This window comes from Cydia pomonella, chromosome 2, assembly GCF_033807575.1.
Source record: "Cydia pomonella isolate Wapato2018A chromosome 2, ilCydPomo1, whole genome shotgun sequence".
Classification (NCBI taxonomy): domain Eukaryota; kingdom Metazoa; phylum Arthropoda; class Insecta; order Lepidoptera; family Tortricidae; genus Cydia; species Cydia pomonella.
Window position 1 is genome coordinate 7,818,474 of NC_084704.1, and position 143,880 is coordinate 7,962,353.

Here is a 143,880-nt window from a genome sequence, read left to right on the forward strand (position 1 = left end):
TTTAGCGAAACTACGTCCTTAGTATTCTAGTTTCATGATTCTATTCGATTCCATTCTATGTGTACCTACATTGAGGCTTTTTTCTATTTGGTATTAAATTCATGTAACGTTACTCGGCTCACCATATGCCACGTACATATACCGTACGTTATGAGCTTGCAAAAACTAACTACGTTAAAGATCATGTATATGCATGTATTTCTCATTAATTTAAATCTGTTTCTGGGGAGTTATGTAATTAGGCGTGTCACAAATGTAGCGGTATTAATTAGCGACATGTCGGCGTATAAATTAGTACCCGAGCGAGTACATTACTGCGACGTGACTTGATTGCGAGGTGTATTCGGCTGGGATGTTAATTGATGATGCTTAGTTAATGACATTGTTGTGAGTTACATGGTAGGCACCACAGATTTAGGATTAACTAGGTATCGCCAGTACAAGACTTGCGCGAGTTTTTAAGTAGTACAGTTCACTACTTCTCGCTCAGTGGTGCTCATGACATCCCAAGTGTCAGACATTTATTGCCACGCAACAAAATGCCTCATTGTAGCATAAATAACTGTGCGAATACGACGAGAGTGGCTAGTCGTGTGAAAGGTGACATTTCTTTTCATAAGTGAGTAATTTTGGTATTATATATCGCCTTATTTAATTTAAAATCATTTATTTTCAATTTGTAATGATGTCGTGACGTTTCTACTAAGCGGAGTCTTAATAATAGGGTCCCGTTTTGGTACGGAACCCTAAAAAAGGAATTAGCATCTGACAAAAAATAAGGCTAAGCATGATGTCAAGGGAATATAAATAAATGTTTGGGGTAAAGTCTCATATAATTATCCTATATTTATGTCTGCACCTGTCTGTCTTAGGAATTTCTGTTCCGTAAAAATACTTATGAAAAAAAACAATTATGGAAAATAGCAGAAACAATAATGTAAGTTGATTTACTTTAACACATATTATTACTTACTTACTTATTATTGTGTTTCTATGAATGAATGCTTGGCCATGTAGCCGTTAGTTAATGTTGTAAAAAAAAATACCTGGTAGTTTGTAGCTAGGAGCAAACGTTCCGAGAAAGGGCTAGAATTCCTAGCATCAGTTTAAAGTCTAAATCATTGTTTCTCCTAAACTAAAAGTATTACACTTTACGAAAGTTTAACATTTTTCCTAAGCGGCTTTAATTACTTCTAGTATTTTTTTTTTTTGGTATTCTTTCTGAAACCAGAAAATATATTCCAGCAGTTTAGCTATAGAAAACAGCATCGAAATAAACAAATAAGGTTGCTTGAACAGGTTATTAGCTTAAAAAACTACACAAGTATTTACCTAAAATTCAAACAATAACTACTTAACTAATTCTCCGAGATCTTAATAGGTTTTTCTTGTCAAAGAAACCACGAGGTAAAGACAACGAAACGTGAACAATAAAAACAAGCTATAATATAAACTGGGTTCTGGAATGGGTAATAAGCTTATTTTACATGAAAACTTCGCCGACGAACAAATCGATGTCTTGTTCAAAGTTTGAGGAGTGTGCATTTAAGATCTCTTCCTAGCTCTTTTTGTTGAACAAATAGCAAATAGGTACCTACAGCGCGCTACGGATGCATTTCATGTTTTTAGAAATATATAAAGTTGCGTATTAGGTACCTAATAGATGATCTGTGCTAATAGGCAACTTACGAGTATATTTGGATTTTATGCGTAGTCTGAATTTTTTATGACTAAATACCTAGGTACCTACCCTAGGTATTTAGTCATAAAAAAATTCAGTTAATCTACGTTTTATTAGGTAAAAATAAGGAACCAGATCCTGATTAGTGTTTGATTCTGAAACTGTTATGGATTTGATCGGTCAGCTGTCAAAAGAGACGCTTCTTGATCAGAAATATAGTGATATTTCTGATCAAGCAGCGTCTAGCCACTGCTCACAGCTCACAGCTGACAGATTAAATCCATAACAGTTTCAGTACATGAAATTAAAATCGGAATCAGACTCAACGTTACAGTGTCAACATTTCTAAAAAGTTAACAATAAATAATACAAAATTTTGGCTACTGTCGGATATATGTTGGGTATTTAGAGACTTGAAATTAGATACCAATTGTGGTGGCTGTTGTGTTGGATTTCTACACTGAGACGTCGCACTGATTTCATTCATATTTTACGTGTCTGAATAATACGGACGTACCGTAATGGACTCGTCATTACCGCTCGCCACGCCGTGCACGTCGCACTGCTACAAGCGGGTCGGCTAATGCTTGTTGGGATCATCCCACATTGCCCACTGAATCGCAATGACCCTTATTATGCCATAAACAAACATTATGCTTCTACTATGAATAATATTTATGTGTTCAATGCTTGTATAGGGAAAATACAGAACTCGGCTGGCTCTGTCTAATAGACACCCAGATTTGGCATTGCCGCTCGCCACGCGAATCACGTACGACGGTTACACGGATAGCGGCCAGCTCTTTTTGGAACCATTGTGTCAACCGAATCGCAGTCACCCAAAAAGCTCCATTATAGTTGGATAAATTAATTTTTTGATTCTCTTGATTGGTACAAGATATTATTGAATAAATAAATAAATATTTGGGGACAATCTTACACAGAATGACCTAGCCCCAAACTAAACAAAGCTTGTGCTATGAGTACTAGGTGGCGATATACATACGTATATAGAAAAATATATACGAGTATGTACATAGAAAACACCCATTACTTAGGAAAAAATACCTGTGTTCATCAACAAATAAATGCTCTTTCTGGGATTCGAACCCGGGACCATCGGCTTCATAGGCAGGGTCACCCAGTAGGCCAGACCGGTCGTCAGAATAAAAAAAAACTAATAGTTTCTCATCTAGATAGAGAAGTCAGGAGGAGAAAATACATCTCATATTGTTATGATGATTATTAATTCAGATAAAAATATTATTTTACTTAGTCGAATTTAAACTGTTAGAATGCTAACATAAGATTAATTTTACCATTTCAGGCTACATTTCCACCAGAGATGTGCGAGGATGAGTAGCGAGGGATGTGTTTGTTAAGAAACAAAAGAAACTCTTCATCTGTTTTCCTCGCTCAGCGTATAGTGAATCATCCTCGCACTTTCTGGTGGGAACGCAGCTGGAAACGGTAAAATTAGTCTTAACGATATGTTTCAAAAAGCCTGAGGTATCCCTTTCAAGCACTAACATTGCCAAGGACGGGTTGACGCCGGATAGACAGCAGCAGAGTCAGCGCAGAGTAGGTATGAACCTACTCGAGTCAAGTATTTCAGTAGGTAGCAGACGTTTAGTGGGTAATATTTGCATTTACTCCTAACCAGACCTCAGAAATTTCTGAGAGGAGGTATATCAGCCAACACTAGGTCTAGGTTAGGCCTGCTTAACATGATTCTGTTAAGCAGGTTGATAGTAAAGAAAAAATTGGAAGAATTTGCTTAGCGTTTGATCTCCACTGCAAGTCGAGGATGTGTAAGTATGAAAATCAAAATAAATAAATAATATAAACAGATTAGTACTTTTTTTGCTAGTTAAATATATAAACACGATTGGTATATATCAAACATAACACAATATATATTAATTAAATTATGTGCAATAGTTCGAATATTCCAGTCTGCTCAGAACTATTTACATAGGTATAGAATAACCTGTCTGGAAAACTTGTTCTAATATTCTAGTAGGTTTGAAATGCTTGTTGTTCCTCTACATACATCATATAGCAAAACTGCATTAAACTTTGGTTGGATGGCGGCCAGGCCGCCGGTCGATATGCGCATCTCTATCATTTATTGTGCATCGAGTACATAGCAGTTCACTGCTTGTATTTGGGAACCATCACACATAATTTATTCTCCAAATTTAGAATAAAAAATAAGCATATCAACCATTGAACCGTGATGGACCTCTCTATTAAGTACATTTTCCAATCTGCACACGAGCTCAGTGGATGTTCAAGAAGGGTTTACCGCAAAAGTCGAAATTTGACATTTTGTTAAGTATCTATTTAACCCCTTTAATAAGTACTGAATAATCCCTCATAATAGTATAAATAAAATTTTAATCACATGAGTAGAGCCGGAGCAACTAACAACTTTTGGATTAGCCCTCGTATGCAAGAGTGGCAAGAAGGCCGACAAAGAAATTTAGATTTTTGCTGAAGGCCCGGGAGATTGTGTATTGCGCACCGCCCCTGCAATTCCTCGGAACTCGTGTGTATACTGTGGATAGGTTCCCATATTATCATAAAATATGTAAACCGGTAGTAAATAACTAGATCAACGATCCTACAACCAGCAATTTATAAAACGTGAAAGAGTTTGTCACTCCGTTTACCCGTAACCTAAGACAGTATATATTTATGTATGTGACATTCATGTTATTATCTCGCACCTTCAGGCCTAATATACGATTCTTCTTACTTTCGTACTTCCGCACGTGTAAACATGAGATATGTCATATTAGAATGTCGAGGTACATCTTTGCACGTGTTTTACCGTATTCGATATGTGGTATTCGTTCCTGCGAACGTGTATTTATAGGTCGTTAAATGAGAGGCTGACAGACATGTTGTCATTTTGTACATAATGAATTATTCATTTTTCGAGAGTGAAAATATATGTTGTGAAAATCGAGTGGGAGTTTTATCTTATCAGATCACTATGAATCAATTCTTAGAAATAATAATAAAAAACAAACCAATGGCAAATAAAGGAAACAACATTGCTCTAGAAATTAAAATTGGAGCAGAAACAGTCGAGATCTAATTGCCTGAATAGCTTAACATTTCACAAATCGTCTCGCAGTAGAGACCACTGGGTGTTGGCGCTCAGAGGCGCGGTCTGAGGCAGCTCGGGAGTCGGTTGCGAGAGATGGGACTTGATCTCCGCTCCGGATCAAATGTTCCTGCCTGCGTTGCCAACATGCCAATCGTTAACGCTCCGTAGCGTAACGTAGTCATCTCTCTCTATTACTCTTCCGTATTAGTGCGACAGTGAAAGTTGCGTTTCGTTCGCTATGAAGCGTTAACGATTGGCACGTTGGATACGCGGGCTGGTGCAAAGGTTTATCCATCGCGGTTCAACGCGGAAACGTTGCAAGCGTATTGGGTCTTTTTGCGCCGGGAATGATTCGTGGTAGGTTAATTATTTCACTAGAAGGTATTGGTTTGTTTGTGTAATAATTTGTTATTAAATTAGTATAAAACTTGTATATACTTTTTACATATATTGTTATATTTTAGTTTTATGTTAATTCATGATTTTTGAACGTATTTTATGACATATAAATTATGAATGTATATAAGGTTCTTCTCAAAGTCATAATATAAATTTTAGTACAGAAAGAACCTCGCATCTAAGCCCACGAAGAAAACCGTATACAATATAACAGGAAAAATGTTATGGTTGTAATTGGATCAACGCTCGAGCTATAATTTCCAAATTACCAGTAACCTTAAAATACAAATGACAACTGAATGAAATGTATACCTCAAAGAATTCTAAAGAGGAATATTTCCATATATTAAGTAATTCATATTAAGAATGTTCAGTATTATGCCTAGGCCTAGCCCCAGGTAAACTGCGTTGCAAGTCTCGGCAGGCCGACGAGGACGCAGCTATGCGGTGTAATGAGATAGCAAAATCGATTGCTCCCTCTAACACATAACTGCGTCTCTGAGGCTTGCCATGCATGTAAATCAGGCTTTATATATATTAGACACGCTACCTACGTACCTTACGTTACGACCATCTAAATTACATCGCGCAGACTTGAAAGTCTCCTTATATAAAGTCGTGTCTACATCGGAAAATAAAAACATTAGGGCTTTATAACCAACTTCGACAGTATTTCGAAAACTTTGAGTGCTTCGCCGGGCGCTTAAAAGAAAGTTGATCGCATTGCATATTTAAGAGGAAAGGGGCGACCACTTCTTTATACAGACGTAGTCCCCATTTTTCTCATTGGATTATCTATACCTTCGTTTGACTTTTTCGATATAAAGCAAAAATAGTTACTCTTTAATATGTGCGATGGTACCTGTAAAATAGGAAAACTACATGGTCAATATAAATTTATATCTGAAAAATTAAGTGACGTAATGTATGGAAATATCATTTGTTTATTGTCCAGAAAATGTATGGCGTCTAACATTTTATTAAAAAAAACAGATGTAGCAAGAAACTATGTGGTAGAGAATACTTTATGACGATTATGTACTATAGAGTTTTATTCACAATAAATATACTTAATTTATTTTATTTTATTTATGTACGGTTCACCAACAATTGTTGACATCGATACATTAAAAACGTACAAGCTAATACATGTAAGGAGTGGTGTCATAATTACTTACAGGTAAACACGGCATGCGAAATAAATATAAGTAAACAACTATAGAACAACCAAAATTTCAAAATAAATTCTAATTACTTATGTTTAAAAAAATATTTTCGGACAGATTTTCTAAATTTATTTAGTGGGTCATATTGCATATCCGCCTTGTCACAGCAACCATTAGCAATTTTAAATAACCTGCATATTGGAGAGTTAGTGCCTGAAACGGATCTTCTAAGCGGGGCGTAAAGAGGGGTGATAGCATTACGGGGGAAACGGGATGGAGCACGAAAGTTCAACAATGTCAGCAGTTGTGGACAATCTATTTTGTGGTTCACTAATTTGTACAAAAAAGTTGCATCTAGGAGCATCCCTCGGTCTTCTAGGGAATCCATCTTGAAATATTGCAGTTTCCTTTGATAGGATATTGATCTTTTAGCCATAACACGTGCCTGAAAAGCTAAGTGACGAGTGAACCTTTTTTGAATACGCTCTAACCGTAATGAGTAAGTAGCATAATGCGGCCTCCAGACAACGCTGCAATATTCCAAAATATTCCTCGCCAGACTATTATATAGCAATACATAAGATACGAGTATACGAGTGTTACTTTTTATTACAAGCTTTTATTTAGTTTCACTTGTCCCGTTGTCTGTAATCAAATCTTGCAAGTTAAATTTGATCCACTTCCCAGTTTCCGATGATGCTGAAAATTTGCATACACATGTATTTAAGCCGGGTGACAATGCAATATTATGGTACCATGGAGCTGATCTGATGATGGAGACTGGAGGTGGCCATGGGAACTCTATGATAAAACAACGCAACCTCATTGTGCTTGGGGTTTTTAGAATTGGCTCGATGAGTATTAGTTGCATGTGGACAAAAGTACAGTCAGCGATAAAAGCTTGTACCAAAAATGAAATTTTTGCCATAAACTTATTCTTGGGTATTCTCAGACAATATAAATAGTGCTCGTAATGTTACTGAGATCAACGAACACGTATTATCTCGTTACAAAGGCGCGTATATTTTCACCCAAGCTCAAACTACAAAGAATGTTTCGCATTATTTTGGCTTTTCTCTTTTTTAGACGAGATTGATACCCAAAGGGTGGTATATTACGCGTAATACTCGTATATATCCATGTAGGTTCATATAACTCTGTGTAAGTAGATATACTGAATATGGTACGGTTTTTATTATGATTATTATAAATAAATAAATAATATTATAGGACATTATTACACAAATCGACCCGTCACGCTCACGGCTCACGTTCTAAACCTACAATTTCTATTTCCTCCTGTGGCACACAGTATGCAAAAAAATATTTAGGCGTACTTGTAATATGTATAATGAATCTCTTAACGATATAGATATTTTTGTTCATAATTTGAAAGTGTTCAAGAAAAGTTCGGCAAATTTTTGTTAACTAGAAATTGATAAATTGGTTCCACTCATATTTTTCATAGTTTTGTTACTTTACTTGCATGTACAACTAAACCGGTAATTTATAATTGCGTAATTTACATTTCTGTGTAATAGTTTTCTTAGTAACGTTGGAAGCTTTATGCCTATTTTTAGTATATTTATTTAAGACATATTTGTAAAAGGCTGTTTGTTTTCTAAATAAATTAAAAAAAAATACTTAGTCCCACAGTGAGTTCAAGGCTTGTGTTGTGGATACTCAACAATATATATAATAAATAAAAACGTAAAAAATAGAAAACACCCATGACTCAAGAACAAATATCCGTGCTCATCACACAAATAAATGCCCTTACCGAGATTCGCCATTGTGTAGAGGAGCCATTATAGGCAGGGTTACAACCCACTAAGCCAGACCGGTTGTCAAGTTATTATGAGGTTATAAATCATGAGGGAATAGATGAACATACATACATACATTACTATCATGTAGTTTGTAGTCCTTGACACACGACGTTATATAACGTTATATGCAGATATACAAACATCTATGCAGGGGGAGGTATTAGTGATCATGGCTGCCTATGCATGTTTATGCGTGTTTATACAATCTAACACTGTTTTGTATTACTTAATCCTTAGTACATGTATCAGTTAATCTATTCACAGTTGAATTAATGCCTGAAGGTTTCTTGTTCGATCTTGCGGTCCGTTTGTAAATCATTGGAGCAAATTCCTGACCCCAGAACACACGACGCGGCCCACATACTTTCAGGGCCTAAGATACTTTATCCATTACTATTAGTGATGTATAGCTTTGGTATCAGTAACCTTCGTTTAAGAGTTATACATACATTTAATTTGTACTTTGTACTAGTAGTACAGTCAGCATCAATAGCATCCGATGAAAAAAACGTGGCAAATGTATGTATCTGCCACCTTGAAATACTTTTCCAAATAGAGATATAAGTACGTAGGTCTATCTCCACAGTTCGCGTTTAAAAGTATTCGCTACAGTCGAATTGTAATACAGATAGAGACATGCCTCTTATAAATAAGACGTTAGAGAATGTACACATTTCAAATATTGTTAACATTTTGGTGAAACGGAAAACGACTATTGCTCAGGCCCGACTTCGGGCCCAACATCGGGCCTTGTTGCATGTGGATGTAATTTGCCCCATACTTTTGACTCGTACTTTTGATGCACACTGTTTAACTAGGTCAAACTAAATGCGATTACTAATCAACTACATTATAGTTGATAAGTAATCGTTTGTCTTATTCTATCATTTAGATTTATATGTTTGTAAGAACGGCACAAAACATAAATTAAGTAATGAAGGTTTCAAAAGTTTTATGAATATGGGGGTTAGTTACAAGCGAATTATTATGAAATAATTTAAATTTTTATATTTTAATAATTAAAATTTCATGTTTTCTATGATATAAATTCTCGGCGGCAGTGATTTCATGATTAGATTACTTATCCGGAGGATGTAAAACTGATTTTACCAACTGTGCTAGTTCAGTAAATTTATCAACTAATTCATGATTATGTTACACAAACTGTGCTACATTTAAAAGTGTTTTCCAGACGGATAAAAAAAAATGATTAGCTACTGTCATACTCCAAGTACTTATGGTCCAAGAGCATGGGTGTTTTTAAATCGAAACCAATTGAATCGGTTCAACTAAATCTGTACTTCAACCATTAACGAAGAAACCAATTAGAATATCTGGAATAACCATAGAGTGATGACATAGTTGCCGTTACCGAGTCGTGTCGGGTACACGAGCGTGGCCGTCACGCCAGGATCCTCCACCCTTTAATGGACGACTCGCTTAAGGAGCCCCATATTTTACACAGTTTGAAGAAATTGGATCAATTTGATGATCTACGGTCCGTAGAAGGGGTTGAGAGATGGGTGTCCTCTATTTGAGGCGATTTTGTTCGTTGTCCGGTTCCGCAGTTTTCCAATTAAAAAAGCGCGATGAAATAATAGCAAACTGAAATGATAGATTTATAAAGCAATAAATTAGTTATTTTCAAACCGGATAGCTATTAGCTATTACAAAATGATTAGCTAAAAATAGCTACAAAACATGATTTGTAACATTGTACATAGGTAGTTTGCATTAATAATATAAATTGAAAATAATATTACATCTCAGTTTAGGTGCTAATTCCTTACTCGATAAACTCGTTAAAGCTGTAAAAAGTGTGCTCGATAAGCCATCGTTGTGTTTAAAAGTTTATTAATGATGGCGCTTTCGTGACATGACCTGGCAGTCGGTTGTACACAGTCGGCCCCATCACGTGGGTTTGTTTCGCTGACTTTGTTAACCTATGCTTAACACCCAATAGTCTGTGGGCACTCCGCAAGTTATGCACCTCCTCTCGCGTACTCATTAAGGTGGCACCGAACATAGACCGCTACTTGGTATATTACCACAGACGGCAGCGTGAGTATCTGGAGGTCCTTGAAGTGCGGCTTTGCTGATGTACCCTGTCCTACCAGCACAATCGCTCGGACGGCTCTTTTTTGCATTTGGAAGATGCGCTCCCAGTCGGCAGCGCTGCCCCACAGCTCTGCGCCGTATTGGAGTACCGAGTGCACAGTGGCAAAGTAGCAAGATCTTAGCACATCTCTGGGCACCACCCTTGCAAGGCGTCGCAGTGCGAAACAGGCACCCGCCAGTTTGTTACAAGCTTTGATAGTGTGTGCTTCCCACCGGAGGCCCCTATCTTGTCGGTACGCATGAAGGTTGATATTGGGCTGTAGCCGCGCGCGTCATATGACGTCTTTGGCGGTCAAAAGGTTAATAGCACTAATAGAGTCAGAATCGTGCTTCTTTGCAGATGATGGAAAGTTCTTCGCTAACCCTCATGTTTCTTCTGGCCAGCTGCAATCTGACTTGGAACGGTTAACGGAGTGGACTTCGCAGTGGATATTAAAATTGAATGTTAACAAGTGCGCAGTTCTGCACCTCGGTAAAAAAAACCCTATGGTTCAATACACGATAGAAAGCTCTCGAATTGCAGCGGTGACGTCTCAAAAGGATCTCGGTGTGACAGTTACAAATAACCTGAAGTTGGGTGAGCACATAAAGTCAAAAAGGCGAATTCGTTCTTGTATGTTATAAAACGCTCTTTCCAATCCATATCTGTTGAAGTTTTTATCAAAAATAATAAAACATATGTCCGCCCTTTGCTTAAATATGTTTTCCAAGTATGGAATCCCTATTTTGTCAAAGATGAGTGCACAGCGAAGAACCACCAAGATTCCATTTAAGCTAGAATACCTACCTTATGAAGAAAGGCTAAAGGTACTGAAGCTGCCCACACGCCAGGAGAGCGAGAGGACACCTTATCGAGTGTTTTAAGATTGTTACCCATTGTTACTACCTCCCCGACATTCACGATTTAATTAATAAGAGAACTATCAGCCGTGAGACCCGAGGTCACAGCCTAAGAATTGTTTGCACTCCCACTTCTACTAAAGCTGCATATGATTATTTGTCCAACCGTGTCGTGGCAGCTTGGAACCGTTTACCGGATAGTGTTTTAACTGCTCCCTCGGTCAATGTGTTTAAAAACAGATTGGACAAGTGGCTTTTAAACAATAAGTTAGACTGATGTTACTTAGTGATGTGATACGACTTTACAAACTTTGAACTGTATAATACAGGACACTGTGTGACATAGGCTCATCAGCTAAATAGCTGTTCGCCTGTAATTACATAAGAATAATATTCCAGACTTATTGTTAGGCAAAAAAATATAAATATGAATAAGAATGCCAAGTTTGCAGAGGGACTTTTAAACGAGTTACTATTATGCAAATTCCGAGATAGTCTATTAACTATACCTTACGTGAGTGGATTGATTATTAAGCTTACTCCTGTAGGTATTGAACAGGCATTGTTAGGTACATAAGTATAAAGTAATTCTGGAATTCCAAAAAAACTCTAAATATAATTCAGAACAGTAGCAGTAACGGTAACCGGAGATTAGAAGAATATTGCGTAAGTGACAACACTGCATACAAATCCATGCGTATAAAGTCAAATTGGTGGTTCTACAATACTCTTTACTTAGAAGATATTTGCGATTACTGAATTCATTCCAATATCTGAAGTTAGCTCGAGGCATCTTAATCAACTACAAGTTCATTATTACAGAATGGTACCCGTGCTACCTACTTACCAACAAAATGATATTATAGGAAAGTTCTATTCATTCGTGTCACCGTTCGTAAATATTACAGTTGGTATTTTACTACACTCAAAACATTGCGTGGGTAAGTATTTAGAATTAATTATGTACAACTGTACAACCGCAAGGATAAAACGAAATTAACTAAGCAGTAAACGTCTGTTCGCATCGTGATTTCCCAACAATTCCCAACTCGTAAGCTGACCCTTCGTCGGCCATTCGTTTTCAGCTATTCAGAGCATGTCGGCTCAGCAGATTAGCCTGTACATAAAGTCTAAAGTACCTGAAACTTTTCAAACTATATTTTCGTATTTTGAGTATTTTAGAGTTTATTTCTAGTGTCTGAATTGTTTGATACAAGTAGGTACATACAAGAGTTCATATGGCATTGGCATAGGAATTGTTTGTGACTTTGCTGATTTGATAGCAACATTATCTCCACGATTGATAGGGATCGAGACGAACGCATTCGCGGTAACCTTGGAGTGAGAACTGTGCAAGTGTTATTTAAAAGTCATAATTTCATAGAAGTTCGACGTTTAAAATAACCCTTGCACAGTCTGGGCTATCAAAATCGCTGCCAACTTAGCTTGGCCTAACTCTACCTTTCTCAGTTAGCAAGGAACCTCGACAATAAATATTTATACTTAGAAGGAAAGGTACCCAACTGTCCGGTTCCGATTTGATTTATATTTATATGTGTTATAGAGTAGTCTGAAATAACGGACACGTATTTTTTTTAGCTGCCCAAACTCAACCTATTGAAAGAAATTGTCCTCCATTAGCTTAATTCACAATGAACAGAAAACAATATTTATTTCACTGTTATCATCCTATCTAAATCAAGCTACAGGCTTAAAGGCATCTCTATCGTCTATAAAATCATATACAGTGGAGTACGCCTTACTTAACAAGGAGCGCTTAATATGTGACTAAAACTTGTTAAGTGGTAAATTCTATATCAGCGGGGACTTTATTATAAAAACGTGTACAGTTCCCGACGAAAGCCGTACTAACCTTACGGAGGCGGTGGGCGGACACAGCAAGCTTATGTTTATTTCTAGTGTTATAATTATGGATATCACTGTTCAGCTTGTATTCGTGGATGTTTTTCCAAACATACATAAGATTCTCAAGTATGTATTGAGATGCAACCGTAAGAATATTTGCTTCTTTGAATTTCTTTCTTAGGGATACTCGAGCACCCAGTTCATATATGGACTATACAGCTCGTTTTTGCAGTACAAAAAAAGTCTGTGTGTCTGCCGCTTTTCCCCACAACAGAATTCCATACGACATAACACTGTGGAAGTAGCTAAAATATACCAATTACCAGCCTGGCCATCTCTACATTTGTTAGCTTAATTTTGATAATAATAGTAGCTCGAATAAGAGATCCCTTTCTTTGACATAATTATTGAAAGTCATAATGTAATGATTGTCCGATTATCATTAGTCGTAAGTCTGAAACCGTTAACTTCTCAGGATTTTCGTAAGGTTATCCTATAGATAGGTAGGGTTAGGTTTGTTTCATGGCAATCCTGAAAAGTTACGAGTTTCTGAGAAAAACCAAATTATGACTAACGAAAATGCGGATAAACAATACATTATGACTTAAAACTTTATGGGAAACAATAGAGAATAAACATTGCTATTTTTATTTGAAACCTAGCAGCGTAGGTAAATGCCTCTTAATTTTTTGGAATACTAATGCTATAATAAAAATCATTCTATAATATTGCACACGCACACTTCTGTGTGAAAATATTTCTTGTTTAGCTAACAAACGCCTACGTGGGGCTTAATCTTCGCAGAGCAAAAGTCAAATTAAATTAATTCGATCAGGTATTTATTTTTAAATTTCCGTTGCCTGTTTACATTGTAGGTAAGTAAACTTCCCACGATACCTATCCTAAGCTGAGGACTAATTTAAGGACTCATTTAGACGGCAATTACATGCGATTTTAGTTACATTGCGGACTATTGAGGTTACGTACAATTCAGCCGACCGATCAAATACCGCAATGTAATGAAACTCGTATGCGATCGCAACGTGTAAATGAGCCTTATGAATAATAATACAGTAATCTTGTGGGGGCGAGTCACCGTCTGTCGGAAATAAAATTGCTTCCCGTTATCAATTAACGTCATCATTCCACGGCTCCACGCAGACGTAGCTAGTACGATATAAATTTGATATTTTGAACGCCATCGTCAGTGCGTCGCGATCGTATGCAACGTAATTACTAATTATGCACGGTGCTCGCGAGGAAACGGTAAGATTTTAACAGTATATTCCGGATCGTATTTAGAGACAAAAATGTCCTAGTTTTTGGATGGCCCCTAATTTCAGAGTTAAAGTCACTTACAAAAAAAAACATCTTTTTATTGTTACTTAGTGCAAAACGCCTTTTTTATGGCGATGTTGTCACTAAGGGACCTAATCCAAATATCTTTATTGATAGACGTCAAAAAGTGACAAGTATCACTTTGCAAAAAATAGGTTTTACAGAAAAAAAAGTTAAAATTCTTTCTTAGTTACAGTTTTACAAATAACGTTTACATTTTATGTACAAATACATACACAAAATCGAAAACAAATAATCAAAAAAGATTTTTTTGTGTAATTTACCTAAACTCATATAACATTTTTTCCTTCTTTTGGCCTCAGAAATGCGTGGTTAAAATCTCTCGGGTCCCTCGTGGGCGCCTTGCAAGTGCAGTCCTGTAATAGAAATGCAAACGATATTATGATACTTTTTATATTTAAATGAATTATTGAAGGAGGTGAAAATGACCAAATTTGAGTTCTAAGGTTAGTGTGAAGGAGGGGCGTCACGGAGAGTGACGGAATACAATACCGGCTTCTACGCGAAAGAAGTCGCGGGCAGGGGCTAGTATCTTTTTTTAGGGTTCCGTAGTAATTTAATTAGGAAACCTTTTAGTTTCTACATGTGTGTCAGTCCGTCTGCCCGTCTGCCCGTCCGTGGCTTTGAGTGCTAGTTAGAAAGCTGAAATTTGGCATGAAATGAATGAATTTTCTTTGGGTACCTCCCCACTTTAAAAGTGGAAATAACTTGTTTTTTTGTCGCTTGATAGATCATCCAAAGAGAATAGGGGACTTCAAGAACCATATTTTGACAAACATAATATTATTTTACGGTAACAATTGCTCCGATAGAAAAAAAATAACTTTTAAACCATGGACCAAAAATCATGAAAGGAAAGCTTAGTAAAGGCGTTCAAAGAAAATTTTAACGAACATAATCGATTAAGTCGTTTTAAAAATTTTAAAAAGAAAAAAAAAAGTCTTCCCTTCTTAGTAAAATGTCTAAGGTACATACTTCCTATTGCTTGTTATGTACAGGATAACCACTAATAGCTCCCGATCAGGGCAGCCTACACTGAGCTTGGCCCAACATGCTCCTCGCTGGTTTTTAATAAATGTAATTAAATTTTAATCTGACTGATGTACTCATCAGTCAGATTATCGTGGTGCTTTCATAAATGCTGAATGTTAAGTCTATTTTTTACACGAACAATCCATCATTTTTTTATCATATTGTTCTACATAGTTGTGTATCTATATTCCATGTTATGGTTTAATTACAATATTCATCATTCATTGAATAGGGTAAGTGTCGACTTTGGGATACCACGTGTGCCAGCACTTTTGCCGGACTGCCGGACACTAATTGGGGTGCTGCTGGGGCCCAGTAGGGTGCTGCTGTCAAAGTATATTGCTATTCTAGTCCGGGTGTTGGTGTGCCGAGGCCAAAATTTTCTTGGGCAAATTGGGTCAGCGTTTACGGGAGAGAGGTTATGACCCTCTTTCCGGATCATTTCTGATGTAGAAGCTATCTTTTGCGATTCAGAGTGATGGACGAGCGTAATGGGTACCTTTGCATCCGGAAAAGAGCGGGACGGGTGTGACTAAGTTTTTTCATGTGATTTTGTTTAGTGTAATATTATTAATTTAATATAGTTTATAGTTAATTATGATGTATTTTTTATGTAATATTTAAATCAATAATTTTTTTACCCGTATATTCATGTAAATTAATATTAACTGTTACTAGCCGACTTAATCATAAGATGTGTGGCGGGGATCGGAACCGGTTTTTTGCAAAAACATCGAAATAACCATATATTTCGGTTTATTTTATACTCTAAATGTAGGACTCAGTTGTGTTTTCAGATAACGACTTTGTATTATTTATTAGATTGCCTAATTAGAAATGAAGTAATTAACAAAGAACGAAAAAATACCGTTTTCGTTCCCATACAAAAAATACCGGTTTCCGATCCCTGATGTGTGGCTTATAAAATAAATCTGATTAAAAAAATATATTAACTGTTACTTGACACAGTAACATAACAGTTCGGTGAACACACTAATTAAACAAACTGTTTGAACTTATGAACTTCATTATCGTAATATTTTATGTAACTTTGAAGCTGTCTGGGAATGTTTTTACTGTAGTGTCTAGACAGGTACCCTAGGCGTAAGGTTAGGTTCCAAGTGGAGGACACTAAAAGGTAGACTATAAGGTATAATATAAACGCAAAAAAGATAGATTGTAGACTAATTTGGGAATCCAAATATTAATAATACATTTTAAAATATGATAAATGAAGGTACCTATATTTTTTTAATTAGCCTGGAAAAGTGTCTTACTGCTGGATATATGAATTTACGATAAGTACTTCAGTCAATTAATAATTATTTTTTCAATTTCGTTTTATAAGTTAAATTTATTATTACTTATTTATTATTTACTTACAATTTAAGGTGCCATAGGTTCATAGAGAGGAGTTTTTGAAAAATTGTATCGCCTTTTTAGATAACAATACGGTTGCCAAAATTTTTATAAGCAATCTTGAGGATTTTTTCTAGGCTTGAATCCCAGCGATTTGAATCCTGATCATTATTTATTTATTTATAAAAAGAAATCTCGTATACAGGCATTTAAAAATTTGTAGCAATTTATACACAACTGTTAAAAATATGAAAATTGCTTTTAAAATGTGCAATTTTACTTTCGAGGGACATCAGTGATTACTTTTTTTTAAACATACAACAAATTAAATATTAATTGAGGTATGGGCATTGTGAATGTCATCTCGATTTGTGTGGTAGGGCACAGCCAGCGGATGTCATTCCAGATCTAGAGCAGAGCCCAACTGGGGAAGTACCTCCACCTTACAGAAAACCGCAGCCAAATAACACTAGACCCTACTCATAGTGTTGTGTTCCTGCCGGTGAGTAAGGTTGCCAGAGAGCTCAACGAGGGGGGGGGGGGGGGGACCACCCTCATGTAATCCTGTGAGAACATTATTAACATTAGACTCTAGTGTTCGATGACTTATCCGCTATAAAGTTTGATGTCTTTACTCCTTATCCCTATAGATGGTAATAATTTCATATTAGTCTGGTTTTTATCTGCTACTGGGATCTTCGTCAATCTTAGAGTTTTATTTATTCAACTATGTATTGTAAAGTTTTTCTGAAATATTACGTATGAGTTTATATTTGCTTAAGATTTTTGTATAATGAAATAGATGTCATGTACTAAAGGCGCCCACTGAATACCAGTTCGCCTGTCAGTTATACGCAACAGCTGACAATCGCAATAACTGACAGGCCGATATTGTCCAGCGAACTCGTAAGGATAACCAACGGCTCACGATTAACCGCGTAAGCCGACGCCTGTTTGAATCCGACCTCCGCCACGGGAGATTCGAAGAATGGTTAAGACACGTTTAAGATCTTGGAAATATCTTTAAAACATCGATAACTAAACGACATGTCAAAATTGACGTTTATTTCGATTCCGCTGTGATCCCAATAAGATCTATCTACGATATTTCTAACTTCAAAGTGACATTGGTTGCCCGAATCTAGCTGTTTCTGTCAATTATACGACATGCAAATGATATCTAAATGAGAACTCATCCAAACCAGAACTTAACGTTATCATATCTCATTCTTCGAAATGGCCGTTGGTCACTTTTGTTTTAGTGCATGATTTTTATTTTAGTTTATAATTCATATAATAGTAGAGTGACTACTTAAAACACAAACCAAATATTAAAAAAAATGTTTGCTTTGTTCTCTTACTCGTTAAGGTTTTTGGTTAAAATTTATCAAATTTGTGCAATTTTAAGTTGTTTCGCTCCAGAAATTCCATTTCGAATGAGGTCATTCACAGAGCTCTAAATGGTCGGTCGTAAAACTTTAATGCATATCCTAGTTTTCTTCAGGCGTCTCCTTTTTGCAATCAATTCTACGCATTGCAAAGCTATATGAGTACAGATACGTTTCCATAAAGCCCGTCATAGACGGAGGACGGAGCGATAATATACTAAAAGATATCTTATAAGCAAGGCGTTTTACAATAAATTTTATGTACCATTTGACAGAGTCCACACACAAAGCTATAATATTATATATTTTTGTATCTTCCGATATAGCAAGATATCTTAAGGTATCTTGCGAAATAATAGTTCGGTATGCTACGAAATATTTTGGTATATTTCGTCTCTCTCACAATAGGTGCTAGACAGACCACGATAGATATTTTGGTATCGTTGGCGTGTGTGGTGTTTAGCTATAGGGAGCGTGCATGAACTGTAGGAGGCAGCACAGGAGCTGTCAGATTTTTGGCGCGAGGCGTAAATGTACTTTTGTTCCGATGTAGCCCACAAGATGGCAGAACCTACTATGCACAAGAAAACACGTGACGTGACATGTTTATGGTTCCGATTCGGGTCACAAAATGGCAGACCCTCCAACGCGCACGGTCCCTATACTATAAGTATCGGTCTGTATCTGTCAGTATCTTAAGGTATTATTAATATATAATTATTATCGCTCCGTCTGTGATGGGCTTAACCCTGGCATCGAAAGCCAACGAAATCGTAAAAAGGCAGTAAATGTTCAGGGTTCTCCTTCTCTAAAAGTAAAAATATTGAAAGCGAAAAGCTTTTATTTTGAAAAGATGGGTGTGATAATGTGAAAGAATGATCCTTCTTGTTTGTATTATTATGCTTGTCATTCGGGTAAGTATTCAGTAACATAAACATTGCTAAGGATTATACCTATAGTCTCTTACACGTGGTGCCCGTGATTACATATCAGATAACTCAATAAGAAATATTTTATATATCGAGACAATGAAAATAAAATTGGTATTATTTGGTACAAGTAGGGATGGGTAGAGTAGAGGTCAGTAAATACTGAGTATTTATTTGGTATTTACTCATTTAGGTGGGTAAACACGATTGCTAAACAAATATTTAAAAAGTGAGATTTAAGAACTTAATTGTTTTTTATTGAAGAGTGTTAACGAGTATTTACAATATTTACGTAATAAAAGCATATAAGACGCTTAATTTTTGAAAAAAGGTAAACAGCAGTGACAGGCAGTTTGTCAAAATGCGTAGTTAACAATTTTGATTTAAATAAGAACACTTTAAAAATTAATCGATAAGTCCGTCGCAGTATGAAAAATAAAAACACTAGAAATGACAACTAAAATAGGGTTGGAAACGTGAATGGCGGTGACTAAATAATAATTAGTAAGTACTTTATTGACTCTTATTGGTTGAGAACTGCCGAGGCTTCTTAAGCATAACTGTAAGTATCTCTGTTGCGTTCTTTCAAGGTCGAAATAATAGATGCTGTGAAGATGGACCGAAGAAGATTAAGATCAACCACCTCCCTCAGTTTTTCATGACCATTATAATCTTCCTAACCTAACGCTCTTGGCAGTGTACGGTATGTGGTCACAAAATGATTATATCAAAGTATTTTTCCACGAAATATATTTTAACTTAGTAACCTGTTAAGTTATGCTGTTAAAACAAATTTAAGTACTATATACATCATCTAACTCTCTGAAGTTTTTTTATTATTATGCCTGAGTGTTAGACGAATCCAACATTAATGTCCGTCGTCTTCAAGAAAATGTACCCATGTTTTTTCTTATTACTTTATAGCTAGTTACTTACATTTTAACTGAAAAGCTTAAAATAAACGACATGATTCGCGGTGGAATAAACACGATTCACTCTTAGCCCATTCGTCGACTTAAATGGTTTTATGACACTAAAACGTTAAAATTTAAGTATATTTATCTTGTTCATACCAGAAAAGGATCTAATACCTACCTATCGCAAGATTCAAATTCAAATGGAATAATGTAATACAGAGAGGCACTACGAATAGCCGCTGCTCTCTAGTGGTCAAAGATGGCTAAATATTACAGTTCGCTTATTATTTACGCAATGCCCTTATTTACACACGGTTGCTTTTTTTACGTTATTTATTATTCTAGACGATCTACCTATTGTTGTATGGTTAAAACGAAGCACTCCACTGTTTGCACCCACGTACTTACGACTCGAATCGAACGTCAATATTTTAAATAAATAAAAAGTCATATTGTGGCAAAGTAAATAAATAAATACGGCAACGAACAAACAAATAAAAGACACACAAGATAAAAAAACCACAATTTGCTAAAGATACGACATGGATCGGATATGTTTCTATAATTTAAATGAATATTTTATGTACATAGAAAATTAATTGTTTTGAAGTTATGTTATTGTTTTACGTTTGCATGTATTAGTTTAGTTTATTATTGTACGCCCGAAATGGGCAAGCTGATGGACATTTGTGATGTTTATAAGACCTATGTACAAACACAGCTTTGACAATAAAGAAATCTTATCTTATCTTATATGTCAGTGTCAAAAGTAACGTTATTGTTTGAAGAAACGTCACTTTTGACATTGACATACCCGATCCATATCGTATCTTTAGCAAATTTTTGACGTATTTTAAAGTTCGAGTCGGGCGGTTAGTTTCTTCGGCCGAAGTTCAGAGGTCGATGTATGGCTACGCGTCGGGCGGACAGAATAACGTCAGAGACTAAAGCCACATTTTAGGCCAGAATTTATTGGGCCCAAGATAGAGAGCATTGGTGAAGAGTGTCCACAGTAGTTACGTTCCTCAGGTAAAGGGCCGTCACAATCGATCACTGCTTGGTCGACGTGGCACTCAAAGGCCCCCAACTTCCCAATAAATAATACGTTCCTCAGTCATGAGGATACGACAAAGCATAAGATGTACCCATAGATCTCCGTTTGAACTGTAAGGCTATCTATAATAAACGTTTCAATAAGTGTTGGCATTGGCGTTTTAATCAAAACGGAAGTCAAATTGCCACATAAAATTAATGGTCACATTATGGACACATGCAGTACCTGCAGGATACTCGTACCCTTAAAGTTCTGTATATCGACCGGTCATATGCTGGTCCCCTGCGATCTTAATCAGATCATCAATCGACGTTTCGCCTTCGTTGTTATGCTTAACAGTCTGTAATTGATATCGGTCCCTGCTTCGTTTGGAACAGTAAAACGGGGGTAAGTCGTCTGTAGACCTTTGTTGGTGTTTGGCAGTCCGCCAGTGTCTGCCGTAATCGAGTTCCCAGTTCGGTGACCGGGCGTTGACTTGCATTTTCAGGATCTCTGGGAAAATTGCGACAAGTAGTGCATTTGGATTTAAAAAAAATTAAGTACTTATACGTTAATTGATTTAATAAGTTCATATTAAATAATAATAAATAAATAGATATTATAGGGACATTCTTACACAAATTGACTAAGTCGCACGGTAAGCCAAGAAAGCTTGTGTTGTGGGTACTTAGAAAATACTTAAAATACATAGAAAACATCCAAGACTCAGGAACAAATATCTGTGCTCATCACACAAATAAATGCCCTTACCGCGATTCTAACCCAGGACCATCGGCTTCATAGGCACGGTCACTGAGCCAAACCGGTCGTCAAATATATTTACCTTAAAAAGTCCACTTGTTAAGTTTCTATGGATCTATGGGGTGCCCTTTGCCTATTTACCCTCAAAAACAATGTCAAAAATAGTCACGTTCATTTAAAAACAATTAGTCACTCGCCTCATACTCCCTAATTATAGAGCACGGGAGCTGAATCCTGAAATAGCCATGAAAGGCCAGCAATATTTATTCGTGAACAAAAAATGTCACAAAGTGATTTATAACAAGGATGTAAAGTACACAACGGCAAAGTAAAGTCATAAGTCACTGTATAACATGTTTCCCGGATTCAAATACTTGGAAGATTGATGATACGAAATTCAATATTATTTTAAAAGGATGCGAATGCAATGTGCGCTTTGTCGTTTGCTAATTTTTTTATTGAAATCAAATACTGCTACGTCAAGTTCGAATTGCATTTCGATAAAACGTTAAAAAATCTTTAGAAAAAAAAATTGGAACAGAATACTTCCCAGGACTCAGAAATTCTGAGATTTTATTTTTCTTATTTAAATAAATCTTGATAAAGACTAAAAAGTATACCCAATTTTTCTTCTGATAGTCTAGTATAACCCAAAGTACATATAATTAATTATACGTGAAACGTGATTTGGATAACGAAATTCTCCAAAAAATTAAATTCGGAAAAAGTTACAGGTGCAATTTTCTGTAAAAATGCCTTTTAGATACTTTAAAATCGTCTGTTTAAATATGTTATTCTCGGTAAGGCTCGCCTAGGTCGAAATTGGCCTGGCTTTAGTTTGTAAGGATGTATATAATAGACTACTCTAAATAGACTATTTAAATAGATGAGTTCAATTTTGTTGTCTGTGGTATGGCAAGAATATTTCTTCCTGACGATTAGTCCCTTTTTAACCCTTCCCTTAACATTTGTAACTTATGCTATTTACTGATAGTATCATAACTTTGGTGACTTATGATCGATAAAAAAAAAATACAAAAAACAGGCGCCTATACGGAAGTTACCAAAAATGTACAGAAAAACCCAATCCTCTTATACGCAACTACGCCAAAAATCCGTGCAATACCTTTCAGGATACATTATAATAAAACACGTTGACAAACAGAGCGCACCCTTAATGATCGATCAGGGTTGCCAGCCTTCCGAACTCTTTAGCTGTAGCGCCTGCTACAGTCCCGCGCCAACCGTAGACCGCTACGCGCGTAGCCCGTAGCACTTCTTCAAACTTGCAACAGTTACAAAAGTCTACTTACAAGTGACTGAGTTGATAAGTGGAAGTGTTAAGTGGTTTATACGGATCGGATCTAAGTGTAAGTAAAGGTTGTTTTGTTAATAGTTGCGTTATTGTAATCTGGCGATACTTACGCACGTGTTTGAAATGTTGAGAGTTTTCGTAATATCGTAACGTTTTTATGATTTGTTTATTACGAAGTTTATGAAGTCATGGAAGGGAAGTCTGAAACGATAACGGAGCCCCTTTATGTTATATGAATGTGAGTTTTGAAGACGATATCCTGTTATGAAGTATTTATGAAAGTTCTCGTAAATATACAGGTATAATTTAGTTATTATACGACACATACATTATTTTAGTTCAATTATTTAATGTGTATACAGAAAAATTAAAAAATTATGATAAATATGATGCTTGGGGTGGAGCTAATATGTAAGTACACGTTTTAATATTTATCCAAATCCGTTGAAACACTTTACATATGTGAACAAGTGTACTTTTAGTAAAATTTGATAGGCGGGGAATCGATTATTGATGATTATTATTATTTTACTATAATTTAACCTTTGAAAGTGTTATTTTAATCACATCAACAACCATACGTGTAGACAATAGGTACACGCATAATAGAACATAGAAAATTTAATATTATCCGCCACAAACCCTGAAACTTGTTTATTATGTGTATACTTGTATAACATTTCTTCGCTCTTCCTGTGGATTCTACGTGTATCTGTTTATTTCCCACTAGCATAGCAGGTTTACAAATATTGAATGAGATCTCTAATCCCTTCTTCAGGGTTAGAAACACGTACTATGTTTGTTATTAGTGAAACAACGTCGTAAGCGCCTTACACTAAGCAATACATATGACGTTTTTCTAACGAGTGACGTGTTGTCCCAGACTCGACAACGGCAGGCCGCACACGACACATTTAGCTTTTATTTATAGGTGCCACAATTGCGTTTTTATTGTTTTTAATACATCGGCTTAAATGGATTATCGCGCATAAATGATTCGGTTTTATATCCTATTCGCGGCTCTCACGAGCACTCGTTACTCCGGATTTTTTTTAAAGGTTTGTTGTAACAAAATGTTAATTAAAGACGAGTATAAATCATATTCTCGTATGTAAGTATGCCTGTTGTGTTATTCTAGTTAAGATTTACCAAACCTACTATTATATTATTGACCTACTAAATTAAACAAATATGATAAAATACTTGTTTTTGAATAAATATACTTTTACCTCGTGATTGGAAGAACCTAATAAATTATTAATACGGGAATGCTTATTAAAAAGATTTAAAGGTACAGGGGGCCAATTTCTGCATTTCGAGCGCTGGATTACGTGCGGCTTCCATGCTATCTCCACTTCTAGGCATTTACTTAAATTCTACAGCTAGAATTGAAAACGAGTGGTCAATACCACTATATTCTCAATTTCTATCGCTCGTTTCTTTTTTATAGCATTTCGCCGTTTTTCACAGATTATTTAGTGACGAAATCGAACGATCGAAATTCAAAAACCGGCCCCCTGTACGGCTACAAACAGTTTGACACTGACATATTCGCTCGCGTGAACGTAACTTAACACTTTTACGGGCATAACGCCATTCTCGAAATTGCCTACTGTGGCACAGATAATACCCATACAAGATATTTCACGTATATGGTCGGACAGCCACGTCGCATAAAAGTTGTGCCACATATTGCCAGCTCAGTTTGTATACATCTTCATATATTGAAGAGGCTCATCTCGCATCTCGTCTATAGCCGTAACGTCCTCAGTCGTGTCGTGCCGCAGCATGCATCATGGCCTTATACTGACGAGTGGTGATGCATAAAGTCGGTAAGTCACTCTGAAGATTTTGCTGCGACACTAGAAAGCCTTTTGATGTGTTTAAACGACACAAGATACTTGTCTTCATTATAATCCTATGACAACTCGCCGTCTGTGGACGGGATTGTGGTTTTGTCAAAGTAAAATCATCGGCTACAGGCGCTCGAGTCAGTTGAGAGGAGAGCCAAGAGAATCATTAATGATGACGATCTGACGAATGCTCGACTCCAAAGTCTGGAGCATCGTCGCAAGGTTGCCAGCCTAACGATCTTTTACAGGATACATTTCGGAGAGTGTGCCGAGGAACTGCACAACCTTATTCCTCCGTCCCCATTTCACCTCTCCGGCACCGCTTCATGGTAGGTATTCCACAAATACGCACGAAGCGTTTTGCTTCAACATTTCTTATGCGAACTGCCAAGTGGAATGCCCTGCCCGAGTCTGTGTTTCCGCATGAGTACAATCTGGGTCTCTTCAAGGCTAGGGTAAATAGGTATCTCATAGGTAAGCGTGCTCCACCGTAGACCGCATCATCACTTACCATCAGGTGAGATCGTGGTCAAACGCTTGCCTATCGTTATAAAAAAAAAAAAAGACGTGGTGCCATGACGAGGCTCTCCATTTACGTCTCTCGTCGGACTGTCAGTGAACGTATTAATTTTTATGCATCTCACTAGTAATAGCATATTAGTGCGAGCAAGATGTACAGAAAGTAAGTTACGCAGACGTTAGCGTATATGTTAGTTTGACAATGCTAAGGTAGTCGTGGTAGCTACTAAAATAATTTTTGAATAGAGAATAGGCTGACGTCTGTCACAATGTGTTGATTATATTTCGTCACTTCATTTTTCAGATATAATTTTATATTAACCATGTAGTTTCCCTATTGTACAGATAGCATCGCACACATTTAAGAGTAACTATTTTGATTAAAACTGTGAAAACCAATTTCCGCCCACTTCCGCTTACTGGTTACCTGCGTGCGGCGACCGCTGCGCTCTTCATTCTTTATTTGTGCGTGGTAGCGTCCACACCTCGGTCTAGTTGCCGAACACTTCGGCACAAGACCACATTTTTTATAACGATCTTCGTTGCCTACTATGGTGTTAGCTGTGAGATTTCATTGAATTCGTTGTGCAATATACATATATTTGTTTTTAAAATCGTTGTGCAATCCTTCAACTTGAAGGACATACATACATCCTGGAGGTTAGTCGAGAACTAACACGATGGAAAAAATCATCCTGGAGGTTGGTCGTGAACCAACACGAAGGAAAGTCTGTTCGTATTTCGAACACCGATTTCGCCCGGGGGTTGGTCGTGAACCAACACGAAGGTATAAGATCGGATAACGCACAACGAAACAAAGGCATAAAAAATCATCCTGGGGGTTGGTCGTGAACCAACACGAAGGAAAGTCTGTTCGTATTTCGAACACCGATTTCGCCCGGCGCGGCGATTGGTCGTGAACCAAAAGATCGGATAATGCACAACGCACAACGAAACAAAGGGCCTAGACATTCATATTGGTGCATTTTTCATAATACCCATATATTTTGTGGGAAATTTATTGCCTTAAAAATGGGAATAATGTTGTGTTATAAAGCCGAGGGAGGCTTTCTTTTTATTTGGTTTTAGACGGCCCAACATTTAAAATATATCCAAATTTTACTCACACCTAACCCATAGTACGGTATTAAATGAAAAAAGAAGTATGAATCCCCGCCCATAGGTTGAATGTAAATCAACAAGCGACTCACAAATGTTGTATTTAACACAATAGTACATTGTTTTTATACTACACTACCCACATAAATATAATATTAATACATTGGGTAGGTATAACTTGTCTCTAAAAGTGGGAATTGCTACGTGTACCTACATCACGTCACAGTATTATTTAAAGTATATTCTTTCTGACGTACAATATTTAAACTCTTATATGTCATAAAAGACCTGTAATGGATTTGAAAGCAATTTCTAAACTTAATCTTGATAAAATATCTTGTTAATATGTATAGTGGTGCCCTGACAGTGCACACTTTTTGGTGTCGATTTTTAAATCATTATGATATGCAGAAACATTCGTAAAACGAACTATAAAAATATGGCTACGTACGTCAATAATGTTATGGGCAACTTTGGTTTACTCCTATATTAAATCGCATAAAAAAGAGTCAACCAAATGAATACTTATATCAAAATATACCTATTTATAATATCAGTTTTAAGAATCTTTATTTCTCAAAATAAGATATAACAAAACTTGATATAAATGAGTAATTGTCATGGTCGCTTATTGGCGATGCCAGTAAGTACTTATTATCTGTTTGAAAATTAGATTTTTTCTTAAAGTTATACCGGATAATTAATTCAATTGAATCATTGAATTATAATAAGTACACTTACTTCAATTGAATTAGAGGAAGACGAGTTTTTTCATCACAATTTACTAGAACAATTTGCAAGAGCTCAGTGTCAAGCACCACTAGAGTACCATCCATCTGAGTTAATCAGAATATGGTTTTCTCTTCATTTTGGCGAGTTGCACATATTAAGATATTTTGTTCGCATCTCTCACAGACATTACGTGTTTATTTTTATGGTTGTAAATAATCGGTAACTAGGTAAATACCTATTCATATATTTATTTAATTGTATTAAAACAACAAGACGATTACCCTCTGATTATCCTTTAAAGGATTACCCCTCAGATTACTACTTAAATAACTAAATAATTAATTAGGTAACAGAAATCGTATAAAATAAATAAATAAATGTATGGTTCAACTCTCATGTGTCTGTCGCGGTACTCTTTCAGCCATTGCGATGGTACTATGCAATACGTTCACTAGACTTAAAACACTCAAAACGGTTATGCAATATGTTTTTGCTAAGTTTGAAATATATGTACATATACATTTAGTATCTGTAATCTAATTATACTACTGTATAATTAATATAGTCATTCATAAAATTAAGACCGAATCACTAAATATAATATTTGTTTTCTAAACTCGCAACACAACCACAGTAGCAATACATTTTTTTATTTTATTATGCCAGTTATTCTATAAGTGTATTTTTTATACATTATAAAAATATACAACATTACGTCTATGTCTTTCGTTACCGACAGAGCGAATATTTGGATAAAATAAAAATAGAGGGCATTTGAGATTTGATGCTTAATACGTGAAAAACTATGGATTGTTATCGTGGTTGATTGCTGTGCTAGTTTAGTTTGCGCTGAGAGAATAGCAGCTACAGCACCGATATTTGTGCAAATATGGTCAATCGTGTCATGCTGTCATTAATATTTAATAAAAGAAAAAAGGTCATCTTATTTATCTTTATTCGAATGAAAAGACTTGTCACATGGAGTCATGTACATATGTTTATTAAGCTAATTACTGATCATGTATGTTGTACGCTGACTTTACCTACTCAGGTTTAACTGGTTATTATTAACTTAGCACCGTAATACGAGTAGCTCGAATATACATTAGGTATATAAAATTAATTTATAAATATATTCCGATGTCATTAATGGGCCTTGGCCCTTGCCCTATTTATTATATGCAATATGAGCGCAATAATAAACATTTCAATTTGGGTAAATTATAATGTTATATAAGAAATAACTTCGAAAGTTGAGTAGTAGTTATAGTAGCCTTATAAATTTATTTTTTCATATCTTAACCGAAAGCATATGGATTTATGCACGTTCATATATTTCTTATATTTCAAGAACGGATTTTTGCATTTGATAAAAGCCAAAATATATTTCTTCTTGAATAGATCAGAGATTTTAATGCATTTTAATGACGTTAGACACGTTTTGGAGAAAATAAAATAAAAAACTATTATTTTTAAATTAAGAATCTTAAAACGCGCTAGGCCGCGTGAGTCTTTGTATCTACAAAGACTCGTTGTGTCACTATTCGTTCAGCAGGAGCTGCTGTAAGCCGACATGCGTGTGCATGAGCCTAATAACTGAATTTTCTCATTGTCGCCATCTGCTCAATGAATACAACGTATCCTACCCTGTCTGGAGGTAACGCTGGGTTGTATCGTTGACATAAATTACGTCTTATTTTAGTTATTATTACTCTTAGACGAGTCTGAAGTTGATATCAATAGTAGTACCGCCTGTCTTCTTTAATTCCGTATCGCGGGCAAGGACCGCTAGTGAACTTTCATACATTCATAAATGGACGTTTTATGAATTAATTCTACTTTTTGAAATCGAATTAAACTGAATGTAAAGTAGACCACAAAGTGTATAGAATCTTAGTGAATTATGTTTCATTGTGAACAACAAATTGAAACGGGATTATTAGGCTTTGTTTTGATATCCTAAAAGGTGTATTATATATACATATATATATGTATCATGTGTACATACCTAATATGTACTTTTTATTTTGAACCTACATACCTAAACTTTCTTTATGCTTTTAAACAAGGCTTCATAACTCAATTGCCACAGTATACTTGTGTACACATATTATGTCCTGAACTTGGTCTGCAGTCTACGCAGGTGGGCTACTCTGCGTTCGATACAGTGATAATAACTTCAATTACGATTACGATGGCTTAAAACACAACCCATTACACAGTTGTTCGCTAAAGCATTGATTTAATTTTGGTTCAGTTTCATTTACCATACTTCTGGATTTCTTTAGCAGTCAATTAAAATAGTATCATGTGTTTTCATAAATAGGATCATCAGATCGTTTTCTTTTATTATAGAATTGGTTAAAGTTAAACGACTGAAATACGATTTTAAATAATATAACTCAAAACTTCAAAATATGGTATATTTGGGACACTAACTTAATACAACTGATGAAAATAAATCTCTAGAAATTGAAAATAAATAAATTCTGATCAAAATAAATCTTTAGCACCTGAAAATAAATAAATTCTAGCCATATATATATGGCGATTAACTTATAATCTAATAATTTGAAACATTAAACTATAATATGAATATCTCATACCAAGGATACTTTATATGAGTAACGGCCTAACTGCAAATACAGTAGTTCAGATAAATAAAAAATAAATAAAAATACTAAATATTTCGGTTTATCACCATGGTTAACATTAACAAATAATTTTCACCCGAATGACTTATTTTACTTCGGACTAAGATAGATATATGTTTTTAGTGTCTCACTATGATGTTTTTTAATAATATATTTCTAATGTTAGTACGGTGTATACGTAACGTACAGTAAATAAAATAAAATCCTGCGGTCATTGGCATGGCATATAAATTGGGAAGTTTTTTTTTTCTCTCTTTGAGAGGTCCCGGCGTCCATGTGCTAGTTAGGAGGAACGTCTTAACTTAAACCAGATACTCAGACAGCCAAAGCTTTCGGCTTATTTCAACCAAAACTTATATCTCTAAACATCTACATGGTTAATATAAAATTATATCTGAAAAATGAAGTGACGAAATATAATTGATGATCAAACGAACTTCTTGAAGTGAAGTTCGATCGATATTATATGAGTCACTTCATTTGAAGATATAATATAAGGTCCCACCCACCCTAGAGCCCTGATATAAGTTTTGGTTCCTGCCTTCTCTAAAAATAATGAAGAGCGCAGCGGTCGCCGCACGCAGGTAACCAGTAAGCGGAAGTGGGCGGAAATTGGTTTTCACAGTTTTAATCAAAATAGTTACTCTTAAATGTGTGCGATGCTATCTGTACAATAGGGAAACTACATGGTTAATATAAAATTATATCTTCAAATGAAGTGACTCATATAATATCGATCGAACTTCACTTCAAGAAGTTCGTTTGATCATCAAAAGATGCACACAAATTAAATGTTTTTAATTGAAGTAAAACGCAAACCGAGGCTTTTTAATTGTCTTCCTGCATTTAGATATTTACAACAAGCCCGAGGTAAATTGAACAGAAATATTAAACTAGAGACGGTAAATGACGGCTCGAAGCCGTCCAATTTGCCGCTGTTCCCGGAATTGGCCGTTCGCTGATAAGTTGCTCATTAAACCGGAATCCGGGAATTTTATTCAATAGGTCAATGAGGAAGAGCTCTATCCCATCCGTTCGCCAAATTGTTTGAACTCAACCAAATCCGAGGAATCGTGGGAGGGATATCGTATTATAAGAATATTTCTTTATGTTAATGTCGTGTATGGTCGCCATGTTAAAACAATTAAGGTTGTATTTATTTAAGCTAGATACCTTACTTTGGCAAACTGATTTCTTAAAATGTGTTCCATAATTCATAATTAACTGCTTAAACACTTTTGCGTCAAGTAGCCTATCTAAATTTCTACTCTTTAAAAAAGTTCGCATAAAAATCATATAAATAAATAAATAATATATTTAATATTATACGGCATTAGTACACAAATTGACTAAGTCCCACAGTAAACTCAATAAGGCTTGTGTTGAGGGTACTTAGACAACGATATATATAATATATAAATATTTATAAATAGTACCTATATGTACACCTATATGTATACCTATATGTGTAAATAAATAAATAGTATGGATCACTCACTACCTACAAGCCTGTATGTACCTATATGTTGGCTTAAACTTACTTGAACTCAGAATTATGAGCCATCTCTACGCAAAAAGTGTTGTTCGTTATCTACTTTTCAGTAATAAATAAATAAAATAAATATTATAGGACATTATTACACAAATTGACTAAATCCTACAGTAAGCTCAATAAGGCTTGTATTGCAGGTAATTAGACAATGATATATATAATATATAAATACTCAAATACATAGAAAACAGCCATGACTCAAGAACTATCCGTGAGTTAAATCGACCGGGATATGAACCGGGATTACCTTTTATATTGTTAATCCCGGTGTGGTAATCACGGTTGATATCTCGTTGGATTTAAGTCTAGTGGAAATAACCGTATACCATTCAAAACTGTTACAAATATCCGTTCTCATGACACAACTAAATGCCCTTACCAGAATTTGAATCCGGGACCATCGGCTTTATAGGCAGGGTCACTACCCACTAGGCCAGACCGGTCGTCAATAGTGTCCTAGGGTGCCGGGATGCAAGCTTAAATCACAACTACCTAGTCATGGGACAACTTAGCTTGCTTTAGAATCCGTCGTTGCAGTTACGTAGCTGACGTCGGACGACGGCGTGTAAACCAAATGCCACCCATAACGGACCCAGAACCCGATTCAGATTTAACAATTCCTTACGGTTTTGTACAGGTTTCGATAAGACATAGACGATGGTCAGGGTTTATCTACCCATGACTTTCACTTACGGGGCAGAAAGTTCGTGTTTTCTCACTCTCACAGAGCGTAAGCATGATCGAGAAGGACGTGCGTGCCTGGGAGCGCGGATATCATGATTTTTTTTATGTTTTAAAATAATAATAATAATAAAAAATTGCTGAGTTTTTTCAAGCATAATATTGCTCATTTTAAGAAATTATTCCCATTTGTTTAGCTTTTATGCAAGATTTATTATTTATAATCTTTAAAGTTCAAAGTTTTTTGTATGCTAGAATCTGGGTAAAGTTCGTCATGTCTGTCTGTCTATCCGTCCGTATATCACAGCCACTTTAAGAACTATACTGTTGAAATTTGGTAAGTATATGTATTCTGTGAACCGCATTAAGATTTTTACACAAAAATAGAAAAAAAAAACAATAAATTTTGGGGGTTCCCCATACTTAGAACTGACACTCAAAAATTTTTTTTTCATCAAACCCATACGTCTGGGGTAGATAGATAGGTCATAGGGATAGGTCTTCGAAAATGATATTGAGGTTTATAATATCATTTTTTTCTAAACTGAATAGTTTGCGCGAGAGACACTTCCAAAGTGGTAAAATGTGTGACCCCCTTGTAACTTCTAAAATAAGAGAATGATAAAACTAAAAAAAATATATGATGTACATTACTATGCAAACATCCACCAAAAATTGGTTTGAACGAACTAGATCTCATTCAAACCAATTTTTGGGGGTAAGTAGTTTTTTAATACGTCATAAATGGTACGGAACCCTTCATGGGCGAGTCCACTCTTGACTCGCACTTGGCCGCTTTTTTTCTATCAAGCGAAAGTCTTTACTCAGGCCTCAACATTGTTAATTAAATTTATGGCAGCCGTACTACGATCCTAAAAAACGCTACGATTTTATTTCAATCCGTTTTCTGAAGCTACTGCACCTTACCTATGCATGCACGAATCAGCGTCAGCGATCTTCAAGGTCGCGATTTTCGCGGTTATAACCCAGCTCCCAGTTCAACAGCTACGTAGTTGCTTTGTCACGCTCGGGAGCATCAACAGTATACTTGGTAAGTAATAGTGCAGCCTATAAATGTCCTATTGCTGGGCATAGGCGGTGTCAGTCCCCACTCTGCCCAAAGCGGGTGGCGACTTCACATACACTTTTGAATTTCATCGCAGATGTATGCAGTTTCCTCACGTATGAAACTCATTGGTACCAGCCGGGGTTCAAACCTGCGAGATGCGGATTTGGAAGTGGCACGTTTCACCGCTAGGCCACTACATACAACTTTTCTACTATAATCCCTACTAATATTACAAACGCGAATATAACTCTGTCTGTTACCGACGATACGTGATTTAGATCAAACTTTGTATGGAGATAGCTTAAGTCCTGGGAAAGGATACAGGATAGTTTTTATCGCGAGAATTATCTTTCTATGCAAAAGAAGTCGCAGACATAGGCTAGTGATAAACGAGGAATTCAGGGTAATCATCCAAAATGAGGCATCCATGAGTATTCGGAGATTATTAGTGTGAGTTACTATATGTACAGTCAGAGCACAATCCCAATGGACCATCCATTGGGATTGTGCTCTGGCCGTACATATAGTACCTATAAATAAATAAGTATTCACTAAGTTTCACAGATACGTTCCACAGTAAGGGCAGTAAGGGCAATAAGGCTCGTGTGATTTCATTATTGGTTTCATTATTTATGAATTCACATGAAATAATTTCAATAGTTAATTAATTCAGTGTAATAACACTAGATTCAAGTGTACATTCACACGAATCTGCTCATGTGGCCAAATAATTTACCAACTATTCCGGAGGGATTTCGAGGTCAAAAGAAACAAATGACTATCATTTACAGCAGAACGCAGTTACATTTGTTCGGTACAAAAAATGTTAAGAAAATGGAGGTTTGTAAAAGGATTTTTAAAGAGATTGTCACAAAGGATTCGTTACTTATGTGTTAAAATGTATTTTTTAAATAAAATGCACACATAACGCTAATATACATACATTTAAACAACCGTTTACGTGCGAGGTAAATCAAAATATTTAGGGTGCGCTTTAAAGTGTAGGCAATTTCTTATTTGTAAAGAGGTTAGACAATAATTCGAATTTGCGTGACGAAATTACTATTATTTTAGGTAGAATTTTTTGGAATTTGTCTTTGTTCGCGAACCATTGGTGGGTGGGTGAAATTTAAGTGGACACTGAAACATAAGACGACTTGCCGACCAATCGGGTTAACAGCTGGTACTAATAATAATGTTTCATGCTCCCTATTTTAGACGGGCAAGAGGTGGGTCCCCAATTCGGCAGTTCGGAAGCACTATCGTAAATAATAAATAGAAGCAGTAACAAAAAAAAAGATAAGATTCAAACCGTCTAGCAATCAATAAGCTTCTTATTTAAACCCAAACATCTAACAGTAAGTAATTTAATATATCCTAACTGTACAGACCAGACGAAGCGCAGGATCTTTTGTGTACTTTGTTTCTTCTGGTTTGTAGCAGCAGGGCAGTACTAGGAGTGTTCCTAGACAATTGTGTAAATTAACACTGAAAGCAAAGCTACCGTTCACGTTTCATGATTAACATAAGCACAGAAAGAAAGCGTTTACGCTAAAAGCTGTTAACTGACTTTAAACTTTAGCATTTTCTCTTAAAATTCTGGGAGCGAGGATACTTAATTGGGTTTTTCATTTGTTTTCCGTCCCCGACCGCCTATTCTGTAAAAAGGCCCCTGAATTTGTCTTTGTGTTTAATGTTTTATTTAACGTTGTCTCAATATTGGCTATTTTGGAAACGTTCTTGTTAAATTGGATCGACGAAACAACTGAGTGCTTATTAATTGTCCGTTACAATTGCTTTGGATCAAGCCTAAAAAATAATATCTTTTTATAGCTTGCATGCAATCAATGAAGTTTAGCGAAAGATATTGCATTCACTAACAATGCTGCTTAATTTATAAAGGAACTGTCTTTTAAGGTACCAATACTCTGAAGAAACTAAATATTTGGCCCGATTCGAACAATCCTTATAAGAAAACATAGCGGTACGATAAAGATCTGTCAGTGTCAAAGTGATATTTCTTCAACCAAAAAATTACACTTTTGACACTGACGAATGGTATTGTACCGCTGTGACTACTTTCGCACTGTTCGAATCGAATGGGTAGTACCAGCTAATCGGATATAATTTCATAAAGACTGCTTTATTTTTTTACACAGTAGGTAACGTGTTAATTATTTTATATTAAATAATAATATCTCCTTTCCTTTAACAAATCTTTGTAGCAAATATATTTAGCGGAAACCCTCGCTGAACACATTTTTCAATTTCGCTCGCGTCAAATACTCTGACATGATGAATATCACAAGTCATATCGCCAGGTGTCTGGGCTAATTCCTTTATTACGTATTCGGATGGCGTGCCGTCACATCGTGAAGGGCTGTTCTTGCCATGTTTGTGAGCACCTCGTTATTCATGGTGGCCGCCATATCACGCGAGGCCGTGAAGTAGTCGAGGCATTATATTTATTGAATGCTCCGCCTTTGAACGACCTTGAAGATGATTCATGTTGTGTTACTCGTAATTTAATGTGGGTATTATTGAATTATGTAAGCCTTCACTACCAACCAAAGCCTACTGATTTTCTTGGAAAAAATAGGAACATGTGTGCGCCAAAAGCTTGTGTAGTTTGGCATCCAACAAAGAGTTGCCAGTAATTCAAATAAAAATATTTAGATACTGCAACATTGCTCCCAAACTTTCACGACTTTTACACATTATTAATTATGAAACGGTATTTAATTAACTTGATACTTTATTGAATGCGAATAAGTCACGTTTTGTAATTAATAATTGTTCCCAACAGTCTTTGTTTAATATGTTCATAAAATCTATGGGGTTTTGAGGTACGTTTACGCTCAATAATAATAATAAAACTATGTCAATGATCCTGTCTAACTGCAGTCGTTAAACATCAACGCGCAAAAGTTATTTGTACAAAAAATAAGACACCGTATCGGTAACTTCAATTCTGAACCTAGTACAATGGTCTACGGCAATGCACATAGAAAATGTGCTAAACGCGGAGCAACGGCTGCTGATGATAATAAAATAAATAAAAATAAAAATAAAAAAGCCTTTAATTCCACTCTAATAACAATGATTAATAAATATATTTCTCTAGCTTACGTACTTAATTTTTTTTATTATTAACTTAATTTAACTACTAACTAGCATTACGATTAGTGGACCTCTTCGCGAGTAAAGACCTCCCCCAGCCGCCGCCATTCTGAGCGGCTGCTGATGATACTTCAGTGAAATCCACCGCTTTAGTAGATTCTGAATTTGTTTATTCATTGAATTACTACCAATACCCGTCAGGCTAAGCCGGTTGTCAATTTTAGTTCCAATGGTATACCACGATAGCGCTAGTAGTTTAAACGAACTTTTGAAAGGGACATGTTTTTGTATGGAGTTATCGTTCTTCTCCTAGTAAGTATTATATTCTTTGCTACCAACGGACTTTACTTTTATGAGAACGTGATATGCATTAAAACATAAAATAATTGAAAAGCCAACATTTAAATTGAGTCAATGGCATAGTAAATTAATACCTAATGTACGAAAATCATTTACATAAAATATTGCAAAATAAAAAACATTATTGAAATACACATAAAACCATTTTCACATTTAAGCATTTTCATCAATATGCCAAACACATGTACAATTACGGTAACTGAGTATATTGAACTTCTTTTATGCTATCTCCACAGATTTGATTTAGTTATTTCAATATCAGAATACCTATATAAAACTTGTTTTCTCCAGACACCCGTAAACATTTTGTTAGGCATAACGTGAATCATGTAGGGCCAATATTTTCTATAGCCATCATCCTAAACATTGATATAAGTAAAAGGGGTAGATATGTGACGTTAATAGTTGACAAAACTAAAATCTGGTCCAGCACCCATACATTTGCAAATACTACACACCATTATAATGTACATGTGCACAACGAGCAACAAGGATAACCAAATATAGTTAACAGTGCTGCGCAAGCGAGACCCCTATATTTTGCGTATTCCTCGTGGTGCAACAGAGAAAAACTAATAACATTATACAAATGTGTAGGCGAGACGTACATACTTCTTACATTGTCGTCTTAAAGTGGTATTAAGTCATTTCGATTTTTAAAAAAATATCAATGATTTGATATTACCTAATCTTAGACCGTCTCTCTCAAGCAAATATCTGAGCGAGCGAGTTACACTGAGATTAATATCAAATTATTGACTATCATATTTTTAAAGCATGAAATTGACCCGCGTTTTTTACTTCTGAAACCCTGGTCGACTATTCACTATGTTCAACTAACGTGTCGCCTCGAGAAAACCAGTATAACGATATGATCTCAGTTGATAGGGATCTCGAGGTTTCAGGGTTTCACTTCTGATGGTTTTTCGGAAAATACAGGTACGCTTGACAAGAGCCAATATTGTAATCACTGGTAATTCGTAGTTACTCCTGGTATTTATATACACTCGCGTGCAAAAGTATTGCATCACTTTGCATTTTTTCAACTGCACCCAATAATTTTGTAAACCGGTTATTTTCGATTAATTATTTTAATGGGATCATGTTCCTTGAAGTTTTAGCTTTACGAAAAGTTAAAAAACATGGAAAACGGCCCAGTATTTTTCAAATTATCGGCATTTTCCCGATTTGTGAGCGGTTTCGCGTTATCACGCGCACGAGTTGCGCTACCCTTGACCCCTATAAAACGGGGGGTAGGGGAGGGGTTGTTATCAGTCGCTTATCAAAAGTTGACCGGTACACATCTCCGCATATTTTCCCGTGAAGAAGACCTGTGAAAAATGGAAACCACTGAAGCTGAAGTCCGCCAAGTCGTCCAGCTCCTGCAAGAGGGGTGTAGCCAACGTTCAGTAGCTGCCACGCTGAATTTAAGTCAATCTACAGTTTGCAGAGTTTACCAGAGGTTCCAACGGACTGGATCCTTTACTTCAAGACCAAGAAGCGGCCGCAAAAAGTGTACATCAGAGAGGGACGACCGCTTCATTGTCACAACATCTCTCCGAGATCGACACCTGACAAGCGTTGCCATCCAGCAGCGTCTGCGTGAGATACGAGGAGTGGCTGCCAGTGAGTGGACAATAAGAAGAAGACTCAAGAAAGCGAACTTGACACCCAGGGGGCCTGCAACGGGGCCCAGATTGCTGGCGCGACACCGTACAGCCCGAAGAGAGTTTGCAGAAAATCATATGGACTGGACCATTGAGCAATGGACCCCAGTTCTCTTCTCGGACGAGTGCAGAATATGTTTGAATGGATGTGACCGAAGAGGAAGAGTCTACAGAAGGCCAGAAGAACGGTTCGCCCAATGTTGCTTCTCCGAAAGGGTCGCCTATGGCGGTGGATCCGTGATGTTCTGGGGCGGCGTTTCCTACGACGCGCGAACAGAGCTGGTTTTCGTGCCTGGCGGGGGCCGTGGCGGTGGATTGACCGCTGCAAAATACATTACTGACATCCTGGAGGAACATGTTGTTCCTTATGCCGGTATTTTTGATGAGGGGTTCATCCTAATGCAGGATAATGCCCCGTGTCATACCGCTAGGGCCACCACAGCCTACCTTCTCGAAGTGGGCATCGACACCATGGCCTGGCCAGCGATGAGCCCGGATCTTAACCCCATTGAACACGTGTGGGACTACCTGAAAAGGAGGATTCGGAAGCGGAATCCTGCCCCGGCCAATGTTGAGGAGCTGAAGGGAGCCTTGCTGGAGGAGTGGGACGCTATTCCACAAGATTTCATTAGAAAATTAATTAGGTCTATGAAAAACCGCTTGATTTGTGTGAGGAGGGCTGGGGGTGGCAACACCAGGTATTAATTTAATAATAATAATTTATTTTGTATTAAATAAATGACTTTTATTCTTAACTTTCCTAAATTTTTTTCTCGACCATTATGTCGCTACTTTCAGTTTCTAATTTTTTTTCAGTCTTCAGATTTGAAATTTCATTCAATTTTCCAATTTTCTAATGCGTTAGATTATAAGCTTTCAATTGATACCAAAATTTTTAGAATCGGCTCTAGAATTACAAAGATATTGGGTGCAGTTGAAAAAATGCAAAGTGATGCAATACTTTTGCACGCGAGTGTATTCCAATCGTTCACCGAGCGCACGACTCAAGAGAACCAATATAAAAGTGTGAACCTTGTTTATTCATAGCTACGATACGTATACGGATTCACTTATGTTGGACAAGTTGTAAGTCATGGGAATAAGCGACTTCAACGTCGGTCTTTATTAGGTAGCGTCAGGAAACAAATATTTATAGAATATATACGAAATTAAAATAAATAGGCACTTTATTTATTTTATGGAAAACAATTATTTTTATTACACACTAAATAAAATATGTAAAACCGTATGTATTTTATATTTAAAACCGATAGTTTATCTATACAATTAAAAAAAAATATTCGTAGAGGGCGGTATAAAAAGGAAAATTATAATGTATGGAGAGAAAAAAATTGTATCAAAAACGAAACCGAACATCATTTTTAATTTTCACAATTCAACGCTAGGCATTTCCACTGCTGCAGCCCTGTTTTTTACCTGCACTTCGAGAAACATAACATTGCTTCCTTGGCGCTAGCAAGCCGTGCGCTCGCATTACCAGTGCAAGCAAGGTCTTCGAATACGTATCTTTGTTTCAGATCGCAGTGTCACAATTTAAGCTGGTTTGAGAGCGTTTAGTCGCCTACCTTAGACGCACCAATAGAGATCAGACAGCTATTCTGTTAGAATTCTGTATTAGTTCATAATGAATCTTATTCCGTGCTCAATAGAGTAGTAATTCAATAAACGCTACCTATGCGGCCTGACCATTTTTTCATAGTGGCACGCGCCTTTGCGGTTTTTAAACAATAGATAAGACGATAATCCGTAGAAGCTCACGGAGAAAAATAGAAACTATACCTATAAGATTTTAGGTGTTCCCTCAATTCTTCATGGATTCCATCATCAGAACTTTGAACCCGGGACGGGACCATCGGCTTCATAGGCAGGGTCACTGCCCTCTAGGCCAGACCAGTCGTCAAACATTTTACTTGACAAATAGAGATGATTATTATTTATTTCTTTTGTTTATGATAAAAGGAAGTAAATAAATAAGTTAAATTTGATTGATTTAATATCTGTTCTAAATATTTTGTACACAGTTTTCAACATACATAAATACATCTTAAAACTACATTATAACTCGCATATTAAAATTGTAAATCCAAGCTCTGGTTAAAAATGTTGTCCATAGTTTTCCTATTGTTGTTTGTACAATAGTCCATCAAAAATTACTAAATAGTACTTGTGTACTATTTAGTAATTTTTGATGGACTATTCCCGATATTTGGGTTTCAAGTTAATGCAAGATATTGTTTTAAAAATACTATCAGAAAAACTGGATTTTTGGTTAACAACCGGTTATTCGTATATTAAAATAAAAACCGGTTACATTCTATAGTTTCAAGGAATAGGAGCACATGATTAAAAAGTTGCATATTTAAAAAAATTTGCTGACTCTACAATGCATGCTTACTTGACAGTCGGATAAACGTGTTTCTCACATGGGTAATGCATTATTTAGCTGTCGCGCTCACTCAATAACAAGGAAATTTTAAATATTATTTAGAAAAAAATATGTTTTCAAATGTTATAACAGTACTTACGAATGAAAAGTGATACCGTGAGCTTTGTTTTTGTGCTTGGAGCTATTGAAGCACTGGAAAAAGGCGCAACACGGCATTCTTTGGCAATATTTTATCGAATTTGATGACAATGTTGACACTTCAGCGTCACCCGTACGACTAATTCAATATAGGTCCCGGAACCTATATTTTGTGGCTCACGATCGAGCGCCTGGTACCTCATCTACCCCTATTACGTACATCAATGATCCTAAACCAGTTTATTGACGCCTTGGGAATGCTTAGAGCCTGATTAAGAATACAATATCACGCATCCTAGGTGTATATGGGTTCTAAGAGTAAAAGTTCAACAGTAAAATAATATAATTTATAATATAAAATTTATTCGATTTTCATCGCTTGAGTAGGACAATGTGCGAGCCTTAAGACCGCCCCGAAACCACCTTTCCATACAAATGTAGTCCATATTTTCCACTCTGGATATGAAAATTATTGCAAATATTATGACTGCTCATTCGTATTTTTTTCGATTTTTAAATTATTATAAGAGTAAGGAGCTTTTAAAAATTTGTATGGAATGCTTTTACGATCCTAACTCTTATTATAATTTAAAAATCGAAAAAATATAAATGAGCGGGAATAGCTGTGTTCATTTGAAACACAGCTATTCTCCCCCTTTTAATGTTTTCACATTGTTAATATCCAAGGAGGATGTTGTATGGAGATATTGGAGATCTGATCGTTTTCTTTCTTAATAAGCTATATCCCTCCCGCTTCACACGGACATGGACATTATTTTACCAATATTTAGAAGTTTCAAAATTTCGATTTATTAAGTTATTGTCACTTGTACACAGGTTGCAATTGCAGAGCTCTGTACTAACTTAATACTGACTGTTTTGTAAGTGCAATCGACTACTTGCTGATCCGAGTTGTTTGGAACGAAGTCGCAACTTCGTCTTTATCTCCGTGGCCTCGGCTGCATAAAACTTTTAATTGGCTGTGCTGAATCCCAAGGCACTTCTCAGCTTTGAAAACACAAATGAACTGTACAGGCATGTATATGTGTAAATAAGTATTTCCTAAGTAGTTAAGCTGGTACATTTTAACGAATTGTTTCAGATAATAAAATTTCAAACTTGTGAATTTAATGGATTAAATTGTTTATTACACTTGTGGCATAGGTACTTGTAAAGAAAATAGGTTATTAGAAATAGATGTGTTATGTTTCATGAGCATTTTCCTGGTAAAGTTTTTAAGGTATAGGTAGAGGTATAGGTATTAATATATAAATACACTGATTCAACATAAATACATATATAAATTTATACGCAACAACATTAGTTGTTTAATTCATTTCAACATATTGCTACTAAAATATGTCGCGTACTGTTATTAATATTATTATAGATTAGTTAGATCATATATTCGGGTTGGTCCCATAGTAAAAGTTGCTCAGTAAGACCTACATATTCACCCCGTAAATTATTGCAGGTGACTAAATAAACACCCAGTATATAAATAGGAAACCACTTAGCACAATGGCTTATCGATAGTGCGTTTACATTAACATTTGCCAACGTATCCGCGGCCGCGGGCCGAATTGTTCGCCCGGAGTGCTTGCGGCATTCGGGCCACTTAGGATTAAGGAAATCGGGGAATTGGGGACTTTGGCCTTCGCATCTATGCCTTAGGGAGATCCTAATTGATTGAATACCCATATCTTATTGCATGTATTTGGCCAAACCAGATATTCATTGAGGTAGTTGGGTTGATTTAGCCAGCCACGTTTTTCCTTATCTTTTTAACATACGACATACATTTGTACATACATAGCTAAACAAATGCAAGGATGTATGTCAAGGATGTGTGTTTCATAGCTTTTTTAAAAAAACCGGTAATTTATATTTATATGGTGTTGTTCAGATAAACACCCGTGTATTACTTTGTTTATTTGGTGTTCACGCTGAAAATGAGTTCTGCGTTCAAGCTCTAGCAGAATACTATCGTATTCTTTAAATAAACAAATTTAAATAAACTGGTCTCAATTCTTTTTTTTTGCCAGCTAAAGATACAATCCTGTTAATATCCGAGAAACACTGTCGGAGCTATATGTTTTAGTTACTTTGCTTCGGTTATTAGGTTCTGCGCAACGTCTAGACTGATTCTTTAATTCGAATTGCGATCCACAGGGATAAATGGTAATGACATTAGAATCTGGTCGTTGCTTCCATTTTGTTTTACTAATCGTTTGGATATCATCCTATCAAGAGTATTAGATACCCCAATTATTGCGAACTGTTAATCGTCACCGTCGGAATCAATCCAAATATATTTAAAAAAATTGTCTAATGTAATTGAAGCATTTATAATTATCTTTCTTTTATTTTTTTAGCCACCGCTATGATATGAAATATTTTCTAGTATACTTAAAACTATGAATTCATTCGGTTCAATAAAATGACATAATATATTATATATCACGACCGAATTCAATAGCAACGTATCGGTTGAGCGTTTTTCCCAATCGTCCACGAGCGGTGACCGATTTGATTCCCGGTCCCATTCATCATTCAGGGTTTTTTTCTAGTTCATTTCCCAGCAGAGGGACCTCGCTTTTTGCTCGTTCATTCACAGTATTTCTGTCAAGAAATCGGATACGAGATTCTTTGTTGAAGTTTCTCGTTCATGTTTTGTCACGACTGCGCGTGATAAACTACATATATGCCGTATTCCATCTAGATCTCATATTGAATTAATGTGTTAGATTTAATTGGTATTTCATCAATGGACTTGTGACACGTTTATGCAATCGGTACCCCTAGTGTAAGTAAATTCGATTTCGAAACGTGACGTACGCGTTTGCGTTAAGTCTCATTTTGTATGGGTTTTTGAACAGCGCGCCAAGCGGGACGTTTTGGAAAGTCAAAAATCTCATACAAAATGACACTTAACGCAAACGCGTACGTTACGTTTCGCTGTCGAAAATATTTACACTAGGGGTACTGATATGCAACTGTATTATTTAATGATCTGCTAATAAATTTTATCTATAATTTTTTCAATGTGATTGACATCTGTTATACTTTAAAGATTGTAATGTTGTGCGTTCCACAATAAATAAAAAAGGAACAAATATTTCAGCGCACATAAAATGTTATTACGAGGAAACACCACGACACACACTTTTCATATAAACATAGTTCTCATTTCATTAGTTTATTTGCTTTCATGTTGTACATTAAGTTCTTATCAACCACAGCTAGGTATGCCTATATTTTCGAATCTTTAATTATTATAAGAGTAAGGAGCATTTAAAAATCTGTATGAAATCTGTTTTTCGCTCCTAATTTCTACACAAATATATCAAAAAAAGTCAAACATAGGGGCATGGCAATACATCAAAATATGGTAAAACATTTTCCATAATATCAATATCCAGAGAGGAAAATTGGGACTACGTTTGTATGGAAAAATAGCTCAAGTGTATCCTCTTAATTATCCTTAGATCATCCAGAATTGGGTTACTTTAATACAATTTTATTTCAGCAATTAAGTAATGTGGCCTCGTAAAAGTGGCTATAAAGTTTATGTTCCTCCTTTATGCCTTGCACCACACCTCAATCACCTAGTTAATTCAGATTAACAATGAACAAGATAATTAATTACGAATACATTAGTAATAAAAGGGATTATTTCTGATCGGATTTTTCCAGACGATGGAGGAACCCGTGAAAATCACCTGAAAATTCTTAAGAATAAACGTCTGAATCTTTTTGATTGGTTATTTAATAGGAAACTAACCATGAATCATTCAAAATTGTTATTTTAAAGGCGTCTTAAACGTAATATGAGTGCCCAAACTAAATGAATTTCTGTTTAAAATTTACAAAGCTTATCTTTCATAATTCGCTTTAGGGAAGTTCAAAGCTTCTTTGTCTAAAGTTTAACATAAATTCACATTCACTTTTAAGGTGCCATTCAGGACGTTATCTGTTAATAATCGTGTCAATATTCAAAATTCAGAAATTTATTCTGCTAGTAGGCCTCAAGGGCTCTTTTACAAGTCAATACAACATATATAGTGACATGAAAAATACATAGCAACATTTATAAAAGCAACGGCCAATACCTAGGTAAAAATTACATTATAATAATCTTAAAATAAATGCTTACAATATAACAGAGATGTATAGTCTCTATGGTTAATGATACATTAAATTTGGAGATGTAAAGTTCCCTAATGTCACAATACAAAATACTAATAACATTTGGAGGTCTAAAGTCTCTCCAAGCGACAAAATGAAATTATATTAAATAAATCGCGTCAAGCCTGTTAAGCTAACAAGCTTATAAGCTAATGCTACAGTATACATAGATAGAATACTCTTTATTGGCATGCCTCAGTAAAAGATACAGCTTAAAGAAAACGATTAGTGATAGAGGCAGACAACAGGTGGTCTTATCGCTAAAGAGCGATCTCTTCCAGACAACCTTTGGGTAGCATAACAAAATATGTATCCAATGAGCCAAGTATATTACCTTTCACAAACCGGACAAAGCTTTTCGTTGTGCAGTGCGCTTCAGCTTGAAGTAATTTTCGCCAGCAAAAGCACTGATGAGTACCTAAGTAACGAAGCGTTTTCATCTCAGATTAGGGTCTTCGCGGAGTTGCAAAGGCTGATTATGTTAATTTTATGAAGCCCGTATCCTAATTTATTATGTTGTTACTCACCAGCGTCAGTGACCTAGTTAACACTTCACGAATTTCAAGCTTTCTCCGGAGATATTGTTTTCTTTATTCTATGCGTTTTTTTTTCTAATTGAATACGTGACTAGAATTTTAATCTAATTCCTTTAGTTACATATCTATATTAATGATTTGGATGTTTCGCTATATTTCTTGTTGGTATTTTATCATTTTGTTATCTATATACGACATCCTTTAATGCGTCATTGCTTTAACATGCATTTTGGCTTTAAGTAGTTAAGCCAACTGTTGAACTCCGATAAATGGTCAGTTGTTCGTTTATCATCTCATTTGTTGGCATACTTTCTTTACAACAGTTACTTGCCAAAATAAGCATTAAGCCTGTACCATCTTGGCAGACAGACAAATTGTAGTGCGTGCGGTTTCTGCAGAGGTCGGGCTAGAAGCGCTCATTGCCCGTCTGTTTTGAATATGAATGCCTTATTAGCTGTTACATGGTTCATTAATAATTTCTTAAGTAATTTCTGACCTTGAATGATTAACATTTTCTAAATTGTTCTCATGAAATAAACTCTAGTTTTTGAGATTTTAAGTGAGATTATTACATCTACATGTCACTTTTAACTTCCAGCAAAGTAATATTGCCTTAGAAATTAGCGCGGAAGTGACTATGAAACAACCCGCCAGATTGCTTAGCTTAAATACGCTGCCGTTTCTCCACTTTGTGGTTAAGTGTTTAATGATTAAAATGTCAAGTATTATGAAAAGATAAAATGTTATGAGATCTTTATTATTTCTACAAATATAGAGTAGATATACCTACCTAAATATCCAAGAACCGCGACATATATATACAGTCAGCATCAAGAAGATAGTGACAGCCAAAGTGGTCAAATATATCGTACTTAACACACCTTTGTTACCCTAAAAATGAGGATGTTTAGGGCTATGCCACACTAGTGCGTTGCGTCGCGTCGTCGCAACGCATCAATGTGGCATGTCATAAAAATATATGTTAAACGACGCAGCATCGACGCTACGAGGACGCCTGCGACGAAAAAACGTGACGCAACGCAACGCACCAGTTTGGCCTCACACTTACCGATATAGTCGGCGACGTTGCTCGTCACTATTTATTTGATGCTGACTGTACCTACACTTGGAACTTAAAACTCGTTCAAATATTATTTATTGATTTGCATGCAGCATGCCGACACAATTATTTAGTTTTGTTGAAATTAGCGTGAAAAAATATTTTTTTTCCAGTGCAGCAAATATATATTTTCATAATTTTGCAGGGGTGCTAATGTGTAATACAATATCTCGCTCGCACTAAATATGCGAGTACGAGCGAGATGCATAAAAAATAAGTTACGTAGACGTGAGCAAATATGTTAATGTCAAAACTGGTGGTAGCCGTACTGGCACCTATCACTTGCGCTACGATAACGAAACGCTTTGTTTCTCTCTATTACTTACTCTTCTATATTAGTGCGGCAGTGACAGTTGCGTTTCATTCGCTACGGAGCGTGAATGATTAACACGTTGGCTACGCACCCTTGTAGGTATTAAGTTCAATATAGTTTTGTGCTAGGAAAAATAAGGCAATTCATTTCTAGTATTTTTTTTTTAATAGGAGCTTTTAAAAAAATATGGAATTTGCTTTTTGTTCTTAACTCTTATAATAACCAAAAATTTTCTTCAAAAAACGTCACTTTTGACACTGACATATCCGATCCATATCGTATCTAGACCTAGTATTTGACGTACGAGTATCTTAAAGTTTGAATGGGGGCGATAGTTATTTCAGAACATCTCCAAACAAACCAAAGTATACCTTTTCTTTTTGGTAGAAGGAAACTTAGTGCTTTCTTCGATGATTAATATTCGTCTTAAGCAACATAAAAGCTGTTTTTCACGAGTCTTCAGATTTTAATTAAGTTGGACCGGGGTCTTGCTAGCTCTTTGTTTATGAAAATGTTAACGCTCACTGCATTTAATAATGTTACTGTGCACTGCCGTAACCTCATGTCCTACTTTTACCCTGTTTAAAAATATTCTCAGGCTCGTATTTTACCTAGAACGTAGGCGCATGAAATAAATTGTTATGCTTGTAAGTGCACTTACATACAAGCTACTAATATAGTGTGGCAAGCCAGTTTTGTCAGTAATATTCGAATAATAAAATTTTACTTATTCCTCTCTTTGGAGTTATAATAAGAAAAATAAAGTATGATTTACTCTGCTGACAAGCTACAGTTCCAAATTACATCGTTATCGCAAAGTTGGGTTATTTATGCGTTTGTAAATTTAATGAATGATGATCAATTGATTTTTTACAGAAAAAAAGTTATGAGTGTAGGAGGTGTAAGTACCTAGGCACGGGTTGATCGTAAAGCAGCAGATTTAGCACTTTATGATTATGATTTACTCCTTTTAATTTTGTTAGAATCCTAATAAACGCCCGCTAGGCCACGGGCTTACTCATAAATTTAAGTCCGGTAATTTGGGCGGGTAATTAAATTTGAGGGAAAATATTCCTATTAATTATGACAGCATACGCACGAGTTATATATATGAAGTTATCTCATATAAAAATTGTAAGGATGCTAACAAATGACATCGATGAAAATGATGAATATATAAATTATGTTGATAAATACAAGGGCATTCTGTTTATTCATGTTTAGTATTAATGCCTTTACAACAAATATGGAAGGCGTAATTTTAATATGAATAAAATCTCCAAAATTACTTACATAATGTAATCCTTGTCACTCATCATTGTCACAACATGTCCAAAGTAAAACAAAATAAACATACAGTGATAGAAAATGTTGACGGTCTACGTCAAGTTTTTGGGTGTGGTAGGTTATGTTTATGTGATATTATCTTGTCACTCAAACGAACCCGCGCCGCGTCATAATGACAATGGTCTCGGCGATACTCACTCCGACGATGCAGACGTAACCACGATAAACACAAATCAAAACCGCGTTTTTAACTATCCCTGTTTTTCTTTTAGAAGTGAGAAAGGAAAATTTAAGGCGTGTATGATTAACTATTTCTTAACTTTTCAATCGGTATGTCAAACATAATAATAATTAGTCACATAATCAAGAATTTTTCATTCGAGCGTGGAAGCTCAGAACTGAAAAATTTAAGAACTAGTGATGTTTTTTTTTATCTGAATTAAATTAGGAAATTTAGTAATCATTAATTAGATAAGTTTCTAATTATTTGTTCATCTTAAAATAGGCCAAGCAATAAGAAGGTACAGAGGGAAATGCTTAGAAAACAATTTTTGACTTCGTACTTTGTTTGGACTAGTTAGAAGGTGAACATGTCAAGAGTCCCCAGCCGTAGTCCTTGAGCCGAGAGGGTGGTTTGTAAGTCATTGGTAAATCTTTATTAAAAAAAACCGGCCAAGTGCGAGTCGGACTCGCGCACCGAGGGTTCCGTACAAACCTGTAGGTATATATTATTATATGATTTAACTAAAAATGTATGGTTTTCGCAATTTTCCCTTTATCTGTGCTTCGAGTATAAGACGTTGCTTAGTACCAAATTTCAAGATTCTGAGTTCACGGGAAGTACTCTGTAGGTTTTGATTCCCTTGTGAGTGTCGAAAATTTGCGGAAATTTGCGGCATAAACAGCTGTATCTTTTGATTGGATTCACAGCTCCAAGGAACAGTAGACCTGAGTATTTGATATAAATTCCAGCTTGATACCTCCACGCGTTCCTGAGAAAAAGGGTCTTGACAGACAGATGGACGGACAAGAAAGGGATTCTATAAGGGTTCCGTTTTTTCCTTTCGAGGTACGGAACCCTAAAAAACTGATTTTAGGTGTACAGTAATCCGATTACTGGGAAAAACGTCTCTTTCTTTCCCTAGTGTAATATTTTAGATTTTACAATATAAAAAATATTTGATACTGTTATATTTTCTTTTGTTATTTAGCTTGCGACTTTTACAAAGGAAAGGTTACCTATAATACTAGTTATTACGAGTATTATGTCTACCTATCACGAAACAATGGTGGTCCCGGCATTGGAGGCGTGCGCGGAGCCGAAGCCAACATAAAGAGGTAGTGTTGACACTTTAATGAGATGTAAGGGGAACGCCAAACGGATGCTGTCCTTGCCCGTGTTATGGGACGCATGCAGAGGCAGAACCCGTTAGGATGTAAGGACTATTGAGAGTTGATGGAATCTAAAATGAGCTAGGTTTTTAGGTGAAAGCGATGGACTAAATACTGGGCTATTATAAAACCGGACGCCTCGCCTGCCTAATAAAACGGTATGCTATTTTATTTCCGGCAGACGTTTCGCCCCGACAAGGTGGGCACTCACAAAAAGTGACATCTAAGATGGCTCGAGGGCAACACCGGAGTGAGGGCTCAGGGTAGAGAGAAGTCACTGGACTTTAAACATATAGCCAACTCGCCATGAATGTTTCCACATCTACTCTCGAAAACGCAGCTCTCGTGACTCCACTCTGGATGGCCGCCTATGGCAAGCCAGAGGCAGAGCATCCTGTAACACCCACCCACTTTTCGGATAACAGAGCTCCCCCCGAAGCAATCGGGTACGTGGGGTCACTACTCTCCAACAGCGCGCCACAAGCTGCCCTGCATTGACTGATTGCACTGGTAAAATTAAGCGGGCGATGGGGTCGTCATATACCTACGCCTATTTGTATTATTATTATAGGACAATTGAAACAGATCGACCTAATCCCAGAGATAGCTCAATTGAATAAGGCTTGTGTTATGGGTACTACATGATGGTATGCATAACATTACCTAATGAATCATATACATCAATACATAGAAAATATCCATAACTCAGGAACAAATACGCTTACTGACATCGAACCCGGGACCTCCTGCTTCGTGGGAAAAGTTACTACCGACTAGACTATGAGGCCGTCAATATTTTAATGTTAGTTGGTGAACATAAACTTATGTTACATAAAGTAACTTGAACATGTTGTTTGGAAGATATTTGTGAACATATTAAATCAGAATTTCATCGGGTCTATCGCTAATTTATTTTTGTGCAAGAAGGAATTGAAAACAGAAAACACCTCAGAAATTTTAATACGGAAGATGGTTTTACATATAACCAACTTTTAGTGACCAATGAGCAGTGATTCAGAACTAGGGACGAATGATCCAGAAGTTAAACTTAATGTCAAGGGATCTAATCTTCGGATGCCTTCTTCTTCTTTTGTCGCGAACTTTTCCCATCTACTTGGGGTCGGCCCTCCTTATCCTTCTCCTCCACTGTGCTCGGTCTTGAGCTGTGCTGGTGTCCAATCTTAATTGTTTCAGGTCTTTCTCGACCGTCGTAGGCCAAGCGGCGGGTGGCCTTCCACGTCCCCGTTTCGTCGTTGGCAAATCTAGGGCTAGCCTCACTATATGGTCCTCTGGCCGTCTTTGGATATGCCCGTACCAGCGGAAGCGGTTTTCTTTAACTTTGTCTCTGATAGGCAGAACCTTAAAGCTTCCCCTGACATACTCATTCCGGATTCTGTATAACCTGGTGACACCCGGAGACCAGCGAAGTATCCGCATTTCAGTTGTGTGTAGTTTGTTGAGGTGCTGATCTAATCTTCGCATGCCGTTAAAATAAAAACGTTAATGAATATTGTCTACTACGGCTTTAAATAAAATTATAAGCTCGTCAGAATATTGACTACAACATTTACCTTTAACTATTTGCGTGACTAGTCAAAGCAAGGCTTTTTCTTTGACGTTTTGCTTTAGCAAATCTAAACATTGTCAACCCTTTTGTGATCGAGATTTTTACAAAGAGATTTCCTATTGATCAAATAGTTCTTTGTAGTTGTTAAGAGAAACGCAACCACAAATAAATGGTGGTTGTGCTTAGTATCCTTTTTTTTTAAACTTTTACCTATTTTATGCGCTCGATAGATAGAGATAATACTCTCATTATGAGAATATCTACTACTTACATATAAATTTGTGATATGTATATTTATCACTAATCCTGATGAGAAGGTCTGAAAAAAATAAGTCTGAAGGGTTTTATGATAAATACTTATCATTAATTTTGATTTTCATTACAAGTGATGATTAGATCTTATAAGGGTGGCTAGCCAAGATAATATTGTACGGTACGACAAAGAAATGCTATATGTCTCTCTATAGCACTAATACATATGTAAGGGTAATAGAGAGACAGAAGCGTTTCGTTGTCATTAACATCTTAGCTAGGCCTCCTGGGTGCTTAGCCAACATGCCAATCGTTAACGCTTCGTATCGTAGCGTAGTCATCGCTCTCTATTACTCTTCCATATTAGTGACACAGTGACAGTTGCGTTTCGTTCGCTGTTGGCACGTCGGCTACGCACCATCGGTATGTACATGTAACCATGATCATGTAACAGCGAGCCGAAATTTAGGTAATGTTATAAGAGCCTAATTTAAACCTACAATAATTGACTTCCTACGTTTCTATGATTAGGTTTTACAATCTAATAAGAAGCCACTATACCGGCAAGCTAATGCCTCAAGGTAATCGCGGATTTTTTCATGTTCGTATTAGGAAAACACTTACTGACCTTTGACATAACATGATCAAATAATTTAATCGTGAAAGATCTGACATTAACTATATTACAATGGTGTCCGTTGTTGGGATCATGCAATTGGCTACTTGACTGTTTTTTGTAAATAATGTCAAACGATCTTGATTTTTCTGAGGATCAAATGTCTATATAGGACTCATGGCATTTAAGCAACACAAAGATCAGAAATGAGAGTTAAAGTCTGACGCTCGCACTCGACGATTGAAACGCCTCTAACAAAATGATAAGGTGATGTGACGTCACATCATAATATATAAGTCTGTTCTAAATGTATGTGTGTCAAGGAAATTTCCATTTTGACCCTGAAATATTGCGTTTATGTGTATAGTTGTCATACAATTTATTTTTCAATAAAATGTAAGGAATCGAATGGTACTATTTTCTTTTCTATTTTTGAAGACAAAAAAATAAATATTTTTTGAGACTTCGGAGCCTTGTATTTTTTTATAATCACAATATAATTTTTTAAATTCCACTTTTTTATAATGGATGGCTCATTTTCTAACCATTTAACTAAATTTTGTTATAATATTTAACATTTGTCAAGTACCCAATTATGTATTGCATCAGTGACAATGGGTGAAGGAATAATGTTGGTCATATTTATGTTATGTTACCGCCTGAAGTGAACAAAAAAACCATGTAAACAATGTCGAAAAATAACGTGGACCATTTTTTCGTGTCAGTTAGATAGGTCAGCCAAGTCGCACTCCGCGACGGGTGACAGCTGACTGGGGTAAACGCATGTCCAGAGTATAAGTATATATGTGTGTTGGTAACTTGGTAGCACTTATCCGCAAATGTCGACTTTTTAATATTTACACTTGTAGCAACTTTAAAACTTCAGTAACGCAATAAGCTTGTTCTAAAAACGTGAACCTGGTTACTAAAAGTTTTCTGATCTGAGGCAAGCGAATCTTGTCCGTTTTAGCTTTGGCATATGTGACATTATCTATGAAAAGGGACCTTTAGTCGGTAGCGCTTACGCCATTATTAACGCTGCTCCCATATTATAAACAACGCCATCGACAATAAGGTCCCTTTTCATAGATAATGTCACATATACGCTTACGTTTCCGTAACTTACTCTCTATGCATCTCGCTCGTACTCGCTGACATGTGAGTGCGAGAGAGATGTATAATAAGTAAATTACGTAGACGTTAGCGTATATATATGCCAGTATTGACACTGTCAGTGACTCGTGGTACGGGTACGAAATTAATAGTTAAGTTGCATTTTTCAATCTATTCCCGTGAACTTTTGTGAGCATATTTGATAATTATAATAATGTTTTTTTTTCGTCAGTTCACTTATAGGTATAAGGGTACTTAAATTAGAAGTTACTGCTAATACACAACTAATAAAAATGATTCAGATCAAGTTTTTGTTCGCAACTATACTTCAATATTTCTTATAATGAACACTACAAAACAGATTGTGGAATGAATTACCTCCTGACGAATTTCCTTTGCGCTTCGATATGAGGTTCTTCAAGAAGCGGGTATTCAGAGTATCTGCAACGCTTAAGTGACTCGTCCGATGTTGCTTACGTCTATGGGCGACGGTGACCGCTTCAGGCGGCTCGTTTGCTGACTATCACATAAAAAAAGATTGTCAGATACTCGTATTTTTTCCGCTTCGATGGAAATTATACATATATACATTTTAATACCTTAAGTTTTTATCGTCTTTGATTAAAAACCGAGAACAATTTGTGTCGGCACGTTTCACTCATTAATGTCATTTTTCGCACCAACGTCGCCATAACTTCCAGCAAAAAGTCTCCTAACTTAAAAGAGAATTAATATTCTTTTACAAAGAAAAAAACTCTTTAAGATTTAATTTAGAAGTTTGACATTTGGGATCCATCGCGAGTTTGAAGAAGCGAATTAAGTACTTCTACTTATCTTAAATTAGCTCTCAAGAACATAGCTTCCGACTTCGGAAGTATTAGGAGGTCAGCCTTTAATCGTATTTGACTTAGAAATAATTAGCGAAGGCAACTAAAAATTACAACAGGACACGTTAAGGTAGGTAGGTAGCTTGTAGCTATGCTTTTGGACACGTAAGTGTAACTGGGTCCCTGTTATATTTTAGACATATATTCCCACTATATCATAGAAGTACACTATATATCACTTTAAATGTGAAGTGCACAATGAGTGAATATGCACTCGTTTTCCGCACCAAAACTTTTAATATTTGTTTGGCTTGATGGTTCAGTGGCAGAGAATGCTTTTTGGTTCTGTGGGCCTTTTTACCTTGTGTTACCATAAAAATAAGGATAAAAAAAGTTAAACCATGAAATATATCTTATGTATGCAATTTACTAAGCCGAGTTCACGTACGACTGAACCGTAAGATCTCGTAATAACGGAGCTGGAATAGATGGAATTGATGCCCTAACTTCGTTGCGACAAAGACATTCATCATTGTCGTATGGCGTCACGTTGGTGAGTTTTCTGTTCCATACATACATTTTGTTAGCGGCTTAAGTGCTGCAAAACATGGTAACGCCATAATCGAATTTAAACTGTCGTGAGTGAGTTTCATGATTCAAAATGGAGACCTAGGCTCGCTAGAAACGTGTCGCGTGAGTCACTAGAAAGACGTGAGTTAAACTGTAAAATTTGTTTAAAAGTAACGCAACGTTTTTTTTTAATATTCAACTCGTATTGGTTTTTCAAGTGGGGGTAAAACCTGTCTAACGACGCATAATAATCGAATGTTCATTAGAGACTCATTCAATTTTGCGACTTGTTTCCGCCTAGTTAATTTCCTCTTTGAACACGTGTAAATATATTTTTGGGTTAGAGGCAATAAAATTTCCTTAATCGCGCTAAGAGGCATTTTTGACACCGGAAAGAGACTTTATTTGAAAAGTTGGAGATTGGCATTCATTTATATTCTCTCGTCTCTGAATACGACTTGGGCCGGGTTATAATTTAATCACACCCTTACTTCCGCGTGTCGACACACATGTTGTGTGAAAATCGACTTTACAAATACAATTTAAGTCTTCCTTTTACATTTTCATTAAATATAAATTGTATCGTATTATCTAGAAAATAAAGTACTACCCTTAGGCAATAAATTATCTACTCTTTGTATTTCGTTTGGTATTTAATACATACATATGGTTATTCGTTGTAGTCTAATTGTAGATATTACATTGATTTTGCGGGATGGATATCTGGTTTGAGTAGTATCATGTTTATATGATATTAATTCGGCAGGGATCGGAGAATTCACTAGTTATTCTACGAAAATACAAAGTAGTTATATTTAGTTTGCTCATTTATCTGAAAAATATTGTTCATGAATTTATTATTAAAGTTTAAAAGTCAATTACTTATTTCGATAAGAAAATTGGTCCTGAATTCTGATTTTTAGCCATACTGTGTTTAGAAAGCTAGAATATGCCTTCTGCCTAATGAATATATATCATGTTCAAAATAAAAGGTATATCAATATTCATCATCAGTTAACATATCCATAAATTTTAATAATCTGGACGCCACTTAAGCTTCAATACATGAAAAGCTAACGGTTTAAGAATATGCTAAATTAAACATATAGACACATTAGAAGTACCTTTGATAGGACAGGTTAAGTTAGCCCATAGATACTTAAATTAATGACTGTCACGAATAGTTCTAAGTAAAACGTACCCGAGAGATGCCTTCTTTTACTGAAATTAATTTAAGCTGGCCGAAACTGTCCATTTGAATAATTCAGCCGAGGCGGGCAGTTTAGGAACCTTCCGAAGAGGGTCATTTCTTAATCATAAGGGTGAGTTACCTAAGTAACTCACCCTTATTATATATGTACATACACATTGACTTACGTAAAATAAAGATACTTCTGGGAAACAGGTTAGGATGTAGTTGGTCTACATGTAAATTAATTATAAAAAGTACTCTGAATCCGAGTAAAAAGTAATGACGACCGGTCTGGCCTTTGACGACCGGTCTGGCCTAGTTAGTAGTGACCCTGCCTATGAAGCCGATGGTCCCGGGTTCAAATCCTGGTAAGGGCATTTATTCGTGCGATGAGCAATGGATATTTGTTCCTGAGTCATGGATGTTATGTATGTATTTAAGTATTTATAAATATTTATATATTATATATATCGTTGTCTAAGAACCCTCAACACAAGCCTTATTGAGCTTACTGTGGGACTTAGTCAATTTGTGTAATAATGTCCTATAATATTTAATTTAATTTAATATATATTAATCCGACTGCTACATATAGTTTTCAAATGGTCTTGTCATTAGCTTTCATTTGATACCCATCCATATTGCTATGGCAAGACCCACTACCAATTTCCACTACCACAATTCTGTCACAATGACAAAAACCGTCCAGCCGTTTGGTCTGTAAAACTGACGCAGTCGGATAAAAATGTCCCGGGATAGTTGTTGTTTTACAGATCAGCAGCAGTCGCCGAGTGGTTCAGACGTTTATTGTCTTGATAACTAACGATCGTGGATTCGAATGCTGGCTCGTTCTAAAAAGTCTGAGAGCTTTTAATAATTGAATATACATTTTATTTGAACCTTTTGAAATTATATTCAACCTTGAGATTAAGTAACCAAGCCCATCAGAGCTCTGGTGTCTAGGAAGAAGAAATGACAATTTTAATATCTATTTATTACATTGTCTCTATCTATATTAATTTTTAAAATTGTGTGAGTATATAAAATGATTATAAATCCTCGACATAATATAAATTATTAAGCGAGTTTCGTATTAGGTACTGGCGCAGTTTTCACAAGGTTCATCAATGCTTCACTATCAATTCGATTTGAGCTGATTCAATTACTTAAATACTCGTAACTGTCCTGATAGATTCAGTTATCCAGCAGTGACACTGATTAAATCACAGGCATGTTGCAAACGGCTTAGTTCTAATCTTCTAATAGTAACGTCTGCGTAAAACATGTGAGGAAAATTATTTAGTTATTTTTTCGCCCTACTATCAATTTGACAAAATTTACTATCGCCAGTAATGACATGATTAAACATAAGCACACATAAGATTTAATTTTTGGTTTAATTTAATATATTTATTATATTATTTAAATATTTATTCATTAAATAAACAGTAATAAAATTATAAATATAAATCGTGATATAATAAGGAGCTTTTCCGTCAAGTACCGTGTTTAGGCCACGAACTTTGCTGAGTACGATGTAACATTTCTTCACCTTAATCCACTGCAGTAAAATTTATACATATTTATTTATGATGAGAGATTAAAAAAGCTTGATTATATCACTTTTGTATACAGTGTTTTTCTACTAGTCAACTAAAATAATACGTTTTCATATATTCAACTTAAATAATTAAACTAAATTAGGTAAGTATCTCAGTAGATACAAATATGGTACAAAAGACATCAACGCACTTCTTATTATTAAATAATAGCGCGTTGTAGTCTTTTATTCTTGGCCGCGGCGACACGTGATTGTTCAAAATCTTTACAGTTGACTGAAGCGTCTCACTAGGAGTTACACTTAAGTCCGAAGTCCATAATGAAAAATACGCAATTACAGCAACAAGTAAATTAAAGGTACATTAATTTGATGTAAAATATCCTTATCCGTAACTGTTTAATTATGATTTAGCCGACATGATTTTTATCTATGACATTTTTGTAACTAACTTATATATACGTATACGTGGACATGAGTCTCATAAAGTTCTTGTTTTGGCAGAAGTAAGAAAACTTTTTGTCAACAACAGTAGGTCTAGGTTATCTTACACCTTGTCGTGGTGGAGGGGCTTAGTAGCCGTGGCTTGGTCACCCACGGTGAAGCGAAGAGGCAACCAGGACCGGCCTGTTTGAGGTGCGGGCAGGCCCGAGGAGGACGCTCCAAGTGGGCTTCGTAAGCCCGCTTGTGACGCGTTGGAGGTGGACCGTCGGGGAAGAGGAGTGTCGGTGTTGCGGTTAGCCGTTCTCCCTATTCTCGACGGCCGAGGTGGGATTGCAGGGGAAGAGGCTGATGGTATCACGATGTGCCACTCTCCCTATCCCCTGCGACCTTGGCGGGGCCGTTCCGCTGTAGTGGCGTTGATGGGGCTGCAGAGGAGGAGGAGTGTCGGTGTTACGGTGTGCTGTTCTCCCTGTCCTCTGCAGCCGAGTTGTGGTTTGCGGCAGAACCATTGACCTCATCTGTCGCCGGGCGCTGGGGAGTTTTCTGGCGCCCGTGGCCTCCTTGTGGCGGGCTTGAGGGGGTCCGCTACACTGCAGGACGGAGGCCGAGGAGGGAGGCGCGTCGAACCAACTGGCGCGCCTAGCGTAAAGGGCCTTTGGGCATTCGCGAAGGAGCCGCTCGCGGGCGGCTGCCGCCGGTGGGGTCGCGGATGAGTACGCAAGCGTTCCTGTACCCCCACCAATAAGGCAGCGAGGTGGCATATGGGGGGTTTTTAGTGGGTACACCGTGGGCCTCATTAGCCTAGACGGGAGTCCCACATAACCACTCGGGTCACCCCTCGCACCCGGGTGGTATGCGGAATGCTTTTTCCCCCCTAGAAAAAAAAATGATTCTTGTTTTCAGAAAAAGAAACAGAAATATAAAACCACGATCAATGAAATGAAAAAACTATCCAGCATATCTGCCAGGCGTATTTTACAAGCTTTTATTTAACTTGCCTTGTTAGTATGTAGGTATTGGACAAATCTTGCAAGTTAAATTTGACCCACTTCCCGGTTTCCGTGGAGCTGAAAATTTGCATAAATATGTAAGTCGGGAGACAATGCAATATTATGGTACCATCAAGCTGATCTGATGATGGAGACAGGAGGTAGCTATAGGAACTCTGTGATAAAACAACGCAACCTAATTGTGTTTGGGGTTTTTAGAAGTCTCGATGAGTACCTATTAGTTGCCTGTGGAAAAAAAGTACAGTCAGCGATAAAAGCTTGTACCAAAAATTAAATTTTTCCAAAAACGTATTAATTTTAATAAGAGGTTGTGGATTAGATTTGGATCAAAAGAGACATTTCTTTAAACGAAAACGTTACTGTTGACAACACTGATAGATCAGTACCCCTAGTGTAACTTTGATCGACATCATAACGTGACGAACGCGTTTGCGTTAAGTCTCATTTTGTATAGGATTTTGAGTTTCCAAAACGTCCCGCTTGGCGCGCTCTTTCGAAATCCAATACAAAATGAGACTAAACGCAAACGCGTACGTCACGTTTGGAAATCGAATTTATTTACACTAGGGGTACAGATGACGTCCTCCCAGACGTATCCGTCGACGGCAACATCCTGACAAGATTTTTTTTATATTATTTATTAATTTAATTATGAAATGTATTAATTAAGGAATTAAATGGCTTAAATAAATAAATAATATAAATATGTAATATGTTTTTTAAAGGGCATGGGCGCGAGCGTGATTGCATATCCAAATTTGGTTTTAAAAGTCCGGCAGCACAAAAAACAGTAGAACTGTCCAGATGAGTTGTACGAGTATATATAGTTGTAGAAGGGCATGGGCCGAGTTTTTCGGAGCTGACATTTGGCGTCAAGATCTTCAAGCCCGGTGCGTTCAAAGTTATCAATATCCGTATTAACAACAGTTCACCAGTCTGATCTCCAAGTTACAAAGTCCTCTCACGACTCGCAAGATATGCCGGTGGCCGACGGGTGGCGTTTTACGACATCCTTGTAGCGTAGGTATAGGTACTGCCCGCTAGCCTTGCATTTACCTGAGGCTAGCTCAGAGTAAAACACTGCTTTAGGCAGTCTTGATAGCGCCATACCCATAAATAGATCAGATACATAACTAAACAACTATCTCATACATGAATAAACCCGGATTTTCCGTTGCGCCATTAAATAATGTAATAAATAAATTAATATTATAGGACATTATTACACAAATTGACTAACTCCCACAGTAAGCTCAATAAGGCTTGTGTTGAGGGTACTTAGACAACGATATATATAATATTTTCAATACTTAAATACACAGAAAACACCCATGACTCAGGAACAAATATCCATTTACATCACATGAATAAATGCCCTTACCAGGATTTGAACCAGGGACCATCGGCGTTGTAGGCAGGGTCACTACCCACTAGGCCAGACCGGTCATCATAATGTTATGATTTATAATATCGTAATAAAAGTTAGTATTTATATTTTTAACTATGTATTTAGTGCCAAGTGGCTTCAAAGAACATTATTTTTATAAGGCTATATTTAATAGACAACCTTCAGCCAGGAATTAACTTCTAGAAGTTTCACAAAAAATTGTCATCTAACACGTCTGGCGCAACCTCATATAATATGTCGCTTGACATATGCCGCGCGAATTTAGGCAAAAGAAATGAGATGATAATGGTATTTGGTAACTTATTAATCAATTAACTAAACCCACTAAGATCTTTATATTGTCGGAACCAACGAATACCACTGAAAATACCATGTAAATTTATAATTAATGTGAATAATTCTATCACTTATTTCAGTTATAGTATTCCAACCGTGTATTTAATTATAAAACTTGGAACAACTGTATCCTAAAATACAATAAATCTTGAAAACCAACCAAGCAAGTGTCTTTTATGAGCAAAAAAGTTGATTTTTTTCTCTTTCTAACCAAAACACTCAAAGTTGTGTCAGTTAATGTCTGTCATGTCAGTGGCAGAAGCAATTGCGCCATGTCAAACGGAAACAAGATGATGTAATTATCTAACGCGAGGCGCGAGGCGGTTTACCTGTTGTGTTCCAAATTAAATGTGTTTAATTTTTAGTAAAATTCCATGCTTACAGTGTATTCTATGGTAATGATTAACGAAAAAAATGACACAAAAAAGCCGGTTGAGGATTTTCACTACAAACAGACTACTACGAATAGCTCCTTATCGAGTACTTAACGCTTATAGTAATTTTTATGTTACCATATATTACCTAACTTTTTGATATAACAAATAATACAAAAAACCGGACAAGTGCTAGTCGAACTCACCCACCGAGGGTTTGGTACTTTTTAGTATTTGTTATTATAGTGGCAACAGAAATACACCAACTGTGAAAATTTTAACTGTCTAACTATCACGATTCATTAGATACAACCTGGTGACAGACGGACAGACGGAAGGACAGCGGAGTCTTAGTAATAGGGTCCCGTTTTACTCCTTGGGTAAGGAAACCAAAAAATCAACGATAATCTTTCAAACACAAAAATAAAAGTAAGAGAATAAAAATCCAAGGAAAAACATGTTCGCCTACACGTAAGGTAAGTGTTGATACAATTGCGGGCGGGCGGCAGACGAAGGAATTTCATCCTTGATTGAACCCGGCGCCCAAAGGAATGCTACCAGTTGATAACGCCGGTGGCTAAGCTATCTAATTCCTAAAATATTTGTGCTTCTGCTGTAACCTCGTTTCTAGTATACTGAACTCGAGATTTCGAGTTTCGAGAGAACCAAATACTTACGAGTATTCTGAATTTAAGACCAAATCACAGCGCAGGCGTAATCGCTTCGGCTCTCTGCGTAGTCTTGTGGTATTTATCCAGATTGTATGTCTATCAAGAGTCAAGATAATGTATATGTAAAGCTATTACTGATAAGAACATTGTACCTGAATCTCCATATAATTTATCACATCTTTAAGGAATTTTCAATGAGCGCTCATTGGTATACAAATACAAACTTTTTACATTACTTATCAGATTCATGGCAGTATTAATAAAATAAAAAAAATTGTGTAAGTATAAGTACATTAGTCTATTAAAGTTGTTAAAAGAAATATGCTGATATTGACTAATTAAAGACAGAGAAATGAGTCGCATGCCTAATAAGGTCGGAAGAGGATCGAAAAAAAAAATTAAAGCCAATTTGAATTCGTCACTTGTCTTTACGATTATCTTAAGCATTGACGTATGCATATACTACTTTTCGTAAAATATCTTGAGATATGTCTAAATAGTTTACTTTGGAAAATATGTTTATCAAAAATTTCTTATATTTCAATTAGATCTAATTTCTAACTAAAAAGGACCTGTCTTCGAGGAAACCAATACGTCAAATATAACAAAAAATCAATTTGAATTCAACCCGTTGCAGAGTTTGCTGGAGCATCCTAGGTGCTGGCTACGAGAGGAAAAATGTAAATCAAAGTATGCAAAAGAACCACGGCTGCTGCACGTAATGTCCGCGGATAGCGCGCACCGGAGAGAATATGGATATCCTTATATATTCGTAGGTACTTACTTACGTACGTTCACTTCTACGTTCTACGTACTTAGGTACTTACTTCTATGTGCGCCTGTACATTTTAAACGAAAGATAAGCTTGGTTTAACTAAAAGTTAAGTTAAACAAGCAAGTATCGGCTGTTGGTGGAATAAGAGTTTAATAAACGTAAACTTGAAAAGGAATCCTTTGATAATATTTTTTTAGTTACAATCAGCAAAGTTAATACGAGTACTGTTATTAGTTTACCTTTTCTACATACAAATATGTATGCAGGTGTGCAACAAATTAACAACGGCGAGTTTGTCAAAACGATAATGTTTATCTCTGTGCATGCAATCTATGGTTTACAAAACTTAGCCATAAATTTTACATTACAATTATTCTACAATAATAATACCTACCTGTTATTTGACTTACATTATTATTTCGATAAACAGATATTTAAGATTGAACACTGCGTTGTACCCACCACACTTATTGTAAGTAAGTTTTTGAGGTAAACTATTATATACTTAGCTATTGATAAGGTAAAGAATTCAGCATTGCTATGAAGAGGTGAGAAACATTTATTCCCATGGGAATCGTTTCCTACCTACTCTTATGCAAAACATAGCAGCTCCACCCGTTATGGAACCGAACCGCAAGCGGATTTGCATTTACTGGCTTATGGAAATTCTAGGCCACGTTTTACCGAGTGGTGATAACGATTTTATTGCGAAAAATAGCAGTTTAAGAAAGTTGTAGCTTTATACTTATGTCGACGAGAGAGAAAGGGTCCTAGGTAAATTTTCATTAGTCCTATTCACAAAATGTCGCAATTTTATGTTTACTCAGATTTCAACATCCATGTGTAAGTTTTAAAGTATGAAATAACAAGGGGTAGCGGTTCCTACAAATACTAAAGAGATGCATTCGAACATTTCGAATTTTGAAAATCCACCACCGATCTAGTGCTATAATTGTACTCAACTAATTATTCCAGTAACAAGATTTATATAAATAAATAAATATTATAGGACATTATTACACAAATTGACTAAGGCCCACAGTAAGCTCAATAAGGCTTGTGTTGAGGGTACTTGGACAGCGATATATATAATATATAAATATTTATAAATACTTAAGTACATAGAAAACACCCATGACTCAGGAACAAATATCCGTGCTCATCACACGAATAAATGCCCTTACCAGGATTTGAACCCGGGACCATCGGCTTCATCGGTCGTCAATTATAGGTAATCAATTTTCGCAAAAGGTCAATTGAATGGCTATATTGCACCAAAAAATCTTTGAAACTGAACAAAAGGGTAACCACTCCAAAGCATTCTCAAAGCTGTTGTGTCGATACCACATATACCTACAATTCCAACTAGTAATTACAACGAACGCCCTTTGTTCTGCTCTTGGAACCTCGCGTAGTATAATATACAATAGATTTAATTAAACTGTCGTGAAACAGAGTCGATTTTTCGACAGTTTGTAATCGAATCCTCGCTTTTGAGAGGGCTTGTATCTCTCTTCCTCTGTCAAACAAAAGATAATAAAGTATCAATTGTTTACTCCATCTAGAGCTTACTCAGAGTTTCTATTGATGTTTATGTTACATTGCATTGGAAAATAACAACTCGGCAAAACCGTTTCCATTTATTTATGTTTTTCTAAACTTATGATGCTTTAGTACTTGAGTGAGCTTTATCTAGCCTTTACAATTGTAATATTTAATTGTTCTGGATCATTTTGCTCATAAGTTTTCAGTAAGTATAATATTATTAAACATGGGTGCAAAATAATTTAACTTCGCTGACCATAAAATTGTATTAATTTAAATGCCAACTTGTAGAAATGTCTGAGTAGGTGTTTATTGTTTGTCTAGACGATATGATTATGGCGAGGAAAACTTATTTATTCTGAAACATTTTTGCTAGCGGCCTCTAAACAAAATAAGCTTAAATAACTTCGAGATAGGTACATATTTGTTTTGGTCACAGATCTACATAAAGAAATATTTCTTTGTCGAAGGGTCAAGTGTTTGCAGATTTCATTGGTCTTAGAGTTAGTTATTGAGATGGGGTTTGGGTCTAGCTCATGTTTATTTAACGGAAGGGGTCTAGATTTGAAAGGTTGAATAAAATATTGCAATAATAAAAAAATTAGGCATTCATTAAAAAATACATATACACATATACCGAAGTCCAATAGAAAAATCAAATAATGTAAACAAATATGACAGCTTTTGTTGGGATTTGACATCTAACGTAATGGTTTAAGATACGTTATAAGAAATATCTACCTACCTTCATCTGTGATTTATTTATGATAAGAAATGAATGATACATAATATTTACATTGACACATTGCAAATAGGTTGCCTAGTTAAATTGCTTTGGCACGGACAGATTTTTTTAACTTTTTTTGTTATTTAATCGTATATTATATCAAATGAAAGCTTATTTTACATATAATCTATCATTTATTTCTTATCACAAATTAATAACAGATGAGCAGCTGAGAGTAGATATTCCTTATAACATATCTCCTATTATAATATGTTTATGGAGGTTGATTTCACTAAATTATAAACGTATATTTTAACAGAAAATTGATAAAAACAAAATGTTTAAGAATATAAATTGTTGATGAGATCATGATTGTCGTCAAACAGTGCGTGATTACGAAGTATTGAAGGTAAATTGGTTTGTTTACGTTATTTGCAATTTCTGTTGGACTCCACTTTACTCGTATAATGTTTTTTTTTAAATTATTAATTTTATGATTGTTGCAACCAGTTTATACTCTAACACAGAGGCTTTATACTCTAGTTTTTATTACCCTATACCCATGATTATAATTTATAGACAAATCCAGAGACGGAAAAAAATACACCGTTCCTGTTAAATCTTTAACCATGCTACGAGGATACTGAGTACTGTGCCATAAATCCGGGCGAAACATTTCAAAACTGTTTAGTTTCACATTACGTAAAATATGATGAAGGTAAATACGTGTTTTGTTACACAATTTAAGGGCATAAAACACAAAAGCCTTTGATCGTGGCAAAGGGGTGACAGCGTTCATAAGGGGCACAATATGACTGTGACAAGCATTGCTGAAGAGGATAAGGGTTAAGAGGCTTAAACCATCCATACAATAATTCTAAATGTTTATCTTATATATGCTTGACATTGGTTAATCCATTTCTAGTTAATCTTGCCTCCATCTTTAGTTTTTAATTTATATATCCTCGATTTATATATATATATTTATTTTATTTAGATTTTTATTTTACACAAAAGTTTTGATTTTACACGCAATTTCTGATTAAAGTCTAACGTATTTAAAGATATAATAATCTGTTGATACACACAGTAGGTATAATCCACGGCACGTAAAAAATACCCGCGCAGATTTAAATGATTAAAATATATCTAAATGGGTCATTCTCTCATTTCGTGCAAATCGGTGATATTCTCTCGATTTGTAATTTTTCTTTTAATTGATAAAATTTTGGATTTCGTCAATATGTGGATTCGTTTATTAACACTTTTATGCTAAAGGCACCTTCGCAACCTTATTACTTTTCATTTAATAGGGCTACTGGTAATGAACTACGCGCTGGTAATGAAATGGCCTGAGATGGTAATGAATGATAAAGGAAAGGAATGAAATTGGCATCGGACGGTAATTTTTTCACTGGACTGTAATGAAACAAATTTATGAAATCTGACATAAAAATCTTTATTTAAAGAAAATTAACAACATTAATAAAATCAACAATATTAAAAACGTGTCGATTAATGTCTGGCATTTAGCAAATACACAATATACCTGCATAAAACTATGAAATAGTGAAAAGGTGGCATAAAAAGTCTCCCAAAGAAATATATATGTATGCTTCTGAATAAGAAGAATTTTGTTACAGCCGATCCTTATTTGTTATTTAATAGTTTAAGTAACCAACATAATTATTGTTTTATTCAAAAAACTAAACTAAATTTCAATCGGTCTGTGATTAGTCCATTATTTTAAATTGTTACATTATCATTAATTGATTCACTACCTACGCAATTTCGATTAAATCTCTTGCATAGCAATTATTTTAATGGCGTGTTTTGCAAATTTCTACAAAAAAAATTATTACTATTTGACCGCCATTTCTTTCTGTTTTCTTTGAGCACGAGGTGTCATTTCTTAACAAGTATCTATTTCTTTCTTTTTCTCTTTGTATCGCATATAATTCGGGATTATTTTTTATAATCTAATATTTTTCTTTTTTACGCTGCTATCTTTTGCTAGTTAGTCTTCTTTGGTCATTTTTTTCTCTGGCCTGGCCATTTTAATGCTAAAACAAAGTGATAACAAAGCAGTCCTTAAAGAACATTTGACTAAGGGAAGCCCTATAAAAATGGGAAACGTGCACACGAAGACGATGCTGGGAATCTGTAGCCGGATGTTGCCCCAAAAATAAACACTGCGCGTAGAGGAAAAGCTGGAGGTAAATATTCAGGCATGGCAAGAGCTAAAGCACAACTGCGGAATATAGATTCGGATGAGTATGAAATGATCTCTGACGTTGATGAGGATGCGGAGCGACGTATCATACGTGCACGAGGGAAGGACATCTATGAGTATACCAGGGCAACTCCTGCCATCAGCTCAGAAGTTGTAAAGAGCTCCTCCCCGGTCTCGAAAATCTATGAGGGGGACATAATTGACGAAGTCTGCACGGAAACCAACAATGTGCTAGAGGAGGCTCGCAAATCCGGGAACTTGAATGCCTCAGCCCTGTGCCGACTGCTCCCAAATGTAGGCGGTCCGAATGCTCCGTGTCAGTGACTGTATGCGGGAGTACTAAGGAGCATGGCGCTGTATGGGGCGCCAATATGGGCGGACAGGCTCTCAGAGCGGAACAGCGCCCTACTCAGGCGGCCTCAGTGAGTAGCAGCACAACGCACCATCAGGGCATATTCAACGGTGTCCCATGCCGCAGCGTGCCTCCTAGCTAATACCCCTCCGTGGGAGCTTGATGCTCAGGTACTGGCGGAGAGGTACCGAATGAGGGCGGAGGCGAGGGCGCGGAGAGAACGCGTAGAGTCGGAGCGAGTGCTACGTCAGGCAGAAGAGAGGCTCCTGGAACGATGGAAGGAAAACCTGGAGGACTCGCCCTATGGCACCCGCACCATTGGGGCACTCTTTTCATCGTTCCGGGAATGGATAAAGCGGAAAAGAGGTGTGCTATCATACCGGCTGACCCAGGTGGTGCTTCGGTCACTACCTGCACAAAATTCAACGGGAGCCGAGTCCGGTCTGTCATGAATGTGGTGACTCGGACGAGCCCAACACACCTTGGAGGTGTGTAACCGGTGGGATACCGAGAGAGGTGCCCTAACGGGCGTTATTGGGCGTAATCTCTCGCTGCATAGTGTTGTCTCGGCCATGTTATGCAGTGAGAGATCATGGAATGCGGTGGCCACCTTCTGTGAAACCGTTATGACACAAAAGGAGGCCGCTGAGCGAATACGCGAGGAAAATGTGGACGTGCATCCTCTCAGGTGCAGACGGCGGAGGAGAAGGCGAAAGCGCTATGCAGCAGCCTTAGTCTGATCTTCCAATAGGGCTGGTGGGCTGCGTACCCACCATACGGCCCCACACGTCTAGGGGGAGGGCCATAGCGTCCCTGGTCCTCTCCTTCCTTAGCGCGGGTGCTCCCAGCGTCTATGCTGGGGAGCGTCGTGGTAGAATGGCTGCAATCCCTCGGCGCTCCCAGTAACGGCAGAGCGGGTGACGCCGCAGGGGATGTTAGTGGGTATTCTCCTCCTCTCCCTCTGTGTAGCAGAGAGAGCTGTGGGAGGAGCGAGTCCCACATACTTCCCCCACATGGGCTGACCTGGCCCGGGGGTGAGATGCGTAAATGCATTTACCCCTGCTTCACCAAAAAAAGGCGATTATCTCACACTGTCACCGCATTTCGTTACGAAGTGCGGTGCAACGAATTCGCGAGCGGCGACGATGCTAAGGTGGTGCAGTTGGCTTCGTATCTTCATCCGGAGCTGCTATGCACGACGAACCAGGTTTATGAACTAAAACCAGAAGTAGAATAACCAGATTTTTATGATATACTATTTCTTAAGTTTAATATTTATCAGACGCACCCCTAAATTCAAAACGTATGTATCACAGAAGTACTGAACACTCATGTTTTGAGTGTCATCACAAGTAAAGGTAACAGAGCGGCAGGTTTATGTTAATCTACTGCGCTCGAGTAAACCCGAAAAATCCCCGGTTGGGCTCCCCTATTATTACATATCTACAGTTTTAAATGTTTATAACAACGTAATCTTTATAATAACTGAGCCTCTTTCCATTAAATGTACTGCCTCGAATATATTATCATTACCTTCTTAATGCATTCATTACCTTCCCCAGTAAAACTGGAAGGAAAAGAAGTGAATGAAACAGATATGAATGAAGTTTTGGAAGTTTTTGTCGCCTACGTCGGTTGGCATTAGACCTTAATTTTGCAGAATAAACCATCTGGAAGGAAACCATCTAAAACACTTCATTACGTATAATTATAATAATGTACACTTGGAACTTACTGTGTAAATCACTGGATGGCGATGAAGATTGTTTTGAACCACACTCCTTTTCGACACGCGAGAACGTAGGTATGTTCGCTAACAGCGGCATACGCGCGTCCGCTACGAGATCACGCGGCCAACTGACTGACGAACAATGCGTAGCATCGGCGGTAGACGCTATATACCCTTGCTATGTAGCAAAATATAGCTAATCCATTTCTCGCGTCGGTAATGAAGAAATCACTTGAACCATACACTTATAAGGCTGTATAATTTTAACTGTTAATATCTAGCTTCTAATATTAAACGATTTAAAACGTAACTAAATTAGTCATTAAGTGAGCAAACAACGAATTTTCTATTTTTAGTATCTTAAGGTTCAAATGTAGGTCAAAGTTATACCTTTATGCGTTACATGTAGAGAGGAATGAAAAAATTGGGTGTTAATTGTAAATATAAAGAAAACTATTACCTTTTTAGAATTGTTCGTTGAAGAGACATATACTTTAGTTTAGGCCGTATGTTACAACCTTGCTTTTACAGATATTCGAAAACAACAACACATTTTTGGTAAATTACCTAAAACACCGATTTGCACGAAATGCGAGAATGACCCAAATATTGAATGTAATAAACCATTTGAGCAATGCATACTTGTTTAATTATAACCTACATAAATACTTACCTATTCAAATTTTAGTAACGGGCAAACTATATCTATTGAGTTTCCTTAAAGTATAGAATGAAACGATGTTTTGTGTAATATTTCTTTTTTTTTTCAGTTAATCGGAATTCAATTTAAATTTTTAGGGAACTCGGGTAACTTTATTTACAACTTGGCGATAAGCGTATCGTAAAGGAATATTTATATTTACATATTTTATATATATTTCAAGAGATCGTAGATCTCAGTTTATGATTCCTCTGGCGATCGTTTAAACCATATATGTAATACAATCAACATATGAATACTGCTATGAATGATATGTTCATAATACCCAAGAAGGCAGCCGTACAATTTATTAAAAATAAAAGTATTCGAATGGGTCCTACTGGACGTCCACCTAATCTATGAGCAAAGTGTCTAATGGGAAACAGAATGCTTTGATCTCGTTCATTGTCGCTAAAAACTTAACTTAAACTTTCGTATGCGCTAATTTTCTCAGTTGCTCAAATGGTTTAGTATCTGTTATAGATTTACGATGCGTACGGTAGAGGTAATCGTCTTGTTAATCGTATAACCATGATATACAGGAGATATTAAAGATGAGCGCGTCTCCGGACGCGTGGTGAGGTAATAAGCCACCTCAAAACGATATCAGATTACTTAATAGGTAGTTCGCGCGCCATGCAGTTAGTGCTAAGGTGCTGATAAGTGATTATGGTGATGCTTTTATATACTTGTCCCGGTCCTGAGCTAATCTCATCCAGAAGTGACCCGCAATCTTTCGATTGTAGTCCAACCAACGAGCCAACGGATACCAGGCGCTCCTTTCATTTGAAAACGGCCACCACTCGGTACTTCGTATTCCGTATTTCATAATTCGTATACCTTTTCCTTTTTCTTGTGTTAATCGGTAAATGAGTATCTGAGAATCCAGTATCTGATATTAATTTACAAGATAGGTGAAATCACCACTTGTATTATATGTCGAGACTTAAAGACGAGCTCTTCTCCGGAGGTACTGTGATGTGGGCGATGTGGCCCACTTCCTAACAGTATCAGATTACCTACTTTTGTGCTTCGCTCGCTCTGTGCAGTTAGTGTTCATTAAGGGGTTGGTTGAATGTAGTTGAATTTATCCATTAATAAGAAGTCATAGTAGTTTACACAACTTTATTCTTTCCTCCGTTACCCACAGCCCATAGAATACTTTTCCAGACAATCTTCTTAGCGAGAAATAGGCTTTGAAAAATGTATGACTAGCGCGGAATGGATTACCTATAGATTTAAAATAAAAAAGAATTAGTTTTATAAGAATTGTAACGTTATTTTAGCTATATATTGTGTTGTGAAATCAATATGATAAAAATAATTGTGCATTAACAAGAACAATGCTGTTGAGAATACAATTACCTATGCTTGGTTTTTAATAGAAGTTAGCATTTTATAAACGGAAATCTTATTTGAAAGCTTAACCGTAGCGGTTAATTTAGTTCTATTTTAATTTAAAAGTTTATAACTGTGTTAGTGACGGTAATGAGCTTTTACACTTCCTTTTTCGAACTTTTCTGTAACTCTAGCACAAGTTCTGGTTTAAGAGTGGATAAGACTTAAAAGTTGTTAGAGCGCACGTACATTTCATGCTGTTGACGCAAGAATTATGTAATTTAATGTACAGGCAATTTTGTTATAACACTACAAGTTTAGATAGCTAACCTATACACGCGTAGAAAAAACCCTACTTGTTACGTAAAATACACTGTTAATATTCAAAAATATGTATTATTTAATAAACTACGAATCTGTTATTTAGTTGAGTGACACTAAGATGAGGCTCAGACGTAGTTTTTGTACTAATTGTCAAGGATCTACTTGTATACCTGTTAACTAAAGATAACGAACAAATGATTAATTATTACGAAAAGACTGATTGGAATAATACTTAATGTGGCGTGACTTAATTTTTCCGTCAACGGTATGACATACATGTTCGGGCCCTGGTTGTTACTAATGTGTTTTAAGTACCAAGTACAAGTTTTGCGAACTTTCCGAATTACCTACAGTAGAACTGCGAAGTAAATTTAATGGTCGATTTTGTTGTGTTTGATCTTTGAAGTACCTACGCTTTTTATAAATATAGTGAAATAAGTCGTGGTGACCTAACGGAAGCACTGGTGGCCTAGCGGTAAGACCGTGCGACTTTCAATCCGGAGGTCGCGGGTTCACAAGTTCAAACCCCGATTCGTACCAATGAGTTTTTAGGAACTAATGTACGAAATATAATTTAATATTTACCAGTCGCTTTTCGGTGAAGGAAAACATCGTGAGGAAACCGGACTAATCCTAATAAGGCCTAGTTTACCCTCTGGGTTGGAAGGTCAGATGGCAGTTGCTTTCGTAAAAACTAGTGCTTACGCCAATACTGGGGATTAGTTGTCAAGCAGACCCCAGGCTCCCATGAGCCGTGGCAAAAATGCCGGGACAACGCGAGGAAGAAGAAGAAGAGGTCGTGGTGACCTACACAAAATACGCTTAAGTAGCAAGTAGTATTTATTTGTGTGACCACAAAGCCTTAGTATTTACCAAAACGGAAATTAAACGCGTATAATTAAGTTTGATAATTACCTCCGACGTTTCGATGACTTACATTGTCTTCGTGATCTTGAAAAATACTGGCTAGAGAAAACAACTACAATCTTTTAGCTGCGCGAGTTTTTCGTACTACGCACACTTGTTTTTTTTTAAATATATTTATTTATTAAATATATATATATATATATATATATATATATATATATATATATATATATTATATTTTATTATTAAATATTTTTACAATAACAATATATAAAATGGATATATACAGATGATTACTATAACTAGCTTATAGTTAAAATAGGCCCTTGAGGCATTGTACCAAGGATGCTGGCGGCATTTCTTCGTTGTATCGCAATACTGATACGTTGTGCGAGGAAGCCGCCAGCTCTTCGGTCGCCAGTTACGTCAACCAGACGTTTCGCGATTTCTCCAAAAAACTTGTGCGCGCTGGGACCCCATGGACCTAGAGTTTCAACGCCAAATGGTACAAAATGGTACTCTGTACCGAGGCTCTTATATTTATTACGATTCAAAATTTCGGCGTTTTCCGCGTTGCGCCCGCTTTTACATTAGTCCGTTGGAGGTGGGACGGTGCCAATGTGTCTACGCAGGTAGCATCTCACACTAACATCCGTCCCAAGCTCCAAGGAACTAAGGACACACTTGATTTTATTTAGCAGCTGGAACGTTTTGCACACAGTTACTCGGCCCACACACAACACTTATAACCGGTGATATTCGTTTATCCTTTTTATTTACGAACGACTGGGTTCCATGCGGATGAGACCCTAATACCATCGTTCCGATTAAAATTGCGGTGTTTTTTTAGTTTCGATGGATATAAAAGTGCAGGAAACCATAGTATACCTGTTTTCTTGTCCATAGGGCGATGTCGCTGGTGCCGCCCGGCGGTGGGGACTCGCCGAGCCCGCGCCGCGCCGTCAGCCCTCTTCTGGAGTCGCGGCGCCCGCACTGCACGCTCGCCTGCGACTACTGTGCGGCCGTGCTAGAAGACAAGTTCAAACGTAATTACAACACGTCTTTACGCCACTGGTAGTGCCCAGGGCACCGTCAGCCCTCTGCTGGAGTCGCGGCGCCCGCACTGCACGCTCGCCTGCGGAAAAACTTTCCTTTGTGGAAAAAAATCCGTCCATACATCAGGCGCTGGAGGACAAGTTCAAACGTAACAATGTTGTAGTACATGTTCTTACTCAGGGCGCCAGCAGCGAAACTTTGACCATTTTTCGCGAGCCTCAGGCTTTTGAGGCTTTGATTTTGCAGTTCAACTATTTATTAAGCAGATAAATTATAACAGAAGCAGATTGATATTGATGATAATGTTGACCGTTTGTGAATTATTTGCTGAACAAGTATTGTATCTAGATTTTTATTTATTGCCATAATTTTTTTTGTATGCTGTCCAAATGATTTAATGGCAATTTCTTGCAGATCAGTTATAAAAACGGCTGATCATTTAATCACTTCCCTTTTTGAAATACGAGCGATAGAAATTGGGAATCTAGTGGTATTGACCACTCGTTTTCAATTCTATTAGTAGAATTTAAATGCCTAGTAGTGGAGATAGTAAAATAGGGAGGACACGAAATAGAGCAATCGAAATAAAAAATCGGCCCCAGTTCACCCGGCGCCTGTAAATAGAGTGACGGATACGGTTAGTTCGCATTGTACCTTTATTGCGCATATACATATACAGGTACATTGTTTATGTTAACTAATTTAAAACTAAAATACCTACATATAAATATCTACTACTGTTTACTGACATACGGCATTGATGCAGTCAAACCAACTTCAAGTATTCCAATCAACCTGCACACTCGTAATGTATGAGTCGGTACCTCGGCAGGCCGACCTCACTTTCAACCAGGTAACCATTTGTGTCAACCGCATCTAGAACACTCCCCGCTGGCTCGGCTCCATTCAGCTAAACTAAGTTGCATTTATCAAAGGGAACATTATACAATGCGGGAAATGTAATGCTCTTGAAAGTAAAGTTAGTAATGTGCTCAACGAATACACAATCGCAAAAGTTTTGTGCTTGCGCGAACAAACAGAGCGCCCTAATGTGTATTTGGACTAATGTAGTTTAACACTTGAAATACTACGTAATAAAGTTCAGTGGGGAATTTTGGCTAAAAGTGTTAAAACATGAAATGGTATATACGCCAATGTAATTTAAACAGCAGTGGATCAAAAAGAATTGTATAATTATTATGTGCGTACCTATTTAATTACAAATATTACTAGCGACCCGCCCCGGCTTCGCACGGGTTATAAATTATACACTTAAACCTTCACTTCCCTAAGGTTGTTAGTAAGTTTCTGAGTAGGTATCTAGGATTTTTTATACATATGTTATATAGACAGTGCACAGGCAACGATTTTCATATTTACGTTCCCCTTGTGGTGCTATAATTCTGACGTTACTAAGACATTAGGACTTATCTATTTCATCGGGACATTCTTTTTTTTATGTTCTCGATTATTTCGTAGCGGTAAGTTTCTGTCATTTCAAATTGATATTTATTGCCAGCTAATTGAATCAATGTTCTCCAGGTAGTGCAGAGATGCGTAATCGAGGCACGTCACCGCTGTCCGTATCTCCACGTCAGTCTCTTACGGGGGAGCCACCCTGGACGGTTCCGGAAGATGATAGGCCAGACTTCTTAGCGCTCAAGGAAAATATTCACAGAATCAACAAGTAAGTGTTTTTGCGAAATCAAGTAGCTATTGAGATATGTGCGAATAACAATTTATCGCTTATGCCCGAAAACTGTCGGCCACTTAAGGAAGTATTCTGATACATTCAGATGGGCAAATAATTCAAATATAGTTATTAACCTACTGGTGAAGAGTGGGATAAATGCCCAAGGGGATAGATGTCTCAGTTTGTACGTAGCGACCTGTGCGAGCGGTGGGTTTACAATTTTTAGTTTTAATGTAACAATAAGTAAGTAAGTAAATATTCTTTATTGTGCATCATACAGTTAAAAATAGACAGGAAATGAAAAAACACGTAAAAGTTAAGTAACAACAGGCGGTCTTATCGTTAAGAAGCGATCTCTTCCAGACAACCTTTGGATAGCAGGAAACTATGAACTTTTGAACGGGTAGTGCCGATATACATATAATTCAACAAAAGCTTAATAGTTAGCTACTTAAAGTTATTTTACTCAATTCTTGTTTATATAAAGTAAAATACTCACTAAGTGGATGTAGATAATAGTCTGAACTGAACTTGCAGCGCTTAACTGAAGAAATCCTTCACGCAAAATAGGATAACGACGGAGGACGGTTTGTTGTGGAAATCAAGTTTTAAACTAGTTGAGATCTCCATCTGACCTTTAGAATTTAAACTATGGCTAGTTGGTGAGGTGGATATTAGCACAATCTGGAAACTAAGTAGGTACTAAATTTTTAGCTATCTGAACCCCTAGTGTAAATTTATTCGATAGCGAAACGAGACGTACGCGTTTGCGTTAAGTCTCATTTTTATTTATTTACTTATTCATTTAAACTTTATTGCACAAATATATACAACAATGTACAAATGGTGGACTTAATGCCAAATGGCATTCTCTACCAGTCAACCATAGGGCCAAACAGAGACACTTACAATTGGTGCAGAGAGAGAAAAAAAAAGAGTCAATGAATTAAAAAGAAAAGCAAACTAATATACTTATAAACTACATATATATCATACAAATACAAACATACATACATACTATAAATATAAAACACACATACAGACATATACATACACATACATACTCGTACTATAAATGTAATATTGATGAATATTATTTGAACTCTTGTTTTAGCAAATGCTTACGTATGTAACATCCGCTTGAAAGAAAACTTACTTGGAGCTTGTCTGATGTTTCGAGGGAGTGAATTCCAAAGACGACTAGACTGGACGGCGAAAGAATTGGTCATAAATCCAGTGCGGTGAGACGGTATGTTCAGTTTGAGAATGCGAGAGGTACGCAGCTCGCATCCTAGACGAGGAGCATTGAATACGAATTAACTTTTGAGATATGTAGGAGCAGAAGGCTCAAATAGGATAGAATACAGAACACAAAGGATTCGGAACGATCTACGACGACGTATGGGAAGACGAAGACCGAATATAAATCTAATGCAATTATTAAGGAGACAGCATTTTGCATGGGATTTAGAAACAGCGCGCCAAGCGGGACGTTTTGGAAACTTAAAATCCCAAATTCCAAACATCTTTGCGGTGGTAGTTCGTTTTAACTTTTCATAAAAATAAATCTATAAATTCTTAAGTTAATAAACCTTCAAGCATCAAATGAATATTATCCCATTTATAATATACTTAGTACCAACCTGTAATCTTAAGGTATCCACACAATAGTACATTACGATACAAGTGCGAAAAATAGGAAATTCGGAAACACGACCGAAGGGAATGTTTTAAATTGACACGAGTTGCGAATTACCTATTCGCACATGTATCGTACAACGTTTTACAGTACTTATGGCCCTTTAAATGTTTGACACAGTAACGTAATATGCGAATTTGCGCACTAGTGCGGTAAAGTAACACCATATGTACTGTAAACATCCTTAGGTATCTTATGCAAACAGATGAGACACACTAACAAGCAAGATTGCGTTAGTCCACAAGAGCTAAGGTGTTCTAGTATGCAGGACACGGTGCCTTCATAATTCCCTCCTATTCATTCCAGCGCTTTGAATTGCCTCGTGTGAGTGCTTTAACAGAACAGGCTTGTTATGATTCTAGTAACAAAGAAAATTACATTTCCAAGAATATTCAACTCGACTAATTTCACAGATAAAACTGAACGCAATTAACTATACTGATTTTACTTTGATTAATTTCAAACTTATAGTTATTTGTTTTAAAATGGGGCAAAGTTGTTACTTATTTAAATAAGCGCCCTCGCGCTAATATTGATACTCAAGAAGGCAAAGACTCCAAAAGTGGAATCTTGAGCGTTACCACGTTTTCAAGGCACAATGGTTAAATAAACTTTGCTCAAGAGTGAAGCATAATATTTATCACCACACCAACGCAAGGCGACCTTTTAAATTGGATACCAGGGACATTTTATGACTATTACTTAACTTTTTCCTGTCTATCGGTCGCCAAGTCGAGCAAAGCAAACAAAGGAACAGTCGTACCGTCTTTTGTCGAAGATATTGAAAGCATTATCGACCCCCATTTTATTTCTACATTTATATAACTGTACTGTTTGTTTAGGGACTGCGAGACATCCACGCGGCTGGACATGTTGCTAACGCAAGTGGAGCAATATGCCAACAACCTCGAGGCCCTGGTGGAGGAACGCACGTCGGACTATCTTGAGGAGAAGAGAAAGTGCGAGGAGCTGCTCTATCAACTCCTACCGAAGTAAGTAAATAAAATATTTCAAAAATCTTAGCTGTAAGTATATTAACCTTTAATCTTAAAATCTTAATACAGTTTAGTATGCTAGAAAGGAATGATTAGATCCTGGATAAAATAGTTAGGTACTTATTACGATACAAGTGCGCAAAGTAGGAAATTCGTAACGAGTGGTGAAAAATTAAATCTTAACCAAAGGGGGTATTTCAAATCGACACGAATTGCAAATTACCTATTCGCACGTGTATCGTACAACGTTTTACAGTACATATGCCCCTTTAAACTTTCGTCTCAGGCACGGAAAGTACCATATATACTGTATAAAAGTGTTTCCTTATGCTCCAGAATAAAACACGTATTAATAGCTTATTCGCGTTACCCGCGATATTTGGTACAATTTTTTCTGCTATTAGGATCGAGAGAGCTCGTGATTCTGAGTAGTAGAAATAACATCAAAATCACAAAGGGTGTAGCAGGATAGCCTAGGAAAAACTGCCCCCAGCGATTTTGGGTCGAAACTGTAATCAAACGATGCCTTTTGGGGAGGTTATACTCTGCACAAAGTTTCATCCCTCTGTTACCCCCTGGGGGTGAAAAACACCCGATTAACCCCAAAACTGTTTTAATTTTTTTTTCCTAAACTATGAAAGTGACGAATTTGAAATTTTGTACAAATATTAATAAGACTAAAAGCTATGTGCTAAAAAAATATTAACCCTCTAACCATTTAAATTCTTGTAAAAAAAACAAAAATAAAAAAAGAATCACCCTGTATATCAAGTTTCGCTCATGGTACACACACCATTTTTTTTTTCAAAAATGAACCAGTTTATATTCTACATTATACAAAAGTTTCATGGACCTGCTCCAGAAGGAACATTGCGAAATTAAAATAAACGTACTATTTCGTAGCCACTAATCATTATACTCATATCATGCTTAATACGCAACGTCTCGGACCCGAAAACAAAATAATTAATAAAAACCGGCCAAGAGCATGTCGGGCCACGCTCAGTGTAGGGTTCCGTAGTTACTCTTCCGTCACAATAAGCTAAACTGGAGCTTAAAGTATAGTAAATTGTTAACCAAGGGATGAAACGATACCTTTCACGCGAGTTAAACAAATAGGCAAATTTGCACAATCAGTACCTAATTAAAGTCTTTTTACTATGAAGGGCAAACTTTTTGCGATAACTCAAAAACAGCTAAACTGATCATGTCCGCTATAATTTTCATTTAATGTCTTTCTTAAGCTCTACTTCCACGATATTTTTCATATTTTTTGGACCTATGGTTCAAAAGTTAGAGGGGGGGGGGGGCACATTTTTTTTTTTCTTTCGGAGCGATTATCTCCGAATATATTCACTTTATCAAAAAATGTTTGTTGAAAATAGGGAATGCAAACCGGTTTTAACCGAAACCGAAAAAACCGGATTTTTGACGGAAACCCAAAACCGGGTTTTTAGAATTTGAAAAAACCGGTTTCGGTTTTATTCTTTTTTTTTTATTTACCTAAGTTGCATGTTTTATTCATTATAAGGGTATAAACCGGTCCTAAACCGGTTGAATCGACATCAAATCAAATAATGTGGTGTTGTGTTAGTTTGATCATTTGTAACGCTAAATGAATTTTTACGGTACAAAATACAAAAATACGAAAGATTTAAATAATTTAAAGTATTGGCAGTAGCAGGACATCCGTGCTGGTGTACGAATTGTATAGTAGTACTTTTTAATAAAAATGGGTATAAAAGGTCTTATTTATAATTTTATTATGCGATGCGCTGTTGAAAAATTCCACGTAATCAATTATATCAATGGCAACCAACCAAAAGACTCTAAAGTCTTTTGGTTGGTTCGGTGATAACGACTTACCGACAACCTTTTTTGTCTCTTTCGCACTAATAGGAAAGGGTAGTTCAAACTCTAAAGAATGGAATTACTTGACTACCTGTGTTTGCCCAGTTTAAGCTAACATCATCAGTTTCTAATATACTAGAAGACAGCGAAAAACTTAGAGCAAGATTTCGGATTGGGCCATTTGATTTAAGACAAATAACATTAAATTATAAATTGATATTGTCAAATATTTAAGAAAAAATGACAAATGACAATGTCTAAACAAAAAACCAAAAAAATAATTTAATAAAATTGGTTTGTTCCTATTCCTAGTTACAAATAACATTAAGTCATTTGACAATTCCCATAGAATACAATAAAATAGTCAGATATTGTCTTTAATTTCGTGATAAAATCGTGTATATACTATACTAGCATTCGTTTTTACACGTGAAGCAATCTTTTCTTTATTCCATGGCGATGAATTTAAGAATTGTTGATTCTAATCTCTATTCTGGTTTTTTTTTTTTTGTAAAGCCGAAGAAAAAACCGGTTTTGAAAAACCTCCGGTTTTTGCATTCCCTAGTTGAAAACCCCTATTAGTTTTGAAATACCTTTCCAACGATACCCCACACTGTAGGATTGAAGCAAAAAAAAATTTCACCCCCATTTTACGTGTAGGGGTGAATTTTTGGGGTACCCTCAAAAAAATTAAATTTTTAGATTTTATTGTACGACTTTGTGGGCTTTATTGATTTATATATCCATGCCGAATTTCAGCTTTCTAGCACTAACGACCACGGAGCAAAGCCTCGGACAGACAGACAGACAGACAGACAGACGGACATGGCGAAACTATAAGGGTTCCTAGTTGACTACGGAACCCTAAAAATGTTTTTATAAATACAAATGAGTTTGATTCATACTTCTTTATCCCCACCTTTTTCAAATCGGGCACGAGCAGCGGTCCGATCGCAAGCCATTGTTTATTAATAATGCAAGGCTCTTAGTGGGAGTTCAATGAATAGTACGCACCAAAGAGCCAATACATATTAATTTCGCAATGTTCCTTCTGGAGTAGGTCCATGAAACTTTTGTATAATGTAGAATATAAACTGGTTCATTTTTGAAAAAAAAAATGGTGTGTGTACCATAAGCCAAACTTGATATACAGGGTGATTCTTTTTTTATTTTCGGTTTTTTTACAAGAATTTAAATAGTTAGGGGGTTAATATTTTTTTAGCACATAGCTTTTAGTCTTATTAATATTTGTACAAAATTTTAAATTCGTCACTTTCATAGTTTAAGCAAAAATAATTAAAACAGTTTTGGGGTTAATCGGGTGTTTTTCACCCCCAGGGGGTAACAGAGGGATGAAACTTTGTGCAGAGTATAACCTCCCCAAAAGGCATCGTTTGATTACAGTTTCGGCCCAAAATCGCTGGGGGCAGTTTTTCCTAGGCTATCCTGCTACACCCTTTGTGAAAAAACCGGTCAAGTGCCAGTTCGATTTACTCGCGCACCGAGGGTTCCGTACAAACTTTGAATTACCTCGTGTAACTATAAAGGCGAAAGACTTTTGAACAGAAGTACCTATACTAAGTATATTTGTGTGTGCCATCTATCGGCAAATTGTCTAACTAATTTGCGCGGTGTAATGCTAATGTTGCTAATGTTGGGTTTTCGAGGATAATTCTCTATCATGTGAACCGCTTTTAAAAATTGATCTTTTATTTGAAAAAAGGTGTATTTAATGTAATTTCATAGAAATTTCAGGTGTAATAAACATACGTAAAGTTGGTTAAATTGCAAACTGAATTAGGAAAGGTTCTTTGTTAATTAAAAAAAAGTTAGGTAGAGGCCTGATTATATTTTTCTTGTAAAATATATAGTAATATTAATATTATTAAAAAATCATAACTTTTCGCCGGTAAACTTCGGAGATAAAGATAATTATTTTTACACAATTTCCATCATAAATCAATTTTTTTCCTCTATGAAAAAAAGAAATAATGTTTTGAAATGTACCATTTGAGCTCTTTCAAATGATATCCCACTTGACCTAGTCACTAGACTTTGAAATTTTGCCCCCTCTTCATATTAGGCATTTTCCATAGTTAATAAAAAAATTACTTTCAATGTGTTTTGGATTAGCGTTGTTTATAACTAACCCAACTTCCAAATCGATAGCTTAAGTGGTTCTCGAGATATTTAGCGACGTGACAGACAGACAGACAGACGGACGGACTGACTGAGTCGCACCATAAGGGTTCCTTTTGTATCTTTTTGGTACGGAACCCTAAAAATGTGGTGTACAACTTTAAATAAAAGGCCCTTACATTATTAACGCTTAGCGGTCGCCACCGTGGTAACCATTGTCGCGGCTTTGAAGCTGGAGGTCGTGGATTTGAACTTGGGCTATTATTGATTAATTTCAAGAACTTTTGTAGGATAGATTATTTGATATGTACCAGCTTATCGGTAAAGTAAAGCATTGCATTGTAAAAATAATTTATAGGTACATATTTTAAAATTTAGATTTACCAACCAAGATATGAGTGTAACTTACTTGAAATAATTGATATTTTATATATTGCCAGGAAATAATATTGTTTCCATTACTTTCTCCAGTTGGCAGGCCTACGGCACATTCGCGTTCGTAAAAAAATATTGTCTCTGCTCTAAAGTGTCTAAACGGACTCGTGGCTGAGAGGGTTATTACTATAATGCTTTCAATTTTCACATTACAATAATAGTGTTTTGTGCTACAAGTACATACTTAATAAGGCTTCTTAAAATTTAAAGGAGTTTTGTAACAACAAGCCCGAGAATTTTAAGACCTAAGCAATTTAATTACGTAGATACCGTTACAGACAAAATATGGCCGCGGTCGACAAAATGTCCCACTTTGTCGCTTGCCATAAGGACGCCTTGACAGGTTATTCGTATAAATATACAAGCAAATCATTTTGCCGGCCGCGGTCTCATATTTTTTTCTAAGACAACACGTAAAATTTGTGGTCAATTAGTTCATTTAAATATAAATTTAAAAAACATAAGTATTTTACACATACACAAATTATAAATATTGGGTATACTCCTGTGCCATCACTATGCCATGTACTAGAACGAACGCCTACCCTATAATTTATTTCGCCTTGTATGACGACTGACTGACTGTTTAGGTACCGATAATTTAAATAATTTATTTGTCATTGTAGTTTTTAATTGAATAATAATTATAGCCTTACTTGAAACTTCTGTACTTAAATATATAAAACTTTGTACTTTAGCTTGTAGCTGCGCTCTCTCGGAAAGGTTTCCACGGAAGACCAGCGTCGAGACCCTTAGGTGGTATCTTGACATTAAGCTGAGTGGAGACCTTTTCAGCGACGCTTAATAATAAATTGATTCTGTCGTCTCATGTATTAGATACCTAAACTTAAGCGTTTTCTGAATAAATTTCTTCTATTCTATTGTATTCTATTCTAAAATGATAAATAAAATCGAAATACTACACAAAAGTACATCAGTTTGCTTTGCCAAGTCAGCCTTTTAACAAAGTACAACAATAGAATATTCATAATAATTATGATTGCTAAGCAGTTGTGATATGATCCTATAGACAAGTAGACTTCAGCGCCACCACTACTGCCCCGCGCCGCGCTTTGAATGAAGTTGATTTAGATATCACTTTAAGTCATTTAAATTGAAGTGCTGGAGTAAAAAACAATTTAGTCACACTCATAGCTGATATGTCATTGAATACAACACGTACATTGCGTGTCAGTTTCACAACTTACTACGGTCCTAAATACACTAAGGCAGCTAATTGGGTCAGATCCATTTTCAACCAATGATAAAGAGGCAAGGCGCGTCTGGTATAGTGTTGGTTAAGACTCAAGTCCATTGAGTCCTCTGTTTTCCGACTCGACTCAGTTTTTCAGACTCTAGTCGTTAAGTCGAAACTTAAGTCCGTATCGAGACCTAAGTCTTTTGTAAAGACTTGAGCCATTTAAAGAGAACTCTCAAATTATTACCGAAAGTTTTCTAAAAGGCATGTTGTCTCATTAAATTCATGGGTTATGCATTATTTTTGTGTTGTTCGTAGATAAAACCTATAAAATGTTTTGAAGTTATTATTAGAAGACTCGCGTCCTTTTAAGTTGCACTTAAAAAACTCAATAAAGGACTCGACTCTGGACTTAAAAAGACTTGGAACTTTTTAAGCGCAGAGTCGCGTATGACTGAAGTTCTTCTAATTTAGACTTAAAAGACTCTAGTGGTTACCAACTCTAGTCTGGTGTGGCAGTACAACACCCTATAATGTAGTGTTTACATTTGGTGTCACTTGCAGGTCAGTCGCCTCGCAGCTTATTATGGGTCAGCCGGTTATGGCCGAGACCTATGACCAGGTAATATATCCTTGTATATTATATTTGTTTTGATATTTCTAAGTAATTGTCCTTACCCTTCTTCTTAAAATAGTGTGTAGGGTAAAATAGGGGGTAAAAATAACGTGAAATTTATGTAATCAATGCATTCTCTTCTGAAGATTGAGATGAGTCTACACAGAGAGTTTTTCAACTGAGTGACGAAGAAGGGATAATTATGGTTTATGATCAGTAACAACTGTCGCTAACGACTTTCGTATTGATTGTCACTGTGACAAGGTACGAAATGGTACTGAAATTAAGAGGATACGGGGGCTGAGATTTAAATATTTTAGGTGAATATATCCGTCTCGCTAACGGAAGCGGCTCCTAAAACTAGCGCGATAAGGACACCGTCAAGTTAGGCGAAAAATCCAGCGTAATAATCTCAAATAACGATGTTTTGTACTCGACTGTTTTCTCTTCCAAAAGATAACCAAATGTAATGAAATTTTGGGAACTTAATGGTGATGAAATTATCTGTGTCGAATTGTTTTGCTTTTTTAGGCAAATTGATGTCAGTTTTGAATACCATGCTTCTCTTTGCGGCCTAGTAAATTAGGCCGTTTTTGTGAATATTTTAAGTGTACTAGCGCTTTGCTCTAGCTTCAAAAACCTCAGAGGAAACAGTCGAGTACGTTTGTATGGAGAAATGACCAGTCCTGTTGCTTCTTAAATTCCATGACTGTATGATGTATATTACGCACAGTGATTGGCATACCAAATTAAAATTTGTCTCGATTTTGTGAGTGACATTCGCCATAATATTATGTAATCAGTTAGTTTTTATGAAAAAGTATACAACTGCCTAATGAGCCATAATATTTCAGGTGACGATATACTTCAGCGATATCATCGGCTTCACAAAATTGTCCGCAGAGTCCACGCCCCTGGAGGTCGTCGACCTTCTCAATGACTTGTACACGATGTTCGACTCCATTATTGAAAACTTTGACGTCTATAAGGTTAGTGAAAAGCTGATATAAATAGCAATATTGAACTTAGCACGTAGACGACGGATGATAAAAAATCATTAAAATTCCACCACGGATAAGATGATAAGAATTATGTAAAATTTACGGATCTCCTTTTCCTCTTAGTTATACTTACAATTTCCCTTAATTTCTTAAAGACTGTGATAAACGAGAACTTTTACGTGTATTTTATTTACGTGTATTTTTTATTTTTACGCAATTATGATATCATTATAAGAGAGAAAAAAACCGTTTTATCTGGATTGCATTTACCTATTTAAGCATTTTATTGATGTGCTTAAGTGCTAATAAAAGAGATCTCTATTAGTACAAAACAAAACTGTAATACTTATATTAAGTGGAACGTGATAAACCTATATAGATAAATTCAGGAGGCCAATTCAAATTTACATTTTGTTATCATTCGCCCGTACCCGAGCGAGATACACATGTAGGTACGGACAAGTACGAGCGAAATGCACGCGCAAATAATAACAAAAAGTAGGTACGAGAACAAGTACGTGAATATGAATTGCCCTCAAGAGTTCGATTTATTTTTCAAGCGGTATATTCAACGTATTTTTAGGTAGGTCCCTAAAACCCGATTAGAGTGCGGCATCAAAAAAAGTCGAGCGCAGTTTATCCTTAAATCCCTCGTCATTCAAAGGATAGGCCCTTATTTTGATTTCAGTCAGCTCCATCTTGGTTGGCACATTAATGTATTAACTCCTTGTACGTGTATGATAAGGATCCCGACCGTTTTTTCAATCATCTCCATATATCAAAGCCAGGTTTGAACCCAAAATTTTTGACCACCACAGATATATGAAAGGTTTTTTTTTTTATTAATCAGGTGGAAACCATTGGTGACGCATACATGGTGGTATCTGGTCTGCCCATGCGCAACGGTAACCGGCACGCGGCAGAGATTGCGCGCATGTCGCTTGCGCTACTGAATGGAGTGGCGTGCAAGACTGTGCCCCACCGGCCTGGGGAACGGCTACTGTTGAGGATTGGAATGCATACAGGTGTGATACTTGGCGATTCCTATCATTGGACAATAGATAACTGGTGGCAAATACATAGCGGTATCGGTCCTGCTGATGCTGCTGCCTGTCGATATCGTGTATGTGTGTGGTAGTATATATTTTTTGTACCCTTGAAATTACTTTCATACAAGTTCGTTTACGGTTATATAAATAAATGCATTACTAAGAAAAATTTAATTTTAAAATTATTAATGAAAAATTAGGGAGGAATATACAAATAACATGATTTTACAGGACCATGTGTGGCTGGCGTGGTGGGACTGAAGATGCCGCGCTACTGCCTCTTCGGGGACACCGTGAACACCGCCTCGAGGATGGAGTCTCACGGCGAGGCGCTTAAGATACATGTCAGTCCCAAGACCAAAGAAGTCCTAGACTTGTACGATTGCTTCGACTTGGAGTGCAGGGGAGAAATCACGATGAAGGTATCATATTTGTTTTTTTTTGATGTTGCAAATAGCCTTGTTGCTATCTGCTTCTTTAATCCCGGACATTTTAATTATTTAATTTTATGCTTTATTATTTACTTTTGTTTAAAAAAATGTATCTCTTTTATGAATTTATTCGCTTTTATGAATTTATTTTTGGTTTATTAGCTGAATTACATTTTGTATTACTATTTTGTTTTTGCCCACGGAGCAGTACTTCCATTTTGTTCGGCAGTATTTTGAAAAAGTTTCGTTTGTTGATTTGCCAACTAGTAATATGTGGAAGTTCTTTTTCTCAATTTTTTCTTTCATTTTAAATTCGGCGTCAAATCTACATTGGTCAAACCGTGGGCATTCTGCCAATATATGCTTATGTTAGTATGTTAAAAGTATTAAAATATTGCAATCATGACGTTTACCTTGTTACAGGGTAAAGGAAAAATGACGACTTACTGGTTGCTTGGCGAGAAAAAATCCGGAAATCCTCAAATCCATAGCTATGATGATTTAAATGGGAGTGAAAACACTGCAAATAACCCTAGCATAACGTTCCAAGGACCTGACAGCCCTGCAGCGCACTCGGTCAGACATCGCCAGAGTCCTGAAAATAAAAGTAATGAACAAAAAACTCAAGATTCTCATAAACAAACACCTCTGGAATTACTAAATGAACGAGACCGTATTAAGCATGAAATTGCAACATTTGTAGCAAAAGATCTGATCAACAATATTGACATAGCGGTGAAAGAGTTCAGAAAATCTCAAAGCGCAAATTTTGCAGCAATGATGGCTGCCCAAAGTAAAACAGTTTGTAATGGAAACGATAGAGGCCTAATCACACCCACTTATGACAAGGAGCTTGTTATTAGCAAAGGTAAGGTGCGAGATGTCGTCAATCGATTCAACAACAGTGTAGGCAACGATACTAAGATCGATAAACCGAAATCGATTAAAGCTGAAGACTGAATTGCATGAAATAAAGCAACGCCTAATTTCCTTGCCCGGTCCAAAAACCATTTTTCTTTATATAGAAACATAAAAAAGAGTTTAGCCAATGTTTCTATTTAAGCGTTAACAGAGTATTTTGTGCCAAGCACATTCTATAGTCTAGTCATTATTGAATAAGTAACAGTCTCCGGTGAGATTAGTAAAATGAATTAATTAAATGGTTGCTCTTTTGTTATTTTTTATTATATAGTTGTCTGTAATTATTACACATTAAAAGACTCATTCCGAATTTTAGAAATTGAATAAAATAATTAAATATTAGTATATTTAGAAAACACACGGTATTTAACTATTACTTTTAATGACATTTAGGTTAAGGAATCAATCGTAAAGACGATTTATCAGAAAGATGTAGTGAGAAAAATATGTGTGAATAAGAAAACATTAGAACTGTATTATACACTTAGACCCTATAGTGTTTTTACTGACCTTTTATACCTCTATATCTTCCTTAACCCCGAATACTGTCTAATAGGAGTGTTAGTGGTTGGAGAAATGTTTTTTTTTTTTATATATTTCACAGAATATTCGGATAAATACTTAGTCCTTTCGCAACACTTTGAGGGTACAGACCAATTTTGACATTTAATGCCATAATTGTTATATTGATAGAAGTAAGGTAGACTTGACCAAATTGAAATACATCTGTATTTTCTTTTCTTCTTACTATACACTGCGTTTCCTATTTATTGAATGTTCAAAGTAATGTCTTAGTGTATGACCCGGTATAACTCTCAAAACCTGTGGAATTTTTAGTAACTGAAGAAGATTATAGTATTGATTTATCTCATTTCTCCAACTTCTAGCGTGTAATAAAAATAATGAATGAACTATTTAATTATAGTTAAGTGTTACTAAATGTTGTTATTATAAATTCAGGCCTCTATACATGTTTCAAAATAATTTGGGAATTCAATATAACAAGGCCCTTCGAGTGATTGTTTACGCTTATAACCACAGGTTTTTAAAACTTTGTTGTGATTTTATTTATTTTTATGTGGTATTTGACTAGATCTGCTGTAATTTGTAATGATTTGATTGTGATATTATATTATTGTTATGAAAGTACAACTTATTTACCAGAGCTGTGAAAAGAGATTAATTTATTTTATATTGTGATTGTTTCTAGTCCTCAATACTTGTAAAGTATGGTCTGTTATGTCGAAGTTTTATTGTATGAATAAAAAGTCGGTAATTAGTACTGATGTTTTTTTCATCATCACTTTTGTACCCATTTTTTAGGTAAAACTTAGCCTAATAATAGTATTTTATGCAAGCGTTTTAGCTCATGGCGTATTCTTTTACAATGTTAGCCGGAGCCCATTGTAACCCACGCTACTTGCTTTTTATGACCTACTCATATAACGTTACATACAATACTTTTTGTATGACTACTGACTTATACATAAAACGCAAAATTAATTTAAAAAAAACTACAAGCGCAGGATACGTCAAAATTAAAAACATTGTCTATGATGAACTTTGTTTTTAATTGACTTTCACTAGAAAGTGATGACATGAAAAAAATCGTTTTTGTAAGTTGGAAGCAATACACTTAGTTTGAAAACTGTATTCATTCTGTTTTTTTAGGTTGGTAGCCATTAATTGCAGTATCGTTTTAGCAATTTTAAAGCACAAGTGCTGTTATGAGGAATAGACAATATAGACTTTTCTTAAAACCTATTATGTATATTCATTAGTGTTCATAAATGATTAAATGGCAGATAACAGTAGAGGAGTAAAAAAACGTAACACAATTTAGGTATTATTCCATACTTACTTCGTATGACCATGATGGGTGTGCTAAGAAATATTTTATATAATACAGCTACAAATGGATGAATGTGATATCAAAAGACGATTTTTTTCATTCAATGTAATTATTTATTGGAAAACTGTGTCGCGACTTACACATGAACAAATTCACTGACAAAAGCTAGTGTAGAACTAACAAACAGTAACTTTATAAAGTAAAAGTCATTCACGGGCTTTGAAGTAAATATACGGTAAGTAATATTTACCCGCTTATATTGTAGGGTTACCACGTCACGAAGAAGAACACGCATACTTTATTATCAGACGTTTCAAATATAAACTGCAAAAAAAGATCTTCCCAAGTGTTTATATTAAGATGCCGTTATTGATGATGATAAGTCGCAAAAATGTCAAATTGATAGATTTAGTCGATGAAATTGTATACCTTTTGTAAACTATTAGAAATAAAAAGTACTGGTTTCTATTAGCACGTCTTATCTTTCATTTTAATAATTTTTTTTTGAAAACAGACTTAATTAGTAATGATTTTTTTTTCTGATGGACTTTTAGGTAAACACGCGTAAAGCACTGATTTTGCAGATATTATTTGTAAAATTCGTGAAGTTTGGTTTATTAAAAATGGTAATTTTGTATTACACATATCCTGTACTTCAACTTTTATACACTACATTTTTGTTATTATAAATTTGAGGTAGTGTAAATGAAAGTTAAACGAAATCAATTTTTTCCAGAAATTACATCAAAACAAGTGACAGTTTCTCTGAAAATCTACTTTTAACTTCAACGTAATTTTGATATTTAAACAATCTAAAACATTTGCTGAAACTTTTCTTTTGTATAATTTACCACCATAATTTTTTGATGCATTTTAAAAACTGTCCCTTCTCGTCACATATTACCGGAGATGCACGCTTGCGACCTTATTATTAAAAGGCAAGATGAGAAGACGTGCTAATAGAAACCAATACTTGTTATTTAGATATTACGTAACAAAAGGTGTACAATTTCAACAACTAAATCTATCATTTTACATTTTTGGTCTAAAATCGTTACCGGGCTCTTAAGACCTACAGACTAATAAATATGTGTCAGCTAGAAATCTATAAAAAATAAGTAATAAATATTCCAGATATTTTAGTATGTCGAACGTTGACCCATTAAACGCGAGTGATAACCCTATATATACTGAAGCTATATCAAAAGCAATATGGGCGCAATGTACAGACGATATTAAAAGAAAGTGGCTATTAAGAGGCCGTCCCCACTAATAGGCATTCCTGAACGATACAACAATAAACCTTTTACTTCTTAGTGAGCTGCTTACTTCTAAATTGCTCTTGAAATGAATCAGACTTCAAATTCAGTTTCTTTAATTTTCAAATTTTAGATCAAGATCAACATATCTATCTGCATGAATGGTAAATAATGCTTTTTGGCATTAAGTCCGCCTTATGTAGGTACGATAAGTTTTTCTTTTGAGCAATAAGGATTGTATAAATAGATAAATACACATACGATTTCAAAACGATTGTACCAAATAGAATCGAAGCTTCCTGAGATCTGAATGCAATACCAATTACTTATAATAGAAGCAAAAAAGTAGTTCAGCCTAGTATGACTAGAACGCGTAGGCATATGATATTTTTAGTTGTTTAGATCAATTTACTATGAAAAGATTGCCATATAAGATAGAGGTTTTTCTATGAAATCATTTAGAAATGCAATTTTTTATATTTATCAAAAAGTGTCAGGAAAAATAAGGTTTTGTAGGTGTGAAACTACTGCAATTTCATTGACCATATTAATGATATATATGTCAATGCAGTACGGCGACCATCAGTTTGACAGTGACATATTCGCTAGCGTAGGCGTAACTTACTTTCTATTCATCTCGCTCGTACTCATATATCAGTGCGAACAAGATATATAGAAAGTAATTTAGGCAGATGTAATCGAATATATCAGTTTGATACTGCTAAGGCAATCATGGTAAAGCCACAGGAAGATGAGTGACGTAACGTCGCGCATTGAACACTGCAGTGTACCTAAATATACATAATTATATACTCGAACTTTTTCTCATAATGATTTCTCCTTATGTTTTTCACTCTGTATTCCCCACCGTACACCTACGCCGACCTACAGTTTCAGTCAGTAACACAACAGTAGCATCTATAGGTTCCTACAATGAGATGAATCACAGGCAATAAGGCCGCGGCGTAAAGGCCACGGGAAGTGGCCATTACGCCGACTCTCCTAATGACCGCTCAACGTTTTACTTCAATATCTACCCCCAACAGACGTACATGCCAATTTTATAAAATTAGATAGTGTGCTGGTCAACTTACCTTTGGTCAAGGGAGACTGATTTGGAGGAAAGGTACCTTCTGGAATGGCATAATTTTACCTAAGAAATAATCGTGAAAAAAAAATCGGCAAAAATCCAAGGTTGACAAACGTTCGAGGTACATAGTTGAAACGTATATTTTTTTATAACATTTTAGTTACGTTACAATATTCGTCTAGTCTTAACAGCTGCCTCTTCTGGACCAAAGAGCATATAATCACTACGTTTTATTCTGGACTCCCCGCTCGCATATATTCCATCTGACAGCGAGATCTGATTCTAAATTCAAATATGTAACTGTTGCCAGTCACCGTCCAAAAGGCTGTAGAGGTTGCAAACCTTTACAGTACTATACCTTGCTGTCTCTTCAACCCCACCGTACAAAATGCATATTATACAGGGTGGGCAAGTGAGGAGTACTTAATTTAAATTTTAATTATATAGAGTGCAAAATTTAGTAAATAGTTTCGCATAAATATATTATTCAGGGTTGGCAATTGTATACGGGAGATAATTTCTGCCAAATGTCTACCTCTAGCAGCAAGAAATATTTTCTCAAATGTTTGTGTTGTTTAAAACACGTTGTTGGCACAGTGACAAATGACAGTGATTGGCACTCAAATTCTCCAAATTTTGCAGCTCCTGACTTATTTCAGTGGGGTTATCTAAAATTACGTGTCTATGCTAACGAGCTGATGAAATTTAAATAGGTAAAACCGACTATTCGACACAAATTTACTAAGATAAACCCGACAATGTGCAGAAAATTGCAATGAAAAGGGTTAGAGATGGAAATATGTCAGACATTATCTTCCGCGTGTATTTGCCAACCCTGAATAATATATTTTTGAAACAATACTTAATAAACTTTGAACTTAATATAGTTAAAATTTAAAAACAATATGTATACTTCTTATTTGCCCTACCTGTAAATAGAAGGTAAGAGGTAGTAAGAGATCGCGTTGTGACGGTATTTTACTGGGGTTTAAAATACTACAAAAAGTATTGTTAACGAAAAATTTGGTCTTTAAACGTATTTATACCAACCCCTTTGGTCCTCGAAAGACCTAAGCAGCAGCAGTCATTCAAAAATTTGTGAAAATAGGTAATGAGTGCATAAAGCAGTATAGGGTGTACTACGTGGGTTTTACTGCGGTCGCGTGTACAACGTAAACACTCGTGTTTATGTTAATTACGAGGGAACATAATTGTATAAAGAAAATGTGCGCACGCTTGCGGGATTAAACGAAAACAATACAATTACCGGACGTTTATTTTGGATAATTTACTTGTGGGTGCTGTAAAATCAAAATTGGCTTGAGGTTGTAAGTATTGTTTTATTCTCGTAATATGACTATAAGAAAATAAGTGCAAAACTAAAACAGGACTACTGAAAAATCGCGTTTAAAAAAATATTAAACAACGAAATCAGAAAGTATAATATAGAAAATATTCTATATTATGAAATAAATAAATACAACGTAACATAATAAAGCATAAAGGTAACATAATGAATTCGTGATAGATCCGATAAAATTATGTTAAATTTTAATAAGCAGTAGTTCACAATATACACCTACGTTCTAACTTTTATTAAAATATACCTTATAGTTTCCGACTAAAATGGCTGATAGTCAGACCAAGCAAAGCGGTTTTGATAGGCCAGACGGTGAAAGTGTTAAATAGACGTCATTATTTCATAAGTTTGACGTTTAAAATAACGTTTCTGCCATTTTGGCTACGGAACCCAAAAATGGTGGGTAGCTGTACCACGTAGATAGAAGAAGAGAAGAGCGTAGAAGACATGCTATAAAATATGTTGAGTGTATAAAAAAGGTTTTCGCGTTTAAATGATAGTCGCATTTTGTTTTCATTTCTCATGCTCTGAAAGTGGATGAATCATTGTTTATCTATGAAGTGTGGAGAAAGCAATACGTTTCTGCTCTAGGGCCTTTTACTTTCCATGTACGTTTTTATACGATAAACAATTAAAATTTGGTTTAAATGGATTTTTTGTACAATTTTCATTTTTCATTTAAGAGGGAAGTATACCACGTGATCGTATACAAAAGGAGAAAACGTTTTTCCACTTCTAAACATTTTCCATCCTTCATGATTTTTTAGTATGTTATTGACACAATAAAAAACTAGGTTTATAGGTATTACTGATTTACAAAATTTGCAAAATATAAATATATATATATATATATATATATAATAAAGAGAAATCTAAAAACCTGGAATATATTATGCTGAAGTGATCGACATCAAAGTCAAAGAAATTTGTTAAGATTTAGTTAGTGGAAAACGTTTTCTCCCGAAATGGAATTTCATAGAAAAATTACCGTTACTTCGTCTGATTCAAAAAGTTATTATTCCCTCTTAACTCCCCATTCCATAAATAACGATAGTATTTACCTAAATTGTTAATTGAAGAAATACTATAAAAGTTAATACTTAGTCATATTTTATGAAATTCGGAATGAAAAAGTAGAGTGCTTAACCCGGCGAAAGGCATCATTTTAGTCTCGGACTGTTGGCGCTCGAACATAGTAAACTGCCTCGACAGAAATGAGTGCCTTTCATCCCCTGTTTAACAATCTACTAAGGGTTTACTGTTTGTTAATACGTTTGTAAAACATTTATAAGTTAAATATTAATAAACAACTTTTTAAGTTTCAAAAGACTTAAAAAAAAAAAACACATTTAAAACCGTGCTTTAAGAGAATCAATCTAGATTACTCGTTAAACTACAAACTGCTGGTGGAAACGTTGAAAAAATAGGCAGTTTATTTATTTTAAACTTTACTGCACATCTAAACAGGGTACAAAAGGCGCATTTAATGCCTCATGGCATTCGTAGCTTACGTCATCGTTCTATCTATCTACTAGTGTAACTTTATAATAAATGTATCTACAGAATTAACGCGTGTTGTAAATGTAGTTGACCTAAAACTATTGTATAAATTAAAGCTGATAAGATCAAATCTTTGAAAGTTGCAGTAAGTATTAAACTACAGGAACCGAATTTCCTACTTCATCCAATACTAAATCATTTATAGCGTTTCCTCGCTCGGATCAGGTACGTACCAGCTTTTATTTGATGTGCGGTAAAGCACGGCAATGTACTCAATGGAAGTAAACGCGAAATATGCGACGTACACCGACACTACAACGCTGGGATTCCGGCATATCTTGAATTTCAGTTTTCAGAAGCAATAAGTCGAATGTATCATATTTTGTGTTGAACATACGCTCTATAGATCCTGAAATACTTATATTTTATTCCCATTTTATGAGCATATTCATAACAGATGTCCCTGTAATAAATCAAACCAACACAAATGTAGCAATATATTATTTTAGTCAACAGTCGGCCCTTCTACTTATTGCTTCATAAATTGAAATGCAGAACATTTGTTTGGAAAGTGATATATATGATACTTACAAATATTTATAGTACGCAAATAAAAGTACCTATGTACAAACAGTACACGCATACCGTACACGGGACAATGTTGTTTTGGATATCCGGTAAGTGTGCGTGGAGGCCAAGCCTACACATAAAGGCCTTAACAACAATCTGATGAAATGTAAGGGGTACACCAAGCGGATGCTGCCCCTACCCGGAGATATCATGGGACGTGTTCGGACTACTAATGTACCGTCTAGAATTTTCCAAATTTGCGAAATTTCCACATCGAACAATTACGGAATGTTTTCAAAACTTTGGGAATCAAAAATTTCCAAAGTTATCAAAGTGGAAGGTTTCTCCATTTCCTATGAAAGGTTCCTCCATTTCCTGTGAAATCTCCATTTATTTTCAACTTTCCGCAACTTGCACATCTATTGAGAGTTAATGGCATCATATACTAGGATTACTAGGCTATTGAAAACGATTGACTTACAAAGAATAAAGGTTATTTATTATCTGAAATGTAAGGGAACGATAATCATAATACATAAAATATAATTTTTATATATCTCAATTAGATATTCCTCTGTTTTAAATTTAACTGAATGTAAAAAAAAATATCGGCATGTTAGGTATATGATGTTTCATGTGTTCACTATTTACTGTAAACCCTATTTAAACAGACGTTCTCGCCATTTGACCCAGTTCTGGGCATCAACAGCCTTATTCTTAAATGCGCTTTTTACGTGGGCATCAAAATTACATCAAAAACGTATTAATGATCTGTGCTCTCTTGTTTTGCGAGAACAACCGTATGCGTGTGAGCATGACGGGGCGATATTAATATTGCATTGGTATGTTAGAATTTAGTTCTCGTTTTAGAATACAGCTCCTACGCGACTCTTACCACGGTTAACTTTATTACCGCCCGAGACGTTGCACATTTAAATTAAAGCTATTCAACAACTCAACGTTATTAGATTTGTAACTTAGTAGCACTAGCAACTCGGTTTGAATCTCATTTTGTCAATAATCTGCTGTGTAAGTGTATCTGCACTCTATTACTCACTAGAGCCTGCATAAAATTTCATTGAACAAAGTGACTTTGTCAAAATCCGTGTAGCTGGGGTTCATTTTTTAGGGTTCCGTAGCCAAATGGCAAAAAACGGAACCCTTATAGATTTGTCATGTCCGTCTGTCTGTCCGTTTATGTCACAGCCACTTTTTTATGACACAGGAGGCAAACGAGCAGACGGATCACCTGATGGTAAGCGATTACCGCCGCCTGTGGACACTTGCAACACCAGAGGGGTTATAAGTGCGTTGCCGGCCTTTAAGGTGGGAGTACGCTGTTTTCTTGAAGGTTTGAAGGTCGTATATGTATGTATGTAAAGTAAAATGTAAATACCTACATATTTAAGCGGTACGACCGTACATAGGTTTAACTTAAAATACAGGATCTAGAATCGATCTAAGGTACGAGTATAACGAATTACTTGTTTTAGTATATATGTAGTCTCACAGGAGATATTTTTTAGTTCATGTTTAGATCTTGATGTAATTGAATAATTAGTCTCATAGTTAATAAAAACTGAAGAATTTAGTGTGAGGGGATATTATATTTAGATTTTCTAAGAGCCACTTTATATTTCATAATAATTAAAGTAAATTTGTTATGCTTTTTGCTTGTTGTATGTCATTAGTTTTTTTACTCGTTATACGGCATAAAATCTTATAAACCATCTTAATTTGTTTAGTATCACTGTAATTCAAAGAAAATGTTTGTATTTAGACTAGTTTTGGCTTTTTGACTGCCTAAATAATACAATATTTGTTCAGATTCAGATAAAATAATATAATTTCCATATTACGTACCTAGTTGTTTGTTCATAATAAGTAGTATTTACAGTTTTTGGGGCGTAAATAGTCGGATTTAAAGTAAATCGGTTTGTAAAATAAACATAAACTGTGCAGATCAGGTACCTATCGTCACGTGGCATACCGTCCAATGGCGTGACAGGGGACAGAGGGGTAACATTAGACAGAATATTTTAATTAAATTAAAAAAAAATATGTAGCGGGTTGAAAATTTTACCATAAGAATGTTAATTCCAGATACAAAGATTGTAGTTATAGAGTGCTGTTAGACGCATCCTATAGGCAATTGCAGAGTAAGTATATTGTTTTACCAATGTTACCCATTTGTCCCCTGTCACGTTATTCACTCCAGTGACGGTTATAAACAAAATAAATCCTATAGGACACATCGCTGGCAAATCTAGAAGCTAAAAAATAAACAATCTGATATCTTAGGTATGTTTACGTAAAATAACGAAGCCATTACTTTGTAGGAGTTTAATAGGGTATTCTCTAGTACATTGTTGAAGAAACTGGAAAGTAAGCAATAACTAGACGCGCGGACAATTTAGTCTCGAGTTCGACGCTTATAGGAAACCCTTTAAGGTACTAGTGCACTCATTGATGCTAGGAAATAAAAATATATTTAGTTTATTGATTCTAAATTTTACATTACACCTACATTAAACACCTACTTTAACTGAACTATACTGAACCATATGCTAAACAAAATACATTATTATTTAACAAGTGGTTGGACCTAAACACGACCCTTCTACAAGGTGCCAGCGAGGAAATGGATATAATTTAAACACGTATTTATGAGGTCATAAAAAGGAAAAAATCTTATACAAATTTAAGTCGATTCCGCCAAAGTTTTTTTTGTATGTTTTTGTACATAACAAGTACATGTTCTTGGAAAATTTACAGATTAATATGAATTCATAATTTTTTTTTTCGTAAAAGCTAGTCTATTCAAAGTGTGCCTTGTCACTTTGATATCTGTCAATAAGGACGTCTAGACTAGGTCCCATATTAGAGTCATCGCCATCAAAAAGGCGTAATGCACTGAAACACAATAAAAAACGCTTTTTTAAATTGGTATTAACTCGGAACCTAGGCGAATTAAAAAAAGTTTGTATGACATTTTTGTCTCTAAATACGATCCAGAATTTTCCGTTTCCTCACGGACACCGTGTATATGAAATAATTACCTGACCTGACCTAAATGACCTAAAGAAGTGCCAAAACAGTTTTCTAATGTGGGGACACTTGGTAGGTGTAGACAATAGAATGGAAAGTAATTGTGCCTAGCTCTAGTTTCTAAATAGAGGCAAATAAATGATTTATATATTTTAGTACGGTCTAGGTAACAATTCGACTTATCCGATTTAGATTAAGTGATTAAGAAGCTACTATTTTAGCATACATCTATTTATGCCTATTAGTAACGTTAAAAAGGTCATAATAATACAGTGTGTAAATTCAATACGGGCGAATCGTCAAACGGTGGTTAGCATATAAATAGGACCTAAGAAGTATATTGAGATATAGTTTGCTTAGAAATACAATAAAAATTTTAACCATATAAAATAATTCGGCCCGCAATATAAAGCAACACCACAAGTTTCAAGATACGAGCTTTTTGTAGTACTTAATTGACAGTAACTATAAAAAGCTCGTATCTCGTAATCATCATTAACATTTTAGCGGAGGCGGAGTGGGCGAATGGAGATTCGCCCACTGCTGAGTATAGGCCTCTCTTCGTGTACGCCACTTATCCCGGTCCTGGGCTAGTCGCATAGCGAAGTGTCCCGCGATTTTTCGAATGTCATCCACCCAACGAGCCAACGGACGCCAGGCGCTTCTTTCATTCGAAAGCGGCCACCAATCCGTCAACATTTTAGTCTACCTGCCATCACTCTACCTGGCAACATGCATGTCATGCTATGTCTCGTAATGTTATTAGCAGTACATTGCTGCTTGGTGAATTTTCAATAATTTATTAAGGGGCCATAATACTTGATTACTTAGTACTTACACGGATCAATTTTATGTCTGGTTTAATTTATCGCCCGTATTAAATCTAAACACTGTATATAGAAAAGAAAATTCATAGTCTTGTTTCGTCTGATATTTTTCTAAACGATTTCCAAAAGCTGTTGAAGCTCAAGTCACGTCTCTAACATATGGCTGTAGTTCGGCAGTCCGTCTGTTGGTCGCAAGAAATGGACTCAGAATTCAAGACATAACGTGCAGTGCCATACAAACATGAGCCTTAAATGGAAGCAGTAAAGCTTAAAAGACTAAAGGTATCAGTCGGGCACTCTGCTGAATTCCGTAAGTAAATATACGTAGATGCCAAGTGACATTTTGCCGCTGCGACGAGTTCGTTTGAAGTTATAGCGAAAATCCTGGACTCTCGTGTGTAATCATACTAATAAGAAAGTTCGCAATCAGCCTTTGACTTTGATGCAGCTTTCCAGTTAATACATATTCGTACTATATTGGTGTTGATTTTTCCAACTATTCAGGGTGGTAGTGTAAAAACGTAAATAGAGCGTTAAGAGCTTCCTAGCTGAGCAACTTTTAAAATCTCGAATTTTTGAAGCTATGTTTCTGTCGCGCTGCGCTGCAGCTCGGACTAAAATTTCCACGCAAGAAACTCAATAATCGAGGTTTCGCTATCTACTGTTTCGTCTTCCAAAACGCAACCATGAAATTTTGGAAACTGCAAGAGGTAGAAATAATCTATGCCGTTATGTGTTGATTTTTTGCATATTTGTTGTCACATTTTTATACTGTACTTTTTTTTGCAGCCAATTCAATTGAGCCGTTTTTGCGATTTTCGAGGCGCTGTAAGTTTCTTCAAAATAAAATAATCCAAAAAAGCAAAGCATAGCGGCACAACTATTGAGGACTTTGATCTTATTTGAAAAAAATCATTGCTCTAGGTTAAAAATCCAGGGAGGAAACAGTCGAGAGCGTTCGTATGGAAAAATCGCAACGAGTAATTTCTCTTAAGGTGGTGAACTACAAGATTTTTATTTTTATCCTTTACGGGCTTAGGCAGTTATCACACTGGCGCCATATCCGGAAACCGCATCAATGTGATTACCACCATATGTTGATCAGTGATCACATTCCTAAATACGCCTTCAATGTCGTTAGGTTGATGATGAAAACAAATAAACAAAATTTACAAATATTAGCGTTAAGTTATAACAATAAGCGCTATTGTCACTAGCTATTCAGCCATAAAGACGAGAGTGGAGGACCCGCGCGAAATCGTCTTTTCATACAAAAGGCCATGTAGTCCCCATTTTCCTCTCTGGATATTAACATTTAAAATATTTTGACACAGGTTGTTCTACCACGACCACGGCCATGCCCTTACGTTTGAGTTTTAATTATTATAAGAGTTTTTAAAACGACCATTTAAAAATTTGCATGAAAAATTTTTGTTCACTCCTAATTTTTACAATAATCAAAAAAATCTAAAAAAGTCAAACGTAGGGGCATAGCTATTGTTAATATACATCAAATTATGTAAAAATATATTCCATAATGACAATATCCAGAGAGGAAAATGGGGACTACGTTTGTATGGAGAAGCGGCCGTCCCCTTTCCTCTTAATGCCACTTTAAAGTAACAATCAACGAAGCTTTGCAATATTGCTTTTTAGAAATAGAAATAAAACATTATGTAATCTCTATTTTCTTTGAACGTGGCTGAACTCATGGAGGCTACACTACGAGTACCTACAATAACGCCTACGTTGCATAATGTACATTATACTAGAAGTCTGCCAGTTACAACTGCATCAGGTATACTAACTATCAATAGCCGCGACAAGTATCTGTAGCATTCTCTATATGATTATAAATGTATTCCAGTAAGTGTTGGCAAATCAAACGTTAACTTGATTTTTTTTATCACGTGTCATATTTTTTTTATTTACTTATAGTATTATTCTGCTGACATTTGTAGTGACATCGCAAAATTAAGTTAAATTAATTTGCTGTTTTATTTTTGCGGTGGGAGGGTGGGAACATTAATTGTGTGTAATAAAAAATACGCAAGTAAGTATTTAGCACTGATTGACTAGCAAGTTATCTTTTCGCGAATTAGAAATGTAATTTTTTTTATTTGGAGTATAAATGCTATTAATATGTCACATTTATGGACAAATTTACTTTTAGTGTCAAAAACCCGCTAGTCTGGTTCATTTTGTATTGGAAATGGGGCGCTTTTTACCGAAAGTGTTTATTAGTAGGTAGGGTACACTTTCCTAAATCGTACTTGTTCCTAAATCGTACCCTGTCAAGTTTTCGTTTGCAGTGGCGATGTAAGTGCTAGAAAATGGAACCTTTAGATCACCGTGTTACGTGACCCGAGCAATAACTTTACGCTGCCGCTCCGTTGAAAATTATTTAAAAAGTAAGAAACTTTGCTGTTTTCGAATATCTTTTTGGTTGAGTTATGTAACTTACAAATATCTTGCTTGATTCTATACTTATTTACGTTTTAAATTATTAGACGTCCATACGTCAGCCTGACAGTTATTTTATTACGCGGAGAATTTGAAATCGTTAGCTATCCTGTGCCTGATTTGTACTCATTACATTACAGTGCACACAGTTTCACCCGGATTCACGAACTTTGTGCTGAAGTTGACAAAAATGCTCGTAAAGCAAGCAGTTAAAAAATACAGTGAGTTATGCTATCCATCATTAAAATTATTTATATATATATATCTGAGGTGATACCACAGGTATCGATAAATTAATTAAGCAATAATAATTACTATTACTCAGGTGCTGTGATTATGAGACTGATTTTTATAATCAAAATTATTATGATCTCAAGTTTCTCATGGGGACATACGATGTGGGAATATACGGGCACGTTTTAGGAATACTTAACCCTAAATCGTTCCTTTTCCACATAAAAAAAAATTACTATAAGTAGGTACTGAGATTAACAAAGTTGGGCGGGACTTGTAATGTTTTGTAGCATTGCCTGTAAACATTTTTCAATATGGTGTTAAATAAAAAAAATCTATGTCTATGTCTAATAAATAAAGATTCTGAAAAGAAACATCAACTGTTCTTTTCTTATTTATACTTACAGATAATTAGCATTTTCTCTTAGAGAGTATGAATAAAGCAAGATTCCCCTAATTGGCATTTTTATGTTAATATTTTGTACATACATGATACTAAGTTTAAAGTAATATGAAAATAGTGAAGTTTTAAGTAGTACAATAGTAAGTAAAATAATGACTTACATACGTAGATATACAACGGGATAAAAATGTATTAAGGGCAGGGCATCGTATATCTTTGAGTTCCAGAGAATTAGATGGATACCTTCATTCGCCAGGTAGGTGTGACCTGGTCGTGTATTCTCAGTGTTGGCGCAAGCTGCAGGGCGAGTCGAGTCTTGGACGTGCCTCTGTAACATGACTTGTGGATCCGTAACAAGCTAGGAAGCCTTCTTATTGCTGCGCTCGCTCGATCAACTCGCCCGTACTCGGCATGCGATTGAAATGATGTGCCGTGACGTCACGGGTTAAATGCCGAGAATGACGTCATTAACCTATTTAACGTCCTCTCGTGTCAAATAAATGTGTTGTTCCCGTTATGTGGCGTCACTTGCCAGTAAATCTGTCGATAGTTAAGTTACCTACGTTTTCTTGGTAATAATACTTACTGCTATATTTAGAGTAAAGATTAAGTATTTTGTATCTTTTACCTGAAAATATTAAAACATGGACTGTTGCACCAGAAGACACATACATACTTTGTATATTTTTGATTTTTTAACAATAGAAAAAACACACCACTTACACACAGATTTACAATATGACGTAAAAATATATTTATTTGTATCAAATGATTTCTTGCTATTTGGGAATACAAAAACATACCTAATCAGTGAGAATCGAGAATGTACTTATCTTATAAATCTCCAGCCTCTCTCATCTATTTAACTTTACGAATAACCCATTAAAAAATCCATCAACGTTCAATAGCTTTTATTGATAGTCCGTATTCAAATCGGAACGGATTAAATATCCCGCGAATGGAAAACATAACTTGACATAAATTACACCGTGTTTTTTATTTCCGTTTATTTCAAGGGTGCATTCCTGAGCTTAAATTAAGTAACTTTCTAAAGACACGGGTATTCTAATTATTTCGGAGATAATGAATAATTTATTTTTATCTTATAATGTCCTTACGAGCGTATGCACTTTCCTTAGTTTTCAATTGTTTGGTTAAATTAAATGTAATACACGTGTTACAACAACGGTATATTTCATGTAATCAAGACACATTTTATTAGTAACACTTACAAAGTAAGGGGTTACTAGGTAGGTACAGCGATACATACATAACAAAATTGAATAGATACACTTGATATAGATCCATACAATTTGTCAAATAAACCGAACTAGCTTATTTTATATACAGGCTGTTTATTTAGTCACCTGCAATAATTTACGATGAATATATAGGTCATACTAAGAATCTTTTACTATGGGGCCAACTGCAAAGTCCCGAAAAATAAATTAGCTGTTTCATACGTTTTGGCTGTTTGACTTGGACATTTTCTATGGAATAATTTTTTTTTTTCACGAATGCACGGTGGCCTCATGGTAAATGTTGCTCAGTATGACCTTTATATCCAGCCCGTAAATTATTGCAGGTGACTAAATTAACACGCTGTATATCAAGCTGTCTATTTTAAAAAAGAAAGAAAAGCATTTTATTTACGAACGCCCATTAAACAATTAAAATGAATAAACAATAAAATTAACTGAGAGAGCCAGCAAATAGACTCAAGCTCAGCACTGTGCTACTGTCCGGGGGCTGCAGCGCTGATTTGCTCCTTGTAGACAACCGACCACACACACAATACACATCGGCACTATCAAGCCGTTGTTCACATGCATTATTATAAATTTTAGTGTGTAGGTGCTCTCTATGAGCTTATTTAATCGTTCAATAATTTTAGTTTATGTCCTGAACGTTAGTAACGTTGACAGATCGGCAATCAATCAAAGCTAAGCTGAAACAGTCGAAATAGGGGTCGTATCACGTGAGCGGTGTCCTCAGTCTCCTAAAATGGATTACCGGTTATCTATCACTTTGCAATTTCGTTTCGAAGCTTACGGTGTACTTACTATGGTCATTCATCTATATAACGTAACGTGTTACTTGTACTGTTGCATATTCTGATTGTAATAACAGGTTATAAATTTTATCTGGATACGTTCTGTCAGTGTAACATCTATTACAAATTGACATGTATTTAATGCTGGGAAGACGGATTAGGTCATATTAGATACAATTTCGGTCATGTGGTACATTTTTGTACCTACAGTAATCCATCTTGGCGAATGAGCGGGCATAGCGATACGAAATTTTTTACATTGATTTTGCAACACAGTCGGCTAAGGGCACATCCCAGCATAACGAAGATTTTTCGGATTTGTATAGTTTTTTTCTCAATTATTTTCGTATTTGTTCTAACTTACTTATAGGCAATGAGGTTAACACGTAATCAATCAATCAATCAATCAATCATTTATTTATTTGCAAAAATACATAAGGTGTTAGGAAGGTGTAGTTTAGGGGTATATATATTTTAAGTTCTAGCATGAGCAGGATCGATCAAGGGGTTATGGAGCTAGGGGCTAGGCCTAAAAGCGATTATATTAGGTTTAGTTTGTGTTAAAGTACGGTTAAGTTTGGTAATAAATGAAAGAGCTTGCTTTACTCTTTTACAAAATTGAATACATTCTAGTTGACCAACTCTTGACGCTGACAGATCCTCCAGATTAAATTCATAACCTATTACTACAATCAGAATACGCCTGCCTAGTGCAGGAAATACTCTACTCACAAAATATTAAGGTAAAACGTTAGTAGAGTTTTCTTTACGTGTCTTTATTATACGGCGTAGCGCTACGAAATAATCAGGCTGTAAAGTTGTATGCCTATAAAAAGAGGTCGATTCGAATTTAACATTTGTGATACGACTTTGATAATACTAAATAAATCGCATCTAGACTGTTAACCTAGTAGTCTTATAAACGAATGCTACAGAATACATAAGTGGTATGTATCCAATAAGTCAAGTATATTATACAATATTACAGAGACGTATGGTCTCCCCGGTTAATACATTAAGTTTGGAGATGTATAAGATCCCCATGATCCGAGGAAGATAATAATACCCATTAATAAGATTTGGAAGTGTAAAGATTCTCCAAGTGACGTCGACGGTCGTATTAAAACAAGATCAAAACCTTAACAATTCGTTTAATCTGAATCGGGTTCAAGGTTTATACGACGCAATTCAATGGGTAGCTACATTTAAAATCAATACAAAAAACGGGAAAAGTAGGAAAATATTTTTTTTCGCAATCGTCTTTGACTAGCGCACGGTGCAGTGTCGGTCACCACGTCACGGAAGTTACGAAAGGTAAATTTCCGCTACGGATTACGGATAGCTACTTATTCAACAGTTAATCGTCAATCACTTCGAATGGTAAATATTTACTTTGGTTTGATGCATCAGAGTGTACGGTAAGTACAGTGAACTGAGAAATTGCATGGAGAACTGAATGAATGATGAATTCATTGCTAAAGTCGCCATGCACTTTAATGGCTGATGGTGCCAACAAGAACGTTAACTTAGACTGGAAGCCTTGCGTGGTACCCCGCAAATAATTAAAACTTTTATAAATAAGTATGTAAGGCAAGGCGTCTGAATTTCACCTCAGTATGTTTTAAATTTAATGAGAATTTTGACAGAAATATTCTAAAATAAGAATATGAATACATAATTACTTGCGTAAAAATAATAAATAGCAGCATGTTTGAAAACGTTAGAGCAAAGTACATATTCACGAAATCTCCATACAGATACATTTCACATTGAATAGAGAACCGATGCGTTTTAATCACTCTGAAGCTGAATTGAAAGGGGCGTACACAAACAAACAAGCTGTATAAGTATATATATGCAAACGTATAGGCTGACCTGTCGTAAGTGCATTTCTAGATTAGTTTAAATGTAAACTTTATTGCGTTATAACAAGGTACACAATTGAATGTATCATCAAACATGCATTGCATTACGGCCTAAACTAATCACATTAGGAGTAGGTTCTTGTCGCATACAGCACCTGATACCCATCAAACCGTTTCACAGCAAAATTACGATATCCTCTCGTGAAACTCATGATTACGTTTTTGGGAGGTACCAAGTTAATGAGTTTAATTTAAAGAAAACTTTTATATGTAGTTTTTAATTTCCCTACATCGTTCGTAAAACTAATATTTAAATAGTTATCTTCACCACACCAACTGGTAAAGACCCTCTTGATTGTTCAAAAACGAATAGAAAGTTGCATTTTATCCCCGTGTGGGATAATCAGATGCAAATTTTGAGTTATTTCCTTATGTAAGCTGGTGGAATTATTACGTCCATTTGGATTTGATGTGGTTTGATTTTTTTTGAAATTTCATAGTATTTTCCTCGCGTTGGTGTGGTGAAAAATTTGGTGTTTCACTCCGGGGCAAAGTTTGCTTAACCCTCGTGCCTTGAAACCCTCGCAACGCTCCACTTCTCGGACCACTCGCTACGCTCGTGGCTTGGCCCTTTTTTGTAAGGAACCCTAAAAAGTACAAACGTAGGTACCTAAACATACCTATAAGCTTGCTCTTTGTTTGGTCTCGTAATCTCGTCGGTAATGATAATGCGAATGACAGCATTTCACTTCTCGCTTCAGTGAAATGCAAGACGTTATGAAAACAGACTTGTTTATCTATTTACAGCACAAACAAGAACAAATTTATGTACACACAAAACTATGGTGGGACCGTAAAACTGAAGCAAATAATCTTTCAAAATGGTTTGAGTTTCGTTCCACTACGATTTGGCATGTACAAACTCCACCTACGATCAATTGCATCAGGAGAACAAGTTTGAAGTTACTGCTGTTTAATGTCTCCCTATTGCGCGCTATACCTAATCACAGTTGTTAGAAAGTGGAAAAAAGTAATTTTTCTAGGTACCTTCACGTCTCTGTAAAATTCCTTAACTGAAGAAAATACGAATAAGACTGATAAGGGATAATTGAGCATTAATTTCTGGTTGTTTTATATCGCTTAAACTTCTTTCATCAATAACGCTACGGGTTTACAATTTAATCTTCATAACTTATGGGCACAGAAAAAATAAATTAGCACCTAAATCTTGGTATGACTCAGACACATTTTGCGAGCGTCCTTTGTTACCTTGATGGTTGCCATTGTTTAATCTAGACTAGATAAATACGAGTATGCCATTTTATTCTGGACAGCAAAAACGTTTTACCCTGGGAAATAGAAAATCTTATTTGTCTTATTACTTATGTACTTACAGAAACTACATCCTATTTTCTAAATAAAGACGAACCTTTGGAGGCAAACTAACTAAAACGTAAAAATCCCTATGGGAAATTAACCACTTTACAGGCGAACCTCCGGCACGTGATAGACAGGTAAATAAAGTGTTTTATTATAGTCACAGCCAAAGGCAGGCCTATTTGAAATATGCAAACGGGTAAATATTGAGTTTGTATTGAGCATTGCGACACGATTAAGAACCGAAAGAAAATAAAGTTTTTTACCAGTGTTTGGTAACGAATTATTTTCTTGCTTTTTACATACATTCGATAAACATACTTAAAGAATTGACGCTAACCACGAAGAATTTAGTACATTGACATTATTGTCACCGATGATGTTGGTGGCCAATATCACTGTGAAAACGGGATTGCAATATAATCATGCGTATGTGATAGGAATAGGCAGGTCAATTTACGAAATTCTTCGTGCTTATAGTATCCGTTCTTACTTTAAGATTTAGAATCCCAGAACTATATATCAGAGTTCCGTTGACTTCATATCTGACCATAAGTATTACTTGCAAACTTTAAAAAAAAATGCCTAAAATTGATATCGGACTGACATTATCGGAAGCCCGTAACGTGTTATTAGATTGTTATTTACTACAAAATCTTATCAGATAAGGTGAACTCTTGATTTTGTTTTGTACTTACTACTTATTATCATCTATATTTTCATTCACAGACTCAACTACCGAACATGTCGGTATAGGTATAGTTGTAGCTGGTTCCGTTGTGACAGCTTCTTTATTATTAGCCATGAATGAATATTTCCAAAATATACATAGCGTGCTTTGAAAATCAGTGGTGAAAACTAACAACCCATGAAGAATTGGAAATACGTCAATACTTATCTCTTGCAAATAAACGTAATCGGTAGGTAGATATTGAATAAAAAGGTGGCAAGTTATCCTAATTCATCAATCAGGCTCAGAGGGTTCGGCATCTCGGGCGTTATGTATGTTTCGGCCCCTGCTCCGACTCTGATCGGCCTAGCTCCCGTGGGGTAAGCCTAATTCGATGTAGCCTTTTTGTCGAAAATCCTTGTACCTTAGGCGAGTCATACATTGGAAAAAAATCTATTCTGAAAATAACGACAGGGAAAAAATTCAGAGAGCCTAGTTACTCTCCCCATGCAAGAGACAAACGGCATTCTTTCGAAAATGAGGAGTGAATGTTTATATTAAAGGAAAAATGAAACAGGTAAATTAATTATAAAAATAATGAATAATATAATAATTTTTAATTAGTAGTTGAACCCCGACTGATACATATATTTTTAAAATGTTCTTTCCACTAGCTTTCATTTGATACCCATATTCCTATCATCAAGCTAGTGATAAATAAATCGATTAATAAAAATCGGATTTCTATTAGACATGATACTTTTTTTTTTAAAGAAAGAGGGATTTTTGTTAATTCTAGTACTAGACAGACATTGTTACCTGCCTCCCATGTAACAAGTAACATTGTTACAAAACTTCCGTTCCGTAGGTTATTATTAAGAAATAATTAAGTGAAAACAAAGTTCATTGTGTACTTGTTTCAAAACTAGCACAATTCTCGTAACTAATTTCTAACCAAATGAATACTTGTACGAGTAGAGACTTTAGACATATATAATTACTTCTAGGTATACTCCCTATTATATATTTTTGTGTATTCAACATGGAACCAATTGACATGCTATATCGAACGTGCACCTAACATCAAACCTATATTAGAATGTTATTAGAATCATATCAATACCCCTATTGATATGAAAATATGATATGAATATATAATAGTGCTGCCTTCTGACGGCAGCACTATCATATATTCTAAACTATAGAGTAACTGAAACATACTATGTCTTAAACAGTTTTTTGAGAAGTTTTCACAATGACATTGATGCATAGACGGTTTGTTAACAGAGGCATACCGCGAAATGCGTAAGCCGAAATTTCGTTATCTGCCTGTTTATCTGTTTATCTTTTGAATATGCAAGAGTGATAGAGAGGCAGATAAGGACATTTCGATTCTCGTCTTTCGCGTTAGGCCCTCAGTATGTGCTAGAGGCGCCCCCAACGCAGAGTATTGCGTTATATCCACTATTCGCGTGTTAATTTCGCTAAGACTTGTTCTTACAACTGTTAGTGCGAGCGAGACGCCAGTGCGAATGACAGCTTTGGCAACTAACTAATATGATTCCAATATCATTCTAAAATCGGTTTGATGTAAGGTTCACGTTTGAATTGGCCTGTAAGATTCAGTCAAGTTTTCTGTTCATAGATTTACTTTTTGAATTGGAATCAAAACAAAACAGCACCCATCAACAAGTTTATAATTTAGAGGGGTGCAGAGACTAACTGACAATGAGACTAAGACATCTCTTTATCAAATGTCTATTTCTACAGAGCAGGGTACCCCTATGATTAAAATACCCCGGGGCCTATAGGATATTTAATACTTCTTGCCATCCTGTATGCATGCAGTCATAGGTCGCTGAAGATACACCGATAAAAAGTACTGTGACCGTTAAATACCCTGTCGAGGTGATTTTGGCAAAATACCTAAAAATAGAAACCATTGAGATATAGGCACGGGCGTATATAAATACACGATACTCGTATACACTCAGCCAAGCAGTTTATTTGGGGTCGACTCCGCGGGGGCCTGTGTAATGTAAGTCCGCGGTTAACTCTCTGTGGGTAACAAAGTGCTCAGAAAATATTCCTTGACTTTGCTATGTAGTACTTAAATACATTTTTATTCCGAAAATATCGTAAAAAAGATCTTTTCAAATTTACATGATGTTGTTTTGTTTTTGCAGAATAAATTAAAAACGCCTACTGGAAAATACAAAATGCGCTTTTTAAGTTTAAATGAACTTTTATTCACTTTTATATTAAAAAATATTACAAAGGTGATCGCGGGACGTGTAGTCGGTTCGGATCGAGAAAGAAGAGAGAGAGTTGCCACATGCAAATTATAGGGCAACTACAAAATATGTTGCTATATAGAAAAATAACTTAAGCTAAGCTTACACGCTATATGTTTTGTATTAAACATAGTTGGGGCCAGGCAATTACATAAAGGTAAAGATTGGACCCGCCAACAGGAATCTAAACATAAGAGAAGTTATTAAAACTACAATACAGGTAAAGGACATAACTTAGTTATGGCTCTACGAAATATCTTATTATTAATTTTAACATCAGCTACCCTTACTAATCCGTCCCTACCAGGGAACGTTTTTACTATACGAGCCATTGGCCAATTTAATGGAGAGGTGTTTATATCCTTCACAATTACCAAATCACCTTCCTTTAAATTAGTTTGCTGGTATTTCCATTTGGGGCGGCTTTGAAGTTGGGTCAAATAACTTTGAGACCAGGTTTTCCAGAAGTCCTGCTTAATTTTAGTGCACATTTTCCAAAATGGAACCCGATTTACTGAAGTTTCCGTGAGATCAATTTCTGGATAACTTGTTAAGGCTGCGCCACAAATGAAGTGTCCAGGAGTTATATAATCACAATCATTAGAAATAGCAGAAAGTATAGGTCTACTGTTCAAAATTCCTTCAATCTCTATGATTACAGTGTTAAGTTGTTCATAGGTCAAACATAGATTGCCTACTATTCTTTTGAAGTGGTGTTTTACACTTTTGACGCCACTTTCCCAAATTCCTCCAAATGTTGGAGAATAACTCGGTATCCAATTAAATGTTATGTACTTGTCTGAGCAATATTTGTAGACAGAGTCTCTACAATCTTTGGAGGAGAATAGGTCATACAAGTCTTTTAACGTATTACAAGCACCTTTAAAGGTTTTTGCATTGTCACAAAATATATTTGTGGGCATGCCACGCCGAGAAATAAATCGTTTAAGACATGCTAAGAAAGTTTCAGTCGTGAGATCAGAAACAAGTTCTAAGTGAATCGCTTTTACAGCAAAGCAAACAAAAAGCGCAATGTAGCCTTTAGTAATAATAGGTTTTCTAATGCGAGAGACCTTTACGTTAAACGGACCGCAGAAATCGATTCCTACATGCTGAAAGGGTCTGCTCTGAGTGATTCTTTCTTTAGGAAGATCTCCCATCAACTGCTTTGCCGCTTCAGCTTTCATTCGTATACATTTCATACATTTATGCACCACCTTTTTTACCTCCCGTATACCATTCACAAGATGATGTCTCTGAGATAGAGACCCTAATACTAGTCTAGCGCCTGCATGCAGAAGTCTCAAGTGCTCTCGTTCTATAAGGAGATCGGTAATAAAGGAGTTTTTTGGAAGTATAGATGGATGCCGCTTGTCATAAGACAGGTTCTCTGCATTTTGCAGTCTCCCCACGGCCCTAATTACACCGTTTTTATCTAGAAACGCTAATTGATCACCAATTGTCACAGGCTTATTTTTTGAGAGCAGGACTAATTCTTTACCAAAATGCTCTGCCTGTGTACAACGTACAATCTTCGTCATAGAGTCACGCAATTCCTTTGCAGTTAAGTAACTGCTTGTAATTTTGTTGTCTTTGTTCAAGCAGTTATTATAAAATCTATACATAAAACCTATAACTCTTTGAAGTTTATTGATGTTGGAATATTTTCTTAATAAATCCAGAGGCTCTATATTTGTGGTATGGCACAAAATTCCCTCTACATCGTCAGAAGACGCATCAAATGAAGCACCATGCGAGTCTACATGTGTCATGAAATCGTTATAATTAAATTCTTCAGAATTTGCATGTGTATAATTTACATCACAAAGACTAGGCGAACCATGCCACCATAGATCAGACTCCTGCAGCTTATGCGGTTCAACGCCCCTTGATAATAAGTCAGCAGGATTATCTTTTGACCTAACATACAGCCATTGTGATTTTTGAGTAAGCTCTACAATTTGTTTGACTCTATTTTTTACATATACAGTACTTTTTACTGCCTCTGTCTTGATCCACCACAAAACAATTTGAGAATCACTATAAAGAAATATTTTATGAGGAACTCTATCATTTAAAATCTTACTGACTCTACCTACCAATTGCGCTAAAAGTAGAGCAGCAGAAAGCTCCAATTGAGGTATAGTGTGAGATTTAGAAAGTGGGGACACACGGGACTTGGAACATAATAAGTTCACTTGAACCGAGCCATCAGTCATAAAAACTCTTAGGTAGAGACAGCTCCCGAAAGCCTTAAGAGATGCATCGGCATATCCTACTAGCTCTACATGTGATACCAATTTAAAGTTAACACATCTTTCTATTTTGATTTGACCCATTTGCATTAAATTATTTAAAAACTTTGACCAGTATAGGAATTGTTCATTTGGGATTGTAGAGTCCCAATCTTTATGCATAGAGCTATGGAGTTCTTGCATGAATAGTTTGGCCACCACAATTACTGGGCCAATTATACCAAGTGGGTCAAACATTTTCCCTATAAAGCTGAGAATTTTTCTTTTTGTGTTCAGTATTGTTGCCTCATCAATTGCAGGGCAAGAGAAACTCAATTTATCTGAATTTATTTCGAGTGTAAGACCTAAAGTCTTCACTGTGTCATTTTTACCTATCTCTACACTATCAATTTGTCTGTGCTCAACTGGTATATCGCTCAAAACTGGAGCATGGTTCGAACACCATTTATGTAATGAGAAACTACCTAATTTTAGAAGCTCTACAATTTGCCTTTTCAGCTCCTGAAGTGTCTCCACATCATCAGCACCAGTCAGCACATCATCAACAAATGTATTTTTATAAATAGCCTGAGCGGCCAAAGGAAGCTGGTCCTTATGCATATTTGCTAGCTCCTTTAAAGCTCTTGTAGCTAAAAATGTGCTTGATTTTAAACCGTATGTAACAGTTTGAAGCTGCAAGCAGTTGATAGGGTTTTTGGGCGAATCGCGCCATAAAATGTTTTGAAGTCCGCGTTGATGTTCATTTATAAAAACATTGCGAAACATCTTTTGAATATCACAAGTGAAAATAAATGGATAAGTCCTGAATAAAATAAGAATGTCAAAGAGCTCACTCTGTACAACAGGTCCGTTCAGCATGACTTGATTCAGCGATGTCCCATTTCTAGATCTCATCGATCCATCAAAGACCACACGATGATGTGAGGTTCGACTTGACGGATTGAACACGCAGTGGTGTCCTAGAAAAAACACAGGACCATTTAAATCATAACCCTCTATATCAACTATCTTTGCATGTCCTAGTTCCAGGTACAGGTCAATAAATTTTTTATATTGTTCAAATAGCAAAGGATCATTTTTGAACCTTTTTTCTAACATTATGAATCTATTATAAGCAACAGAAAATGAGTCACCTAACTCTAACTCTTCCATGGGGAAAGCTAATGGCATATCAACATAAAATCTATTGTCTTTTACTGAAACAGAGTCCTGGAATATTTTTTCAGCTTGTATAAATTCATCATTTGTAGATTGTTCCACTTCAGGAAGTTTTTCAGAAAGCCAGAATTGCTCCATTACATTTTCCAATTTTTCACCATCAGATATATTGACTAAATTTGTTACAATATTACATGTGGTACCTTTTTCAGGAATACTTCCTCCAACAATATATCCTAACATGGTATTCTGGAATACCGGTCCATTTTCAGTTTTTATGCAACCCTGCAACAATATTTTAAAATAGATGTTGGCTGCAAGCAACAGAGGAATATCACATGTAAAATGTGTCATCAGCTAAAGTTATATTTTTTGGAATGTGATATTTAGATACATCTAATGATCTTTGAGGCAGTTTGGAAGTAATTTCATCACTAATATGACATTTCAATATTATTTTAACATTATTTTTACATGATTGAATAGTCAAAATTACATACTCATTTACTTTACATAGTTGTTTACGGAAACCAATAATATTGTTTGGCTCTATTACAGGTTTTAAGCCAAGCCTGCTTACCAAATCTGACCTTATAAAACTGCCTTGAGATGCAGTGTCTAGTAATGCCTTGCATACCACCTCTTCATTATTATTAGTTAGTAATTTGACTTTTATGGTTGGCAGCAAAACACCACTATCTGACACACAATTTAAAATAGTATTAACAGCAATTTCATTTTCAAACTCACCAGTATCAGATGATAGTGGCTGCTGACTGACATCATTATTTGTCCTGGGCTTGTCCACATTCACATTGCGCTCCTGATGCAGCAATGTGTTGTGGCCCTGTTTACACATTTTACATTTAAAACTAAATTTACATTTACCATCATGATTATTAAGGCATACATTACACATTTGCTTTTCATTTACATAAGATTGCCTTTGAGCTGTAGGTAACATTTTAAACATGGGACAGTTATATATCTGATGGTCTTTATTAGCACAATACCTACAGGGCGGCAACAACTTCGATACCACATTTGTGACCTTAGGTATTGATTTATGAGTACCTTCATAGCAAGTACTTTTATTATTTAAATGTTTGTTGGTACCATCATAGTAGGTACTATGTTTATTTTGATGACTATCTTCGAGCGCTATAGCACGCTTTTCTAAATATTCAATGAAACCAGCCATAGTAGGCATGGTATCGGAGTCCCGGTCTAACTGGTAAGCCTGGTGTGTGAATTGATCTAGCTTACGAGTCAATATTGATATTAAAAGCATGTCCCATTTATCAACGGGTTCATCTAAATTTTTTAATGCATGCAACTGTTGATTAATTTGTGAAACAAATGTTCGTATGGAAGCCGCTGTGCCTTTTTGTATACTAGAAATATCTAACAATATACCTATATGGTTTGCTACTAATCTAGCCTTGTTGTCAAATCTCTTTTTTAATAATTTTATTGCTTCCTTATATGATTCATTTATCAATGGTAAATTCAAAATAACCGCCAACGCATCCTCCTGTAGGTACTTTCGCAAATAAAAAAGCTTTTGCACATCAGATAGTGAGCTATTCTGATCAATGACAGCTGTGAATAAGTCGAAAAAAGGTTTAAATTTAGTGAAATCCTTTCCATCGTAAAAGGGTATTTCGATTGTGGGCAACTTACATGTGGATGCGTTGTGGCACTCCGCAGTCACTTTCGTGTTTAGCATTTTAAGGGAGCTATTAATTTTGGCTAATATAGAATAATATTTGTCTTCAACCTCTCCCACCTGTTCACCGTCGTTCTCATCAATGCTAAGGATGTCCATTTGCACCTCTTCGTAATTTTTTAAGGTGGAAATGAGCTTCTCTTTACGCGCCTCTAATATATCGGCGCTGGCGGCTGCCAAAGTTTCTGGATCCTTGACAAAACTGTCGATTCTTGTAATGGTTCCTTTGCACTGTGAGCGTATAACGCGTAGTTTTTTTAATTTATCCATATCGCTAGACATTTTAATGTTTTTTATTATAACGAACGAAGGCACAAACACTTTTAATCGAATGCACAAAGACGTTTATAGCACTGTTTTGATTTTTATTTACGTCAATGTCAAACGTGACAGTTGACACAAAATGTCAAAAACCGCTGCGAAGTTCCGCAAGATGGCTGCGGGTCGCGCAAACTTCACTCCTTATTTAAAAATGAGGAATGGCGGTGGTCGAAAATTTCGACTTATACCGAGTTACTTGCGGTTTTTGATGATGCTCTTTTCTCCAATCCGTGTATGATTTTCGTTCTATGATAGATAGAACGAAGTTACAGGCCAGCAGTGCCAGCCTAGGCACCACCACGACGAATTACCAGCCGGTATAGACGGCCAGCTCGCACATGGCTCGCACACGCACTTGCCGCGAACACTACTTTGGCGAAATATCGAACACTGATTTACTTTTTTCACTGCAACGAAGGACCACTTGCGCATGGAAAATACAAAATGCGCTTTTTAAGTTTAAATGAACTTTTATTCACTTTTATATTAAAAATTATTACAAACGTGATCGCGGGACGTGTCGTCGGTTCGGATCGAGAAAGAAGAGAGAGAGTTGCCACATGCAAATTATAGGGCAACTACAAAATATGTTGCTATATAGAAAAATAACTTAAGCTAAGCTTACACGCTATATGTTTTGTATTAAACACCTACTTTTATATCATAATTTTCAGGCTGAAGCGACACAAAGTAAAACAGCGCATTCTAAACGCTGTATTATTTGGGCATCTAATGCTCATTATTATCGAGCTTGCGCGTTACGTGTCTTCCAATAGTTTTTGCTATGACTTACACGCCAATTTGAACGTACACCGATAAGTTACAAATGACATTTAATTGATGTCATATTATAGTTATCGTGCATTTTGCTAGTAGTTGTCCGTACAAATGGCGCGTGCGAGACACACGATAATTAGATAACATGATTCAAATATCATTCTGATGTCAGTATACGCTTGAACTAGCTTGTTAGTACAGTCGCCATCAAATATATCGGAGCGGCTAAGGTGTTCAAAGATATTTGATATATGTATGTCATCTAATAGATCTGTGAATATTGTAATGTTTTTAATTTAAGTATATTTATGTCGAAACTTCCTTGCATAATTAAAGCAAGTTTGGATATTGTTGACCTAAATGACTGTTGCTCACGCGAAAAGAAAATTGCATTAAATTTGTTATACCGCAATAGCGCTAATGTCAGTCCAGAATTTGCATGCAGGTAGTTTTTTAAAGTCTTAGTAAAACTTGATTAAAATGTATGGGATTGTTGCGAATGCAACTTATTATTATATAAAAATATCCCCAATGCAATAGCTAAACGCAGCCGACGGGCTCGGCTAGTATTCGGAGGCTTTTCAAAAGCATATTCTGTATCGCGGCCAATACCGGTGCTTCTACACCTAAATTTAAACCACCTTTTGTACTGATCAAAAATTGCAAAATCACTCTTTCATCATCCTCCATACTATCAACACCCACTTTCTACATTTAACTGTTTTGGCAAGAACCCTTGTAAACCAGTACCTTTTGGAAGATTATACTACTTCACTTCATTATAAATCGAAGTTTTATTTGAGTCGCCGAGATCCTGACCTGCACGTTGGCTACAGGATAATGTAGTGTTAGTATGTACTTTTAATGTCGGCATACTTGCTATATTGGCCCGACGGCCATTAGTCCGGTACAACAAAGGTAGGTAAAATAATACTAAGTTTTCTTAAATTCTCATGGCTGATTTTAATGTATGTCGTAGAAAACATTGTTAAAAATGTATAATCAACATTGCCAGACCATTTCCGTCGGCGGTAACTTTTACCAGACGCTGTTAAAGCTGCCATAAACAAATAAGAAATCGTCACTGACCTTAACGTTCATGAATCTCGACCCTCGTCCAAGAAACCAAACGATTAATGCACGGGTGCATGCAGGCGACGCAGTGAAAACTTTTGCATCAAAAATCTCTTATTGAGTCTCGTCTAGAGTTTTAATTTAAAGTAGAAGAAAGGGCTGCGTTACAGGCGGCCCACATAATAATAAGAAGACTTGAGTATTGAAAATTAAATAAATTTAATAAGAATTGTGCGATTTGTAGTAAAATATCCGACAGAAAATTCTCCAGAAAAACAAAAGGCGAGCGGAAAAGGCTTACTTTTTTACCGTTAGCCAGGGCGTGCAGTGGCTGCATCATGTAGGTTTGCCATGTTACGATGCCATGCATGCAATTTTGGTTACTCATGTATTACATGCTTTATATCAAATTTTGCTCCTTTTCATTCATTTTAAGGTGTTGATTTTGTAGAAGTATTGTATTTTATACGGACTAAAGTTGGGAAAGAAGCTAGTACCTAAAGTATGCAAGGTAAGCCTTCGTTTAGGGATTAGAATCGCTAACAGAGTCGGCAGGATAAGCTTAAAAACTGTAAACCGTTTGACCTTTTAAACAGCTCGTGCCCTTTAAAGCTTTTAAACTTTACATTTTCGATTTATAGCTTAATCTAGGACAATATTTATTTTGTTAGGCTTTATTAAATATATTTTCTGATTTTGTTTACGTGTAACAAATTATTTGTTCACGGATCAAAGATGGATAACGATGGATTTTAATCGGGGTAAAAATTATGTTGACTGTTATTAATTTATTGAGTTTTAGACCAAATAATATACGTACAACTACGTGTTGTCTTATGAGAGGTTTTAGTCATTACTTTTCAAGCATATTTTCTATAGAAGCATCAAGTGTAAATTGCTTCTATTTGTTTATAAATTATTTTCTTTAAATAAATAAGTGAAAAAAATAAACTGACAATTTTTATAAAATAGTATATTATTATCAAAATACTTAGTAATCTTGTGGCCATCAATATAAGTAAAGTGGATGAAAGGTAGGACTTGATTATAATCAATTAGGTACATATGTTTTTTTTAATGTGAGGTTTGTAGGTACCTACTCTATAAGTATTTACAAAAAACCGGACAAGTGCGAGTCGGACTCGCGCACGAAGGGTTCCGTACCATTATTTATAAAAACGGCAAAAAAATTATGTTTATTGTAAGGGGGCCCCCCTTAAATATTTATTTTATTCTGTTTTTAGTATTTGTTGTTATAGCGGTAACAGAAATACATCATCTGTGAAAATTTCAACTGTCTATCACGGTTCATGAGATACAGCCTGGTGACAGACGGACGGACGGACAGATGGACGGAAAGAAGGACAGAAGGACGGACGGACGGAAGGACGGACGGACAGCGAAGTCTCAGTAATAGGGTCCCGTTTGACCCTTTGGGTACGGAACCCTAAAAAGACTGCATAATATGAATTAAACAAATGAATGCCCAAGCCTTTTATCTAGATTAAATTCTAAAAATTATTTCAGTAGCCAAGTAGCAGGTTTTATGATGAGAAGCCTCCTTAAAACTTGCATGACCCATCCAGTGGGGAGGTAAACTTAGATTGAGTTGCCCGCTGCAACTACTCTCTATTACGTGCTATTACCATATCACTGTTTGATGAACAAACTTTGCGAACAGCCCCTTTTTGAATATAAATTTTATTATTATTTGTAGACTAAATACCTACATAACAAATAACTAATACAAAACGCAGCTTGTTAAGCTTACTGTGATAAAATGATGTGAGGATTATTGATTAAAAAATGTGAGGCTTACTCAATTTGTGTAATAATGTAATTAATGTACTTAACACAATCGGAATATGAATAAATCTCGAAATCTCATAGACAGTTCTGAAAATTGTTATGTATGTAAATTAAAGGCCCCTTATTCATGTCCATACCATTTGTCATTTGGGGACCTCGAGGAATCGCAGTCATCTTGGAAAATGTGTACCATCCTGGAAAAATTCGCGTTTTAATCTAAATCTACCTGACCTAGGAAAATATGGTGTAAGAGAACATTAAAGCTTATTAAATTCAATACAAAAAGTCTAGATATCTTTGCGAAAAAAATGCATCTTGTTATAGAAAATACTTGCTGAATCTAGGTTTAGCGCTTATACACTTCCAGGGGACATTCTTTTAATGGGAAACTCGGCGGAATATGAATTCCACTTTTGTGTATAGATTTGTTCATGATCTACTCCAATATCAACATTTTACTTGACTGCGACTTCACCAGAAAGTAGGGTTATGGGTTTAAGTACATCCTGTAGTTTAGGATTTAAATTAAAGGCCGGAATAAAAAAAATACATATCGGTAGATTACTCTTGCCCTTCACAACCTGTTTACACTTATTTTATTAAAGAAAAATTAGTAGAGCCGCCTTGAGAGGACTCCGAATATTAAATCATATTTTAATAAAACAGACATCAGTAGATCCATAATTGGTACACGAGTGCTATACTCGTACAATACAAAATTACTAAAATGAAGAGAGGGAAAATGTTTAGGGCTAAATATTGTGATTGCAAAAACAGACTTTAGGTCTTAAATAGGGATCAAACAATAGTGACCAGTAATCAAATTTGACACATACAATCTCTGGGATTCATGTTAACGTTCCTTAAAATTCGAGCTTTGGGGACTCCGAAGATCAGGTGCCACCATGAGAAGTATATGTCTTTTTTGTTTTTACTATTTTTCTCAGGATCAATCAGTTTTATGTGAATATTATGTATGGCGAAACGGAATCTTATTAAATTCCACACAGAAATGATATATGATAGTAAAAAAAAACCTCAAAAGCTTTATTAGATTTTACAAAAAATATATTATTCGGTTGGGTAGAAAGTGTATTTGTGGTCCAATAATTCATAAACATTTTCATTTTCAATTCATCCTGAGAAAAATATCAAATGGTATGGACATGAATAAAGGGCCTTTAATTTACATATATACCAATTTTCAGGACTCTCCAAGAGTAATAAAACTCAACTGTAATAAAATAACAAACGATTTTGTTATCAAACTATATCGCAATTTTAATTATCAAAAGGAGATATTCTGAAATCAAATAAAAGTTTACAGCTTAAAATAACATCAACGAAGCCCTCGGTGCGCAAGTTAAGCTTGCATTTGACCGAGTTTATTTTTACAGCCAACAGATGTGGTTCACCGCTGACGCAGGGAAAGACAGTCTATTCATCTTATTACAGCAGTTGTGTCCCACTTGAAGACAAATATGAGCATACATAATAAAGGTCATTTATCTACTGACGTGGAAAATCTATAAAATTTACAATTCGTAAACTAAATTACTCTGTGTTAAATGTCAACAATGTGACGTTGATTTCGCTAATCTGTCTGCCCAATTTAAAGTTAGTTAAAGATTTCGTTAATGAAGGCATTTAGTTTTATCGTGTTAATTCAATTCGGATTCTGTCTTCTTTAGGAACTTTGTCAACTTAGTTGTGTCTTGGGAATAAATTCAAAATTGTGCAGATATATTAGAATAGTGCAATAATTAACTAATTTTATGGTTTAAATGTCACGTATGTTTAGTCACTCGCGCGACATGTTTCTGATGGTATCTGTTAGTAGCGGTCACGATAGATTAATATTAGTATGACACACGACAGTTTAAATTCGAAGATTAGCGCAAATCAAACACGCTAAGTTATTTAAATTATTACATGTAATCAATAATTTCAATGTGTATCAATGTATGTATCTGTGGCTATTGTCACGGAAAAGTTAAAATGAAAACATAACAACTAACCACAAGAAAATTGTTTCTTTATCGGCTTCACTATCCCACATTGGAGAGATTGTAAGAAGTATCACCTACTAAATTTAATAGTGTGGTGCAGATTTCTTCAGCAAGAGCACTGTACAATTTAGAGGCCGTTAGTGAATGTGGGAGTGGAGGTACTCAGCGCGGGCATGTCCATTATTATTTGGAAAACGAAGCCCCGAAAATTTTCCTTAACGAGAAAAGTTCCAGCACCCATTTTCAGACCCAAACTTCAATGACTTTTTGACTTGAATATCCAGGCGACATCTTTATAACACTTGAAAAGTTTCGTAAAGCTTGAGATAGTGATAGTACCGGTACCTAGTGAGTTAGGTATCAATAAATATGTTCGTGTCTATCGTTACGTTATATTACATTACGACCGTCTCGTAGATATATTATAAGGGTCCGATAATTGCTTTCTCATGCGTCTATTCGTCGTCTTTTTCTATTTAGAAATAGGATAACAATATTAATTAATTAATGGGAGATAAGGAGATAACTGTATAATATTGATATTTCGATTTTATAATAAACAAATATTACTATAATCCCTCTAATATACGAATTATGTACATATTTACCTTGCTAATAAAATTTCCGAATGGCAATGAATAGTGTCAACATGAATTCAGAGTTACGCACGTACATGATTAAAAACTGATGACTTGGTCATTTATGCCATACTAGCCATTTCACATGTTTAAAGACTTGCATACTGTGGGATGAGTGTTTTTAGGGTTCCGTACCCAAAGGATCAAACGGGACCCTATTACAGAGACTCCGCTGTCCGTCCGTCTGTCACCAGGCTGTATCTCATGAACCGTGACAGTTAGCCAGTTGACATTTCTACAGATTATGTATTTCTGTTGCCGCTATAACAACAAATACTAAAAATAAAATAAAATAAATATTTCTTTCCAATCTCGAGGTTCTCATCCAATCACCAAAGTTAAGCAACGTCGGGCGGGATCAGTACTTGGATGGGTGACCGTTTTTATAGATAATGGTACGGAACCCTTCCTGTGAGAGTCCGACTCGCACTTGGCCGGTTTTTAAACATATTACAAGCTGCAACTGACGATATAAGACGGCCACATCTTGGTACATTTACCTACAGCTGTACATAGATTTACATAGATTAGCCTGTACATAGATATAGAAACAAATGAATGAAGCTATTGTCTGATAAAAGCTATTAATATTTTCCATTTCCATGTTTTTTTTTGTATGTTTGACACAATGAAAAACTAGGTTCTGATAGGTATACCTTTTTTACAAAATTTACAAAACAAAAAAAAAAACTGTTTTTTTCATAAAAGCGAAACCTATAAACCTAGAATATATTATGCTGAAGCGAACGACATTAAAATCAAAGTGAGTTGTTAAGAGTTAGTTAGTGGAAATCATTTTCTCCCGAAATGGAATTCCATATAAAAAATACCGTTGTTTTTCCCTCTTAAGAATGTTTTTGTAACTTTTTATAGGTATTACTTTTCTTTGCATTCCGCTTTCATTTCAAGTTTGATTGTTGTTTGCATTCTTTCATGCTCTTGGAAATTTGGCAATTTTGAAGAATGCCGGTGGCTGTACCTACCGACGGAGACTTGCTTTCGAAACAAGATACGCCTAATTCGGACATCACTGACAGTATACTATGTTATTAGTTTTATTGAAAATAAACTATTACATCTTATTACTTTTTTCTTTTTGTATAAAATAAAATCCTAGTGCATATGCACTTTGCTTTTGCATGTTGTGTGGAAAGAATACAATTAGGTACCTACTTGTCTTATAAACTTTAAATATACCTATGCATAATATGCAATATTATAAGATAGGTATTGTTGTGTTTTATTTTTTTAGTGTGAGTCACCATCTTCGGGAAGTTTTATTAGGCAGTCGTCGGGTTTTTCATTAAACATTAATTCCCAATAGTTAATAAAACGCTTTTATTCTATAACCTACTACATATTAAATTGCATTATCATAGACAGATAGAATAGATAGAATACTCTTTATTGGCACACCACAGTAAAAATATACAAGAAAAATAAACAATTGATTAAATTTAGAGGCAGACAACAGGCGATCTTATCGCTAAAAAGCGATCTCTTCCAGACAACCTTTGGGTAGCGGAAACAAATATCATTAAATACTCTTTGATGAAATAAATGATTATCTTATCTTATCTTATCTTTACACCATGGCGATTGCTGCCTTTGCGCGCGCCCGACACAGGTAGGGACAGCTTCCGCTTGGTGTACACCTTTTCCACTTTATTTTGTCTAAAAAAGCTCTACGTGTTGGCATCCGCTTCGCGCACACTTCTCAAACTATTACATTTATAATTAGGGCTCGCGGTCGTGTCCGTGATTCGTGAACCCGTAGCCGTGCGCCCGGTTTCGTGTTTCACGGCAACGGTTTTATGGTCCGTTCCGCACGTGACATTCGGCTACGTGAAATTAGGGTACGTGAATCCGTGTAAATCCGTGTAGGCGTGATCACGGCTTCACGTATCTTAAGAACACGCCGGTTCGGTCCGCCCGCGACGTTGAGTGAAGATACGATGCGGTCTCTAAGAGCTACGAATAAAAATGTATCGTGAGTTTTTTATTCATAGCTCTAATTCCGTTTCATTACTTTTGAATTAAATTTTATTTCCAATAATAAGGCCTTATAAATATTAATGAGTAATAAATGAAAAGAACCAAACATTGATTACAATGAATAGCTACTTTAATAAACGGGTTGCTAAAATACGACAAATAATACGACAGGAAAACTCATTATTTGTGCGATCATTGCACAAGGTACATAAAGCTGTATCTCCGACTCTGGTGGCATATCTCCACACCCAACTTCTCTTCATTGTTAATAGTTTAAACACACCATTAGAGTGACACTAATCATACACTAACAATAACAAAAAAAAAAAAAATTACGAAACAACAACAAAAATAACTTTAAATTCACGGCTAAATTAAAACTTGAAGACCAACTGTGATGTCAGGAGTAACTAATGACAATGAATGTGAGTTCAAAATTCTAAACTGCCCCCTCCAGATTAAAAAAAAAATACCACGAATTTGTAAAACAAAACATCGCGGTCACTTCTTTCAACTTCACGAACAAAAGGTAAAGCCCACAGCTACTTATGTATGAATGTTTGTTTCATTTTAATAAGTCGCTCGCAAATCTTATTATCTTTGTCTGCACGTGCAACTGCACTTATTATCTACAAAAAAAACCCGGTATGTTGGCTTAGCTTGTTAGTCATACAATAAAACACTCTAACAATAATATGTCATTATTACCTTCAATCTAGAAACAAAACAGTATTTAATGTGCCGAAAGTCCGAAACTGATAAGTACTGCAGCTGCGTACTTTTTTTTCCGTGGCCCCGTACATGTGTTTTTGTTGAATTTATTTACCTGTATTATCTTTATCATACCTACCAAAGATTTGCAGAAATTTACCCTTTTGTTTCTTTGGATTAGGATTGCCTTGTTTATATTTAGGCTACGTTATATTCTTTGATAGTAGCCTTGATTTAATAATGACAACCAGTAGCACAGCGTTGCTTAAGTTCATAATTTTATAATGATACTTACACTGGAGTTTTACACCTTATATTTATATTAGTGCAATGCAACGAGCAGGTCACTAGTTTTGACTAAAATCAATAGCTGGTTATACAAAAAACAGAATAACCCCATAAATTATTTAGATATAACCATTATATTCAAATCGATGCAAAAATACAATTTAAGTTTAATTCACACGTAAATGTTTGTCCGATGAACGTCCCGTATTCAATATACTAAGTGGTAACTCAATTCAATAATACCTAGTCCTTATTTATTTTTCTCCCGGGCGTGTCGAACCTACGAGACGTGCGATAAGTACCTATCCAACGGAACCGAGCCCGAAGCTCCGCACACGAACGCAGGTACGGGCTACGTATCATGGCGTGTCACGGCGTGTCACGTGAATCCGGACGCGAACGCAGGTACGAGGTACGTACCTTGCCGTGTTCGTGAAATTCGTGATCTTAGTACCGCCGGGCTTAAGAACCCGTACCTACGGATCGGCGTGTATCACGGATATCAGGAGCCCTAATTTATATATGCATGAGATCATAAGGGATTGAAGAAGTCATACCAACCTTGTATCATTTGCACAGATTCAAGAGCACAGGAATGATTCGTAATGGCAATCGAGTCTAAAGAATGTACACAATCACTCACTGAACATTGTTTAAGTAAGTGCACACAAGCTATTTATAGGTAAATAAAACTAGTAACTTATGATTTTGCAAAGACAAGAATCGACATTTAGTAACCAAAGAGAGTATGAATACAACTTGTGTAATGACCAAAGAGCATATAATCACTACGTTCTAATACGTGGTAATGACATGCACTATGACATGCAAAAATTTGACTGCAGCGAAATGACAGACTATGGTTTTATTTTACTTCTATTACAAACTTTATTGTTGTTTTTCTGAAAGTTTGAAGCAAAGGTTTGAAGTATCTTTCTTTACATAGAAAAAGTAAACCCATAAGTAAAGAGAACCGATGTATAAGTCCGATTACTTTATTTTGACTCCTGACTGACTGACTACCGCGGTCGCATTTTTATCGCCTGACACCATGCCTGTCACGTTCGTTCTAGTATGTAAGTAAGTGCGAAAGTGACGGGCATAGTGATAGGCGATAAAAATAGAACCATGCTACGACCGCAGGTTTCTTTCTAGAGTCGGACCAAGGTACAATGTGTGGCACTGTGACAATGTCATCATTAATGACATATTTCTATGAAACTATGACGTAATGACACTTACTCACTTTGTTCTATTCAAATCGTTGCAAAATTAGCTTAGACCGACTGTAGCCTTCATTCCAAGAGTATGCGGCGATCTGCTAATTAATATAGAATGTACGTCGTTTGACACCCAGTAGGGCTAAGATGGTCGGCTCTTTACCATTTGTTATTATGCCTGTCACGTTCTAACAAGTATGTAAGCGCGAAAGTGACGGGCATATAAACCATCCTGCCACCGCAGATTCGGTAACCGTATCAGGAAGATGACATGGGCAGCTAGCTTTAGACTGCTTTAGCTCTGTAGCAAACATGTCCTAGCGCGTGACGATGTGTAATTTTTGTTCTTAAACACAAAAAAGGTAAAGCTACACATTATGATAGTCAATGACTACTTCTTTTTCAATATGCAATATTCTGTCATGTCTCTTGTCAAACAAATAAACAATAAATATAAATAGGTAAATAAAGCACAATGTGTGTGTTTATCATATCTAGAATATCTTCATTTGGACTTTGTTCCCCCGAAGAAATAAAGCGAAAAGTGACTTGATTTAGCTTTGATTTAAAGTTTTTTGCACAATCTATCCTTGAGTGGCATCTGGCATCATACTTCTCGAATAGATAAACGAAAAGTGATTTGATTTCAAATGTTCAAGAAAGTGTGTATCGGAGCTTTGCGTAGGCTATGTTTTATGATACTCAGTAGTTGACCAACTTCTTTTTCTTCCTCTTCGGACTTGATCCAATTCCTTGGATCACACCGATGAGTGCTGAGCCTCCGAAATTCCTTCAAATATGAAATCATTATCATCATCAGCATCACCCGATTTAGGTAAGTCCACTCAAGCCTATCATTTTATTACTATTTTGTACTATTCGCAAACTGCCTTTAAATATTTTTATCGTCTATTTTTCCAAGAAATAGATTTTTGCAAAACATTTAGTTAATAGTATTACAACCCTCAAGTAAATAACTTTATATGTTCATGCGTTAAAGTGGCTGAATCATTTTCTCGTAAGTGCTTCCCTATAAATCGCAAACGGCGTGAAATAAACGAGTGTTTTATACCTACCCATAAAAATCTGCCTCTGGCCGAGACTTAGAGGACAGGGTTCGTTAACATCGAACCACTAAGATTAAGATTTTCGTTTTATAGTTTTTATAGAGCTTCATCAAATTTTATTCGTTTTAGAGACAAATATAATCCAAAGCTTAGCCGCTTAGCTTCGCTTCTGCGTGATATACAAAGTAATAATGAAATGGGCAACAGTTATCGTCAGACTTAGGCATTTAATAAAGCATTTTTACAGTACAACGTAACCTAAATTTAACTTATCATCCTATATTGGGCGTCAACAGCATTAATTTCCCTGTATTTAGACGTACGCCTTGCGCCCAACAATAAGGGCCAAGTGCCAATTATCCCTCCGCATTTACGCTCGCGCGCGCAGAGGCTCCAGCGGCAAGTATCATTAACTCCGTCTTCAGCGAGTGTGTATGTGAAACTTGGTTTTAATTTCCGTAGGAAATTCTGAACAGTGGAGATGACCTTCATTCTACTCGCTTGTTGTGAGAGAATTAGAGATAAGCGTAAAAAACGTGTCTGATATTTTCATGACACCGATCGATAGGGTGCGAAGGCAGAAACAGGGTAATACAGAAATAGAAGATTGTGTTAAGCAGCTAAACACATACAGGTCGACTCTATAAGTCGTCAATAAAACGAAAGGATCCCTATGTTTGCGTCCATGCGTCTAAATCTCAGAATGATTGTCGAATAACGACAGTACTTATACTGGTACTGAATAAGCGACTGATTTACTGAGATTGAATTTCTTGAAGATTTTTTTTATATTAAGTATCGCAGTATTAAAACGAGTAAGATTGAATGGGATTATTTACGAATACTCGTGTAGACGAAACAGTTTTTTTTTATGATACTATAGGCAAACGAGTAGAGACGGATCACCTGATGGTGATGGAGTTGGTTACACCGAAGCATTCCCCCTGTTTATACTATAAATGTCAAAATCCAATATTATACTTGTACAGTCAAGGTATTAAATATCGACGCGAACAAAGTGCCAAAAATATGTATACACGACCTTAATAATAATAATAATAATTCAGCCTATATACGTCCCACTGCTGGGCACAGGCCTCCTCTCATGTGCAAGAGGGCTCGGGCTACAGTCCCCACGCTAGCCCAATGCGGATTGGGGACTTCACATACACCTTTGTTGAATTTCTTCGCAGATGTGTGCAGGTTTCCTCACGATGTTTTCCTTCACCGAAAAGCTAGTGGTAAATATCAAATGACATTTCGTACATAAGTTCCGAAAAACTGATTGGTACGAGCCAGGATTTGAACCCACGACCTCCGGATTGAAAGTCGGACGTCATATCCACTCGGCCACCACCGCTTACACGACCTTATTGCCTTATTATTATATATTAAGAGTATTAAGACCGTGACCGTATAGTGTGTACATATTTTTGTCACTTTGTCCGTATCGATATTTAATACCTTGACTGTACCTACTTAAATATGAAAGTTTGTAGGTATTTATGAATGTTTGTTCGTCCTTTGCGCAAATACGACTATTGATTAAATTTGGCACACATATTACGGCTTACAAGCTTCAGCTCGCGTTTTCGTCTGCGTGGGATGATTATGATGATGATTGTCAAAAAATCATATGTTCTTTCTCGGGCCTAAAACTAACTGCATACCAAATATCATTTCAATCGGTTCAGCGGTTTAAGCGTGAGGAGGTAAAAGTCAGACAGACAGACAGAGTTACTTTTGCATTTATAATATTAGTAGGGATGTATTATTTCCAGCATCTTTCCAGGAATCTTATGTACTATTTCAACGTAAATACCAATAGTATTGAGGCCAAAGTCATATTAAGTACATTTTTAACGAACACTGTACCCGTTGTCCTCGTTCGCATAGAGTTCGCAAACTAAGTTCGAGATAGATCATTCCCGGTTGATGAGAAAAAGTTCCGGGCACGTGTCATTTGAGTCGGGCTTCATTTTGCGGTGCTATTTGGCGTGTCGATTTATCTTTGACCGATTTTGATTAGTTGTTTGTTGTAACGCGCTTGTGTGTGCAACGTTTTGTGTAGGATGCCACGTGTAACTCGTGTAGGTGTTAAAAATGTGATAGGGGGAAGCAGGGCAGATAGGCATAGGGAGAAGTTTTGAACACCCACATTAATTTTTTAAATAAAAACTTATGTTCACCTTCTGCAACACTAAAACGTGGCTTTGTATGTGTGAGTGAGTTACCAGCTTCTTTGGCACAGGTCTTCCAGCCGTTGCCGCTTGGCGCGTCAATACGTGTTTCAGCGATCGCCTAGTAAATACGTAAATTACGATTTTTTAATCGAGTTTTGGTGCGAAATTTTAGACTTTAAATAAGGTTAGCCTATTATTTTAAAGTAATACTTAACAGTATATTTTTAATTGATATTTTTTAAGTTATTTGACCATTGGGGTACTTTGTCACAATAAAGAGTGGGGCAATTTTGAACATGTCAAAGTGCCCTCCTAGTGTATCTAAGTGCCCCCTGTCCGGTTTTTTGTTGAGAAATAGTCAAATTTTTTTTTGTGAATAGTGCGCACGTACAAACATAAATAAAATTAACAAAGAAAAGTTAAAACAACCCAAGTAACTTTATGAAAAAAAAGTAACACTAATTTCATTAGGTTTTTTTTTGTAGTTTTAGTACACCTGCTTAATGACTGTAGTATATACTATATACTAATAGATCCACACGTAATAAACTTATTATCATGTTTAAAAAGTTTACTACTGGTCAGCTAAGTGAGTTGTATGTACCTTTGAGCCAGATACAATCCAGGGCGCAGTATTTTAGATTTAGCTTTATAGGTTGTAATTTAAAAATTGATTTGTAACATGTGCTCTGTGGGGCAGTTTGAAACACTTACGGGGCACTTTGATCACGTGCCAAAGTACCCCAAAATTATGAATCAAAGTGTCGTCCCATGTAATGTATCAAAGTCAGGGTGGGGCAGGTGTGGTAGAATTAAACAAATTCAATTTTTTGTTTATATCTATTTATCTCTGTTACTGGCCATAAATTTAACCAAAAAAGATATACTTTGTATATATTAATAAATTTGTCATCAACTAAGTATGAAAATATTGTATTTAGAGTAAATTTTGGAACCTAAATTCATTTTCAAAAAAGTTGTATCAAACTGGCCCGTTGCCCCCTATATACAATTTAATTAAAGCCAGAGCACAATTTATCAAACGTGTATAAGTAAGATACATACAGGTACGTGTTCTTAATCCATATTAACATTCGGAATACAAAAAAATCATTAATTATGTCTGTCTTTTCACTGCTTAACTATTTAAACGATGTGTTATCCTTTCGTAACAGTCCCTGCAAGTCATATTAAGCATTTTATGATTATTCCTTTTTGCTACTTTCTGTTGACTTCAGCTTATCCAGAAGTAAATTAAACGGAGGATGTGCTGGCAATCCCATAATTTAATCAATTCGCTCGACATTCGTCAGGCGGAGAATAACTTGGAACTTTTATGGCATAAATTTAATCAAAATCTTCAATATAAGATGTGTCCTAGATAAACTTTTCATATTCCCGTAATACCTACCGACTTATACAGTAGGGGGAGTCCGGGAGACTTGCCCAGGTGGGAAATTTGAATCTAGCTTGCACCATATATGTAATTAATATAAACTACAATTGCTATGGCTCTCAGACGAAGAACCTACTGACAGGTAGGAAGATGTTTGCGATCATAATATATACTTATATTTATTCATATATGTTTATAACGATATTTATTTACATATAGTTTATTGTATGTTATAATATATAATTACTTTAGATAAAGTTTTTAATTACTTTTTTAGGTATAGGTTAACTGGAAGAGAACGCTTAAGGATAAGTTCGCATTTTTACTACACAATTATGATGTAATCAATATATTCAATATTTCCTCGTACAATGAAGTGTTTACTTATTTCCTTACTTAAAAAAGAGTCATAGTGCATAGGCAAGTGTCACCTATTCAGGCATGACACATTCATGCTAAAAATAATATTTAGATTCTAGCACTTTTTAGGGTTCCGTAGTCAACTAGGAACCCTTATAATTTCGCTATGTCCATCTCTGTCCGTCCGTCCGCGGCTTTGCTTTTGAATTTTTAGTGTTGGAAAGCTGCAATTAGGTAGATAGAACGGTAAACTAAAGAATAAATAAATTAGGATACTTACCTCCCATACAATTTTTTTTTTCTTTGATCCAATAGTATGGGGTATCGTTGGCTAGGTTTTTCAAAACGAATAAGGGTCTTTCAAACAATTTTTTGATAAAGTGAATATTTTCGGAAATAATCGCTCCGTCCCCTGTGTGTGTGTCCCTCACCTCTAACTTTTGAACCATGGGTCCAAAAAATATGAAAAAACGTTGGAAATCAAAGGCTTAATAGATACTTTCAATAAAAACTATAGCGATCATCATCGGTCCAGCCATTTTGAGTTATTGCAAAAAGTCTTCTCCTCTTAGTATAAAGACGCACTCGTACTAAGCGCTGCGAAGCTTATGCTTGTAATGTGCATGATACTACTAATAGCCACCGTTTAGCCTAATCTGACAGAATGGTAACTACGGAACCCTACACTGAGCATGGCCTGACATGCTCTTGGTCGGTTTTTATAGTAAAATTAATCATGTCTTCACATGGGAACTTGGACGTTCCTATAATAACGATTTATGAATCATTTTGCACTGCAAAAAATCTAGGAGTGACTTATTTATTTGAGTAATTATTTAATATGAGCCCAACGAGGTCAATATGTAATTTTTAGACACTTTTATTTAGCTTCACTACGAATAAGGGTCGGCAACGCGCATGTAACACCTCTGGAGTTGCAGGCATTCATAGGCTACGGTGACTGCTTACCGGCGGTTCAATACGAGTGATGAATTTAAGGAATATGTTAAACAATATTCGAAGAAGTTTAAAATAGATTGCCATATCGCTAAGCGTAATTATTTAAGTCAAACAATAAAAACTAGCTCTGATATAATTAAAACAACGTGGAAAGTAATTAATGTGGAGACTGGTAGATCAAAGCAAAGGATGAAAGATCTTAAACTAAAAATTGATGACAAAATCGTAGATTCCAGTTTAGATGTAGCAACAGAATTTGAAAAATTCTTCACCGAGGTACCAGCTTCCACAACTAAGAACTTAAATTCATCACCCTCGTCTGCCGTTACACTGTTAGAAGAGAATGTCCCAGAATGTACTAGAAACCTTAATTTTGAACATGTGAGTGCCTCAGATATATTAAAGGCGTTTAAATCAGTTAATGTAAAAAAAACTAGTGACCTTTGGGGAGTCTCCGTTCATACTGTCAAATCCTTAATAGAAGTTGTAGCGCCTGACCTGGTAGTTATATTTAATAACAGTGTTGACTGCGGTGAGTTTCCTGATCTAATGAAACATAGTAAAGTCACTCCTTTATTTAAATCAGGTAGCACATCCGACCCCACTAACTTTAGACCGATATCAGTGTTACCAACATTCAGCAAAATTTTTGAAAAAATAGTTTTGAGTCAGTTATTGAAACATTTTAACATTAATAATCTAATGCACAACAAACAATTTGGTTTTACACGGGGTCGCTCAACAACCGACGCTGGTGTTGAGCTAATTAAACAGATCTTCGATGCCTGGGAGGAGTCACAGGATGCTTTAGGTATCTTCTGTGACTTATCTAAGGCCTTCGATTGCGTCTGTCATGAAACATTGATCAGGAAACTGCACTATTATGGAGTAAGACGCTCGGCACTGAATTTAATAAAGTCTTACTTACACGGTAGAATACAAAGGGTTGATGTGAGTGGACAGCGATCACCGGGGTCATTGGTCTCTATGGGTGTACCGCAGGGATCAATATTGGGGCCGTTCCTGTTCCTTATCTACATTAATGACCTGCCTTACCTTGTAAAGACCCACCATGACATAGTATTGTTTGCAGACGATACCTCACTTATTTTCAAAGTCAAACGACAGCAACAAGCTTGCAGTGATGTAAACAATGCTATTTCTAAAGTAGTAAATTGGTTTAATGTTAATAATTTATTGTTAAATGAGAAAAAGACTAAGTGCATTAAGTTTGTTACAAGTCACATAAGGAATGAGCAAACAGGTGTCATTGTCAAGGATGAGGAATTGGAACTAGTAGATAGCACAGTTTTTCTTGGTATAACTTTAGATTCTAAACTACAATGGGGTCCCCATATTGCTAATCTCTCGAATAGACTGAGTTCTGCAGCTTTTGCAGTGAGCAAGATCCGTCAGTTAACAGACGTGAAAACAGCTCGATTAGTTTACTTTAGTTACTTTCATAGCATTATGTCATATGGTATTTTACTATGGGGTAGTGCTTCAGAGATAAATACCATTTTTGTTCTGCAGAAGAGGGCTATTCGTGCAATATATAAAATGTACCATAGAGACACACTTAGAGATAAGTTTAAGGACATTAACATAATGACAGTGCACTGTCAATATATTTATGAGAATATTCTGTATGTACATAAAAACATTGCCAGTTTTAAGAAAAACTGTGAAATACATAATATTAATACTAGAAATAAGCATAAGCTCGCAGTGCCCTTCACTAGGCTCCATAAAATTAAGAAATCATTCATGGGTAATTGTGTAAAATTTTACAATAAACTTCCTAATATTATAACTGAATTGTCTGTTAGTAAATTTAAAAATTATGTAAAACGTAATCTTTAAAGCCTATTATAGCACACAAGACTACATGAATGATGAAACACCGTGGGATTAAGTGTGATTGTAAAGAATGAATTATTTATTGTTATGTTATTAATGATGAAATTGATAATTCAATGTATATATATACCGTATTTTTTGACATTTAGATTTTATTCTAGAAAGGTTCTAGACTAGTATTTTTATACAATTTTGATGTTTGACGATCTTTTTGTGAAATTCTTATTATTAAGTTTACCATATCTATAATAGTTCAATGTTTTTTTTAGAACAATAATAACTGCATCAATAAATTGCTCTGATATTTAGATTAAGATGATATTTGTAAAATTTGACGATTTAAAAGTGCTTGTTGCTAGGCCTATTTGAATAAAGAATATTTTGACTTTGACTTTGACTTTACCATCAGGCGGGCCGCCGGGGTATGCTTGCTTGCCACCGTCGTGGTATAAATAATAATAATAATAATAAGTACCTTTATATCTTGGTATATATATATATATATATATATATATATATATATATATATATATATATAATATATATTTAATATGTGTGCTTACATATGACGCTGCGGCTGTACCACGGTCGCATTTTTAGGGTTCCGTAGCCAAATGGCAAAAAACGGAACCCTTATAGATTCGTCATGTCCGTCTGTCTGTCCGATTCTGTCACAGCCACTTTTTTCCGAAACTATAAAAGCTATACTGTTCAAACTTGGTAAGTAGATGTATTCTTTGAACCGCATTATGATGTTTACACAAAAATAGAAAAAAAACAATAAATGTTGGGGGTTCCCCATACTTAGAACTGAAACTCAAAAAATCTTTTTTCATCAAACCCATACGTGTGGGGTATCTATGGATAGGTCTTTAAAAATGATATTGAGGTATCTAATATCATTTTTTTCTAAACTGAATAGTTTGCGCGAGAGACACTTCCAAAGTGGTAAAAAGTGTGTCCCCCCCCCCGTAATTTCTAAAATAACAGAATGAAAAATCTAAAAAAAATATATGATATACATTGCCATGCAAACTTCCACCGAAAATTGGTTCGAACGAGATCTAGTAAGTAGTTTTTTTTTAATACGTCATAAAAATTAAAAAAAAAAATTTTTTTTATTAAACCCATACGTGTGGGGTATCTAAGGATAGGTCTTCAAAAATGATATTTAGGTTTCTAATATCATTTTTTTCTAAACTGAATAGTTTGCGCGAGAGACACTTCCAAAGTGAAAAAAAGTGTCCCCCCCCCCCCCTGTAACTTCTAAAATAACGGAATGAAAAATCTAAAAAAAAATATATGATATACATTACCATGCAATCTTCCAACGAAAATTGGTTTGAACCAGATCTAGTAAGTAGTTTTTTTAATACGTCATAAATGGTACGGAACCCTTCATGGGCGAGTCCGACTCGCACTTGGCCGCTTTTTCTCATTTGTCACTATGCATGTCACTTCCACACTTACATACCTGTTAGAACGTGACCGGCATAGTGAAAAGTGATAATTGATAAAAATGCGACCGTGTTACAGCCGCTAATCTGATGATGCAGTTGGAAGGTAGCGTAAAGGAACTCTTGGATGGAAAAACACATAGAGTTTAGTTTAGACTCAAGAAAGATCTTGCGAAGTACTTGATAAAAAATATTTTTGAAGGTAACTTGTTTTATTCCTGGCTCATTCATTATTGAATGGCAGAGTCATTATTGACCCATCAACCCATCCCATCTCCCATCATCCCATCTATATTTAAGAGAGTTCCCTCTGCCAACAAACTGTCTTACAGTTTGGCAGAAAAAAACAAAATTGTAAAATCAGGGTTTTTTTTACCAGAATAAATGATTATTATTTTTTTTTTTTTATGTTCCAAAACATTTCAGGACAGAAAAATCTGATTACTAACTTATTTTGACGAACAACCGGCCCCTAATGTATACGTAGAAAGTCTATTACAAGACATTACACACACACAAGACATTAGTTTTCTATTTGTTTAGATGTCAGGGCCAGGGGGCCCTGACATCTAAACAAATAGAAAACTAAATAGGTAGCGCTACAATACCTAGAATACTTGAGAAAAAAATCTAATCATAGACAGCGCACTTCACTCCGTCAATAACGCCTAGGTTCTTAGCTACTCTAGCGCTACTCTGGAGAGATTTGGAACTATTATTTATAGCTGACAGCTGGACTCTTTTGCAACAGTTCTGCCTAAAGGAGATTCTGTTCCTTGCCTCTACTTTCCATAATGGCTATGAGTGAAAATAGCTTAAAGACTTCAAAGACTCCGAATCCCTCATGTTTGCTGTAAGGGCTTGACAAGTTCAAAAATAAGCTCGTAAAGCGAACACAGACGCACTAGGTAAGCTCCTGTGTACGAATAAAACGCTAGATAATTATTCCAAATCATACCGCTCCCTGTTAGTTGAAAACTAAAAATGTAAGATTTATGTTTTCCCCTTGCACATAGTCAGAGAGCTGTATCTTACCTTAAAAAATAGTGTATCTTCAGTTTTTGGTAGCCAAGCAGCCCTCCTTTAGGCTGTAATCGGAATAATGTTGTGACAAGGGAAAGAAGAGCAGCTACAATATGTCCCTGCTCTGAATGATTTTTGGACGCAGTAAAACTAAAAGAGTTTCTTGTTATGTTAGACATACTCCTACTTTTAATTACTATATAATTATATAATATCCGTATCGGACTACATACCGCGTCGGTAAGTGCGTGGTAGTTACTGTGAATTTATCGCTTGATACTCGTACATATATTTTAATATTACTACTTGTTTTACTACGGAAATGTTCCAACTGTAGTAATATGTATGTGTACTACATGAAAAAATATGAATCATCAATAACTTCATCGTTGCATATTTTGTGTAACTCAAATGATAATATAATGATAGGTAATAAAACTCAAATGACCCACTGTAGAATTCATATTCAAGGCAAGAAAGATCCGTCAATGGCCTGAGGGAGTAATAAGTCTGAAATAAAACAAGCCCGTATTTTAAGATAATTGAGGGTCGGCCCGCCGGCTGACAAGTCTTTGTCTGCTACATTAAACTATTATTATTATTACTAACGTATAGAACTGGCATAGAGAACCAGTATTTTGCTCCAAGAGTTGTTGTTGTTTTGTCCACAAACCATAGAAGTGGAGCGTGAATTTCGCGACTTAGACGCGTAAGCACCATGAATCTTACGCCGCTTATGACGTTTTGGTCTAGTGGTACAGGTTGCGATTGAGACAGTTTCATTTTTACAAGCATCATTAACTTGCAATGTACCTATACGAGTATATGCACGGGTCAAATCTTGCAAGTTAAATTTGACAAACTTTCCGGTCTTCGATGAATCAGAAAATTTGCATACATAATAATTTTGTAAGTGGGGTGACAATGCAATATTATGGTACCATCGAGCTGATCTGATGGATGGAGACAGGTGGCCATAAAACAAAATTGGTTCGATGAGTATTAGTTACCTGTGAAAAGAAAAGTACAGTCAGCGAAGCAAAAGCTTGTACCAAAAATGTATTTTTTTTGCCAAAAAGTTATTTGGTATGGCTTCTCTATAGTGATAATCTAAAGTCAATGGTCTGCTAGCCTGTAACGTCGCTAACGGTGTACTTACTTTTGACAGAAGAAAGCTTTCTAAATAATATAACAAGTACCTATTATTTGAGTCATAAAGACAGGGGTCAACTTACTTGTTTTTTTTGCCTGGAAACATATTATTATGGGAATTAGGAGCTAATAACAATACAGATCAAATAACACAAACCTATTATAATAATAATGAATGTTTGGCATGTTGCGACCAAATCTGTAAGTTGGGAGGGAAAGGACATATATTTATATAAAGTCCGTTTAAGCTCTTTGCGCTAACTTGAATACACTTAACAATGTGAGGCAGTATCATTATTAAACGTCATATCTTCAAAGAAATATAGCAGAGTTAGCTTGGATCGACTCTAAAATTATTTGAATTCCTACAGCTGAAGTTTATGTACCTATTGTGAGATACCAACCTAAATCATATAATATAATTTCTTACACGGTGCTACATGAGGAAACCGAAAGATTTTGACAGTGTATTACTGATCACATTTAGAGACTAAAATGCCATATAAACTTTTCTGGATTTCGCCTAGATTCAGAGTTAATACCAATGTAAAAAAAACATCTTCTTATCGTAACTTAGTGCAAAATGCCTTTTTGATCGCGATGATGCCATTATGGGGCGTAGTCTAAATATCCTTATTGATAGATGTCAAAAAGTGACAAGTAACAAAAAAAAATCGTAAAAAATTATTTTCAGTGCCAGTTTTACCATAACATTAACTTTTTATGTACAAATACGTTCAGAATTTGAAAGAAAAAAAAACAAAAATAAATTTCTTTTTAAAATTTACTAAAACTCATATAACATTTTTTCCTTCTTTTGGCCTCAGAAGTACGTGGTTAAAATCTTTTGGGTTCCTCGTGAGCACCGTGTGTATAATTGGTGTTTTTAGGGTTCCGTATCAAAAAGGTACAAAGTTTGTATGGTGCGACTCTGTCCGTTCGTCCGTCTGTCACAACGCTAAATATCTCGAGAACCACTTAAGCTATCGATTTTAAATTTGGAATAGTTATGAACAACGCTAACTCAGATACAATGAAAGTATTATTTTGTTATTTTATTTTTAATAACTATGGGAAATGTCCAATATTAAGAGGGGGCAAAATTTCAAAGTCTAATGACTCGATCAAGAGATTAAATTGACCATTCCATAACATTTTTTTTATTATTTTTTAGTAGTGGAAAAAAAAACTTATGGAGGAAAATGTGAAAAAATAATATCATTCTCCCCCCCTATCTCCGAAGTTTACCGATGACAAATTATGAAATTTTTACATAAATTAACATTACTATATTCCGAATTTAGTTTGCATTTAACCAACTATAAGTGTGTTTATTACACTGGAAATTACTATGAGATTATATTAAAGACGTCTTTTTTCAAATAAAAGAACAATTTTTGAAATCGGTTAACATGATACAGAATTATCCACGAAAAACCAACAAACGTGCATTACATCGCGCAAATTAGTCAGACAATTGGCCGATAGATGGCGCTGTATACAATTATGCTTAGTATAGGTACATCTAATCAAAATAATTTCGCCTTTATAGTTACAAGAGATATTTCAAAGTTTGTACGGAACCCTCGGTGCGCGAGTAAAACGAACTCGCACTTGACCGGTTTTTTATGTACCCAAAGCACCCGCAAGTATGTATTTATTAAGTTTTGTTTTTATTGATTTCAGTACATCTCATTTCCATTCATACTTTACATAAGAGAATAAAGCGATGACATTAAAGTTAAGCGGTGAAATGATATTAAAGTTAAATTAAAACGCCTTAAGTTATGAAAATGAAGGTGAAATCTATAAATTAATTAACATCAGCTTCATCATCCCCTACGAGTATTGTTACCTAATTGTAATTTGTGTTCTCTCTGCATTGTCATTTTCAATATGTGGTGTACAGTCAGCATCAAAAGTAGCGGATCAAATAACGCTTCATAAATATCTACCATTCTGTAACAGCTTAACAAAAAGTGATGTATTCAATATAGAACAACTAAGACTCTAAAAGATTTACTTTTGAAAGTGAATTTTAGAGATTTATCTATATTTGGAGAAGTTATCTGGGATGTCAGATACTTTTGGCGCTTTGTTTCATCCTCTACTATTGATGCTGACTGTACAATAAAGAATATTTATTTTATTAGTTATTATCATTATCAGGTGAACATTTGCATTCCACTAACTGAACCCTGATATAATTTATTAATATAACACATATAAGCTCTCAATAATAGCCGCTAAGTGCTGAAAGTATTCTCTCATTTTCAACTTCAATACGCCAAAGTTATGCCATTTAGCACACACAGTGTCATTTTAATTATGAATTAAATTAAACTTAGCGTCATAAATTCGCCATTTTATCAGGCGATAGGTAACACAGAGGTTAAATGCAACGTCTGCATACATACCCACCACAGCAATTTCATATTATATCCAGAAAATCCTTTGTGAAACGAAAAAATATTTCGTTGTATTTTTGGCGACATTTTCCCAACATACAAGGAAAAGTGGCATGTAGGGGCCAGGTTGTAAGGTCCCGTCAGTCAGCTACACATTTTTAACTTGTACAAAATTCAATCCGAAATTACCAAAACAATGCAAGTATATATTTCAAAACCTGGTTCTTTCACGCGACTTTCACCCTATACTTAGAAATTCTTTATTTAGAATCTAATATCGTGTCGAATTGAGCCCGGACTTTGAAAGCGCGTCACATGTCGGCTCGATGTAAACATGATCCTCGTATGTGTTGGGACGGACAAATCGAGTTCAATCCTATCTTTCTAGTTAATTAATAATACTTGTTGATCTCGGAGCGGGGCTAAAATTTTAATGCTTTTGTAGGATTTTTTTTTCTACCAATGCGATGTTGAGATTTTTAGCAACTCCTGGAAGTTGCCTGCTGCTATTTTTCCTATGTTATTTATAATTCAATTCATTTAATTTATTTAAAAATAATTTTACACGTCACATCATTCAAATAACAATTATAATTTATATCACATATAAAACAATAATTTAGCTAAAAAAATATTAGTACATATTTATAGTTTATAGGTATCACATGCATATTTTAGTTGTATTCGAGTCCGAGTATGGATGTATTAACTGCATACTTTATTACTTACTTATGAAATCGTGTAACGAATAGTAGGCAGCAGAGACGAAGTAAGATTTCAGTTTCGTTACAAACAAGTTATTGTTTCTAGTAGCCTTTATGTCATCGCCGTCATCGGGCACTTGGTTGTAAATTTACGGACCGATGTAGTTGAGGCACTTTTTAGCCTTAGCCAATCGCGTTCGAAGAGCACGGAGCTCCTGGCCACGCCTGAGGTGATGCCTGGGTTCATCAGCGTTTGACTGGAACTGTTCCAAGTTATATCTCACCGGCTTTGCTACCGCCAGAATGTAAAGGGAATATAGTATTAGGATTTTGTAACCTATGAACAGCTCTTTGGCTGGATGATCCCATCTGACACCGGCCACTACGTGGATCGCGCGCTTTTCTAATCTGAAGACTCTTTCACAGTCAGCGGCGTCACCCCATAGATTTACACCATATGATAATATGGAGTGGTAGTATCCAAAGTAGGTCCTTTTGACGTTGTCGGTGTGCAAACTTTAGCGCAGTCTACTGAGCGCGAACTAAACAGCAACGAGGCGGTACAACTGTTGTTTTTAGATATGTAACTGACGGCCCAATTCGAACAATGCTTATGATCACACTTATACGATACCGATCTGTCTTTGAACCAACCGTCACTTTTGAGACAGACAGATTGGTATCGTAGCGCTTATGTATCGTTGTGACATCTTTCTTAAAAGCATTGTTCGAATTTGGCCGTTACTATCTACATACATGTAATAATAAATGTGACGTACGCAATAACTAGTAATTTTTAAATGTCACATAATTACGAAATGGTAAAATAAAAAAAACCGTTCTCAAACGGTGGAATGTTAGATTTTTTGTTGTGCAGAAGCTACAAATAATACATGCTATAAGTAGGTACTTTAGATTGTTGATCATCGATCATCAACTGTGTGTAATCAGTGACAAAATTAAGAAACTTTGACTTGCAACAATTCTTAAACTTAAAGTTAAAACAAAATGTATTTGAGAGTATAGGGTATAGTGGCACTGAAAGATGACCGGCCCCCAAAAGATGAACATTTGGCTTTAAAATCGATATAATTAAATCGTGAATTATTTTACGCACCTGAGGGTAATTTTTCCTAACGCGGCAACACTTTGCCGAGGTTGACATTTAAACTCCCAGACAATTGTGCTGTGCGTGTGGCTGACAGCGATCGTCAAATGCGCGGTCCACACCCAAATCGCCATTTGTCTGGAGACCTTAATAAAATTAGCGCTTCAAAGTATAAGCTTATAATTGCGTATAAAATTGAATTATGCATCTACTTTCACGATTTTACACAGAAAAGATTCTAGACTAATTCCTCTGACGTTTTCGTTATCAGGAATTGCATATTTTATTTTATTTTATTAAAATATTAGAAATTCAAGTTATGGTTCCAATATTGTATGCTTAAGCCGATAGATGAACGGCGGTCAACTTTTGGGCAAGGGCTTGTTTTTTCAAATGCTTGTATAAAATCGAATAGAAAAGGTAGACGCATAATTTATGTTTTAAATTGATAGCTTCGATAAACGAAGCATCTTTTATTTCAGTTATTTCGAGATTTATTTTAGTATGGGCTGTTCAACTAAAAATCTTATCCTCAAAATATGAACTATGACAATTTACTAGTTCATCTTTTGGGCTCAATTCCAATCCATGACTTTCGCATTAATTTTGTTAATTCATTTCTTTAATACTGTGTCCAAAACTTGAACCAAGTAATTTGTTCGTTCATGTTTTGGGTAGCATTTTCAACATTGAACAAGTTTAATTATTGACGACCGGTCTGGCCTAGTGGGTAGTGACCCTGCCTACGAAGCCGATGGTCCCGGGTTCAAATCCTGGCAAGGGCATTTATTCGTGTGATGAGCATGGATATTTTTTCCTGAGTCATGGGTGTTTTCTATGTATTTAAGTATTTATAAATATTTATATATTATATATATCGTTGTCTAAGTACCCTCAACACAAGTCTTATTGAGCTTACTGTGGGACTTAGTCAATTTGTGTAATAATGTCCTATAATATTTATTTATTTTTATTTATTTTTTTAATTATAATAATAGTTAATTTTATATATTTAATCGGTACTTCTTTATATTATTTACAAAAAAAAATTAAAAGTGTAGAAAATCGTTTAAATTTATTTCAGGATCATATTTTCTTTTTTTAAGAAGCAAAGTTGCTAATTTAGAAAATTTAAAATATACTGGAAAAATAAATTAATTGAGCTCGGTTGAGCAAGAGCCTATGGTAAGTGAATAAATATCCGTCAGGTATGAGACCTTTTGGAATAATTTAAACGGAGATTTTATAGACCACTTTTTTCGCTGCCGATTATAATTGCTCAGTGGGCAGAATTTAACAAAAGGGGCAAAGTTACACTCTATCTATACTAGTTCATCTATTGCCATCATGTCGTTCAATATTAGGGTAATTGATTTTGGGTTTGTACTGGTTCATCTTTTGGGATCAAAACGTTCAGAAATAGGGCACTGTGTACTTCATCTTCTGGGCAAATTGCCCTATTTCATGATATAATTTTTTTTTTATATAAAAATACTGAACTACAATATGAGCATTGGAATAAATAATTCTAGTCTAGATTATATGCTTAATCATTTAAAAAAATAAAAGTTGTTAAAAATAAGTTACAACATATGTAAAAAAAACTACAGTTGGGGTAGTCGCTTAACTGTTCATCTTTTGGTGACTTTACCCTACCTTTGTTTTATTATGCCCTCTTAGTCACTGAAAATTTAGACTTATTTTAGATTTAGCCATAACAAAGTTAAGAGGGGGGGGGGGTCAGAAATCCCTGAATGGCTCCGATAATAGAGGTTGCAGCTGTGCCTGCTTTGTATATTTTACTCGACTTGGCGGGGACACTCCGGTGCCCCTAAAATTTAATTTATATACTAGCTAGCATTTTTTATCAGTTTTGTTAAAAAAAAGTATAATATATTTATGGATTTGATGTAACATATCATT

General features: G+C 35.7%; 2 protein-coding genes across 8 annotated transcripts; one reads left to right on the forward strand and one right to left on the reverse strand.

The window, feature by feature from the left end:
- Window positions 1–22,832: 22,832 nt before the first annotated feature.
- Window positions 22,833–88,709, forward strand: LOC133532808 (atrial natriuretic peptide receptor 2-like). Of its 2 annotated transcripts, XM_061871660.1 has the most exons (9): window positions 22,833–23,166; window positions 73,253–73,392; window positions 74,945–75,089; window positions 77,637–77,786; window positions 83,977–84,034; window positions 84,883–85,017; window positions 85,880–86,054; window positions 86,310–86,500; window positions 86,933–88,709. In XM_061871660.1, exons 2-9 carry the CDS (start codon window positions 73,257–73,259, stop codon window positions 87,467–87,469), a joined length of 1,527 nt encoding a protein of 508 aa, XP_061727644.1. In that variant the 5' UTR covers window positions 22,833–23,166; window positions 73,253–73,256; the 3' UTR covers window positions 87,470–88,709. The 2 variants fall into 2 exon arrangements, with proteins under 2 accessions (XP_061727644.1, XP_061727650.1); XM_061871666.1 differs by lacking the exons at window positions 22,833–23,166; window positions 73,253–73,392 and adding an exon at window positions 73,544–73,550.
- A 21,583-nt stretch (window positions 88,710–110,292) lies between these two features.
- On the reverse strand, window positions 110,293–116,406 carry LOC133532822 (uncharacterized). Of its 6 annotated transcripts, none has more exons than XM_061871675.1 (3): window positions 115,392–116,406; window positions 114,459–114,555; window positions 110,293–113,993 (listed from the first exon to the last, which is right to left on the reverse strand). In XM_061871675.1, the coding sequence occupies exons 2-3, from the start codon at window positions 114,516–114,518 to the stop codon at window positions 110,505–110,507; spliced, it is 3,549 nt and encodes a 1,182-aa protein (XP_061727659.1). In that variant the 5' UTR covers window positions 114,519–114,555; window positions 115,392–116,406; the 3' UTR covers window positions 110,293–110,504. The 6 variants fall into 6 exon arrangements, with proteins under 6 accessions (XP_061727659.1, XP_061727664.1, XP_061727683.1 ...); XM_061871680.1 differs by having other exon boundaries at window positions 110,293–113,509; window positions 113,912–113,993; window positions 114,459–116,406; XM_061871699.1 differs by having other exon boundaries at window positions 113,858–113,993; window positions 115,498–116,406.
- Window positions 116,407–143,880: the final 27,474 nt, after the last annotated feature.

What these genes read in the sequence shown, in the direction of transcription:
- LOC133532822 (XM_061871675.1), bottom strand. Translation starts at nt 114,518, where the DNA reads ATGTGGACAAGCCCAGGACAAATAATGATGTCAGTCAGCAGCCACTAT. An exon ending in GCCACTATCATCTGATACTG is followed by an intron (nt 113,994 to 114,458) that starts GTGAGTTTGAAA and finishes ATATTGTTGCAG; the next exon opens with GGTTGCATAAAAACTGAAAA.
- LOC133532808 (XM_061871660.1), top strand. Translation starts at nt 73,257, where the DNA reads ATGTCGCTGGTGCCGCCCGGCGGTGGGGACTCGCCGAGCCCGCGCCGC. An exon ending in CTCTATCAACTCCTACCGAA is followed by an intron (nt 77,787 to 83,976) that starts GTAAGTAAATAA and finishes TGTCACTTGCAG; the next exon opens with GTCAGTCGCCTCGCAGCTTA. An exon ending in GGGGAGAAATCACGATGAAG is followed by an intron (nt 86,501 to 86,932) that starts GTATCATATTTG and finishes ACCTTGTTACAG; the next exon opens with GGTAAAGGAAAAATGACGAC.